The sequence below is a fragment of the Lytechinus pictus genome, chromosome 11 (genome assembly GCF_037042905.1).
Source record: "Lytechinus pictus isolate F3 Inbred chromosome 11, Lp3.0, whole genome shotgun sequence".
Lineage (NCBI taxonomy): Eukaryota > Metazoa > Echinodermata > Echinoidea > Temnopleuroida > Toxopneustidae > Lytechinus > Lytechinus pictus.
Window position 1 is genome coordinate 25,573,217 of NC_087255.1, and position 144,179 is coordinate 25,717,395.

Sequence of the window (144,179 nt, forward strand, 5' to 3'; positions counted from 1 at the left end):
TATAGTTTTCTATGCAAACAAGATGAGTTCTTGATACCTTTAATTTGGAATGTTTATACCATTATGATGGTGGAAATACATGTAAACATCTTTTACTCATATAATTCAAAATCAATATCTTTAAAACTTCTATATACTTACTTTTATATCGACATAAAACTGAATTTGCAGGAAAATTTCCTAGGTAATTATATGTACACGTCGGCCAACATATAGCCTACTTGGAGATATTAAAATGTTTTAAAAAATACAAACTATGCTGCCTTCAAAAATACCTACATGTACATGTACTATGAAGAGTACAGTTCTATTCCCAATGTGAACGATGGGCACAAAATTGTTTTCATTTTTGTAGACATGCATGTACATACGTACTCCGCAATATTCTGCCTTCACAAAATATTGGTATATGATTCATCTTTTCATTACCTAAAGTTCAGACTATCATCTGCATTGATTTACTTGGGGAACGAAATGAAAGATTGGACCACATAATGTCCTATACATGGCCAGCATACGAATACCGGCTCCTTACACCGGCTTTGTAATGGGACAGTGCACACCGGACATACCAGACAACGCACTTCGCCAAATGCATAATGTGTGTGCACAATGCAGTTTTGAGTATGCTCAACACACCACCAACCCTGCTATCTAAACACAGCTATGGGACTGTGCATTGGCTGTAAGAACACTTCAAACAGAATGAGAAAGAGGTGGAGAAAAGGAGATAAAGACTTTATTTCTTTCTCCTTTTCTTTTCTGGCTTAAGTCAAGAATTGTTAGAGGAGAATGAGTAATAATGGGGTATAGCTTCTAGTTTCTGGGAAAAGACAAAGTAAAGAGGTGATAAAAGGATATGGCTTTTATCCAAGATAAATATAATCCACAGGTCCACAGAGTAGGATGGAATAATAGAGCATAGGGGAAGAAAAAAAAAAAATTTTGATTAAAACAAAGAATGGGATATCAGCAGAAATAACCATCTTTCTGTGAAAAAAATAAAATGGTCAGGAAGGTTGGGGCATTTAGCCCCAAAATATCCAAAACAACCTTGCAAATAAGCCCTTGTACATATGCTGACTTCCATTTGAGAAGACAAGCATATGGTTTATATAAACAATAGTCCACCCCCCCCCCCTGAACATAATAGGGCCTACTAACCATGAAAAACATAAATATATGTAAAATTAAAACATGATATATATCTCCCACCATATAATGAACTATATTTAATATAGAAGGGAGGAAAATACATGTATGAAAGCATGAAGGAGTGATGTAGGGTGGAAGAAAGAACGAGAGGGGAGGAAAGGAGAGTCAGAGAGAGAGACTGCATGATGCAGTTGCCTTTTAATTTCTTTTAATTAAACTGGCATGCACAGGACATAAACCAATTAAAACAAGGTTCAGTGGAAGAGATTTAACCCCCATCATTATCATGCCGGTAGCAAGGCAACAGTACATGTACTTGTACACAATCATGTACGAACTGATTCCATCCGCATATCGCACAAACCACAATATATTAAAAATGAATGCATTGCGTGCAAGTTTGAATTTACTGAATAAAGTTGTGTTTTATACAAGGTGAACCACAACAAGAGCTTCATTCCGCCCAATATTGTATTGCGCTCTCTCATAAAAAAAATCCTGTTCCATTAACCCTTTTTCCATTAGAAGAATTTTCCATGCTGATGAGCAGCGAGTAATAAACATATTTCTCCACACAAAGACAGAATAAACGGCTCGCTCCTGGGACGCTTTCCAATTGTACCTGTCTGTCTATCCAGAATAAATTCAGCGGAAAATCTCCCAGCGCCCATGAAGAGCGATGAATCTTGTTTTCCCTCTCCCTTTATTATTTTCTTGGGGAGCGTTTGTAAGAAATGGGAGAGGTACATGTAAGAATGGGAGACGAAGGCTTATTGGGGTCGAGTGCACGGAACCAGAAGCACTGTAAAAGGGCTGTGGGATAATCTATTCGGGCTGTGGGATAATCTATTCAGACTGCTATTGTTTAAATTACATGTTACTTCTCTGTGTTATAATGCAATGTATGATATAGTTTAGAGTATAAATTAACAAGTACATGTAACTGTACAATATACATGTACATTTGTTTCCTAAACACAAATTAATTCCAAAATTTGTAAGGACTTCATTCACATTTTATGAATGCATGCTACTTTACTATAATTTCTTCTATTAAAAAAACCTGTTTCCAAATGTAAAGTATTGGAAACAATTATATAAATTTTCATGGTTAAATTTCTTTAATTTCAAACTGATTTTGTAGTTTTATACTAGTAACATTGTACATGTACATGTACCTAATGTACATAATTACCTGTACTAGAGAAAGAAACTCTTCATAAAAACATGCAATGAAAAAATTGAAGTTTTATTCAGTATACAATGTATTGAAATCAATTTTGTCAGACTAGAAAACTGAATAAAAAGGTAAGTTGTAATATTGGCAGTCTAAAAAAAATAGTAATACAAATGCTATAAACAGTTTAATAAAAAAAAACTGCATCAGAGCACAGCTCTATGGAAGATCTACATGTATTATATATTACACTTTGACACAATGAGTTCCCAGCACCTCTTAAATGACAACAATCATTCTTATCGGAGCTTGTCATCTCATCATATTCATAAAACATTGCATTATAACTGACAATACTCCCATTTTCAAGCTTGCCACAAATAATCATTAATCCAATAAATTAAGTCTTTCAATCTGCGATATGCAATTAAGATATAAATCAGTTAAAGCGCATTCATATCAAAGAGATACAGTATCACCTCTATCTGCTTGTTCAAATTGAGTATTTTCTTAATCTTCCCATTTTTCTTATGCTTTTCGACAATCAAAAATCAATTTAGATTTAACTCTATCAACGACTAGATTTATTATAGTGTGTGTACATGTACATGTACATGCATATTGAGCCCATGATACATTAAAATTTGAAATTAAAAATGGCACAAATCTCTGCTCCCAACTCTGATAGCCAAGAGATACATGTATGAATATTTACTAAATTCTTGGATTTCATATTCAATACTACACTAAAATCATCAAAAATACATGTAGAAATGCACAGGTTTTTAAATGGAAGTCATAGGAACACTTAGTAGGCACTATACAATGTACATGTACAAAAAATGCACAATTTAACTAGTCTAGATATCCACTGAAGAAAAAAAAAGAGAAATATGATCTCTGAAAGAAGATATTGAATAATTGAGTTATCACAAACCGAGGTGAAGTACACAGTTCAGCTACTTGATTCCAATACAGGAAATAATTCATTCATCCTTAATTTCCGGACAAGAGTGGTAGAGCATCGAACTGACAGAGACAGAGTCTACCTACTGGATATTACAGTATGACAGGACTTAAAGGAGAATGAAACTCTTGGAGCAAGTTAGCTTTTGTGAAAGCAGAAAAATCAAAGAATAAGATCAACAAAACTTTGAGAAAAATAGGACTAGCAATAAAAGAGTTATGAGCATTTGAATGTCGAGATCACTAATGCTATGGAGATCCTCCCATTGGCAATGCGACCAAGATCTGTGATGTCACACACGTACAACTCTCCCATTTGGACACTGAAAATATACCCCAAAACATCTCTTTTTGCTCATTCTAATCATATGACAAACGATTCATCAATGATATAATGTTGTGAAACCTCTGTACTTGTCATCTCATAAAGAGAACACCTCACCTTGTGATAGACTCTATAAAAGTGAGAATATAAGTGAAATAAGTACTAAAGTAATGAGGGAGTTGTACGTGTGTGATATCACAGATCTTGGTCGCATTGCCGTTGGGAGGATCTACATGGCACTAGTGATCTCAATATTCGAATGCTCATAACTTTCTTATTATTCATTCAATCTTCCTCAAACTTTCAACAATATGTTTCTTTGATTTTTCTCTTTGATATGGATTCAGCTGGTTTCAAGGGTTTCATTCTCCTTTAATAAAGTACGGTAATGTTTGACTTAAAATGCACTGTCATTGTTCATTTCATAGAGCATTGTACATGTACATGTATTTTGAATTAACATTGTTACTCTCAATAACAATCTACCTTTATATCAGCGGGGTGCTTAATAGAATTTTTATTTTCAAAAGATAAGAAATTTCTCTTCTTTTTTTTTAGTACTATTTTTTTTGCACAACAAGCAATTATTCAGTAAAAAGCAAATATCATCACTCTGCCATATGTTGAATATTGATTTTCTAGAATGTTCTTGAATATTGTTAGTGGCAGATTCTAGAAAAGATGATCCCTCTCAAAGCATTCCATTTCAGAAATTTCAGGGGCGTTTTGGGTTGTGATGATCAGATGTCTGTCTTCGTAGGCAATTCTAAAATAATTATTTAGAGGGGTCCACACAATACAAGCACTGCTTTTTAGTGGATCCCTCCATTTTCACAGAATTTTTTTTTAATTTTTTTATAATGGTTACGATAATTGCTTATTCTACATGTACCTTGTTTTATTTCGTCTTATAGATAAATATCAAATACTGTACATGCCTGAATTTATTTTATCTGTATAATTTCATTGTAACTATTTTGATCACATTACTTTGTTCTTCTGTTGAAAATGAAAACAATAAATTGAAGAAAAAAAAAGGAAAAAAAAGGTGAAATCGCCTGTCAACATATTTCCATTGGCCTACACTGAACACTATACTCAAAGGATAAATGCGCATACAACAATTGAAACAGCTTTCTTAGAAAATCATGCTACAGTATAACTTGATTAATTACAAATGTAAATTGTAAGCAAGGAAATAAATATTCATCTGGGTGAGAAGGCAACTGTTACATGTATGTGAATTCCATATACCGTACACAAGAGGCCATTATCATTACCAGCATGTGCTACTTCTTATACACACATTTCCGATAGGGATGACACAATTCTGTGATACAGTAAATTCAAATTGCACAGGAGCCATTGGTACAGCACATTTTTTTTTTAACAGGGTTAGTATACACCTCACAGCCTTTCATATGAGTGCATGTAGAGTGCATCTTGTACAATGTACATGAACTTCTAATGCAAACACCTTTTATGATCTCATATATCTGCTAAATTACAGATTAATGTTTATACACACTGTACTCAGAACTGGGTTGAGGGAAGTGTTTACTGAACTTGCCTTGTACCCAGAGTACATGTAGATGAGAAGAGAGGTGGAACAGAATGCTTGAAACAATTGAAAGGCAAAAAAAGACAGGGTAAACATTCTACTTTAAAAACACTAACACTTATTGTGCCCTTTCCAAACTGTTGGCAATTCTGGAGCACCAGAACAAATGTTAGCAACCTCCAATGCCAGGGATATCCTAGTCTTGCTTCCAGACTAGAATGGTTTCTTTTCAAAAATTTCTTGAACATAACAAAGTGTAGTTTCAGCTGGAAATACACTGTATAATTGCAGATCATGCCTACAAATCATATAAATCTGTTCAGACAAAATAGAGGCCGTTGTAAAAATACTGTAAATGGGGGGGGGGTATACAAGTCATGTAAATCTGATGTCCAGAGCAAATGGAAAATATTCATGAAAAAAAATGCATTGCCTGAAAGACAGGCTGGCAGAGTTTTGAAGATGCACTGAAAGACTGAAAGACGTAAGTAAATCAGGAATATATACAGCTTCATGCAGGAATCTTGTGACTCACGCAATAGTGTCAATCAAAATCTGTGACTTCACTGCCAATTTGCATAAGGGCCTATCCTATGCACCATACAATACAACTGGACGAATGACCATGGATGACCACTTGAAAAAAAAAGATATGCAATGACCGTACTACATACATATCCAGGGCAATTTCGCATGTGAAGTATAAATGCATGAGATACATGTATTTTCAGATGAGTCTAGTTCAATGAGTCATAGTAAAAATTTAGATTTTCTCCTTATCTCACCTATAAATCTTTATCTACATGTACAGTGTAGTGTGGGTACATTTTCCTAGATTTTTTTTTCTTTTATATCTATAGTGTTTAAATAAGAGCAATTTTATGTTCTGCCATAAACAGGGCTATGTGATACCCGGAGTGAGTACTAATTTTGTGATTCCCATCTTTGTGACAATTCTCATGAAAAATATCTTCAACTCAAGATTCATTCTCAACCTGGGCAATATCCAACCTAATTTTGTCTTCGCACACACGTCAGAGACCTGTTTACGTGCTAGCAAGCACCAACATTTATTATAAATTTCACAAAGTAAACATACTCAATACATATTTATCAAAATATAAATAACATAAAAGATAAGAGAGGCTCACTTGCAACTGATAACGATTTGAAATTACAAACTGTCAAAGTATTTCCACGCATGGTGAAACTGCACGTTCACAGAAAGATTATTTTTGTTCAAACTTGACAGTTGGCTCTTGAATAATATTTTCAAAAACTGATTAAAAATATTTCCAAAGACATTTTTGAAGAATGTACTGGACAGGTACATGTACATGTTAAACAAAATAGAAACAGTATACTACCTTCATGGTTGGTAAATTTATAGAAAATCCATTGCAAGTATTCTGCAACTTCAAATGATGTTAAAATATCATTGAATTTTCTTGGGTTGCCCCGTCCCACCCATCTTAACTTCAACTATAACTATAAACTAATAACACTATTACTACTACTACTACTACTACTACCAGGGGCGGAACCAGGATTTTCCAAAAGGCGGGGCACATTTTTCCGAGGAAAACTTTGACAACCCAAAAAAAAAAGAAAAAAAAGGTTTTAACCAAAAATTAATGATATTTCATCCCAAAAAATTTTGACAAGCAAAAGGGGGGCACACTTTTGTTTTAATGCAATTTTTACATTACAAATTTTAATTTTGCTTCTCAAAAGGGGGGCACGGTCAGCTGTGCCCCCCCCCCCCGGATCCGCCAGTGACTACTACATGTATTAATTCTACTACTACCATGACTACTACTACTACTACTACTACTACTACTTCTACTACTACTACTACTACTACTACTACTACTACTACTACTACTACTACTACTACTACTTCTACTTCTACTACTACTACTACTTCTACTAATACTACTACTCGATACTACTACTGCCAGGGTTATATATAAAATAATGATAAAACTGTAATACCGGAAGGACATCTCTATGTATGATTCACTTGAACAAGACTGTACTACACGTTCTTACTGCATGGGGGGTGAGGAATAAAGTAAAAAGGTAAACTCACACCTGTGTAAATCAAGCCATGTTGATTGACCCATACAGAGGCAAGATGAAAAGCAAATTAAGTTGCAATGGGGGTCAATTCTGGCCTCGCTCACTCAATGGTTGATGAATTCATAACAACACACACACTATACTATCACAGGGTCAAAAATATTGAAAGTTTCGGATGACCTTGGTTTGGGGTCAATATTTGGGAGCTGGTCACCATATATTATCTTAAAATGACTTTAGATTGTGTGATCACCAGAGTTGGTCAAATTTACATGGCCAGGTTTAATCGCATTGTTATTCATTTCATCAATAATAAAATAACTCTGGACAGATTTAGAGTTGGTGGCCAATTGCTGTCACTCAAACTATCATAATTAAACAAATTCCTATTGGATACTTGATAAGCACCCCCCCCCCCCCATACATGATGTAGTCAAAATAAAAACAAAAAATAGCGGTAGGTGTGTATTTCAAACACATTTGTAATCAAATTTAAGGCTGCCTCACACTGCAATATATACATGTACATGTAGATGTTATTGCTTTTACATCGGAAGTTGAATCGGAACATCTCTAAATTGCTTTTAAAATAACAGTCATTGGATCCGTGCTTGCCTGCAGCTGCACACATGCACAGACTAATGCACAGTACCCACTTTCTCCAATCTCCACTCCCTGGGAATCTTAAATACAGAGAATTGGGACATCACTTTGCTATCAATCATGTCAATCACAAAGCCTGACATGATAATGTTGGCCTACATGTAACACCTTCACAACACCCCTACACAAGTGTACATTTATCCAACAGATCTTTGAGACATCAAACATCAGTCAATACCAACACTGGAAATGATAACACCTCCATGTACAACACCTGCATAATGTTACACCAACAATTAAAACAGGTGTCTCTTTCTATAAAAATAAAAATAGTCAAGAGACAATACAATTTACGCCGGGGATTGAGAATTTTGATACATTACTTTGCCAACATGAGTATAAAATCACATTTATGATAGACAAGATATATGTATATCACATCCACAGTCCTTTACAGTACACCTACATTGTACAAATGTTAAAGGTGTAATACATACATGTATATCTCTTATGGCAATAGTTCCATATAAATTATTACAAAAGATTTAGACATCACCTTGCCAACATGAGTAAATCACAACGACAAACAAGTTAACACCTCCATAACACATGAATGATGCTACATAGATCTACAAACAGGTGTAACAAGTCATCTGTAATCAATCCAAGCCCAATGGATAATGCAGGATAGAAAGAAAGAGACAGGGTGGAGGGGTGAAGGCTTTGTGCTCTGCCTGTATGAGGAGATCATACTGCAATAGCATGGCACGATATATAATTTCAAAGGGTAAATTCTGAATAGGGCCTTTCGACCACTCTAATGAACATGCACATACATGTACATGTTCATGTAAGCCTACATCTATGCAAATACATATTTCGACCTTTAATATATGAAAATGTAGACCCTATAAAATAGGCCTAAAAATACAAGTAGGGACTACATGATTGCAAATTATCTGTTCAAAAAAATCTGAACTAAATACTAATGTACTATGTATGATTAGTTGAAAATATCTCAATATTTTTTAATAGCAATGTAGTCTAGGTAAAAGGCAATATATGTATTTTTAAGTCATGAAAGTGAGATACAGGCCTACGTGTACATGTACTGTACAATGTAAAGTTCCCTGGTTTCAAGTTGGCTGTCCTAAATACAGAATCTTACACCATTGTTACTCTGCACTTAAATTCTTTTTACAAAGCAGGCGATTACCCAAGGAATAAAAAGGGTCTTTGGAAAAAGCTCAGAGAAAATAAGGATCTCCCTTCAAGGAGGCGACTTTCAGAAAGATTTAAGGGGGTGGATGATTTTCAAAAGGTTCATTGTGCCCGTCTCCAAGGCTTTTGTTCGTGTGGGATTTTGTCAGCTTTAAGGAGATGGAGGTCTTTACAGGGGCTTTGAGGGGGGGGTGGTATTCAGTGATAATATGATGTGGGATTGGCAGTATACTGATATGTACCTCGAGCGAAGTTCGTGCAGGCTCCACTCCACTTCACTACCGCTACACTACGCTCCACCTACCCGAACTTCGAGACCATGAACTCGATCGGATATTCCGAGTGACAAAAGGTGGGATTTTATGGGGAGAAAATACAAAATTCATGCAACATCACGATCTTTAAAAACAAGTACAACTAATATTCTTACTTTACACAAAGTTTCACTTCTTTTCCATGCTTCTATCAGTCTCAAAATTGATGATTTAGAGCCAACTCGAAGTTCCTCACACGTAATAATTCGCTGCCGATTTCAGAACATTGCATGCGCGCGAGGGTCCGAGCTCGGACCAAACCCGGTACCTCCCGCACGCGATGTTTTGAAGTCGGCAGCGCATTAATATTTATACGTGTGAGAAACTTCATATTGGCTCTAAATCATCAATTTTGAGACTGATAGAAGCATGGAAAAGAAGTGAAACTTTGTGTAAAGTAAGATTAGTTGTACCTGTTTTTAAAGATCGTGATGTTGCATGAATTTTGTATTTTCTCCCCATAAAATCCCACCTTTTGTCACTCAGAATATCCGATCGAGTTCATGGTCTCGAAGTTCGGGTAGGTGGTGCGTAGTGTAGCGGTAGTGAAGTGGAGTGGAGCCTGCACGAACTTCGCTCGAGGTAACTGAGATGTTACCCTGCATTTGCATATATGAAGCAACATTATTGCAGAAATTACACGATATAATATTCATTGTCTTAAGTTGTATCAATTTATACAACTGTAGTCAATAACAAAAATCATCATCAATTCTTTTTTATACAGAATTCCACTCTCAAGCACTCTCACATTCAAATCAATCCCAATTTTTTTTCATTAACGTTTTTACCCCAAAAAAATATTCAAAATTTTAATTAACAGTATCATAATTAGCAAACTATTCTCTCCAACTATACTACACACTCTCATAGATCTAGATCTATATGTTCATTAATTCAATGAATAGACAATAGCCTACTCTGCTCTACTGACAACAAAAGTCATAGGATTAGGAGGTTTTCCTTCTTTCCAGACCTCACCATTTTACAAACCAAACAGAATTATCAGTTGCAAATACCTACCGTAAATTAATGAATGATATTCCAATTACGATATGCAGTATCCAAGTTGGTAGAAAAGCCGGCCTATGAGTCCTGTAAACAGAAGATTAAATGCCGGCTTGGCAATGTCGTTTTGTTAACTTCAAATTATGCAGGATACCATGTACCTCACTCAGGTCTCAGCTCCAAAGTTCAATCTTGACACAATCTGCGTTGATAACAATCGCTGCACCCCCTTGCATGCCACGCAAAGGGCCGGTGAACAAGACCCGGAATTTCGTACACGGGAACTGGTACTGGTAGTGGAATCCTCCCCAAAAACGGAACTGGTAGTGGTGGAGAATGTCCAGTTGTGATTCTATGACTCCGAAAAGAATCTTTAGATCTACAATCAGGTTCTAAGTGTGCATATATTTCAGTATCAAAGACAAAGTTAAACTGTGTTTTCCAAGAGCGAAGTCTCCCGACGATCGACTTGTCGGGCAGTGTGTACGATTTCTGCACGCAAAATACCCTCGTTTAATTTACTAGTATACGGCGCGCGCTCCGCTGATCCGGGGCGCGCGCCGCCGGAGCTAACATGTAGCTTGAAACGTAGAGATCCTCTTCAAAGGGCTACTAGGCCTTTAGAGGAATCCGATCGATGCGAACATTCCTTCACCATTTGTCATGCTATTTTGGCCTATTTGACAGGACTTATTCTCCGGGCTAATTCTCTGAATTATCAAATATTCAACAGCAAACCTATTCACTACTGTTCTAGCTGTTAAGGTCTATGTATTCATTTTTTTTTCTTCTCAAATTCAATCGATGTCTTCACCTGGTCTCTTCATCTTTTATACTCTTCAATCACCTTTTTTTTTTCCTCAATATTTTTGGGGCGTTTCTGGACTTGGAACCAGTAATATATATCCATGACGTGGACCTCTTGGTTGCTGGTGTTTACAGTAGTAAAAACGGAACCAATATGGGGGCCAAACAATTTTTTTAATTGAATAATAGTCCTCCAAAAATAATCGATGTGGAACTCGAGGGGAGATATAAAGACGTATCAACTAATTTAGTTGACATTACTCTCCAAAGACACTCCCCTCCCCTGAAAAAAAAAAAATTATCATCAGGCCATTCCATCTCGGGGCTGGAGGGCGACTGGATTTGACAACGTGCCTTCTGCATTAGTGGTGTACTGTAGTGCCTGTCTCTCGTTCAGTTAATCTAAATCAGTTTTTCTTGCCACTTCTTGATTACATAAATCCTCTAAGTTTGTCTTTACCTTTATGGGTCAAATATAACCCCTGAAAATATATCTTACTGAGATTATTTGGAAAATTACGCTGTGTGCATGAGCGTATTCGGGGGGGGGGGCTTTCTGGACTCCCCCCCCCCCCCGGTAGGTGAAATAGGGGGCTCAAAAAAGAGGAAGAAAAGAGAGGGAAAGAAAATAGGAGAAAAAAGGAGGGAAAGAAGAAGAAAAAAAAAAGGGGGAAAGAGGAAAATATAGGGGGCACTGAATTAACGTTCGACATATAGGGGGCGCTGAACTGATATTCTACTAAGGGGCGCCGAATTGAAATTTGATTTAGGGGGCCCCGAATTTATGTTTGACCAGGGGCGCCGAATTAATGTTCAACCTAGGGGAGGGGGAGCCGAATTGAAGTTCGACATAGGGGCAACAAATTTATGTTCTACCTAGGGGGCGCCAAATTTACGTTCGACCCAGGGTGTCGAATTGAAGCTGGACATAGGGTGCTGAATTGATGTTCTATACCTAGGGGCGCCGAATTGATGTCCGACCTATACAGGGGGCGCCAAATTGATGTCCGACCTAGGGGGCACCAAATTGATGTTCGACATAGGGGCGCCGAATTGATGCTCGACAGAGGGGGGGGCGCCGAATTGATGTTCAGCCTAGAGGGGCGTCAAATTTATGTTCGACATAGGGGCGCCAATTTGATGTTTGCCCTGGGGCCCCAAATTCATGTTTCACATGGGGGGGGGGCGCCAAACTCATGTTTGCTCGCATCAAATGCTTGTAGTTAGATGCCCATCCTGTTCATGATTACCAAAAGTGCGTAGATAGTCCAAATTTTAGGTCAGAATATCAAAACAAAATTTCATCTCGCTCTTCGCGCTTGCATCAATTGTTTAGTAAGGTGACGATCTTCTTCATGGTTAGATAAAGTGCTTACTGCTTAGAATGTCCAAGTTTGGTCGAAAGATCAAAAATTTTCAGCTCGCGCTTCGTGCTTGCATAATATGTTTTGTTAGATACTCATCCTGTTCATGATTACCAAAAATGCTTACTCGAATGTCCAAATTTTAAATCAGAATATGAAACAATTTCAGCTCGTATATCAATTGTTTAGAAATACTCATCCTGTTCATGGTCACAAAATGCTTAGTCTTAGATGCTTAGAATGACAAGTTTTGTGTCGGAATATCAAAAATGTTCATTTCGCGCTTCGTGCTCGCATCGATGCCTATCCTGTTTATTACTGAAAGTGCATAGGATGTCCAAATTTTAAGACAGAATCTTTTTAAAAAATTCAGCTCGCGCTTCGCGCTCGCATCAATTTCTATAGTAAGATGACGATCCTGTTCATGGTTTGATAAAGTGCTTAGAATGTCCAACTTTGGCCCGGAATACAACAAATTTAAGCTCGCGCTTCGCGCTCGCAGAATAATTTGTCAGATACCCATTCTCTTCATGATTACCAATAGTGCTTATAAAGAATGTCCAAATTTTAGGTCAGAATATCAAAAAATTTCAGCTCGCGTTTCACGCTCGCATCAATACCATTTATACGAATACCCATGATGTTCATGGTTGCAAAAAGTGCTTAGAACGTCCGATCGGGAAACATATTATATGAAAATATCCCCCCCCCCCCAGCTGGATCCGCCCCTGGTAAAGAAATTACAGATCCCGCACACATGCGTTTAGTATTATAGGCCTACCACTCTGATGAGAAGTTAAACTAAATTGAAACCCTAAAGTTCTTAAATTCTAAGCTTCCTTGTCGCCTTTATTCTTTTTAAAAAAGTGGTATTAGAACATATTCATGGATTTTTTTTCATGAACACATTAAAAATATGGTCTTCGGTTGTCTTTTTTTTCACGTGATTATGAAATAAAATAATTCAACATGCATTTAAGGCACATAATTGCCTGGCGAGTGGGGCAACGCCATTTTCCGAAAAGTTCACACGGGGCGCCAAAAATTAGGCCAGGCCCCACGGGGTGCAAAATCCTGGATACGCGCATGGGGTGTAGATAGGTAATGCTCAATAGGCCTTCACTGAAAATTTTAAGAACCTAAGAACTTCAGGATTGTTGAAAATTAATGTTATCCCCTTTTGTTAGTCAAATGTTCTTTTATATCATCATTTTCATAGATCATCGATCAACAACCTTGATCGTTTTCGGGAAGTACTCCCCTATGCCTATAGTTGACTGATGTCATTCATCAGTGTTTTGTTTCGCTTACAAGTAAGCTTATTGTTGGTGTTGACTTTTTGGTTTTCTCCCATTTTTTAAATGTTGATGAGAATAGTTTTTCATCATAGAAAAAATGAATAAAAAAGATAAGAAAATTTGTATCCTACTTTACATACAGTGTTTGGCAAAAATAGTCAATCATGACTAATTGCCAAATAAAAACAAGGAATGGAATGGAATGGATGAAACATCAGTCTTGGTAAACTAATTAAGTCCCCATAAAATACTAAAAGGATCAATTGATACTAATAAACTGGACCTATCTGAAGCAGTCCCAATTCATATTCATGTGATAAAAAAATCTCAAAGATGCATCATTGATTTTATAAGAATTTATTTCTATAAATGACGTTATGTTATGTACGGGTCAGGGGAAACTCCCCGATCTGATTGGCACCTATACACAACAAAAAAAGTAAGTCCCCCCTTAAACAAACATCAATAATATCCGAACCAATGCGAGTTTTTAATATATTTTTACATGAGCGTGTAGGTAATTTTATAAGCTACCCTCTGAGTAAACGTTATGGACGTATTTCACTTCATGCTTCAGTGAGCACTGTCAGAAGGCAAAAATGTCACTTTTCAAAAGTCACAAGCCAAATATCATGACTTTGATTCCATTTTATTGGAACTAATTCCACATTCTCATCATGAAAAATAGTCAGAAGGCTTGTAAAAGGTACTCTCTAAAAGACGATACAACTTTTTTGGCTAAATTTCACGGTTGAATAAACACAAGTCCAAATTTGCTATAATTGGATTTTTTACACATTTATATCAATAAAAATGATAGAATATGATGGCAGTTATTTTTGGAAGAGTTTCTTCAACAATATTCATCGTTTCACGGTTCAATGAACATTTATTGAAAACAAAAAATACGATTTTCAAATATCATAGGCAAGTATTGGTTCACTTTGGGAACTGAAAATGATCTTTTCTCAACTTTTTCGTTATGTTCATGACCATTTAACTTGCTTCAATGATTCAAAGGCGTTTAATTAAATATCCACGCTTGAATGAACATGTGGAATGCGATTAGCTCTTTTTTACGTTATTGGAAAAAATGCAATTTGTTACTATGGATATCTGTCACAAACCTCCTTGCATAGTTCATTTGATTGGATTTTTATGAAAATCCCGATGTTTAATGCATTAGCGAGCACACAATATTCGAAAATTATGCAAATGAGAAGAAAGTTCAAGGCCTTGGCCCCACTCTGTGTCGTATCGAATGGTTATTTTGGTGTGCGCGCCTTTTGGATAGTGTTACTCTGAAGCCATGTACGAAGTTTCATGAAATAACTATTGGCAGAAGTAACAAAAACCGTCCGTGAAACAAACCCACATTTAATATTTGTAAAAATTTTGACTTCGTCTCTCATCGACTTGTGTACATTATGGGTGCACATGTTTAAGAATAAGTAACCCCTTATTCAATATGGTGGAACTTTTTTTCACGGCTGTCTTTAGCAACGTCATTTGGCAGTAATGTTTATCAACCTATGGGCAGAATTCTGTGCAAAAATGAAATCGATTTGTTTATTTATGGATGAGTGAGCACGCATCAAAGTGGGAAAATTTGTATTTTCAATGTCACAGACTCATTTTAAAGGGTAATAAAGTGAATATTGGGGACAAATTCGGTTTCAAATAAGACTTTGATTGCTATTGTTTTTATCATCCATCATTTCTATCACCACACACTTTCCGAACTTTAAACATTTTCATGGTTGAGCTAGCACATTCGAAAACTTAGGAATGAATACTCTTTATACTGCATAAATGTATTCTTTTCCTTACAATTTCCCATGATCAGTTTAATTTATGGACAAATCAGTGGTGGGTCCAGAATTTGAAAATGGGGAGGGGCCTATAATCGGGGGAGCCACCAACATTTTCAAATTTTAACATGATCTAACAAGTTGTATAGGATACTACCATAAACCCCTATGATGATACGTCACAATACAGGGGCCGGGGAAGGGTTTTCAAAGTGGGGGGGGGGGGGCTGACCATGCAAAAAATCACAATCGTATGGTAATTTTTACATTTTTGTACAAGACTTTTGGAAAAAAAAGTGGGGGGCTGAAGCTCCCCGCCCAGCCCCCCCCCCCCCCCGCTTCCGCGGCCCCTGCAATACATTGTGCTCACTCAACCATGAACATATGATATCAAAATTGTGTGTGGAGTGGCTAAATGATGGATAGTAAAACAGCATAACACCATAAAATTCACCTAAAGACAACATTTGCCCAACTTTGTATTTGCACAATCTGAAAAACGACTCTTGTGACTTTCAAAAATTGTCATTTTTAATTCAATCTTTAATTACTCATGCATGACTCAACCGATAAATCTTATTTTTCCCCAGGAGTTGCTTAATGAGTGTAGAAAATCACCTACGGAATATCATATCTCAAAATAATTCCGTTCAAAAGTTACAGCAATTTGATTTAGGGGGGACTTACTTTTTTGTTGTGTATATTATAGTCAATAGTGGTGTGCGTATAATTATGCACAATTCAGTGGCATGCAAATGAGAGTAGCCTATAATCTAGGCGGAGGCTGATCGAAACTCCCTTATTGTATAGGCCTACATGGTTTTCGCCTTTGGTGACAGAACATTCCTCATGCAGATGCATGGTGTATTGGCAATAGATTCATTTCATTTTTCATTTCATTTATTTCATTTCCAACACTACAAATCTTAAAAACACAGTTTAATCAAACGAATTAAGTCAATTTGATAACAAAATATGTATCATCGTTACTTGAAATAACTAAATATCATTATATTAATTACAATCAATAAATGAAATATGACATAAAAATATAGATTTACATTTAGCGAAAAGGGAGGGATCCACTGAAAAGCAATATAGCTAGTATTTTGTGGACCCCTCAAAGTAATTCAACATAAGTTATAATGATATATGTAGACACAAGCCAAAAGAACATGAAACACAGGAAGCACTTGTAGTCATTGTAACCATGATTAACATACGCATCTCACTAATGAAATATTGCGAGCACGAAGCGCGAGCTGAAATTTAGGACATTCAATGACATGAAAAAAATGAAGCAACTGAGAAGTACATTAAATGAAAAAAAATGAAATAAAAGGAGCAGTAGAGAGTTACGGAGAGAGAAAGAAAAAAAAGAGATAGACACAGCGACAGGGATATAAGAAATCAAAATGAAAGCTGTATATGGATTACGGAGACAAGTTCATAGAGATGATAAAACATAAAGAGAGTTAACGCACAAAATCAGCGAGAAGTTCGAGAGGGAGAAAAACACGACAAAAAAGTCTAATGACAGGGACTGTGGTGATGTATTTTTTTAGACATGATTGTAAGGCTTGAGTAAGATTTTTCTTCAATTTACTTTTAAAGGTGTTTAGAGATGGGGATGCTTTCAGGACACTATCAAGGGAATTCCAAAATTTAGGAACTTCATAAATTAATGTATTTTTAGCTTTGAATGTCCCTATGACATGCATGAGAGGTAAATGGAATTCACCTGACTGTCTTGTTGGGTATTTATGGACACTCTGATTAATATACCATTCATTATATCAAACAAAAAACTACTCGAATGCAGAGGGATTTTAAAAATTGTAATTTTGATAAAATAACAATATATTTGTATTCATTTTGACAAGAACCTCGTAGGTTTCAAAATTATGAATTCTCTTAGCTACCCCTCTGCTCTTACAATGATCTCTTTGAAATCAGAGGTGTAGTAATATGATTAAGATAACTGTGCAAGGAACCAGGCTTGATTCTGATTTTATAGTAATTTCGTAATGATTCAAGATCATTACAGCGGTTTTTTGTGTCTATACGTCCCAGAACCATGCATTATTTAGATTTACACTCAATTTTGATTCCTTTTTAAATGAAAATTCAAATTAAAAAAAGGATTCTTTTGAAATTCTTAAAGAAAATAAAATGCATATTGTGAGCCAATGTCGTTATCTTTATAACTGCATTTTAGAAATTCCATTTTCTTAATTCCCCAAATTTCCCCTTTTATTTTTTGACTCTTGATAATCATTATATAAAACCTTCGACGTCTTTCACTGTATCATGTTCACAATTTTGGTATTTCTCTTGTTTTTTTTTAAATAGTAATAATAATAATAATAACAATGATAATAATAATAAGCCTCTTCAGTTCTGAAAACTTTTCTCCCAGCGGGCCCTGCTATTATTATTAACCCGGCTTTAGCTGGGCTGATCATATTTTAATGAATGATGAAAGTCAAACAATCAAAACAATTAATATTTCACCCACCAAAGGAAACAATAAAGATGGCTTTTATTTTGCTCACTAAGTTTATACAGACGTTTGTTGTAATGAATAATAAAGCTGGTGAATCGGTTTTCTTCTTGAATTTCTAAGCAGCAAATAAACACGTAATGCTTCGAAGAAAAATCTAAAATTTTGGACAAATATTTGGTTTCCTTGGATGAATGGAAGCATAATTTGTTGACATTGTGTTATTCATGAAAGATGTGAGTCACTCTGCGCTGACGCCGTGTTAAGGCAGTCGCCTCTCGGGGGGGGGGGGGGGGGGGCGCTATCAGAAGAGTTAATATGGTTCGCTTCCAACAAATTTAGTCAAAGAGCTATCGACTGATATCGATTTCACGATCACACTTTGAGTTGACCAGTGCCCGCCGGAAGAAACGCGAAAAAAAAGATCCGTCATTGACCAACACGGCACCGTAAATCCGTAATGGAAATAGTATATCGAATTTCTCATTTAAAAAGGGGTGGGTGTGAAAAAAGTCACAGTTTCCCAGTTGATGGTCATGTAATGAAAGGAAAATTTAAAAAAATGAAATAAAATAAGTAACTGCATTAACGATGCTGTCCAGCGAATATTGTATATTCTTTGACTTTCTTCTGATTCAAATTTCCAATAAAATCCGTATTTATTAATTTCCATGCATACAAAATGATTATAAAGTAGGCCTATTATTGTTTTACATTCCTCCTTCTCATCATCTTTCTTCTTCTTCTTCTTCTTCTTCTTCGTCTTCTTCTTCTTTGTCACCATGCATGGTGGCTCAGTGGTATAGAGCGTCCGCCTCATGAACGGAAGGTCGTGGGTTCGATCCTCGGCCGAGTCATATACCAAAGACTTACAAAAATGGGACCTTCTGCCTTCTTGCTTGGCGCTCAGCAATTAGACTGGAGAAGGGTAATAATAACATATCATGTTATGCAGGGCCCTCTGGAAGAGCAGTCTTATGATTGAAGTGGCTACCCTGGGTAAATAAAACGTTATTATTATTATTATTATTATGTTCACAAGTCACTTTCTTGAAATCTTATAAGTATTAACTTCCAATGGTTATCTACATTAGATATAGACACACTGTGTTTAACGTTACTCTATAAAAAGTGAGTGAATTGGATAACAGTCGTTAACTTGATTTATGTATTTTAATATCGAACTGATGATGGTACAACAGAATCGGAATGTATCTTTTTCTTAAAAATAAGTAAATTAACGCAAGCACTAATTTATGAGGAACCGACATGTCAGCAGAGAGACAAGCAGTTTTTATTTTTCATTGCCAAAAGAGGGCAAAAACTGTCGTCGTCAGATGACATCGTCTGCAAAGGGGGGGGGGGGGGGGTAAGGGGATCTCCGGGTAGGAAATGACCGCGGGGATGGGGTGGGGGGGGGGGGGGTAAAAACGATATTTTGACAATCAGAGTTATACCTTATAAAACTCCATTTAAATAAGAACAGAAAGAACAATACGAATTCGTATTTATTCATTTCCATAATAAATGATTAAGATCTCCGAGACGTGCGATTCTTTTACATAAATTTATTTCCCATAATCATTGTGATGGAATATAATAACACATTTCTGTGAATGCCATCATTGACATCATATTGACGTAGTTGTTGCTCTAATTATCATAGTGTAATGAATATTATCAAAGACAAGTATAAAAATTAAATGGATGAATTTATCAAAAATTTCGCACCTAAATACGACAATGTGGAAGCGTTTTGATTGATTAATTGATTGATTAATAACGAATTTATTTCATTTCAAAATTTCAACAAAGTTACAAAGTAAAGCGAATTATAATAAAATGTAATGAAATAAAATAGATACCTTTTGAAAAACAAAGCTTATTGATGGAGGTTTACTTCAATAAATAAGACATATTAATGCAAGATACAAAGTTCAAAATACATATAACATACAAATCATCATATCTTTCTTGTAGAAATGAAATGTAGACTCTTTTAAAATGTATTTTTTAAATCATATTTTCCCAAGTAAAAGATAATCAAGGCTGGATAATATTACAAGATGTGACAAAAACGATGACAGAACGATACAAGAACAAGGCCTGACAAAAAACAATACAAAAACAAAATACGAAATAGTACAAGAATGGACAAATTGAAACAAAAACAATAAAACAAAGGGCCAAAACGAGTGAAAAGAAAAGCAAATTAACAAACAAAAATTAGAAGAAAAAAAATCTGCGCAGGTTGAATTAAAAGAGACAGAGACGGGAAAAGACGCGAAATAAAGGGAGAGGGGGTGAGAATTGAATCAGTTGTTTGTTTGTATATGTACACTCCGCTTGATAATACTTTGCCCTTTTACCACTAAAACATAAAGTAATATAAAATACGCCCAATCTCTTCCCCTTTAATTTCCTTTGTTAATATAAATATTGCCAACGTTTTTATCGCCAAATCCCCCTCTCTTCCCAGGCTCTCTTTATTTACTCTTATCTCCTCTAATTTAAATTCGCAAAGAAGTCAATTTATTTAATTATCATATAAATATAATGGCAATTCGTCTTGTTTACATGAATGCCGAGCAAAAAAAACCCAATTAACTCAATAAAAACAACAACATGAATAAAATTATAGATTATATAGAATTAAAATAATATATTTTCCTTCCCCACAAATCTGTTATTCTTTATATTAATTCTTAAAACAATTTAATCAAAGAATAAACAAATTTGACGATCGCTTGAGGTTTTATATAACAAGTCAGAAACTACGAAAGAAAATACATTATTCTAAATTTGTGTAAAACAATGGACCTATAGGCCTACCGATGACAGAAGTCACAGGACTCCTTGTTGCGGCGACCTCCCCCCTCTTCTTTTTTTTTTTTTTTAAATCAGTGTTCTTAATACATCTACATTTTATTTTTGGGAAGATAGATTAATAGTGACATTATGGAGTTCATGGTCAGGACCACGTTTTTTATTCTTTCAGTTTCGCTATTTAGATTTACAGGGAGGAAAAAATTAGAGTTATAGTACTGGCACCTTTATAGTCGATCGTTTTTTTTATTTATTTTTTGTTGTTCTATTTTCTAACCTCGCGAAATTTTTCAAAATGCTGGACCCCTCCCCCGTTGGGTACAAGCCGTTGCGTTAGAAGTTTTAAAACTGTAGAGACGTTTATCTTTATGTCTTGTCTTTCCGTTGATGCCCACAATCAAAGTGTTGATTATTATGGCAAAGTTGAAAAAAAGTTGACTTGACCTTGTCTGCGATATCCTACTGTACTGTTGAAACATTAGATTTTTCTTCTCTCTCTAAGATAAAAAAGGACATTGCTGGTGATGCCGTTTACATGCTGACCCTTGTCACAAATGTGTCAAGGGTTGCAGCATCCACTACCTCAGCTGATGGTAGCCCGTTCCAGTCCTTCACAGTGCGAGGCAAGAATGAAGAAACATGCTAAATAAGGGACTGTATTTAAAGTCTTCTGGGGCCTTTTTTTGTAAACTGGCATTTATCAAAAATAGAAACGCACAATCGGCTCGTCTAGACCCCGGGGGGGGGGGGGGCACTTCCATTCACGAGTGGATACCATGCGCGACCATGGGGTCTCGAAAAGCACCCTAAACACGTAATTTCCATATTCTGAAAATGCACCCCTTAACAAGTATTGGCGTGTGAAACCCTACCCTTAACAAGTATTGGAAACAAAACGATACTCTTGGCAAATATTCCCTGAAATCAACCCCTAAACAAGTACAGGAATGTTTTATTGTTACGGGTCCTTCGGTTGTCGGCTTTACCTTATTTGGTTTAGTACGACCCCACCTTCTACACCTCGCGCAAATCGGACTCTAAACACGAAGTGTTGGGGCAAAATGGACATCCTTTATAAAACGTTTTTTTTTTTTGGTTTTATCATTCCCGCAAATTCGACCCTAAACACGTAATTTTCCTAGCGAAATAGACACCCTTTTTTCATTATTTTTGTGTTTTTGACACCCTTATCACGTTACGTACGTAACGTGCCCTATCGTGAAAAGGACATCCTTTTTACGTGTTTTTTTGGTCGCGCATGGTATCCACTCGTCAATGTAAGTGGCCCCCCCCCCCCGGGGTCTAGACCAAAAAGCTTCGGTCATGTTGGTTGTTCCCCAACAGTCGCTTGACAGAAGAAACGAATACCTGGGGAGCGTTTCATCAATATTTTCATCCGACAAGTTGTCAGATCTGACATCTTTCCATGATTTTGATTGGCTGAGAGGCACTGTTCCTATGGTAACTGTCGGATAAAATGGGACTTGTCGGATAAAACGTCTGACAAGTCCTTTCATGAAACGCCCCCCAGGGCTGAAGCTGCATGCTCTCGTATCTCTGTAGCTAGCTGTGGAGAGATAGTAGAAGAGCGCCATCTCTCGAATAAACAAGAACAGTTATGGCGTCTGTTGCTAGCTTCCTTGGATCCACATCCGTGTTCCTATTTTTTGCTTTATTGGTCGTTTCTGATCACCAAAGTGAGTATTCGACAATGTAGAAAATAAGCACATTAAACTCTTATACATTTTTATTTATTTTCAGAGCATATGTTGTGAAATATTGACCTGAATTTTATGGTGTATGTGATGTAATTTTAGTACAGTCCCACATCGTTTGTTTTGCAGTGGTGATACCGGTAATCGGTATTAGGAAAAGTTAAGAAGCCCCAATTGTGTCATGCCATGTCGTTTATTTAATTTTACGTTAGGAGGAAGGATAGAAGAGGAAGAAGAAGGAGGGGTGAAGAGGAGAGGATAGACAGTGAAGAATGTGAAGAAGGAAGAGAAGAGAAGAAGAAAGAGAAGAACAAATATTGTCAATCAATGTCATGAATAAGTTGAACTATTTACTAGGTCTAAGACTCTAACTATATTTATTTTTGTCATCCTACACATACGGATGACGGCAATTGGGCTTGTAATGGTGGAGCAACAACCGCCACTTAACTACTGCATCTGGAGAGCAGGTGCGCCTTTTGCACCCTCCTCAATTACTCCTAAATTTACCTTTTTTTTCCAGCATATTTTTCAGAAAAATAAGCTGGGAAATAGCGTATTTTGATGATAAACAGATTGGGATCAGCCAGGTTCTTCTTTGATCATCGTCAGCTACATGTACAACTGATCGAACGGACATGCCAGTGGATTGGCTTGCACGTTCGTATGCTCAGCTGTAGCTGCACTGACGGCGATCGAAGAACCTGGCTGATCCTGATCTGTTTGTCATCAAAATTTGCTATTTTCTGGCATATTTTTTTGAAAGGTGGTAAGCTGAATATATTTAATAGAAATTTACCTCTATTATTTCTTCCCTTTTACCCCATCAAAAAGCAAAATTTAGGAGAAATCGGGGAGGGTTTAAAAGTGCACTCTTTCTCCATAGACGCTGTAGTTAAGTGACTTATGACTTATATTCTATCACCTTCATTGATTCTTGAAATTCTTCATAATGGAAATTTATTAAGTCTTATTATGAAGTATTTAACATTTTGATATCACACATTGTCATGATTATCTTTGATTTTCATCTGCAGCTGCCAGTGAAGAAGCATTGGACTCAGAGTCACTGGTTTTCGATGATCGGCTGTCAAATGTTCCTGCAAAAAGCAGGGCAGAATTTGCCGCTACTCAAGTATCAAATCAAGATGATGTATCCAACCAAACAGAAAAGCTCAGAGGGAAGGAGACTGAGCACAGATCACCTCTTCCCAGATACATCCAGACATTGCTGCCATATCATCTAAAAAGAAGTACACATTCACCAGTCTGCATTCTGTTTACACAGAAAGGTAATTATTTAGAATGGTTTATGTCTCAACTTTTTATTTTAAAAATGCTCTTAGGTGTTTTTTTAATATCTAAATGGAATGATCCTGGTATTTAACCATATCATTAAAAATTGGTCGAATTTAAAATAGAGTTGTTTCCACTCTATTACAAATTCTACTCTTTTACTCATTTACTATATATATGTCAGCCAAATATTCTCCTTGTCTTGATCGCATTGTAAGTATGGATACCAAGTTCACTTTTATCAACATCTTTTATCATTTTCCCTTAAAACAAGATATTATTATGCATTTTACCTGTTTTCCAAAATACTTAAGTTTTAAGTAAATAAATATTAAAAGTTTTAAATAAATAATGCTCTTGATTTGACGTCGGAAAAACCTGTGGTATTTATTTGTTAATTGGATATTATTGTGTCATCAGAAAGAATGCAATGTGAATCTACATAATAGAAATAACACCGTTGAAGCCATCATCAACATCATCATCATCATCGTCATCACTATTATCATTGTCATAATATTTGTCAACACTGTTATCTCCATCATCGACATTGTCGTCATCGTTATCATAAATATTTTCAACATAATCATCATTGTCATCTTATTCATGACAATTATCATCATTGTCTGCATTTTCCAGATTTGGATTTTGACCTTGAGGGAAAATTTTCCAAGTTATGGGACAAGCTGTCAACCTATCCCATGTTCCAGAATTGGAAAGTAGGAGCGTATGATGTGGCCGATGGAGTAAGTATTTCAATACTAAAAGTTTCACAACTAGCATGTATTCAATTCATAAGACTTACTTTTTAGACTTTGATAATTTATGTCATTAGAAGGATATTATGTGAGTTTCTATTATCTTTTATACTTATTTGTAATTCTTGTATTCCAAACTAACCTTTTTGCAGCTTGAAAGTTTTGATTAATCATATATTTGTTTGTTTATATATTTGTTTCTTTTTTAGGAAGGGGGCAGTTGAAAACGAGTCCACTGCATTCCAACAGAGCCGATTTTTAATAGTTTAAGGCTTTTAACTCAGTCTTGCTCTCACCAAAAGAGATACAAGAATTCCAATAGCTAATGACAATCGTCAATCAAAATCAATTACATCGCTTCATGAAACATTTCACTTTTATGGCAATGCATAATTTGTTATATTACCTTCCTCACAACAGCCCCTAAGAGGTTTATCCCCACCCTTCGCTTTGCCTTCATTGAGGTGCTATGTCGGGACAGCTGAGCCTGAGGACTACTCTGGCAGACCAAACCTGAAAATGCTCCTCCAATGGTTCAGATTTCTGGTGAGTGTGATATGTTGAGATTTGGAAGAACTAGCATTGATTAACTTTGTTGTGAAATGTTTTTTTTTCAAATTTAGTATTCAACTATTCACAAAGTTTGCCTCGAAAGAATATCCTGGAAAGGTATGATGAAAAATGTGATTACCAGTAGATTCCTGTACATCGTGAACTTGATGATGATCCACAGCATGTATATTGCATCATATTTCTGTGAAAAACATTCATAGGGGCAGTGTCATCCAATGAAGCTAATTACTACACATCTGAAATAATTGAGTTTTGAGAGATGATTGAAGAGTTCAATGTTGTCAATTTAACGGAGATGAAAACATGCACATTCAAAGGGTTATTCATTGTAGGTACTATAGATTAGTACTTTTCATCCGTACCCCCTGTATTTTTAAATCCCAGATTTGCCTTTGTATGTGTTGTAGATTATTCTGTACTTGTTAATCTTTGGATGTGAATCTGAACTAAATCAAGAAAATGCTCTTCATCCTGGGGAGCTTTTCATGAAACAAATAGTGACTTTTCACTGACAACTGTTAGAAGCTACTGAAATCCTTGTATCTGATTGGCTCAGAACAAATAAGACCAATTATCATCTTCATGAAACACTCCCCTGGTTATGTTTGAATCTTTAAAACTAATTCCAACAATGAGTGAATATGACTTCAATCACAGGCTCACAAGTATCATAATCGTATGATGGAAGCCAACATAGACTCTCTGCAAAAGGCTGCCTCTGATGGGCGCAAGCTGACCATCCTTGCTTTTCCTGGAGAAGAAAAACACTTTGAAATCGAACGGATGTTATTAGAGGTAACGTATTGAGTTCTAAACCTGTAGGTTTAATTTCAGTTTTATATTCATTCATTTCATACTTTAACTTGAATATAAATATAACCAGTAATATAACACATTTAAAAATGAATGATGAAAGCAAATTTGCATTTTCAAACAATGATGTAATTGTTTTTATTGCATTGCCAATTTAGGGTGTATAATGATTAACTTAACTTTTATTTATTTTTTATTTATTTATTTCATTTCCAGGCAAGAAAACATGACAGCAATAGAAACATTACAAAAGAAATGTAAAATTGAGCACCAGTCAATGCCTGGGGATCACCTAAAAGAATTGAAAATTCTGTCGAAAGGTTCTCCACATTGGCTGGTGTCTACATGGAATAACACAAAATAGCAATAAATTCAAACATGTAATTACAATACTCCTATATAAATTATCCTTCATCATAATATGAATAGAGAAACAAAAAACAAAGTTATCAAATTAATACTTAAAGAAAAAATGCAGATTGGGTCAAATCAGGAATTAGTCATTTATCAAATTAGAGACAGAGATGGTAGGTAAATTTATTGAATTTTGAGAGAATTTTGAGAGTCTGAAATGAATTGTTGTATATGACATTTGTCACGGTTATGTGCGGGTTTAACAAAAATAAAAACAGCAAAGTAAGTATATAACAAATAATGATTAAAAAAACCCACAAAAAACCAATCAAGATTCATACCCAAAGTATATTCAAGGAAACAACTTCTTAGAAGTTCAATGGCTTTTGTACAGGAATGGTACCACAATACTACATTAAACATTGTATTATATTTTTTCAAAGTACATTTATAAATTACATATTTTTTTATATTGTTTTGTTTTTGTTCTTTAATTGCATTGATAATATTTCCATATTTTTTCCAGTTCAAGTCATCACACCCAAGTAATCTCCAGCTCTTCATAGTTCACCCTGGCTCGGCGAACGAGAGTTCACTTCAAAACAAGTTTAATATCGCAGTAGAGCCCACTATACTAGCTCTCAAGAAAGGGGGTAGGTAACCTTTTGAAATTTTATTTTGATTCCCAAAATGTTATTAATTTAAAGGACACCGCACACCTTATGACTGGACCACAATCCGATTTTGGAACAAATCACATTTTGCTCATTTTTTGAAAATGCGAATGAAAAGTGTCCTTTTATTTGAGGTTCAAATTAAGTGAAAGAATACTAATATAGCAGTTTTGGATGATTGCAAGCCTTTATTTTGGAGTAAAGGCCAAAGTAGTTTAAAAATAATCGTAGCCAATAGTACGATTACTTTGACATCATTACAACTAGATAGTAAATTCACTTTTATTTGATTAAGGATGAAAGCATAGTCACAGATTTGAACATAGGTATTCGTACGATGATTTAGAACATTACACAGGAAGATATTCCATGTATCAATATTAGCATCAAATTCTGCTACGTTTTATTCCAAAATCGGGTGGCAGACCAATCATAATGTGTGCGGTGGCCTATAACATGAAGCCTTAGAAATCCCTGTAAAATGTATTATCTTGTGCCTCCAAAGATGTGAAAATATGTAAATGACATCAATTGGTAGATGTTTTTTTTTTTCCATCAGAACACATTCTTATATATGTACAATATCCCTAATAACATTATTGATGTATGATGCCCTCTTTCTACCCTTTTTTCTGCTTGTATAATTTCTACCCTTTTTTCTGCTTGTATAAAATAATAGATATCCTGATAATTAAGGATTCTGATGAATGGTGCAAAGTTGTATATGTTGTTAGCAAAAATTGACATCTTTTTCATAGTGTCACATTGGGTTGATTTTTAAATTTTGTTTTTATTTGTATTTTGTTTATATCCAAGAGAACTGTTGCTGGGCAACATGAACACATTCAGACGCTCTTAACGCTCTGTAAATCCATACCATCATTATTATTATCAATTTTCAAACTTTCATATTCTTGGGGTTTCATCTATCCATAAGAACATCATCACATACCACAAACATTAAAATTTAACAAATTAGTCATTGAAGTTCTTACAAATTTACAAACACACTCGTTCTGTTGAATATTTTTCATGATTTTGATATCTTGTATCCTTTATCCAGACAAGCGTCTTCGAGTTTTGCAAAGGATTGAGGAACCGCTTGTGACCCCGAAGTTTGTTGAACCCTTCATTATCTCCCAGACATCACCTGCTGTTACACTAACAGTGGTTAGTATACATGTGATAGATAGGGGTTTTGATCAGCAGGCAAAACCTTTGATTCATTTTGTAGTATTTGATAGATTAATGAAGACAACACCTCAATCTATTTATCTGTATAAAAATAATGTAGGGCAGAATTGATAGAGTAAATTGTGATATAAAAGAAAGAAGAGAATTTCTTCTTAAAAGTAAATGCCAGTTGTGTTTACAATTTAAAAGTGAGTTTGTACAGAATCCAATGAACAGACCACCCATGTGTCCGTTTGCAGAAATAAAAAAATATGTGGCTAAAGAATTGTGGAACAAATCGTGTAATTGCTGAGTAATTAGCAAAATAAGCATGGGATTTAAGCAAAATGTTGGGTTGTTTTCTAATCAGTAATAATACACTGTCCCATATGTGCAAATAAAGCGTAAGTCCTCATATCAAGCATAAATCCAGTGATTAACTGCATACATGTATTTATTGTTTAATTCCAACTCATCTTTCTTGCAACATCCTAACATTTGAAATCGAGACGCTTTATTTGCAGTTGAATGTAAGTTTCTTGCAATGTCCCAATAAAGTTATTATTCAATTATGGTTACCGGTATTCCAATTTCTTTAAATCTTTTAAACAGAATAACTTTCAGAAAGAGGTCTTTGGTGGTGGTGGTGGTGGTGCCACGCCCATCTTGGTATGTTTTTACACTCACTGGGCTGAAGGTGTGGTTCCTTATCTCAATGCCTTTGTGGAATCTGTCAAGGCTTTCAAAGACCATGGGGCCAAACTTGGATTCGGCATAGTGGATGTGGAAGAACAGCAAGACAGTAAGCATCTTATTGACCTTTGACCTCCTTGAAAAACAGTTTCTATGTTGGTGGAAATGACGATGCTGAATAGAGAGCTCCCTTCTGTTTTAGAAAATATTTGGGTTATATTGATGTTTTTATGCAGTTTTCATTAAAAAAAAATCAAACTGAATCAAGGTTAAGGTTTCAAGATTTAAAAGAAAAAAAACTCTGGTATCAGCTTACATAGTATTTTCCGTTATGTGTATGAAATGGTCTTATGGGGAAAGCCATTAAACTTTGTAATTTAATGAGTCAATTATATATCTCCACATTTTTTTTTCTGACGGTATTGACTATACACAACGGATGCATTAATGTTTCAATCAACTACAGCTAAAATAAGATTTGCCTATCATATTGAATGATCATTTTTGGCTGCATTCTGCTTTGCCATGCCATACTTTTCTGTATTGTTGTTTATGATTTGATGTATATTTACTGTGTTTAGGTGTGAATTTTTTTACTATAATACGTATTTGTTATGGGTTTTTTGTCTCACCTGCATAGCAGAGTGAGACTATAGGCGCCGCTTTTCCGACGGCGGCGGCGGCGGCGTCAACACCAAATCTTAACCTGAGGTTAAGTTTTTGAAATGACAGCATAACTTAAAAAGTATATGGACCTAGTTCATGAAACTTGGCCATAAGGTTAATCAAGTATTACTGAACATCCTGCCTGAGTTTCATGTCACATGACCAAGGTCAAAGGTCATTTAGGGTCAATGAACTTAGACCATGTTGGGGGAATCAACATCAAAATCTTAACCTAAGGTTAAGTTTTTGAAATGTCATCATAACTTAGAAAATATATGGACCTAGTTCATGAAACTTATACATAAGGTTAATCAAGTATCACTGAACATCCTGCATGAGTTTCACATCACATGACCAAGGTCAAAGGTCATTTAGGGTCAATGAACTTTGGCCGAATTGGGGGTATCTGTTGAATTACCATCATAACTTTGAAAGTTTATGGATCTGATTCATGAAACTTGGACATAATAGTAATCAAGTATTACTGAACATCCTGTGCAAGTTTCAGGTCACATGATCAAGGTCAAAGGTCATTTAGGGTCAATGAACTTTGGCCAAATTGGGGTATTTGTTGAATTACAGCCATAAATTTGAAAGTGTGTTGGTCTAGTTCATAAAACTTGGACATAATAGTAATCAAGTATCACTGAACATCCTGTGCGAGTTTCAGGTCACATGATCAAGGTCAAAGGTCATGTAAGGTCAAAGAACTTTGGCCACGTTGGAGGTATTTGTTGAATTGCCATCATATCTCTATAAGTGTATTGGTCTAGTTCATAAAACGTGGAAATAAGAGTAACCAAGTATCACTGAACATCTTGTGCGAGTTATAGTAGTTTTCAAAATCAGCACTGCTGCTATATTGAATCGCGTGATGCAGGTGAGACGGCCAGAGGCATTCCACTTGTTTATTTAAAAAGTAAAATAAATTCGAATCGAAAAGAATGATGCTTAGGCCTATGTATTTCACCACACCTGAGAATTCCTCAAGTCTGTATTTGGGAAATGATGAGAAATCAAAATCAAAGTAGTATGAAGTTCAGAATTTGTACAATTGAGATGTGTTCATTTTATTATATTCATTGTCATTCTGTGTTTATCCACAGTTGTTCCACGTTGGGTGAATGCTCGAGGGATAGATGGGATACCTTTCATTCTTCTCTTCAGGAGGAAGTCTGATATTGGCAAAGGTAGGGATTTTATACAAGTATATACTATTCATGTTTAAAATGTGTGAGTTTGAAGGGATTCTGTTTAAATGATGATGATGGAGGTAATGATAATAATTATAATAATTATAGTACTAATGATGAAAATAAAAATGATCATAGTAATAATGTTGATAATAATAATAACACTTGCTTATATAGCACTTAACAATTAATTGGTAGTCATAAAGTCTTCTACATTTAGCAGCATAAAGATCCTGGCTTTAGCAGAGTAGATGTTCTGCTTCTCTATTTAACAATATAAATTCCTGCCAGGTACACATTAGCATCACCTGGGTTGAGTGCACTGCAATACTGGTAAATTTGTTGCTGAAATGAATGACCTAAAAAATAATGTGTTCTTGGTTGCTAAATTGGATTCTCACTTCTTTTTACTCTTGTCGACGACATTTGAATTCCAATATTTGTAAGACTGAAAACTGAATGGAAATTTATTTTTGTCTTAAAATTCAATTAAGGGTACATGAAATCTAACACATAGGAAAGTATGTAGTGTCTTGGTGATTGTGTGCAAAGGCATGCGTAACTTATGAACCTCTGTATGAACTCCCTCCAAGACAAAGCAAGATACAGATGGGCAATTCCATCAAATAATCTGTCATTTTTTAGGTCCAACCTATTCTCTATTCTTTCTTTACTTCATGACCTGCTCAAGCAGAGCATTACAAATTTTCCAATGAACTCAGAAACAGTGCCGGATAATTTCAGGAATGTCCCACATACATAAAGGGTGGAACGATCTGAACATATTTTGTGAAATAGCCAGATATAAACATTCATGTGGAGGTGCCGTGGCCGAGTGGTCTAAGGCGCCTGACTACGCATGAAAAAGTCCGGGGTTCGATCCTCGGCCGCGGCAGCTATGCCCGTGAGCAAGGCATTTAATCTACAATGCTCTTTTACCTGCTTTAAAATAAATGGAAATGCTATATGCATTGTTGGTAACTAGGTGTGAACTTGTTTAAAAAAAAAAAAAAAAAAAAAAAAAAAGATATAAACATTCATTCAATGAATCCTAAAATGTGTTTAATTAAATTTTCAAGTAATTTTGAAAATACCATTAATCCTGAATATTGATTGCATCTCCCTAAAAGATAATGAAAAGTCATTTTAATAATGCTTCAGGGCTATATTAATTTTATTGTTCTTTGATGGACATTTTTTTTTGTCTGGTATAAAATGTTTACAGGTAAATTTTTGCATCAGCTTGCTCTACCCAAGGGAGCCAACACCCTAGCAGCTATTGAAAGCTTCCTAAAGGAGAACAATGTAACATTAGAAAGTGTGGATGGAGGACCATTCCATTATCCAACATGGGTAGCTTCAACGTTTGATATGGAGGTAATAGTTGTGTTTAGTGTTTTTTCTTGTCAAATGTTTCAAATGTTTAAAGTCATTTTTAATGAATTTTATTCAAAGGATATAAGAAATGTGGAAAATCAGATATCATTCAATTAAAAAAAAATCACCTTTTCAAAATGAATACACATGTACCTGGTTGCAAAATGATCTAGCAGGTTTTTTTGGTGATATTTCATATATATGATTATTGACCTTCATTTTCAATTTCCTTTAAACCCCCTCTAGTTATCAATGGGAGAGTCCAGCCTGATAGCCCCAACATGCATCTCAGCTCTCAACACTTCCATAGAGGGGGTGGAATACATATGGGGTGAGGGACCTTCAATCATAAATAAAGTCTGTGAAACAGAAGATAATACCATCATTGATGACCCAAGAGATGCCAAAGTTACAGTGGAAGTTAAGGATATATTAAGTCAGGTATGTAACATTGTGGGTTTTAGAAATGATACTTTGTCATTCTCACATAGAAGAATGTAAGTCAATAATTTACTGTGAAATTCTTGTCACAGTAATTTTGTAGCCCCTGTTAAACCCCCACCTTTTCCCACAATCCATGCATAATTTCATGCATACCCTGAGAAGCTGCGGTAGTGGTATTTTTATTTGTTATTTTTTTATAATTTGGTTTTTTGCAAGTCTATCAATTTCTCAATTCAAGTAAAAGCTCATGTCCTATCTTGACCATGGCAGATATTGGTCTTGATTACTACAGCATTTATTCTTCATCATTAAAAAGGGGATTCAACATAAAAAAAGTTCGAGATATAATTATCATACCTGTATCACCTAACACTTACTTTATCACTACGGTCAAAGCACTCTATAATAATGCAGCCTAATGGAACATGGTCTTGCCAGGGCCCCGTAACACAAAAGTTAGTAAAACTAAATGAAACGGCCTATCAAGATCATCGTTGCATGTGCATTTTGCTCTGTAGACTGATTAGGAACCAATCAGAATTGTTCTTTCAGATTAGCGATTAATCACTAACCTTTGTGTTGCGGGGCCCAGGTCTTCATTTGACTTTCCTTGGTTTAATGCAGCATGATATGGCTGAATTTCTTACTGAAGGAAAGTAATGTCTAGGTTCGGATTTGAACCCAGATCCCCCTCATTAAGAGACCTATGCCAGAACCTCTACACAATGGCACCTCCATATGTGATTTTATTGATATTTTGACTGCATAGAAAACCAGTGTATCGAGCTGTATTGGGAGCATAGATCGACTGACTGACGCTACCTGGTCTGCAGTGATTGAGATGTCACACGCAGGCATGAAGCCTGAAGATCTACAGGCACTCATGAATATTCATAAGACATCTAGAAAGAAAGACAAACCTCAGACAAGTCTTGTCTTCTTCATCCAAGATGGCTGCGGGAGCTGTCGAAGGCAACAGGCCATGTTTGAGAGGGTCGCTGAGGCTGTCAAGTTTGTAGGTGAGTTTTCTTTCAATCAGGTGGGTGCTTCATAAAGCTGTTCGTAAGTTAAGAGTGACTTTAAGAACGACTGGTGATCATTTCTTGTGGTAAATGGTATATACCAAAATGTTCATTGGCGATGGTTTAGAGCGTAAAAAAAGGTTCTCCAGTCGTTCTTAACTTACAAACAGCTTTATGAAACGGCCTCCTGGACTGTTGCATAATAAGATACGATTGATTGAAATATTGCATTCGCTAATTCTGTCAAAATTTGAATTTGATTGGCTGATGTAGAGGACAGAAGGCCATGTTTGAGAGGGTTACTGTGGCCGTTGAGTTCGTTAGTGAGTTTTCTTCAGATCAGGAGGCTTGATATCTCAGTTGGTATAACATTTATTTTGTAAACCTTAATGGTATGGTGACTGTAGCAAAATGATTTTAGTGATTACATATCAACAATCACAATTTATGCAATGCTTAAAATATTGCATCCTGGGGGCAGTTTCATAAAGCTGTTCATAAGATCAGAGTGACTTTAAGAACGACTGGTGATCCTTTCTTGAGGTAAATGATATTCACCATCAAATGTTCATTGGTGATTATTTAGCGCGTATGAAAGGTTCACCATTCATTCTTAAAGTCGCTCTTAACTTACGACAGCTTTATGAAACACCTACCAGGTGGGTGTTTCATAAAGCTGTTCATAAGATGTGAATGACTTAGGACACAAGAACATGTTCCAGTCTTCTGTAAAGTTGTGCGTAACTTTACGAGCAGCTGTATGAAACACCCACTTGGATAGGAATCCAAGAACTAGGTAAGTAGATTTGGCCTGAAGCTGGCACTGTTCAAAGTGGGAGTAACACATTTGGTTTAAGGTAAACAAAAAGAGATTAATTAAGATATACTTAAGTTCAGCAATGCAATGAGACACACATTTGGCTTGCCATATGACATCATTCATAAGATTGTTCATAACTTATTTTCTCTGCCACAATTTCATCCATTACATACATACACTGTGGAGCATTTTATAAAACAAATTGAGATTTTCACTGCCTGTTATTACAAGCTACATACCAAAGTCCTTGCTTCTGATTTGTTTAGAGCAAATTTGTATGTTAACGTCACTGATTATTTCATGAAACAATCTCCAATTCTCTTTCCTTGGAGTTTAGATGGTGGGTCTGCCTACATACTGAACTGTACCTCTGACCCCGTGACCTGTGATCATCATCAAGTCAGGGGATTCCCCACAGTGATTGCATTCCGTACCTTCGGTCAGCACAGCAGCGAAAGGTGTCTCTCGCCTGATCATCACGAGCATACGCTGCGTATGGATTACCATGGGCTATTACAGGCAAGTTGAATGTACTAAGACAGTGTTATTGGGAGTTAAAGTCTGTTTAATTAATTGAACGCATGAGCGCTAAAAGGCAGCTCGAGCTTAAGCCAGGGTAATAATAATAATAACATCGCGCCTCGGAATATAATATTTCTAGATAGATGGCGCTATATAAATGCCTGTTATTATTATTATTGAAGCTTTGATAAAACTAAAGACTACAGATTTTCAATGTTGAGTTCATTATCCCAACTCATATTTAACTACTATTAAGTTTGGCATACCTCAGGGTTGCATAGAAGGCCCACTGCTCCTTTCCCCTTATGTGCAACCAATTAGCAAGAGCGAGATGTTTCATAAACATGGCATAAGTTACCATTGTTATGCTGATCCCTTTTTCAGGCCAATCTTATTTGAAATTGTTACTTATCGCTTATCATCAATACATCTCTTTGATTTTGTATCTGTGGTAGGTCCTGCTGGCTTAGACAAAGTACTTTGAATGGGCCCACCATTGTTAACAAACAATGTCACCCATGAAATGACATTGTATCTAACCGAGCTGGATCCATCAGATCTGCCACTAATCCAGATGGATATACCACGTGGGAGAAGATGCCCACATCCTCTTCATTACATTTATTTTTATTCTTCACATTGTTTTTGATTGAGAGTTTCCCTCTTTTATGTTGTATTTCTTTTATTAGGAAAAGGAATTGATGGAATGGTTTTCTGAAGTCGCTCTTCCGAGAGTTCAGATCAAAACTCTTCAACAAATCAAACAGGAACAGAAGGTATAATAAGTCTTTCAGGAATCTTTCAAGATGTCATTCAGCATATTTTTATTTGGCTCAATCATGATATATGATTTAAGAAAATAAACTAATAAGTTCTAAGCAAAAATCATTTGACTAAGTTGCGAGTTGTCTACATTTAAAAATGATTGAGCACATACTGCAATGATGTTCATGGGTTACTGATGCAGTTAACATTGCATATGTGTTGTAAAGCATGGTGATATTGTGACATATCCAGAGGGTTGTTATATTGGTAATAGGTATATTTGTAATTTGTTGAGACTTCTTGAAGAATCATTAGAACATTTTTCATAGAAGATTGTCGTGGTCTAGTGGTTACGACACTCGTGTTTTAATCAGAGGGATTTGGATTCAAATCCCAGCCATGGCGTGTTTTCCTTCAGCAAGAAATTTACCCACATTGTGCTGCCCTCGACCCAGGTGATGTTAATGGGTACCCGGTAGGATTTATTTCTTGAATGCTTTAGCGTCTATATGGTGGCTCAGCTACAGCCGGGTAATACTAGTAATATGATACCAAGTATCAAGCGCAGTAGAGTATATGCAATTATATTAGCTGCGCTATATAAATGGACCATATTATTATTATTAATGCAAACTTATCTGTTGTCTGAAATATGTAACAAAGTATAAATGAAATTTTCATCCATTGATTTGAGCACACTATAAATTGAATTGTGAAAGTCCTTTCCCCATTTTGTCATGCTTGAAATGAATACATTCTTCTTCCAGCATACCAATGTGATCCTCCTAGCGACCGTCTACCCCCTCTCCCTGGCTAGCCAATACTTGAGGTCTGTGGGTGGGGTCAACAGCTGGTACCCCCAGGACTGCTTCCTTGTCGCGTGTGAAAGGCTTTATGGGAAGGCCAGGTGCTATGCGGCTTATGGGGAGAACATCCGAACGAAGGATAGAGAGAGGACGAGCAAGGAGGAGAGATTGATCGTGGGAAAGGTAAAGGATATTGACCATTGATTTTGATATAATTTAGATGTAAGACAAGACATAGCACTGGAAGTTTTCATGCCAATGCTTAAAACTAGTATTGAATACAGAAATAAAGCAAACAAACAAAGCCTTTAAAGATCATACTTATAAAAAAAACTGCAAGTTTCTTTTTAGATCCGTTTGTTGCAATGGTGTTGATCCACAGAAAGTTCTATTCAGCTGGGGGGGGGGGGGATATTACATAATAATACAAAGCACCACCCCCCCCCCATGAATAGAAAGTGAAAGCAGTTCGACACCCATGGTATCTTGTTCATATACATGTATGTGATTCTGTGCAATTGTCATTGAATTTGTTGCCAAATGAATTCAAATCCCATTCAATGTGATGGTTAATGACTTACCACAGGACCTATCAGTGTTGTAACGACACTGAAGTCGTGAACCATAAAGATGACTCATCCACAAGTGAAAATTCTCTTTTAAATAATTCAACAGATTTTATGATATTTTGATAATCATGAAAACTCCTTGTTTATAATTTCATGTTTTCATTAAATTATTAGTTTGTTAATGTGATATTCATTCTCCTTGTATGATATATATATCTTTGTATGATATGTATCTCCTTGTCCCTTGTGTTAGGTTGAGATGCTTCGACAAGATGGAGTGTCATCGAAGATTATTACGAGTGGGCGGAGTCTCATCGCCGCTCTTCAAGCTGAGGCCGATTCCCAGATCCATAAATTCCACACTCCCCACAGGTACATTTGTGAATATTAAATAAAATATATATGAATATAAAAGTATATATCAAAGTATATGAATATAAGAGTATTTAAATATAAAAAAGGCCCAAGTCCATAGGAGGTCATTTTGAGAAAATCAAAAAAAACTATGGATATTTTTTAAATTTGGGCAATTAAAGTATATTTGGCCAAAACACATCAGAGAATATCATAAAACAAATTTAAGTATACATTTTTATGAGCATTAATATTCTCTTTTTTTAGAATCATATGGACTTGGGGCATTCTGTAGACTTCTGTAGTAAGTAGTAGAAGTAATGAGAGAGGGCGCTATGATATGAATGTAAGAAAAGCCCAAGTCCTGGATTTGTGCTTTCCTTACACTCATACCAGATTTTCCTCCTTTATTTAAGGCATTTCTGAGATGATTTCAGATTGATCATTTATACACAAGATGAGTCATTGTATAAGGAACAATTTCCCGTGTTTAAACTCAATTTCAACCAAAATTGGACTTGGGCCGTTTTTATATTCAGATACTCGTATATATTTGGGGTGGAAAACCACCCCGTCATTATAGTGATAACCTAATATATTTATACTTTTTTTTTCTTGCTTTTGCTTTGCTTTTGGAAAAAAATGTAATTTCTCTTTTTTTGTTGTTGTCATGAATGTATAAGGGAAAACTCACTCCCCCCAACTATCGCCATATTTTGTGGTTCACTACGAATCCTACATGTACATATCGCCATCAAAGTATAACCCCACTTTGGCACAATAAATGTGTCATTCTGGTAGAATTATGATATACTGTATATTCAGGAAGGAATGTGTAACATTCTCTCTATGAGATCACGGCCCTATTTTATAAAGACTTGTTATGATAATAAATACCTTGTTTTCAATAACAAGATTACTATCAGCCAATCATATTGGAAGATTTCAGTAGCTTATTTTAACTGTTATTGAAAATTTTGTTATAACAAGTTTTATGAAATTGGCCCATCTTCAATGGTCACAGAAATTTGATTTATGTATTTGTTCAAGGTACAATCTTCGGTCTGGTCAGCGGTGTGAGGATGACCATGCTGGCTGTACTGACCTCATCACTGAGTTTGTAGAGGACCATAGTCGGTTACCGGTCACTCATCTCACTATAACGTCTTTCCATGCATACTCAAGGTTAGTAATGCTTGACCCAAGGCAAGTAACGGTTGAACCCTTGTGAAGTATTCATGGAATCTGATCATTTTGTTTATGAGAGTACATTGAGAACTCAAAACATTCGAGGACTTGATACTGATACTTTTATGCCCAGGTTCTCCTGCAGAGTGAAACTTTCAGATAAAAAGCGAATTTCTACTGATAAAGTGGCTGCCTGTGGTCAGCAGCCACACGAACGTAGGTTCACTGATTTTGCGCATGTGTAACTCATAAGTCACAGAATCCTTTAACTAGAAGTAAAGAGATAAAATGAATGGGTAGAAATCGATGAACCATTAAGAAAAAAATGTTTAATTTCTAATGCCAATTCATTGATATTTGGTCTGATGTTCAAATTGGAAATCTTGACATTAAGCGAAAGTTAAAATAGATGGTTGAACTAAATATTATTCCTAACTCTTAATCCTAATCCTTACATGTTCTACACCGAAAACCTTTCCAAACCATGGATTTAAAGCTATGTCTTCTTAGAAATTAAGAAAAGATTAATAAAATATGTGTACCATAAGCCCTCATAGCACAATACTTTTGAAGGAAATCCATGCTCATCATTCAATAAATGCCCTAATCTACCAAGAATGACTGATAAATGTTTAATAATTCAATATCCATGTAGATTTGAGTATATGTGTTTATTTTCATTCTATTTTTGAATTGCTGATTTAGTGTTGGATTTGATACGAAGCATAGGGGGTCTGTCTTTAAGAGTGGATTACCAGTTCTTATTGCATTTGCTACGAGGGAGCAGATGGAGGAAGGTGCTGAATTTCAACAGGTGAGTAACATAAATATATATATATGTAATTAATTTTCAGATATTTTGGTACCAAATCAAAGTTGAGCCTATGGGTTTTCCATACATATGAATCGTGTATATAAGTTTTAATTGGCAGCCATTTCAAACGTGTCAATGAAAAGTATGTACATATTGTGTGTCGAAAGATGCTGCGTGTTTAAAAAAAACCCTCTAGAAATGGCCCCCACATGTGGGAAGCTCAAAAACTAAACTTTGATTTAACTCCAAAATATCAGAAAATCCTTCATGCATTTCAAGCATTCCGAGAGGCATCACTCAACCTAAGAATGTCATGGTTTCCATTGGTGAACATGATGATAAATGAAAGCCACTTTGTTCTGCATTATTTCTTCTTTGAATTGAGATATAATTTTCCATTTACCTTTGAGGTAAGGTTTGGGGCTCAGGTTAATGTTTTGCTTAATGTGCGCATTTTGATTAGGAGCATTTGTTGCAGGAGCAAATGTCATTGAACCTGTGTCTGTGAGCGTGTACAGTATGGAAGTGAGGATTTGTAATTGAACTTAACAACCTTTATGAATGAATTGAAGGCCCAATGGTTCTACTTAAAGGTCCTCATGGTTGAATTTAAAGGCCCTTATGTTCGAACATAAAGGCCCTCTTGGTTGAACTGAAAGACCCTGTTGGTTGACCTTTAAAGTCCTCTTTGTTGAACTTAAAAGCTCTCTTGGTTGAAATTAATAGCCCTCTTAGTTGAACTTAAAAGCCCTCTTTGCTGAACTTAAAAGCCTTCTTTGGTGAACTTAAAACCCCTCTTGGTTGAACTTAAAAGCCCTCTCGGTTGAACTTAAAGGCCCTCTTGAGTGAACTTAAAAGCCCTCTTTGTTGAACTTAACAGCCCTCTTGATTGAACTTAAAAGCCCTTTTGATTGAACTTAAAAGCACTCATTGCTGAACTTAAAAGTCCTCTTGGTTGAACGTAAAGACCCTCTTGGTTGAACTTTAAAGCCCATCTTTGTTGAACTTAAATGACCTCTTTGCTGAAATTGAAAGCCCTCTTGTTTGAAATTAAAAGCCTTCTTTGCTGAACTTAAAAGCCCTCATTGCTGAACTTAAAAGGTCCTCTTGGTTGAACTGAAAGACCCTCTTGGTTGAACTTTAAAGCCCTCTTTGTTGAATGTAAACACCCTCTTTGCTGAACTTAAAAGCCCTCTTTGCTGAACTTACAATAGTCTGGTCTGTTAGCGAAATTATGTGGACACGGTGGACAAAAGCATGATTTTTTCTCCAGACCTTTGTTTATGTATAAGAATTAAAAATGGGGTATGCTCCAAAAAATCTGGCTGCAGGAACATAGAAAAAATGGGTGAAAATGTCAGAATTTATGAGTTTAGATTGGTCTGAAATATAGACTAGCGGTAGTGCAAAACTCAATAGCAGTGCATTATTTTGCATTAGTTTAGTTCTTGGATTCAGACCCTTTTTGAATAGATGTTCTGTTTGTCCTCACATCTCAATGCACCAAATATCTGAATGCAGATGCTAAACAAGCCGAAGGGTGGCTGTGGAGGGGGTTGAAAGTTGATGTGTATGTACATATTTTGGTCTTGGGGTAAAGATGTGCAAGACACATTTTTTGCATGTGTTGGAAATTGTGTTGCCATGGTAACAGTGTATTATGGCAAAAATAAGATAAAAGTCTTGCAGTTAGAACTACCTCCTCTGTTTTCGTCCGATTTTCATGAAATTTGGCACACACATTGGTCTTTAGGTGAAGATGTCTAAGACACATTTTTGTGTGTCTTTCAGAAATCTTGTTACCATGGTAACAACATAATTATTATATAGTGAAAATTGGGGAAAAAATACTTACAATTCAAACTGCTTCATCAGTTTTCAATCAATGCTCATGAAATTTGGCACACACATTGGTATTAAAGTAAAGATGTACACGGCACTTTTTGTGTGTGTTTCAGAAATTGTGTTGCCATGGTAAAAACATATTATATGGCAAAATTTAGGTAAAAACGTTGCAATTTGAACTACTTCATCAGTTTTGAACCAATTCTCATGAAATTTGGCTCACACATTTGCCTTGAGGTAAAGATGTGCAAGAATCATTTTTTGTGTGCATTTGTCAGAGTGCATTGCCATGGTAACCACATATGATAGCCAGAAATGCAGGAAAACTCATTGTGGATCAAACTACTTCCTCTGTTTTTAGTCAGTGCTCATAAAAGTTGGAAGAAATATTCATCTTCGGGTAAAGATTCATATTAAATTTTAAATGTCTTCTAAACCAGTGCTTCTCAACCTTTTTTTTACTCGAGGACCACTTTGACTCTCATATTTTTTTTTGAGGCCCACCTACCCAAAATTTAAGAAAACGTCAATTTTGATGAAAAAAAAAAATGTTAATCATGAAATATGAACACAAAGCTCTGAAGCACATTCGCAACAAGCTGTTTTAGAACTAATCTGCTTTCGGAAATGTCCGGTAAATGGGCGACAATTAACTACATACACAATATGCATGCACATGAGGTTTACATCAAAGTTAGATCGAAAACATCATATAGTAAAGTGTGCATGTATATGCTTTGCAACATGCATGATACCAAAAAAGTGTTGTTAGATTTTGTTTGACCCAAGTAGACCGATCGGACAAAATATTTTAACATGTTCAGACAGGTGTATGTGTATACTATAGTTTTCCCCTATTTTTTTTTTCTCTCTCTCTTCAGCTTATCGCGGCCCACCAGTGGGCCGCGAAGCACCGGTTGAGAAGCGCTGTTCTAAACTGCATTAAAATATTCATGCCAGATTGTGGGGGTATTAATCACCTTCAGTAATATTTCTAGGTTTGGGGGAGGGGCGGGACCCCCGGGGGGGGGGGGGGGCACTCGACCAAAAAATTGGTAGGTGTGTGCCGCGGGCGAGATAAAAAACGGGGGCCTTGGAGCGGACTTATTGTAAAAAGGAGGGTCCTCAGAACGGGCTTCGGAACTACAAATGCTTGTGAAAACGGGGGTCCTTGGAATGTGTACCCCTTCTACTTTCAACAGCTGATTTTCCAAACCTTAGTTCCACCTCCCCGAGATCTGCACCCCTCCCCATACCACTTTCAGTTCTACCTCCCATGTTCAAACCAGTCTACGCCTTTGTCCCTCAGGGGTCTTTGCATTTTTAAAGCGAGACATTACTCCTTTTTTTTTTGGGGGGGGGAGGGGTCTTTAGAAAATGACCTTATAAAAGTTAAAGGATTTTGACCAGAAACTTACCCCCCCCCCCGAAAAAATAGGGGGCTGATACATTTATTGTGCAGAAAAATGCCCCCCCCCCCCTTAAAAGGTAAGAAGAGTCCTTTGCACTTCAGACCATTCATTTGAAGTTTAATGCATTCTGCTTTGATAAAAAATTTGTTTACGGTACCCAATTAATCATTGTTTATTTCTATTCTCCTACTCAGTCTTTTATTCATCTTCCGTTTTAACTTTATCACATCACTCTTGATTTTGAGCTTCACCATACCATCTCCTTTTGTTTCCTCTCTCTGTTTTTTTACTCTCTTCTCTCTCCAATTATATTTTTTCTGACATATTATAAAGTGTACCTTTAATCATGCAACTAATTATAGAAATATATATATATATACATAAATATCTCCAGTTGTTTTAGAAATAATTCACTTGCAAATCCATGACTCAATAACATACCATATCAAAAATATATGTGCACAATAAATTTTAGCCTTCTATTTTCTTTCATTTGATTTTTTTTGTATAATTCTGTGACAGCCCCTGCTTTATACATCTTACATCTCCCATTGTCAAAAAATGAATACTAGTATTATGTTTCAGTAGCAAAATTGTTGGATGCAAACTCTGACTGTCATAAAAAAATGCAAATAATTTTCCATTGGAGTAAAGACAAACGTATTCACTGTTCATTGAGGAAATGACTTTTTATTTCTCTACCTATAATTATATTTTAGTCATATCCCTTTCAGATGGTGGTAACTGCAGGAACGGGAAAACTTAGTGACAAAACTAAAATTTTCACAGAGGATTTTCGGAAAATAACTAAATCCATTTTTGTCAAGCAAAAGTTATTCCATTCTGAATGCTGCAACCTTGTTAATATGAATTTGATGCACCTTTACCAAAATAAAATATCGTGACAGTCATTTCTTCAATTCTTTAAACTAGACATTAAATATTGCTAATAGTATTATTCAGGACAGAGTGTAGCCAAAATGGAGTTTAAAAGATTATGAAGAAAAAAATGCCATGGTATTATATTTCGGTGTAGGTGTGAGCATTCAAAATGGAATAACTGTTGCTAGATAATAATGAATTAAAATAGCAAAGAAAAATGAGGGAGACAAAGAGGGGGGGGGGGGGAGAGGAAACAAAACAAGAAGAAGGTATGGTAAAGCTCAAAAGTGCAAAAAGTGATGTAAGAAAGTCAGAGTAGGAACTGAAATGAACAAAGACTGAGTTGAAGATAAATAAAACATTGATTATAAATTGGGCACTGGAAATGATCTTTTATCAAAGCAGAATGTTTAAGGCTTTAAATTAATACGCTGAAGTGTAAAGGATTTTTCTCCCCCCTTTTTTTTTTTGGGGGGGGGGGGGTTAAGTTCCTAGTCGTAATAATTTCCTTTTACTCTTTATGTGGCAATTTTCTAAAGCCTCCCCCCCCCCCCAAAAAAAAAAAAGATGGAAGGGGTGCTTTTTTAAAGAGTTCCTAATGGTCATAGCCTTTAACCTTCTATATTTTTATGTTGTCAGTTTTTAAGGACCTCCTCCGCCCCCCCCAAAAAAAAAGAACCTATAAATATTATTGAAGGTGATTAATATCCTGCGCTATTATATGACGTTGAAGGGGAATCCATTCCAAATAAACACTTGCTTTTAGAGGAAAAGGGAAAATCAGACAAGTTTATAGGTCGAAGTTTGAACAATATCGGACAAACCATAAGAAAGTTGTGAATGTATAAAAGTTGTAAACATTGGTAATGACTATACCCATGAAGACTTCAAATTGGCCGCATATGTGATGTCATAGTGATGTATTAAAGGCAAGGACCACTCTTCCATGTACTGGTATTTGCTAAAATGTCTTTTTTCAAAAGTTTTACTTCAAATTATATCTTTCTATCATGAGGACATAAAACAATATATTACATATCTTATGTAGATTTGAATCAGTGATAGGTCAATACGCCATCACGTGATCATAGCTGCGAGGATCGCATTTTGGTATATTCGAGGTTTTGACGTCACCTCAGTGAATATAACTGCGTTGTATTTTCAATTGCGGCGTTATATTCACCAAGGTGACGTCACTCGCTGCTTACAAGTTGCGTAATCATGTAGTTTATTTGATGTACACGCTAGTGTTAATGCGTCGATTGCATGAAGAACGCTCTTGATGTATTTTCCATTTTTTTCTATTATGACGTAGACGGATCAGAGCTGTAGCAAGAATTTCGGGTTGGGGCCAGATGATGAAGGCAATCTCTGATGGCGAATCCATTTAGACTATATAATATAACAGATATTGACTGGTCTATCGTTTTAATACATAACATTTCAACTCCACTCCGAAGCTATATTTTTCCCTCGGGAGAATATTTTCCCTCAGCGCTGCGCGCTTCGGGCAAAATATAATCCCTTGGGAAAAATATAACTCCGTCGGGGAGAGGAAATGTTATATTCAAACTCTAGGTAGGCAATATCTGTATAATACTACCGGGTTTATTTTACGGCCCCAATGGAATAGGGATTTAGGAGAAAACCAAAAATCCTGATAATTAAGTACAAGGCCTATGGGAAAGCTGTCCTTGCGGCCTCGCCCCTTGTCATAATTTACTTACCCAGTTGCCAATTTGAAATCTACATACTAGTAGTCTAAGGGATCTTGATTTTATCAAAGGCAGCCATAACTTTATTTTGGATGTCCGATTTCTATCAAACTGTCACCATTCTTATTTTTCTCTTTTTCCACACAACGTTTTATGACCAAGGCTGGATTCCCCTTTAACACTGAATATGAATATTTACCCAAAATGAATATTTTTGTCATTTTTTATGAGCACAGGCTGAAAACTGAGAAGTAGATTTATCCACAATGAGTTTTCCCCACATTTCTGGCTATCATATGTGGTTACCATGGCAATGCACTCTCTGACAAATGCAAAAAAAGTTCTTGCACATCTTTACCTCAAGGCCAATGTGTGAGCCGTATTTTATGAAATTATTGGTTCAAAACTGATGAAGTAGTTCAAATTGCAGGGTTTTTACCTAAATTTTGCCATATAATATGTTGTTACCATGGCAACACCATTTCTGAAACACACACAAACAGTGCCTTGTACATCTTCACTTCAATAGCAATGTGTGTGCCAAATTTTATGTGGATTGATTGAAAACTGATGAAGCAGTTTGAATTGTAAGTTTTTTTCCTAATTTTCACCATATAATGTTGTTACCATGGCAACAAGATTTCTGAAAGACACACAAAAATGTGTCTTAGACATCTTCACCTCAAGACAAATGTGTGTGCCAAATTTCATGAGAATCGGATGAAAACAGAGGAAGTAGTTCTAACTGCAAGATTTTTACCTTATTTTGCCATAATACACTGTTACCATGGCAACACAATTTCCAACACATGCAAAAAAATGTGTCTTGCACATCTTTACCCCAAGACCAAAATATGTACATACATATCAACTTTCAACCCCCACCACCGCCACCCTTCGGCTTGTTTAGCATCTGCATTCAGATATTTGGTGCATTGAGATGTGCGGACAAACAGAACATCTGTTCAAAAAGGGTCTGAATCCAAGAACTAAACTAATGCAAAATAATGCACTGCTATTGAGTTTTGCACTACCGCTAGTCTATATATCAGACCAATCTAAACTCATAAATTCTGACATTTTCACCCATTTTTTCTATGTTCCTGCAGCCAGATTTTTTGGAGCATACCCCATTTTTAATTCTTATACATAAACAAAGGTCTGGAGAAAAAATGCTTTTGTCCACCGTGTCCACAAGTAGGGTATTTTTGACGCCAACAGACCGGACTACAAGCCCTCTTGGTTGAAATTAAAAGCCCTCTGTTAAAATTAAAGACTGTCTTGATTTAACTCTTGGTTGATCAGTCACAATTATGTGACATGTAAACCCACTTAAAGAAATCAAGTCTATTCTGATTGCTGCATTTATATAGGCTCTACTGTCTTCAGCGTATGATCTGTACCAGGACCTAGTCTTTACCTGGGTGGATGTTGAAGAGTTCCCTAGATGGGTTGCTCAGTTTGTTCCGGTCTACTATCAAAGACTCATCTTAGGTAAGCAGAAACATTCCAATAATTGCTTTCCTGCTTTGTAAGTGGCTTGGTTATTCGCTTAATTTGTGTTCATCCACTTTGACTATTTTCTATTTGGTCTCATCCAACATATGGAGCCTACTTCGTCTATAACCAGTTCATCTACTATTCCATTTGGTCTGATTCCCTTTTAGCTCATTTACCTTTTTTCTTATTTCCTTTTAAGCTACTAGTATACCCATCTAATGCATGGACAGGTGATCTGTATGTAAACCAAATTTTCATTGAACAAAGAAATGAAATGTACAAACCAAGTGGAAATTAGACCATCTGGGTGTTAGACTACTGGTATATAAGTGGCCCATATTCTGAACTCAGGTTTTAATTAAACCCTTATTTAAATTTGTGGTTTAACTATGTATAGCTAATTGGGGCACACATCTCTATTAGTACACTTTCAATTCAACTGACATGACACTCAAATCATTCATAACTGCTGGGAATGATAACTGCAGTATTTTTTTCATCAAAGCAAATGGAAACAAAATAGTAAACATACAAAATACACAATGTAAACAGAGTTTTTGGCTCCCCATAATTTTAGCACAGAGTTAGGTCCTTGGTCTAAGAACCTGACTTCAGAATACGGGCCAGTGTGTATTAAAGGAGCGATAAGGTTGAATTAATACATCAAATGGGTTTAGCCCATGTGGTATTAAAGTATCTGAGATGTAGACGCAACTGCCTGTTAACCAAGTTAATAAACCTACGTCTCACAGGTAGAGTACGGCATTTTTGTCTCACCTGCATAGCAGTGTGAGACTATAGGTGCCGCTTTTCCGACGGCGGTGGCGGCGTCAACATCAAATCTTAACCTAAGGTTAAGTTTTTTAAACATGACAGCATAACTTACAAAGTATATGGACCTAGTTCATGAAACTTAGCCATAAGGTTAATCAAGTACTACTGAACATCCTGCCTGAGATTCATGTCACATGACCAAGGTCAAAGGTCATTTAGGGTCAATGAACTTAAACAATGTTAGGGGAATCAACATCAAAATCTTAACCTAAGGTTAAGTTTTTGAAATGTCATCATAACTTAGAAAATATATGGACTTAGTTCATGAAACTTGGACATAAAGTTAATCAAGTATCACTGAATATCCTGCATGAGTTTCACGTCACATGACCAAGGTCAAAGGTCATTTAGGGTCAATGAACTTTGGCCGAATTGGGGGTATCTGTTGAATTACCATCATAACTTGAAAGTTTACGGATCTGATTCATGAAACTTGGACATAATAGTAATCAAGTATCACTGAACATCCTGTGCAAGTTTCAGGTCACATGATTTAGGTCAAAGGTCATTTAGGGTCAATGAACTTTGGCCAAATTGGGGGTATTTGTTGAATTACCATCATAACTTTGAAAGTATATTGGTCTAGTTCATAAAACTTGGACATAAGAGTAATCAAGTATCACTGAACATCCTGTGTGCATTTCAGGTCACATGACCAAGGTCAAAGGTCAATGAACTTTGGCCGAATGGGGGTATCTGTTGAATTACCATCATAACTTTGAAAGTTTATGGATCTGATTCATGAAACTTGGACATAAAGATAATCAAGTATCACTGAATATCCCGCATGAGTTTCACGTCACATGACCAAGGTCAAAGGTCATTTAGGGTCAATGAACTTTGGCCGAATTGGGGGTATCTGTTGAATTACCATCATAACTTTGAAAGTTTACGGATCTGATTCATGAAACTTGGACATAATAGTAATCAAGTATCACTGCACATACTGTGCAAGTTCAGGTCACATGATCAAGGTCAAATAAGGTCGATGAACTTTGGCTAAATGGGGGTATTTGTTGAATTACCATCATATCTCTGTAAGTGTATTGGTCTAGTTCATAAAACGTGGACATAAGAGTAATCAAGTATCACTGAACATCTTGTGCGAGTTATAGTAGATTTCTAAGTCAGTACTGCTGCTATATTGAATCGCATGATGCAGGTGAGACCGCCAGAGGCATTCCACTTGTCTTTAATAGTGCAAGGGTACTTTTAGAAATGTAAGGTTATTTCAGATGCAGAATTTGGTTATGTCCAATATTATGTATGTGATGCACAATTCTGCATATGGCATAAAATCATGCTCTCAAATTCCATTCTAGTTACTTGTGAAATATGAACCCGTTCGAAATCTTAGATCACTTCATAAGGATTTATGTAACGTAAAAATTATGGCAAACGGGGATTTGCGCACGCAGCACCAGAACTCCGGAATAGTATCCCACTCAATTTAAGTCAAGTTGATACAATTGGGCAATTTAAATCTGCATTGAAAACATATTTATTTAACTGAAAATAATATCAAAGCATTACCAGCAGCTTTCCCTCATCATTTTCCCCCAACTTTAACTGATTGTGTATTTTTTTCTTGTCAATTTATTCAATTTTTGTGTATTTATTAATTTTATTTCTGTTTTTTATAAGTAGTTATTTGTGTGCCTTGAGTGTCATCGACAGATATGTGCGCTATACAAATCTTTAATTATTATTATTTTTTTTAAAATGCACATTGAGACCTTTGTAAGGTGTTTGCTATACAAAAACTGTTCTATTATTATTATAGTTGTCTTGGATAAACTGAAGATTGACCAGACATTTTTTTTCTATTCCTTTTTTTTTAATATCAAGAACACATAGATGAGATCACAGAAGAAATCCTGCCTTCGCTCTTTGTCTACCCTCGCCTCTGCTTGGTTAGACCCAATGACCATCGACATGCAGCATTCTTTCCTTCAGCAAAGGGGTTCTCGCTAACGTCAAAACTTGTGGGTAGGACTGTGGATAAAGATGATATTCTCTGGTTTGCCAAAAACTTTTTGAAGAATCCAGAAGAAATGTTGATGGAAACAGAACGGTTTTGAGTGATGGTCAAACCTGATGACTTTCAACTTGCATTCTTCCCTTATATAGCAAAAGGGTTCTAACATCAAAACTTGTGGCACTAGGTTTGCCAGTAACTTCTTGAAGAATCTAGAAGAAATGCTGATGGAAACAGAATGGTTGTGATGAATGGTAAAACTGGTGTGTTGGCTTCATTGGTAGAGCGTCCGTCTAACAACTGGAAGGTCAGGAGTTCAAAATTAATTTTTGATTTCACTTAAAACCCAATGAACAGCAACATGCAGGGTTCTTTCTTCCATCAAACCTTATGGGTAGGATTTTAGATAAAGATGACATTCTTAGGTTTGCCAAAACTCCTTGAAGAATTCAGAAGAAATGCTGCTGGAGACATAATAGATCTGAATCATGAATGATCAAAGAGAAATTAGCTTTTGAAACAATGACAGAAAGTAAACATTACGTCAACCCCTTGTTGGGGAGACGACCGCAGCCAGGATTAGACGATAAACAGCAGCTGTGATATTGCGTAAGAGCAGCTCAGCCTGTAATAGGCACTTCGGAATGAAATTATTGTATTTGATATTCAATCAAGTTTTTAAAGGCATATTGTATTAAGAAGTCCAATGTTAATTTGTTTTCAATTTCGTACAAAGAAAATCAGCCCCGAAATAAGGAAAATATTAAGAGAAATAAAAATGACTGCATGCGCTGGCGAGCGTGCAGGAATAGCCACACTGCGTATGTAATTGCGGTTTAGTTCTTTTCAGACCCATCGAGGTCAAGAAACACATGTATAGATACTGAAGTAACTTGCCTGTGGTGATTTAGGTTTTTCATGGTTCGAAACTGGGGTTTGCCTTCTCCATCAATGGTTTTGCCTCATGAGACGATGTGCTGTTCAGTTCAGAACACATGGTTAGGACTGAGCATGGACAGATCTGGGCATGGATACACATAGCCTAGCACTTGATTGTTGTGTGCAATCAATGCTACAAATTAATTGTATGATCAATCACTAATCTTTGGTTTCATCTGAATCTTCTATCCTCTTAGAATTCTGTCATGTTGTTTTTGAAAACTGTGTTTGCGATGTGATGTGAGAATACAATCTGAAATATTTAAATGGTCTAGATTTCTGAAATTAAGATATGTTAAACTGAGAGTACGAAGTTAGCGAAGTATATGTCTGTACAAAATGAAAAAAAAAAATCCCTTGCAAAGTAATAAGTTAATTCCTGATACAAAAGTCGCAACAATTGTAACATATAGAGCAAGCAGACTGGAAACACCGTGCTGATAAAACATGGAAATGATAGTTACTTTACTTTCATAAGATGTATAATTTTAGAGCATGGGGGTTACAAATTTATTAGCTCTCATAGGATTATCATGGATAATTTAGGGGAGAAAAATTAATGAAGGCGATGTATTTTGTACATGTTGTAATGATGGTACTTCCATCTGTTGAGATAATTTTCACTGCTATCTTCTATTTTACAATTTATTATTCCGTCCATTTTTTTAAATTGTGAAACATGTTGCATATTAAAACAGGAAATAAAGATTATGGTATTAATTGATATATCCAGGAAGTATGTTAATGAATTGAAAACAGGTGCAGATCTAGAGTCAGACTTATATGGGGCGCAAGTTAGTAAAAAAAAAGAATTAGGGTCATTGCTCATTTTATGGTGTGCACAGTGAAGGCATTCTACGGGTACACTATGAAGGCATTCTATGGAGTGCACCATGAAGGCATTCTACAAGGTGTACCGTGAAGGCATTCTACGGGTGCCCAATGAAGGCATTCTATGGGGTGCACCATGAAGGCATTCTATCGGGTGCACCATGAAGGCATTCTACGGGGTGCACCATGAAGGCATTCTATGGGGTGCACCATGAAGGCATTCTACATGGTGTACCATGAAGGCATTCTACGGTGTGCACCATTATATTTTCAAATTTTACAGGGGTGCCCGCATCTTCTGCTCCCTAGATCCACACCAGTAAAAGAAAAAAAGTTTTAATATTTCTCTGGACAAAGTACTAGATGCATAACTTCTGCTTTGCACCGAGTTTCCAGTAATAAGGAGAGTGATGTTAGTAAACCATCATAGAAATTGCAATTCATTCTTATTTTCATTTTATTAACTTTTAGCTTCTGATTCTAATTATGATGGTTAAAGGGATGCTCCACGCTGAAACTTATTTCATCATAATGGAGACACATCACATACACATTTATGAAAAAAAATGAAACAATTATGATTTCATGTAATAACATACGAAAAAGGAAAGGGGGGATGTGAAATCATCAGCCATTTAATGAATATGCATGAATACATGCCTAGAACTGTTTCAACGGAATAATGCAAATCTTTAAAATTCAATAACTTTGTTATCCAATTTTGATGAAATTTTCAGCATTTTGCTCTGTGAATTTTACTCTATTTATATGGATATAAATATCTTAAGCCTGGAGTATTTTCTTATAGGTATGCACATTCAGTAATAAGAATGAATCATCATGTACCTGATTCAACACAACTCTCTGCTAAAATGATATGAAGTAAACAAATATACAGTATAGTCTTGGTTTTTTTTTATGTATATAAAAGACAAATGTTAGTTATTATTCCAAGACAGTCACATTTGTGAGCAGCATCACAATTGGTTGTCCTTAGATCAGTTTATTTCAAACCCTGGTTCAAAATATTGGCATTATAGCTTCAGATTAAAGTTGGGAGCTATACAGTTTGTAGGCCTAAAAACCTAACTCAAAGGAGGAGCAGAGCTTTGCAGCAGAACACTGCAACAATCGCCGAACTGTGGGTGTCTGTGCAGAATTTATTTTTGTGGTGCATATATATGGATGGAAGAAATAGTACACAAATAATCACATTGCAGCGTAATTCATCTTATCAATTTCTTTATTGGTGTACATTACTTCACATAGTTCATTTCAGTATTCATTTCTCTCAAGTTTACATTAATGTATTTCAATTCACCCTAGAAAGTTACATTTAAAGGAAACTCAGTGGCAGATTCATGATCTGAAATGGAGGGGAGCAAATCGTCTCACTCTTTGAGAGATTTTAAACCAGGATTCTAAAAAAGGGGCTAGTATAGTCATAGTGGTGTCAAGGATAGACTTGTTGAAAAGAGACGAGTTTTCTTGGATGTAGCTATTAGTTGTATACTAGATGAGTGATTCTCAAATAAGGGGGGGGGGGAGGGTGGTATACCTTGCATCCCTGCCTGAATCTGCCACTGACACTTCAGCGTGTGCAATATCTATGTAATCTTTTTGTGTGTGTGTGTGTGATTCATTTTATTCATCCTTCCTATCTATATACATTGTACAATAAGTGTCTTTGTAATTATTGATAAAGGAAAATTAAAAATTGATGTCTCAATGTCAAATAATGAAACCAACCCCAGACTGACAAAAACTAATGTTATTACTAATGGCAAACCCTTTTTTCCGTTCGGGGTTGATTTCATAGGTGGGACTGTAGCTAGAGATATTTATCGATAAATAGTCAATAAATTTCCATTTCATATTTTCTTAAAATAAGAATTTGTAGTGCAGAAGATTTTGTTTCTTGTTAACCTCGGGATAAAACTTGTGGGTAGGACTGTGGATAAAGATGATATTCTCTGGTTTGCCATAAACTTTTTGAAGAATCCAGAAGAAATGTTGATGGAAACAGAACGGTTTTGAGTGATGGTCAAACCTGATGACTTTCAACTTGCATTCTTCCCTTATATAGCAAAAGGGTTCTAACATCAAAACTTGTGGCACTAGGTTTGCCAGTAACTTCTTGAAGAATCTAGAAGAAATGCTGATGGAAACAGAATGGTTGTGATGGAGTGATGAATGGTAAAACTGGTGTGTTGGCTTCATTGGTAGAGTGTCCGTCTAACAACTGGAAGGTCAGGAGTTCAAAATTAATTTTTGATTTTCACTTAAAACCCAATGAACAGCAACATGCAGGGTTCTTTCTTCCATCAAACCTTATGGGTAGGACTTTAGATAAAGATGACATTCTTAGGTTTGCCAAAACTCCTTGAAGAATCCAGAAGAAATGCTGCTGGAGACGTAATAGATCTGAATCATGAATGATCAAAGAGAAATTAGCTTTTGAAACAATGACAGAAAGTAAACATTACGTCAACCCCTCGTTGGGGAGACGACCGCAGCCAGGATTAGACGATAAACAGCAGCTGTGATATTGCGTAAGAGCAGCACAGCCTGTAATAGGCACTTCGGAATGAAATTATTGTATTTTATATTCAATCAAGTTTTTAAAGGCATATTGTATTAAGAAATCCAATGTTAATTTGTTTTCAATTTCGAACAAAGAAAATCAGCCCCGAAATAAAAAAAAAATATTAAAGAGAAATAAAAATGACTGCATGCACTGGCAAGCGTGCAGGAATAGCCACACTGGGTATGTAATTGCGGTTTAGTTCTTTTCAGACCCATCGAGGTCAAGAAACACATGTATAGATACTGAAATAACTTGCCTGGGGTGATTTAGGTTTTTCATGGTTCGAAACTGGGGTTTGCCTTCTCCATCGATGGTTTTGCCTCATGAGACGATGTGCTGTTCAGTTAAGAACACATGGTTAGGACTGAGCATGGACAGATCTGGGCATGGATACACATAGCCTAGCACTTGATTGTTGTGTGCAATCAATGCTACAAATTAATTGTATGATCAATCACTAATCTTTGGTTTCATCTGAATCTTCTATCCTCTTAGAGTTCTGTCATGTTGTCTTTGAAAACTGTTTGCGATGTGATGTGAGAATACAATCTGAAATATTTAAATGGTCTAGATTTCTGAAATTAAGATATGTTAAACTGAGAGTACGAAGTTAGCGAAGTATATGTCTGTACAAAATGAAAAAAAAATCCCTTGCAAAGTAATAAGTTAATTCTTGATACAAAAGTCGCAACAATTGTAACATATAGAGCAAGCAGACTGGAAACACCGTGCTGATAAAACATGGAAATGATAGTTACTTTACTTTCATAAGATGTATAATTTTAGAGCATGGGGGTTACAAATTTATTAGCTCTCATAGGATTATCATGGATAATTTAGGGGAGAAAAATTAATGAAGGCGATGTATTTTGTACATGTTGTAATGATGGTACTTCCATCTGTTGAGATAATTTTCACTGCTATCTTCTATTTTACAATTTATTATTCCGTCCATTTTTTTAAATTGTGAAACATGTTGCATATTAAAACAGGAAATAAAGATTATGGTATTAATTGATATATCCAGGAAGTATGTTAATGAATTGAAAACAGGTGCAGATCTAGAGTCAGAGTTATATGGGGCGCAAGTTAGTAAAAAAAAGAATTAGGGTCATTGCTCATTTTATGGTGTGCACAGTGAAGGCATTCTACGGGTACACTATGAAGGCATTCTATGGAGTGCACCATGAAGGCATTCTACAAGGTGTACCGTGAAGGCATTCTACGGGTGCCCAATGAAGGCATTCTACGGGTACACTATGAAGGCATTCTATGGAGTGCACCATGAAGGCATTCTACAAGGTGTACCGTGAAGGCATTCTACGGGTGTCCAATGAAGGCATTCTATGGGGTGCACCATGAAGGCATTCTATCGGGTGCACCATGAAGGCATTCTACGGGGTGCACCATGAAGGCATTCTATCGGGTGCACCATGAAGGCATTCTACGGGGTGCACCATGAAGGCATTCTATGGGGTGCACCATGAAGGCATTCTACATGGTGTACCATGAAGGCATTCTACGGGTGCACCATGAAGGCCTTCTACGGTGTGCACCATTATATTTTCAAATTTTACAGGGGTGCCCGCATCTTCTGCCCCCTAGATCCACACCAGTAAAAAAAAAAAAAGTTTTAATATTTCTCTGGACAAAGTACTAGATGCATAACTTATGCTTTGCACCGAGTTTCCAGTAGTAAGGGGAGTGATGTTAGTAAACCATTATAGAAATTGCAATTCATTCTTATTTTCATTTTATTAACTTTTAGCTTCTGATTCTAATTATGATGGTTAAAGGGATGCTCCACGCTGAAACTTATTTCATCATAATGGAGACACATCACATACACATTTATGAAAAAAATGAAACAATTATGATTTCATGTAATAACATACGAAAAAGGAAAGGGGGGATGTGACATCAGCCATTTAATGAATATGCATGAATACATGCCTAGAATTGTTTCAACGGAATAATGCAAATCTTTAAAATTCAATAACTTTGTTATCCAATTTTGATGAAATTTTCAGCATTTTGCTCTGTGAATTTTACTCTATTTATATGGATATAAATATCTTAAGCCTGGAGTATTTTCTTATAGGTATGCACATTCAGTAATAAGAATGAATCGTCGTGTACCTGATTCAACACAACTCTCTGCTAAAATGATATGAAGTTAACAAATATACAGTATAGTCTTGGTTTTTTTTTATGTATATAAAAGACAAATGTTAGTTATTATTCCAAGACAGTCACATTTGTGAGCAGCATCACAATTGGTTGTCCTTAGATCAGTTTATTTCAAACCCTGGTTCAAAATATTGGCCTTATAGCTTCAGATTAAAGTTGGGAGCTATACAGTTTGTAGGCCTAAAAAACCTAACTCGAAGGAGGAGCAGAGCTTTGCAGCAGAACACTGCAACAATCGCCGAACTGTGGGTGTCTGTGCAGAATTTATTTTTGTGGTGCATATATATGGATGGAAGAAATAGTACACAAATAATCACATTGCAGCGTAATTCATCTTATCAATTTCTTTATTGGTGTACATTACTTCACATAATTCATTTCAGTATTCATTTCTCTCAAGTTTACATTAATGTATTTCAATTCACCCTAGAAAGTTACATTTAAAGGAAACTCAGTGGCGGATTCAGGATCTGAAATGGAGGGGAGCAAATCGTCTCGATCTTTGAGAGATTTTAAACCAGGATTCTAAAAAAAGGGGCTAGTATAGTCATAGTGGTGTCAAGGATAGACTTGTTCAAAAGAGACGACAGTTTTCTTGGATGTAGCTATTAGTTGTATACTAGATGAGTGATTCTCAAATAAGGGGGGGGGGGGGAGGGTGGTATACCTTGCATCCCTGCCTGAATCTGCCACTGACACTTCAGCGTGTGCAATATCTATGTAATCTTTTTGTGTGTGTGTGTGTGATTCATTCTTCCTATCTATATACATTGTACAATAAGTGTCTTTGTAATTATTGATAAAGGAAAATTAAAAATTGATGTCTCAATGTCAAATAATGAAACCAACCCCAGACTGACAAAAACTAATGTTATTACTAATGGCAAACCCTTTTTTTCCGTTCGGGGTTGATTTCATAGGTGGGAATGTAGCTAGAGATATTTATCGATAAATAGTCAATAAATTTCCATTTCATATTTTCTTAAAATAAGAATTTGTAGTGCAGAAGATTTTGTTTCTTGTTAACCTCGGGATATAACCAAATGTTTTACATTGGAAATGATAGAGGAAAAGAGATAAATCAAGAGGTTAAATTATGAATCAAAAGAAAATTAGCGAGAAATAGCGGAAAGAGAGAGGGAGAGAAGTATTAGAAAGAGATAGTTGCATTCGGGGGGGGGGGGGGGGGGGGCACTCATTATATTTTGATGGGGGTGTGCCCAACGAAACCCTGAAATGGGGTCTAAGGAACTTACTACAAGAGTAAAATATGGGGTCTCTGGAACTGAAAATAAATGTGCGTCTACTATTAGTTCTTCCACTCACCACATGGTCTACTTTCATTCAGTCTAATGCCATTCCGTCTAATAACAAGTTGGTCCAATAGCTATTTAGTCCATTTACTGTGTGTTTAGACTTTAGAGTCCGATTTGAGTGAGGTGTGGGAGGTGGGGCAGTACTCTGTGACATAACAATTAATATCACCGTACTTGCTTAGGGGGTCAATTCAGGGAATATTTGTCAAGGGTACCGTTTTGTTTCCAATACTTGTTAAGGGTACGATTTCACACGCCAATGCGTGTTAAGGGGTGCATATTTAGAATATGGAAAATACTTGTTTAGGGTTCTTTTCGAAAGCCCATGGTCGTGTCTGGTATCCACTTGTCAATGGAAGTGCCCCCCCCCCCCCCGGGAGACCCTTCTGTATTTCTACTCACCGTGTGTTGATGATTTTTCAGGGAAAAGGGTTTATTTTACTTTTAGGGGCTTAATTAAAGGAAAAAATTACCTATTTTATTAAAATATGGTATCTTTTAGCATTTGGCCATTACCATATCCGGGTGGGTGACTGGTGACCCTTTCTAATAGGAACTACATCCATACCAATAAAAATCTGGTGTGTATTATTTGCCACAAGAAAGGATCACCAGTCATTCGTAATGTCACTCATAACTTACGAAACAGCTTGATGAAACACCCACGTGGATTTCTTATATGAAACTACCAATACAAGTAACCTGAAAAAGGAAACTTATAAATATATCTGAACAATTTTTCTCAGTTTACAAGAGAGGTGATCATTGTTTTCAAGACTTTACTGTACCTATTATGGTTTACACGACAAAGGAGCTTTGATCTGAATGTAACTTTTAAAATGATGAAATTGACAACTGAACCATTTGCACATTACCATTAATTAATGCTCCCAGGGGAGCGTTTCATCAACATTTTTGTCCGACAAGTTGTCAGATCTGACATCGTTCCTTAATTATCATTGGCTTAGAAGCACTGTTACTATGGCAACTGTCGGATAAAACAGGACTTGTTGGACAAAACGTCCAATAAGTCCTTTCATGAAACACTCCCCAGGTCACCATACCACACCTGAGTGCAGCACAGCATGGAAAACTCTCTTGCTGACGGAAATGAACGCCATGGCTGGGATTAAAATCCCATTACAATAACTTTGCCATGCAATGGTAACTTGCACAGGATCCTTGATTTTGATTGGCCGTTGATCAGCGTTACCATGGTAGTTACCATTGGATGGCAAAGCTACCATAATAGTAATTTCAGGACCCACTGTTTCAGAGAGTCAGAGGACAGAAACACTTTAGTACACCTAATGACAGTACAGTTGTAGTTCACTGCCAAATTAGAAGCATCCATCATCCAAACGGAAGCTTCTGAGCAATATTCAGAATATATTTCAATCTTCAAGATTAATTTGGCATGCATCTACAAAGTCACCATTCCTAGAAGCAGTTGTCCTACACTTTCACTGACACTGGGCTCAGGTACTTGATACATGCTGGCCTCAGATACTTGATAAACATTGTCATTGGTCAAGTGTTCTTGATGATGAACTGGACCATCGTTGGCAGTGTCTGCAGACCTTGAGTCTGATGGTAAAAGTGGCCCTGCAGCAGATTTATTGACTAGGTGTTCATCTTCAACTAACTTGGTGGCTTCAAGTCTTGCATTGGTGTTAATTTTTTTTAGGGTGACCTTGTGCTTTACTTCCAGATGTTTCCTGAGTTGTGGCAGGTCTATAAAACCTACAGAACAAATTTCACATTCATGGCGTTTCTTATCCTGGTGGGTAAACATGTGCTTGGTTAGGTTACCTTTGGTCAAAAACGACTTCTCGCATATTACGCACGTATGTGACCTGACGTTATTATGCCAATCCATATGAACCTTCAACTTGCTTTGATCATTGAAACGCTTATCGCACAGTGTACAAGGAAAACGCCTCAACATCGGGTCATTGGAATGGACCTTCTTATGACGATTCAGGATGGATGTGCGGTTGAATTTCTTCCCGCAAACATCACAAGAGTACTTGTAAACAAGGGAGTGGACAGTGTTAGTGTGCTGTTTCAAGATCTGTTCAGTCTTGAAAGTTGCTCCGCAAAGTTCACAAAGGCATTGACAGGCACCCGAATGGACAAGCTCCTTGTGCACTTTCAGTTGAAAAGGACGGAGGAAGGCTTTTCCACATTCTTCGCATTTACATTTCCGTCCTAGTTCATGCTCTTCTATATGCATCTTTAAATACTGGTTTCTTGCAAAGACCTTCTTACAGAGGTGGCAGGGGAATTCTTTGGTGTGAACATTTTTGACGTGATGCTCAAGAGTCTTTTTGGTCAAAAGCACCTGACCACATGTTTCACATTTGAATTTCTCATCAGCATGCCTTTTCATATGAATAATGTAATAATGCTTCGACAAGAAGGACTTATTGCATTCCTTGCAGTGATATTTCTGCCTTTTGTTTCTGTCCATATGGATTTTGATGTGAGTTGTGTATTCTGATTTATTCAAAAAAGTTTTATCACATGTACTGCATGTGAACTCCCGATGCCTGCTTTCTTTATGACAAACACGCATGTGCTTGTGACATTTACAAGCCTTTTTAAATTTCATATCACAGAGCAAGCAACTAAAAACGCTTTCTTTACTCTCTGATTTTGGACTAATGGTGGAGTTACATGTATTTTGGTCACATACCTTTCTTCCCTTTTCAATTCTAACATTCTTTTGATCAATTTCTTCACTCGGCTCAAGCATGACTTCCGGGGTGTCATCAACAATTGGGTCAGTTAAAACCTCACCTTTCCTATTCTCATTTGTAGGGCTAGAGGGGGTACATGTGTCTACATTCTCATCAGTAAATCCCTTGTCATCACTGCTCTCAGAGTTAGCTAATGAATGGTCATTCTCTTCTAATAGTCTAGCTTCACTGAGCTCATACTCTGGCCACACAGTCTGTCTTTCATTGTCTTTACATTCAGTCTTCTCTTCCCTCACAATTTCATCTTCACCAACTTCCACTATAGCACGTCTTTCACAATTGGATTTAGCATCCAAGGCTTCTAGGTTTTGATGATCATTAGAAGTACAGTTCTGTGGTGCTATATCTACATTAGAAACCACAGCTGTCTTACTAGATCTTGTCTGCCTGCTGGAAGAACTGAATTCATTCCTATCGTCCGTTTTTATTTTTTTAAGACGGACACACAGTCTCTTTAATTTAGGAGGTGCAACTGCTTTGTCACTTCTGGTTCGTTTCATTTTTTGTACACTCCCTTCACCCTTTTTCTTTCTCTCTGACACTTTTTGCCTCTTTCTTTCTCCTCTAGATTTCCTCAGGCCTTGCCGTCTGTGCGATTCCTTCTTGGATGCCCTATTTTTCAGACCTCTTTGAATTTTGGTACTTTCTAATTCTTTAAGTTTTACAATAACATCATGAGGGGTCATTTTATGATCAATGCGTAAATGCGAAATTAGCTTAAGCTTCCAGAGAAAAGACTTTGTGCATTGATCGCAATTGTACACATACTTGATGGGATCCTTAGAACAATCGTTCACTTTGTGCAGATCTAATTCCCAGGTGCTGTGTAGGATGGCATGGCAATTAGGACATGGATGTTCCTCGCTTGGTTGTTGAGTTGCACTTCTATCATCCTCCTTTGCAGTTAGTGTATCATCATCATCATCATCATCACTAGGTTCGCTCATCCATGCTGAATAATTTTCATTGTCCTCATCATCACCACAGTCGATTGGCACATCTTTGGAACTGCTTGCTTGTGAAGCAGACGTCAAGGCACCTGATTGCTCTCTGCTACCGATGTCCTCATTCTTTATCGGTGGGGGATCTGCTGTATCAGAACCATCATGTTTTGTCTCCAAACCACAGTCCATTGGCACATCTTTGGAACTGCTTGCTTGTGAATCAGACGTCAAGGCACCTGATTGCTCTCTGCTACCGATGTCCTCACTCTTCATCGGTCGGGGATCTGCTGTATCAGGACCATCATGTTTTGTCTCCAAAAGCGGTCTGTCTTCAAATTGGAAGGACACTTAGAAAGGAAAAGAAAAGAACAAATGTTTCTAAAAAGAGACCTTTCCTGCTGAACCAAACAATATTCCACAGATTATTGAATCAGTCCGTACTGGTTCAAAGATGTCGACCAGTGAGTGGCAACCTGGCTCCTCCGATGCCCCAATTTACCAAATTATGAATAAAAAAATTCTATACCTACTCCATTTTATATTTGTATATATTCTATTGATACATGCATAATTATGGCCAGTTAGTTAGTTTTAAAGTGAACATAATTAGTAAGGAAAATAATGACAACTGACTTTGTTTTGATGTACTTTTTTTATCCAAAGAAAACATGAAAGAAATGGGTCAATGAAATTGTAAATTTTGAATGAAAGATAAAATTCCTCCCCATCTAAAGGACAGTTTACTGCAAGTTTGAACCAGCAAATTTCTGTAATTTCATCTGTCAAGCGAAATGTTATATGATTTTATTTTTCTTAAACATAAACTTACCTCGTCTCTCAGATTGTATGTGATCACTGCTAGACTGAATAGTGATTCTTACAGCTCCAAGCTGCACCAAAAAAGAAACTGCTGCATCTCTCTCTGAAAAAAAAGAGAAGAAACTATCATCACATCACATGCAAATATTCTCCAAGAACGAAATAAAAAATCAGTTGCATAAAAATGTCCTGAATATCAAAAAAGCAATGCTTTGTTGAAAATTTCAAAAAGTCTACTTCATCTGTAGATGACATCCTGGTGACTATTTCAGACGTTTGTAATGTTACCCACAACTTTATGCACAACGGAAATTCTTAGGTGCTAAGAGGGATAATTTAGCGCAAGAAATGTTCACCAGTCACGTGTAGTAAAGTATTACGTTTACACCATTCTACTACAACATTACTATATGAAATAAATTGTACATGTATATATGTATACTATTTGAAAACAATTTCAGGGCTTCAATCAACCCCCTCACTTCTCTGAAGAGATGTCTATAAAATCAGCCACATTGGGAATCTGGGCCCTGTTTAATGATTAACCCATTGTAGACAAAGCCCGCATATTTGCGGACTGGGGTCTACAAAAATATTTGTTATAGCAAAATCATTTAGTCTCGAGTGGGTTAATCGCAGGGCTAACTTTAAAACTTGACTGCATTGATTCAAACGTGCAATAAATGACACAAATCAACTTCACGACCACTTATCAAGCTTTGTGATGTGGGTGGCTTTTTCATGTTTTATAGCATCACAATACAAACACAGCTAGGCAAGCTCACCATTAGTAGATGCATTCCCCAAGGACCACCTGTCGATGACCTTCTTACTTTCTGTTCTGAACTTATCGATCAGTACTTCATTGTCTTCAGGAGACACAAAGTCCCACATGGGTAAAGTGCCTGAAGTGAAAACAGAGGAAAGAGAAATTGTGTCAATAAATAGATAGGCCTAAAGATATCAAGACTTGAATGAAAAGGAAACCAAAATATAAGATGAGAATCAATCTTATCAGACAGAATAAAATGAGAGGAGCAATCTAAAACTTTATTCATCAAAATTGGTTATAGAAGAACAAAGCTATGAATCCAGTGACCGGGTAATAATAATCGTGAAGTGCTTTGAGCAGTCATAGATTAATCAAGTGCTATTCCAATCATGGAAGTTTGAAAAGTCTTGTAATTTCTATGGGGATCCTCAAATTGGCAAACGTGCTTCAAAATGACTGATTTTGCGAACAACTCTCCATTTGTTTTGCACACAAATGTGGCGCACGATATGGCGTGTCATTTGTTGCGCGATTTGGCACGTGATAAGGCGCATGATATGGCCCGTGGAAACTAAAAAAACACAAACAAAAAAAGCAGATGAAACAGAAAATAAATTACATAAAAATAAAGCTTGTTCAGATAAAATTTGTAAACCCCCCTTTTTTCCTCAACTGGACTTGAGCTTGTAAACAACAAACTAATCTTTGTTAATTGATTTCCCATTGTCATGATTCTTTCATCCTTTGTATTTTCCTGCTCTATGTAATCTTTCTTGTTTCCTTGAGCACATGATGTGGCAGGGGCGGATCCAGTCTTTGCCAATGGGGGGGGGGGGCCTGATTTTTTTCCAGCCACATTTTCCCTTATCGGCTGCTTGAAGTTGATTTCTTTGAAGGGGTAGTCCTGATAGTCACTTCTAAGCTTTATTCTTATAAATCAATATAAATATATATAATAATCTTGTAAGCCTTATTTAAATAGTGCGAGCACGAAGCGCGAACCATTTTTTACAATTTCATTATTTTGTCCTAAAATGTAAACATTCAGGGCAATGTTTGGGATCCTAAACGATATGTGTATCCAACTAAATAATCAATGTGAGTGCGAAACGTGAGCAGAAATGTTTAATATATGTTTTGATCTGATCAAAAAAAGGATCTGTCAACGGCTCCTTGCAGTTAGCCATGAAGACGTTACATATTCCACAATCAAATAATGCAGGCGCGAAGCGCCAGCTGAAAATTTTGACATTTCTACCTAAAGAATGGAAATTCTAAGCATTTTTTGTAATTGTGAGAAGGATAAGTATCGGTATATACCTAAACAATTGATGCGAGCGCAAAGCGCGACCAGAAAATTCGAGATTTACCGGTATACCTAAATATTGGATACTCTATTCATGTTTTGTAAATCATGAAATTTATTAATCTAATAAGCCTAATAATGAGAGCGCAATATCTGTTAATTTTATGGCCTGAAAACTGGACATTAAAGCACTTCTGTCATTATGAATAAAATGCATGAGTTGGTATATTTTCAACAATCAATGCGAGCGCAAATCACGAGCTGAAATTGTTGATATACTGTCATGAAATGGGGATTTTAAGTAGTTTGTTATATTAGGCTACGTAGTTTGTTAGCTTTGATCAGACCACCTTTAGAGTATGCACATGCCGTATGGAGTCCTTACTTGAAGAAACTGAAAATAGAAAATGTACAGAGAAGGGCCACTAAATTGGTACCTGAGGTAAAAAACTTCCATACGAACCACTTGTTCACTGCAACCACCCTGCCTGTGGGGAATCTACAGGTTGGGCGGTTACACTTCGTAATTCCGAATCACGTAAATTGCCTATACCTCGATGTTCGTTAATCCGAAAACGGAAAAGGGTTCGTTAATCCGAACATTTGTGGCGTTATTCCGACGGTTCGTTATTCCGAAGGTTCGATAATCCGAAAACGAAATAAGGTTCGTTGTTCCGAAGGTTCGATAATCCGAAAACGATATAAGGTTCGTTGTTCCGAAGGTTCGTTAATCCGAAAACGAAATAAGGTTCGTTAATCCGAAAACAAAATAAGGTTCGTTAATCCGAAAAATGAAAACCGGGAAAGCAGAGGCAGAGGCAAGGGGGGGGGGGGGGGGACACTGTTGCCGTTCAATTGTTATGAGGATGGGAAGGCAAGGGCGGCCGAACAAATTTTCATTCGGGGGGTAAAGCCAAAAAATGAAACACATACGTCAAAATGGGCACTTTGGTGATATTTTCACCTTAAAATTATTATCTGCTTGAAGTCATTGTGTGTTTGATAGTGATTAAGTAGAGAAAAACTTTTTTGAAGTGACTTCTTATTATGACAAAATGTATATTTAGGCTTTATTTTTCGGGAGAGAGTATAATGAGCGAGCGGCTTGGTTAAAAAAAATTTAAAGGTGAAGTTGTAAAACTCGTTTTGGGGGTCAATTATTCTTAAAATGACATTATTGCGAGGTGTTGCGAGCGTGAATCACAAGCTAAAACTTAAGGGTATTTCAATAAACAAGTGGAATGCCTCTGGCCGTCTCACCTGCATCACGCGATTCAATATAGCAGCAGTGCTGATTTTGAAAACTACTATAACTCGCACAAGATGTTCAGTGATACTTGGTTACTCTTATTTCCACGTTTTATGAACTAGACCAATACACTTATAGAGATATGATGGCAATTCAACAAATACCCCCAACGTGGCCAAAGTTCTTTGACCTTACATGACCTTTGACCTTGATCATGTGACCTGAAACTCGCACAGGATGTTCGGTGATACTTGATTACTATTATGTCCAAGTTTTATGAACTAGACCAACACACTTTCAAATTTATGGCTGTAATTCAACAAATACCCCAATTTGGCCAAAGTTCATTGACCCTAAATGACCTTTGACCTTGATCATGTGACCTGAAACTTGCACAGGATGTTCAGTAATACTTGATTACTATTATGTCCAAGTTTCATGAATCAGATCCATAAACTTTCAAAGTTATGATGGTAATTCAACAGATACCCCCAATTCGGCCAAAGTTCATTGACCCTAAATGACCTTTGACCTTGGTCATGTGACGTGAAACTCATGCAGGATGTTCAGTGATACTTGATTAACCTTATGTATAAGTTTCATGAACTAGGTCCATATATTTTCTAAGTTATGATGACATTTCAAAAACTTAACCTTAGGTTAAGATTTTGATGTTGATTCCCCCAACATGGTCTAAGTTCATTGACCCTAAATGACCTTTGACCTTGGTCATGTGACATGAAACTCAGGCAGGATGTTCAGTAATACTTGATTAACCTTATGGCCAAGTTTCATGAACTAGGTCCATATACTTTCTAAGTTATGCTGTCATTTCAAAAACTTAACCTCAGGTTAAGATTTGGTGTTGACGCCGCCGTCGCCGCCGCCGTCGCCGTCGGAAAAGCGGCGCCTATAGTCTCACTCTGCTATGCAGGTGAGACAAAAATGAAAATAAGTTTTTTAAAATCCGAGCAGATTTCTGCTGTCATTAAAAAGATGTGCATCTAACTATAGAATTAACACGAGCGCAAAACGCGAGCTTAAACATACTGACCAGAAAAGGAACCTATTAAAGAAAGCATTTAGTGACCTCTTTAGGATACATATTTCTCCAATCGAATAATTGAGAGTGCGAAGCGCAAGCTGAAAATTTGCAATATTCCAGCCTGAAAACTTAACTTGTATATTTTAAAAAGAGTATTATATTTCGAAAAACATGAAAAACAGCATATTTATTTTTGAAAAAGGAACTTTCCAATTTTGGAAAAATATGAATTTCCCTGTTTTTTATTTCATTTTTGGGGTGCAAGTGCCCCCTGCCTCCCTCCCAGCGGATCCAACTTTTGTCAAATAGGGGGGTGGGGCAAATTTTTGTTTCAGCCATATTTTCCTCGATCGGCAGCTTAAAGTTGATTTTTGTTTGTTTCTTTGAAAGGGTAGTCCTAACAGTCAATAATTAGCTTTATACTTATAAAATAAAGTAAATATGTAATAACATGATAAACCCTTTTTAAATAATGCGAGCGCGAGCTATATATTTTTTTTAATATGATGGGCAATATGTTTGTGATCTTCAAAACGAGATGCCTATGTAACTAGATAATAACTGCTAGCAAGAAGCGCGAACAGAATTTTTAAATATAAGCTCTGACCTGATCTAAAGGGGACATTTTAACGTATTTTCCTCTTTTTTTTGGGGGGGGGGGGGCTAAGCCAAAAAAGGGGCCAATAGGGGCATTTTGGTGCAAACGGATATTTTCGCCATAAGATTATTATCTGTGTAAAGAGGTTGTGTGTTTTGTAGTAATTAAGTTGAGCTAAATTTTTAAAGTGATCTCTGATTGATAAGTTATATATTTACGTTTCATTTCTGCGAGCGTAGCGAGCAAGCGGTTTGGGGGAAAAAAACAAATCTGAAGATGTAAAATTCACCTTTTTGGTCAATTACTGTTAAAAGGGCATCCTTGTGAGATGTTGCGAGCGGATCACATGCTCAAACTTTTTGAAATTTCATGTAGGCCTAAAATGATAATAATGATATGGATATTATTTACCCAGGGAAGCCACTTCAGTTCTGAAAACTGTTCTCCCAGCTATTATTATTATCCCGGCTTTAGCTGGGCTGCCTAGGCGCCCAAAGGAAGGCATTAACGAATTTCTACCCGGTACCCATTCACCTCACCTGGGTTGAGTGCAGCACAGTGTGAATACATTTCTTGCTGAAGGAAATAATGCCATGACTTGGATTCGAACCTACGACCCTCTGCCTTAAAGTCAGAAGACTTATCCACTGGGCCAAAACGCCCCACATACAAAGTAAACGTTCCGATTTTATTTCGTAATCATGAAAAAAGGATGTGAATTTAACTAAAGAATCAAACGCGAGCACGAAGCGTGAGCTGAAATTTTTCATATACTGACCAGGAAAGGTACCTTTTGCATTTGGTGACTCATGAATGGGATATGTGCTAGGCCTACATATCTCACCAATCGATTAATGCAAGCGCGAAGCTCGAGCTGAAAAATTGTGATATTCTATCCATGAAACTGGACATTCTAGGAATTTTATTTCACCAGGATCAGAATGACTTTCTTAATAAGCAATAATTAGTGCGAGCGCAAAACGCGAACCAAAGGTGTGTGATATTCCAACCTTAAAAGTGGACATTCTATGCCTGTTTTGTTACCAAGAACTGGACGAATACCTTATACCAAATAAAAACTGATGAGGAGCGAGCTTCTTTTTTTTTTCTTTTTTTTTGAAATTTCATGATGGTCATTAACAAGACGCGTATGGAACTAATTACTTCGAGCGAAAAGTGCGAGCTAAAATTTTTTGATGAACTGTCATAAAGAGGGATTTTAAATAGTTTGTAAAAATTCATAGAAAAGTCGTCCTTTACATGCTAATGAAAATGCGCGTAGTGCCAGTCGATAAGTTTTGACGATCAGACTTGAAAAGGAATGTTTTAAGAACTTCATGGAATACATGAATAGAATAAATATTTCAAAGAATAAATAATGGAAGAATCGATTCGTTGTAGAGAGTTTCCCCGTAGTAAATGCGAAAACTCTTTGTAATCTCATAGGGCACAGCTTTTTGAATGTCGAACTTGTGGTAAAGCGCCAACCTCATGAAAATTAAGTCAGAATGCCAGCGTGTTTTAAAAATTACCCATTTCTACATCCCTCGAACTGCCAATTCTCTCTATAATTTGTCAGGGGGTGGTAAAGTGGCACCCAAATAGGAATCTCGCAGTGTGAAATTTTAAGGATGCAGAATTTGCCACTTTTTCTTTTGTGAACGATATTAAAGTTTAACTCGTTATAATCATACAACCGTTGATTACGACGAAAACGACGATGATGACTACGACGATGTCAAAATTAATCATAAAAATGATAATTCTGTTTCTGTTTATGGTAACCCCTGTAGGAACTCGATAGGACATTTTTTTTTGCTGGTAAACGCCAAGCTGGTATGGATACTTGCCCCAAAAAAATCCCGTCGGAAAAAAGTGACCTTTTCAAAATGGAATACCCTTTTGGGCTCGCGCTTATTAGCACTTGCATCAATTATTTCTTTTACAAGAATGCTTAGAATGTCCAGTTTTCAGGTTGGAAAATCGAAAACAATTTGGCTCACGTTTCTCGCTCGCATCAAGTATTGTTTATTGAGGAACTCATTCTATTCCTGGTTACAAAAAAAATGTATAAAATGTCCAGTTTTCAGGTTGGAATATCACAAATTTTAAGCTGGCGGTTCGCGCTCTCATTATTTAGTTCGTGAGATATACTATTCATGAGTCACTAAATGCAGTCCTTAAAAGGTTACTTTCTGAAGCCTGTTGCATAAAACTTTTTACCTGAGAAAAAACTGAAAACTAAGGTTAGTCTGATTTCCGCCATTGACTTTAGCACAGGGCAAAATCTCCGGTAAAAACAATCTGAGTTTTCTCAGGTAAAAAGTTTTATGCAACGGGCCCCAGGTCAGTATATAAACAAATTACAGCTCGCGCTTCGCGCTCGCATTAATTCTTTAGTAAGATACACATCTTTCTCACGATTACAAAAAATGCTCAGAATGTTTAAGTTCAAGTCTTGTTACATGAAATGTCTACTAGTTTGAGCTTGCGATTCGCGCTTTCAACATCTCACAAGGATCATTATTAGTATTATTTTTATTTTTATTACCAGCAGAAGCTGTTATTAAAAATGACATCCCCTCCAATACAAATCCTATTATCTGGAGTTTACTCGCACACGACCAACAAACTTAATCCCCTGCATCCTTAAACCATTTGCTTAAGGCAGCAATTGCTCAGATAAAATCGAAATTAGCCTATGCTTGATCCGGGCGCCTATTCTAAATGAAATACATGCTTTTGGCCACAAGACACGCATGTATCATCGATCGTTATTACTATCATTGCATAATATCGTGTTATCTTGTAATGACAACACCGTGTTTGTTACCAAAATGAATAATTTTCATTTTCGGAAATACGAACCTTATTTAATTTTCGGATTAACGAACCATATTTCGTTTTCGGATTAACGAACCTTCGGAATTATGAACCTTATTTCGTTTTCGGATTAACGAACCTTCGGAATTACGAACCTTATTTCGTTTTCGGATTGACGAACCTTCGGAATTACGAACCTTATTTCGTTTTCGGATTGACGAACCTTCGGAATTACGAACCTTATTTCGTTTTCGGATTGACGAACCTTCGGAATTACGAACCTTATTTCGTTTTCGGATTGACGAACCTTATTTCGTTTTCGGATTGACGAACCTTCGGAATTACGAACCTTATTTCGTTTTCGGATTGACGAACCTTCGGAATTACGAACCTTTGGAAATACGAACCTTCGGAATAACCGAACCTTCGGAATTACGAAGCTTCGGAATTACGAATGTATGCGGGTTGGGCTATGGCATGCCAATGCTCTACAGAGCACAACTTTAAAAAATGATTAAAATATCACTTTTGTGACCAAAATGACTCATTTCCATACAGTTGCAATTTATTTTTCATTAGTAACTTGGGACTAATTTTTGTATTCACTAGAGTGCTCAAAAACTTGAATTTTTGCCATATTTTTGTGTACGCCCTCTATTGGTGTAAAATAATATGATAAGAAAATTTTCATTTTTTATCTATTTTAATTTAATTTAAAGAATCAAATTTACTTAAGGGCCAAGTTGTATGCCGAATAGGTGTAATGGAAACTGTCAGTGTAAAAAAATCAAGCATTTGTCCCAAAGAAAAAGAGAAAATAAGCCAAACATTGCCATCCTTATTTTGCCACACATGGAGATATAAGTAACTGAGAACAAGGTTATATCATAACCTTGTTCATTGAATGAGTGATACGTCATACAAACAAAGATTGATCCAACTGAAACTCCCTACATTGACAGCATACCGCCATGCGCGAGGGGATATGATCGAAACTTACAAGTTATTTCATAGATATGACCAGGAGGTAGTGCCAGATTTGGGTCAGGTTCATGGGACTACCAGAGGTCATGATAACAAATTGTATATTCCAAGCTCAGTCACTCATTCGATGAACAAGGTTATGATATAACCTTGTTCTCAGTTATATCTCCATGTGCGGCAAAATAAGGATGGCAATGTTTGGCTTATTTTCTCTTTTTCTTTGGGACAAATGCTTGATTTTTTTACACTGACAGTTTCCATTACACCTATTCGGCATACAACTTGGCCCTTAAGTAAATTTGATTCTTTAAATTATTTTTTTCTTAATTAAAAATAGAGATAAAAAATGAACATTTTCTTACCACATTATTTTCCACCAATAGAGGGCATACACAAAAATATGCCCAAAATTCAAGTTTTTGAGCACTCTAGTGAATACAAAAATTAGTCCCAAGTTACTAATGAAAAATAAATTGCAACTGTATGGAAATGAGTCATTTTGGTCACAAAAGTGATATTTTAATCATTTTTTTAAGTGTGTGGGCAATTCCACAGGTTGGTGGACATGAGCTTAAAAATTCAAATTCAATATTTTCTTGAATTTTTTAATACTTTAAGTCCTTCATGCTTGATAGTTTCAGGAACAAGAAATAAAAAGTTTATTTTCATATGTATACTTTGGAAAAAAATGGTCAAAAGTTGTGTCTTCCATTCTGTACCAAAATACAAGAAAAATAGTGAAAAATGAAATATGCCTTATTACCATTTTGTTATTGCAACAACATACCACTTTATATATTTCTGAAGTTTAGAAGAGTCAAATTACCTAAAATACACAACAGCTTTTCAAGTAAATTTGTAGCACTCATTCAAAAATAGATAATTGCAACCTGCTCAGGTGATGTAACGTGAGTAACCAAAAAAACTGACTTTGTTTTTTGAGAGAAAAATTCTTCACAGTTAATTGGTGGGATTTTAAATTCTCTTCCTTCAAACAATCTTTGACACAGTGATGACTATCAAAATCGTTAAAAAGTACAATTTTTTATAAAAATGATGAAGAAAAACTGTAACGTGAGTAACTTTGTAACGTGAGTAACCATCATGTAATGTGAGTAACCAGTAAAAATTATGCAGATAGGTAACATTTTTTGTGGGATGTCAAGTTTTAAGTCTCATGGTGAGTTGTGAAGTTATTTTCGATTAATTAAAAGCAAAATGAGGGTACACAACTTTGATGTGACTCTTTGTTCATCAAAATATCAGTGGTCATACAATCACACAAAAAATTGAATATAAGTAGAAGTATTCACAATGCGAGAGTGCATTAGTAAGACTTGGTTTCGATTAAGAGCGTGATCGGTTCATCACGGACGGACATTTGATAGATTTTGAAAACTTTGAAGGCTTGTAACAAATTAGGAATAAGATGAACATGGTTCCTTTGTGTTTTATAGTGAAGGGTAGGGCAAAGTATGCTGAATAATGAAAAAAGTTTGTTGCCATGGTTACCTACAAACATAGGTAGCCACTAAATGTGCCATATCACGGACGGACATGATAGAAATGTGGTTTTCAGAATTTTTGAACATTTTTATTGTTTCTATCTAAATAGCTTAACTTTGACCAATAATTGTTAATGCAACTTACACTCAGGTATGTTAGCTTCTATGTTCAGCATATTGAATTCTTAACCAATATCAAACTTCTGAGAGAATTGCAAATATTTTCCATCTCGGACGGACATCTCGGACGGACATCACGGACGGACACAATTAAAATACATTGGAAGTACCTTGTAAGAAGTTCTTATTACTTTTTTGGGGGAACAAATGCTATTGTATTGATGATTTGTACATTTGTTTATATGATTAAACAATATTAGTTGCACAATCAAGTTGCTACAACTTAAATCAAGTTGCTACAACTTGATTTAAGTTGTAGCAACATGATTTCTATGCTAGAATCACAAAATAATCTAGCCATATGATTGCTTTTAAACACAGTTCTTTTCAAAATCAAATATCCTAAATGCACATTGTCTTCTTTTCAAATTAGAGAATACTATAGTTGGTACCAAATCAACATCCAGTGGTTCAATGATCGTGTTGATACTTTTTATGATATACAGTATCATGATGATACATGTTCATACATTTTTAGGCATTAATTTTCGAAGAGCACAGATTTTTTTTAATGTCCATTAAAGGGGAATCCAGCCTTGGCCATAAAACGTTGTGTTGGGAAGGAGAAAAATAAATTAAACAGAATGGTGAAAGTTTGAAAGAAATAGGACAATCAATAAGAAAGTTATAGCTGCTTTAAAATTGAGATCACTAATACTATGTAGATTTCAAATTGGCAACTGGGTAAGTAAATTATGACAAGGGGCAAGGACAACTTTCCCATAGGCCATGTACTTTATTATCAGGAATTTGTGGTTTTCTCCTAAGTACCCATTCCCCTGGGGAAGTAATCTAAATATAACCCAGGTAGTATATTGTTTTATGTCCTCATGAAAGAAAAATATAATTTGAAATAAAACTTTTGAGAAAAATGACATTTAGGCCAAAATATGTATTGGAGTACATGGAAGAGTAGTCCTTGCCTTACATCACTATGGCAACCCATATGCGGCCAATTTGAAGTCTCCATGAGTATAGTGATTACCAATATTTACAACTTTTAACAATTCATATTTAAACTTTCTTGTTGTTTGTCCAATATTGTTCAAACTTTCACCTATCAACTTGTCAGATTTTAATTTTCCTTATAAAAACAAGTTTTTATTTGGGTTGGATTCCCCTTTAAGTAAATCCAAAAGATTCACAGGTTGCTGATCATTATGCCGTGGAGGTGCCGTGATGATGGAGGTGCCGTGGCCGAGTGGTCTAAGGCGCCTGGCTATACATGAAAAAGTCCGGGTTCGATGCCCGGCCGCGGCACCTATGCCCGTGAGCAAGGCATTTAATCTACAATGCTCTTTTATCCTGCTTTAAAATAAATGGAAATACTAAATGTATTATTGGTAACTAGGTGTGAACTTGTTTAAAAAAAAAAAAAAATAAAAAATAAAAAAAATTATGCTTGTTTGGTGGATCAAGTATGACCACAACACTTGTCCAGGCTCTCTTCAAATTCATCTTTTGTCCATATTAAAGTGGAGGCTGTTCTCACTACGTTCCTAAAACTAGTTTACTGGAAACTAGTTTAGTGGAAACTAGTTTAACGCGTAGTGAGAACGGTAAAAGCGGTCTTGGAAGCGATCTTCCAAACCAGTTTGGAAAACCACCTCGCGATGTAGTTTTCAAGATCGCTTTGCCTCGTTAAACTGATTTTAGCGTAAGTGAGGATACAACTGTTCTTCGGAAAGCGATCTTCGCACATTTTGAGCGCGCTACTCCACACGACAGGTGTAGAATGCCTATGCTGCGGTTTCGAATTTCGCGCGAAACGTGTCACCCCACTGAGAGCGTTTCCATAGCAACAAGAGCGCTTTATGTGAAGTGATTTTGAAAACCACTTTCGTGTGATCAAGTGGGAACGCTAGCAAAGCGATCTTCCAAAGTGGTTTCCTGAATCGGTTTCCAGTAAACCACATTTAGAAAGCGTAATGAGAACGGCCTCGTGGAGACACCCCTTCACATCAACAGCCCTCATGTATTTAGGCCCTGACCGAATCCAACATTGAAATCAGATACCAATTAAACTTCTAAACACTGCAGTGCAAGCTTTATATGAATTGTATGCATTTTCAGATTACCAGATCAGCAATTTGCTCAAAATTAGCTCCAAAATGGACTTTAAAAAAAAGGAATTCTTGTACTTTTCACAAGCCTCAAGGACGTGATGTCATGTTCTGTTAGAAGCATTGTGAATCCATATAGGTTTGTACATGGAGAAAATGATGGTTTTTTTTCTGCTTATCAGAATATGCATTCTACTTTCTTCTTTTCCATCACTTTCTGCAAGCTTCAATTGATGAAATATACAGCTTTTGACTTATTCTTGCTCTATTTCATTTCCTGCTTTTTGGCATACATGTAGCTTCCAACTCTATCTGCATTCCAATTATGTTAAAAAAAAATTTCCTGACAACAATTAAGCCCCAATAACAGCCAAAGAAAGATTTCACCAAGAAATGTGAAGAGTTGTAGGTTTCCATCCATTTGAGTTCTGATTAATTCTCAGTACCATTTTTCACTGCAAATTGGAACTAAAATTAAATTCATAATCTGCTCAGTATTTGCTCATTGTCTGTCCGTGATGAAATTAATGTCCCGTCTGCGATTATTTTGATTGATTTATGATATGGATAAAATGTATGGATTTTAGCTATATTCAAATGAAATGATGTACAGTGTCTAGTGAGATGCTTAGAACTACACACTTTTATTTTTGTTTCTATTCTGATAAAGAACAAAAAAACTTTTAATATTTTTTTTCATCATGGACGGAAATTTCAAAATGGAAATGTTCACACCTACCAGAAAAATTTACTTCCCATATTTTTTCTACTAATTTATGTTTGATGATAGATTAATGTTCAGAGTACAAGAAAATCCAAACCAAATTGGAGTAACTTTGAAAACAATAAAACTAGAGTGAATTGAATTTCAGTGAATTTACATTGTCCGTCCGTGATGAAATTAATGTCCGTCCGTGATCATTTTTGATTGAGTTTATGATATGGATAAAATGTATGGATTTCAGCTATGTTCAAATAAAATGATGTACAGTGTTTAGTGAGATACCTCTACACCTTTTTATTTTTTATTTCTATTCTGATAAAAAATAAAAAAACTTTTAATATTTTTTTTCATCACGGACGGAAATTTCAAAATGGAAATGTTCACACCTACCAAAAAAAATTACTTTCCAGTATTTTTTTCCTACTAATTTATGTTTGATAATAGATTAATGTTCAGAGTGCAAGAACATCTAAACCAAATTAGAATAACTTTAAAAACAATAAAACTAGAGAGAATTTAATTTGAGTAAAAATGTCCGTCCGTGATGAGAGGTAATAGCACCCCCACGAATAAAATGGACTATTCCAGTACTTTTGGATTTATCAATCTTCATGAAACTGAGTTCTTTGAAACCTGAGATATCAAAGATTATCTTAAAAGCAATTTTGATAGAAATATCTATAAAAAAAAAATTCACCTCAATGCTAACCCTTAACCGATCATGCTCTTAACCAAACTTTAAAGAGTGTTTGAACAACACATTGAATATCCTTACCTGTAGTTACCCTATCTAGGCTGGGGTATTTTGGGAGTTAATATGGCCCGGGGGGGGGGGGGGGGGGGGTGGGTGGGGCCTCCCAGGCCCCCCTTGAGATCTCAGCCATTGGCCGCACGATCACGCCAAAAATTTGCATGCAGGTTGTCTTAGACATAATCTACAATACTATACAGTAATTTATTTCATGCAAATTGGTATGAAGCAATTATGCTAATTTATGCATAATTAGTAAGCAAAATCATACTTTTCCCTCTTATTCCCTAATAAAGCTCCAATTGTTCCAATTTTTTGTATAAAATCTCTTTTTGATGTTCCTAGCAATGAATTTTACACACATTATTGAATTTTTAATGACATTTGTGTTGTTAACCATACATGGACAAAATGTAATGTGAGTAACCGTAACGTGAGTAACCATATCATCTGCACCCCAAGTAAAAACCATGTGTTCTTTATTTTTTTAATTATGTACAAAGTTTGTCTCCCTAATATACTTCTTTGAAATGGATATAATCAACTTTCATAAAAGCCTTGTATGAGGAGACTTTTCACTTATGTCGACTTTTCATTTTATGCATGTCCAAATCATGTAACGTGAGTAACCGACACATTCCAAAGATTTGCCAGGAGCATAATAAAATTTCCCAAGTTTTGTTTTTATACAAAGGATAGTCAGACTGTGTACTTTGTTGTGATAAGGAAATGTTTAGTTCCTATCAATAATAATGGAGTTACAGCTCCAAGTATGAGTCAAGGTGTCTCCAAATGTAACGTGAGTAACCTTGGAATAGCCCGTGTGCTCTGTACAGCATTGGCATGCCATAGTCCAACCTGTAGATTCCCCACAGGCAGGGTGGTTGCAGTGAACAAGTGAGCTCAGTCACTGAGAAACGTAAGAAATCTTTTTACATGAGAATGAGAAAACCATGGAAGTCTCAGTAATGAATTAGTTAATGCACCCAGCAGTAGAGGCGCACGGCCAATATTGGAGACTGTCTCCAATGTGGGAGATTATCTCCAATATCAGAGACTTTTGTAAAGAATTTGGGTATCCAATTTCAGAGACAGTCTCCAGTTTTGGAGTCCAATTTCCTTTGTTTACATTTGCTGCAAAAGGATTACCTTGGCGGCAAATAAAAATGTGATAAGCAGATTCCTCATGAAAAATTACCCCTTTTCACCGTCTACTTTAAATATTCACCGTCTACTTTTGTTTTGATAAGGATTTTTGTTGTCAATCACACACAAAACAAATGGGCTTCTGACCTCAGTGAGACAAAATTTTGGGTGGAAAAAAATCATGCTTTTGTTGGTGTTGTTTCTTTTGTCCTTTTGCAAAGCAAGTCTCCAATGTGGGAGATTGTCTCCCTTATTGGAGAGAGTCACCCAAGGGTTCATTACATGCCTCCACGCACAGAAAAATCAAGCCATAGAAGTCGTGTGTTGTGGACCCAAGAAGTGAGATCCCAGCACGCGCGACCCACTACTAGTTAGAAATCCACTGCCAAACGCGGTTCGTGGTGCGAGGTATTACCAATACTAACCTCGCAATACGTGTGAGTGGGAGAGTCTCCCATATTGGCCGTGCGCCGGCTCTACTGCCCAGTGTCTACACTACGGACTGTACAAGAATTGGAGAAGTGAACCAGTAGGTGGTTTCAAACCGCCTCGATCACAAGAATCCCCGTTAAATTACGAGAAATTTTTTAGGCTGAAAAATACCCATTAATTATTCCTGCATTCACACCGCCCTGAAACATACCCTTCGGGATAAGTTCCTGAAGTTACGAGCATGCGCAGTATGGTCTGATAAGCAGCAAGGCGCGAAATTCAAAATCACTAGCCCAGCAGCAACCCATGCACGGCGCCGCACCCAACGACACGCTGGGCTAAAAGTTCCCGTAATTTGCTTTCAGGGACCGCCAAAATACCCACGACCTTGGAAAAATCCCCGCGAAAGTTCTCGTAATTTCGCCAAGTACCTACTATTTAATATTTATCGGGTATTTTCTTTAGGGGATATTACGCGTAGTTTGCTTTCACACCGCCAAAATACCTGGTATTTTCTGATCGGGGTAAATTTCCCGATCAGAGAATACCTCGAACTGGCGAACTTCGAGGCGGTCTGAAACCACCTAGTGTCAGTGAAGTTTAAGTTCGACGCTGAGCTGACCCACCAGGACATGATCCGGCTTAAAGAGGAGAAAGAACTTGGAACTGAATACAGAGTCATAATATGACTTCGTTCAGTATAGGCCTACTCCCTAAGTATCCCTAAGACAAGTATAGGCTAAAGAGACAATACACTAGGGTGTCATTGCTATTACTTATGCATGCAATTCTTATACACGTATGTCCTAAATACGGATATCACAATTCCGTGATAGCAGTCATTCGATTTGCACAGAAGCCAAATTCCCGTGTATCAAAATTATTGTGCCATAAAATTGATCGCCCGATTATAATATAAGTAAAGTAGGCTCCTATCATATTCTAATCTCTTGACGTGCTTGGCCTTGGTCCTCTTCTATATAAAAGTGCAAAGTACAAAATAACTTACTTTCCATCGTTGACGTCGTTGTTGCACGCTAAGCAAGCTCCAACTTCGTCTTTTCATAGATTTCGGTCACCTTCTCCCGGTCGAGACTCAGTAATCACCTACTTCTACCACATGCACTTGTTCACAGCTAGCTACTAGCATGCAGCACTAGCATGCAGCAATCATCCTGCGCCTGGCGGGCGCTGGCGCGGCCTGCGCAATCTTAGCTCTATATATAGTACAGGTAGGACTATGGTATGCCAATGCTGTACAAAGCACACACTTTAAAAAATCATTAAAATATCATTTTTGTGACGAAAATTACTAATTTCCATACATTTGCAATTAATTTTTCATTAGTGACCAGGGAATAATTTTTGTATTCACCAGAGCGCTCAAAAACTTAAATTTTGGGCATATTTTTGTGTACGCCCTCTATTGGTGAAAAGTAATATGGTAAGCAAATTTTCATTTTTCAATCTCTATTTTTAATTAAGAAAAAATAATTTAAAGAATCAAATTTACTTAAGAGTCAAGTTATATGATGAACAGCTGTAATGAAAACTGACAGTGTAAAAAAAATCAAGCATTTGTCCCAAGGAAAAAGAGAAAATAAGCCAAACATTGCTACCTGTGCAAGCCTGTTGTTTTAATGCTACTGTATATGTTATGGTGACTTGCCAAATCAAATCAAATCAAATCAATCATACCCTTATTTTGCAACACATGGAGACGTGGCAATATTGATAAAAGGAAGGAAAGAAAAGAAAAAGAAAGTAGATAAAATAGTACCCCATTTTCTACCAATGAAAGCCCTATAGCTCATTACAGTGGAGGCGAAATATTGTATTTTATTATATAAAAGGTTTATTCAAACTTTTTCTACCAAGAACTAAAACAATTGGATTGACAAGTGCATTAGTTTTTTATTGCCATATAACTTATTTCATCGAGATATATTATTTACACATGTATGAAATAATGAAACATTTATGATTTCATGTAATAACATAATATAAAGGAAAGTGGGGGATGTGACATCATCAGCCCATCTAATGAATATTCATGACGATGTGCACATAACTGATTTCACAAAATATTTATAAACTTTAAAATCAAATAAATTTGTTATTTGTTATCCGATTTTGATGAAATTTTCAGCATTTTGCTCTGTGAATTTTACTCTATTTATTTAGATATATATTTTTTTCAGCCCGGAACATCCCTTTAAATCACAAACATTTGTTGAGAGGTTGAGCATAACAGGGTGAAACTGAAAGCTTTAAAGAAAACTTCCAGTGGACCCCATGCTTTGGGAAATCCACAGCAAACCTGGCCCCGTTGGCCCATCCTGAATGTGCCATATACTCACTTCTAGCCTAAAATAAATTTACACTTCTATAATAGTATATTTATGATGAGTTATGAGAATATATGAAACAATTTTAAAAAATCTTTCAATTAATCTTTGTAAATAAAATTAGGAAATGAACAGGAAATGATATGGACAAGTAATCTTAAAAAAAAAATCTGTAATTTATATTTTTTACACTCATTCTGATAAGAATATCAATAGTAGCATGAAAAACAGCAATGATTCCATTATCTATGATGGTATCACTACTAGTATTATTTGCTTTTATTATTTCTTTAATTGTAGATATTGAATAAGATTTTTTGGGGTAGGGCACTAGCGTATCTAAGGGGGGGGGGCAGACTGCCCCCCCCCCCCCCCCGACGAGTCACAACTCATGCAGGGGATGTATCCCTGCCCCCCCTGACAAAAACTTGAAGACTTTTTTTTTTTTTGTCAAATTTTTTCGGGAACGAAATATCCTCCAAAAAATTTGCCCCCCTTCTGGAAAATCCTAGGTACGCCAGTGGGGTAGGGTGATAATATGTACGGTTTTCTGATTTCTCAGTTCAGAAATTTAGGTATAGATTGAATTGAGATCTTTCCATTTTCTTTTTTTTATTCTGAATGAAGTTCTTATTCTTTCATATTAATTTTAATAGTGCAAGGGTCTTTTGAATACTCCACTCACCTCATACACTCTTTGTCAGTCTTTAATCCATATATGTTTTTACTTTCAAGTTCAAACCATTCCCTCACAGAAAGAGGCCTGAATATGCAGCCTAAGGTTCCTTCCTTTTACTATGTACAGAAGGTCCCTCTCAGTCATTCAGGGATTTTAATTTATTTGTGCTGGTCTTAATGTGTGAATACCAAATTGTTGATCAGTTTCAATCAGGGTCTGCACCTGAAGACTAGCCTCTTTCCAAGTTCATTTACAATTCAGTTCTCTACCCCTCTTTCACCTAGGCCCAGCAACACAAAGGTTCAGTGCATTTAATTGTAAATTTGAAAGAACAATTCTGATTGGTTCCTCGTCAATCTACTGAACAAAATGCGCATGCATCAATAAACTTGATAGGCCACTTCATTTAGTAATTCATCACTAACCTTTGTGTTACAGGGCCAAAGTTGCATTGAAAGTGTTAATATGGTGTATGTATCTTTAAATTGCAGAAATAAGATTTTATATAATTTTAAAGGATTTTATTTTAATTTTATTAATTATATCATTCTAGTCTTGAGAGAATGGATTCATATAAAAGGGAGGTTTGGCATGAACATTACTCCCATTGGCATCAAATAAGCACTAGTTATAACGCATTTTGCTTCTGACAAACTAAACTTACATATTTGGGTGACAAACATTTTTTTGTTGATACCCCCTTTGGATCATTTTTTATGAAATCCTAGATCTGCTCTTAGTAGAGGCAGAGGGAAAGGGGGCATACACAATGGAGGGGGAACAAGAAGATAAAGAAAAAAAGGGGGGGTTGATTAAAGAAAATAAAAAGATAAAAAAGTAAAATATAAAAGAAAAAAAGGAGAGAAAAAGGGGGAAAAGCAATATTGATAAAAGGAAGGAAAGAAAAGAAAAAGTAGATAAAATAGTACCCCATTTTCTACCAATGAAAGCCCTATAGCTCATTACAGTGGAGGCGAAATAACCAAACAAAACAGGTCACATTATACAGTGAGTTACAAGAAATATATATTTACAGCAATGTTTACCAGCAACGGTATGAAATGCAAGAATATGGAATTGCTTTTGGCTCTTAAACCTACACAAAGTTCATATTGTCAGATGTCATTGTAAAGTTACAGCTTTTAATGCTCTCATATCATGGGCCATGTAGGCCTATTCATAAAATGTACAATCATATTTTACAATTACAATTTATGCTAATTCAAAAGTCTTTGGCAAGGTGTAAACTATAGTTTCAATCAATTGTAAATACATGTATTGACTGCATTGTGAGGGACAAACTGTCCATAATATATGGGCAGTTGAAGTGACCCGTCTGCTATTTTGCAGTCATACGCTGGTATAAAAGTCTATGCATAGTCCTAGAAACAAAACCAACGTATCATTAGAATTCAAATTATTTATACTTCCAAATGGTAAATTGTTAAATGTATTAGCTGATATATCTATCATATCAACAGAAATAACAGTTTTGATACAACTACTATATTTGAGCATATTAGAGACTTGCACTTGTCTAAAGATGCTTTTGAAACGCTACTGTTTCTGCAGTGGGTAGACTCTTCTGCCAAATTGGTTTAGTGGGGACAAAACTCCATAACCTCCGGATGGGCGACTGGTGACCCTTTCTAATAGGAACTACATCCATACCAATTAAAATCTGGTGTGTATTATTTGCCACAAGAAAGGATCACCAGTCATTCATGAAGTCACTCGTAGCTTATGGTCAGCTTGATGAAACACCCACATGGATTCCTTGTACAAACTCACCAATACAAGGTACCTACTGGTAAAAAGGAAACTGTATTCTGAACAGTTTGCCTCACAACAGGGGGGTGAGTGGTCACAAATAAAAAGATCTGAAAAAAGCTGAAGAGTGTTGAAAAATCTGAAATAGAAAGAGCTCCCATACTTTTTGTACAGAGGAAAGCCAAAAATAAGCTGAAATTAAGCTGAAAATCAAAACCCCCAAAATCGGGAATCGGATAAAAATCTGATCTCTCACACCCCTGTCACAATCAATTACAAGAGAGGTGATCATTGTTTTCAAGATTTTACTGTACCTGTTAGTTTACAAGAAAAGGGAGCTTATGGTTAGGATGGATGTTTTTACAATGATGTAATTGACAACTGAACCATTTGCACATGTATTACTGTAGTTAATGCTCCCAGGTCAACATACCACACCTTGGTTGAGTGCGGCACAGCATGGAAACTCCCTTGCTGACGGAAATGGACAACATGGCTGGGATTCAAATCCAGGGCCCATTGCATAAAAGTTACCATTATGGTAGCTTTGCCATGCAATGGTAACTTATATGGGATCCTTATTTTGATTGGCCGTTGATCAGCGTTACCACGGTAGTTACCATTGGATGGTAAAGCTACCAAATAATAGTAATTTCATTCAACGGGGCCTCATGACCCACTGTTTCTGAGAGTCAGAGGACAGAAACACTTTAGTACACCTAATGACAGTACAGTTGCAGTTCACTGCCAAATTAAAAGCATCCGTCATCCAAACGAAAGCTTGTGAGCAATATTCAGAATATATATATATATATATCAATCTTCAAGATTAATTTGGCATGCATCTACAAAGTCACCATTTCTAGAAGCAGTTGTCCTACACTTTCACTGACACTGGGCTCAGGTACTTGATACATGCTGGCCTCAGATACTTGATAAACATTGTCATTGGTCAAGTGTTCTTGATGATGAACTGGACCATCGTTGGCAGTGTCTGCAGACCTTGAGTCTGATGGTAAAAGTGGCCCTGCAGCAGATTTATTGACTAGGTGTTCATCTTCAACTAACTTGGTGGCTTCAAGTCTTGCATTGGTGTTAATTTTTTTTAGGGTGACCTTGTGCTTTACTTTGAGATGTTTCCTTAGTTGTGGCAGGTCTATAAAACCTACAGAACAAATTTCACATTCATGGCGTTTCTTATCCTGGTGGGTAAACATGTGCTTGGTTAGGTTACCTTTGGTCAAAAACGACTTCTCGCATATTACGCACGTATGTGACCTGACGTTATTATGCCAATCCATATGAACCTTCAACTTGCTTTGATCATTGAAACGCTTATCGCACAGTGTACAAGGAAAACGCCTCAACATCGGGTCATTGGAATGGACCTTCTTATGACGATTCAGGATGGATGTGCGGTTGAATTTCTTCCCGCAAACATCACAAGAGTACTTGTAAACAAGGGAGTGGACAGTGTCAGTGTGCTGTTTCAAGATCTGTGGAGTCTTGAAAGTTGCTCCGCAATGTTCACAAGAGCATTGACAGGCACCTGAATGGACAAGTTCCTTGTGTGATTTCAGTTGATGAGGACGGAGGAAGGTTCCTCCACATTCTCCACATTTATATTTCCGTCCTAGTTCGTGGTCTTCTATATGCCACTTTAAATACTTTTCATTTGCAAATACCTTCTCACAGAGGTGGCAGGGGTACTTCAACTTGTTGTGAACACATTTGATATGACTCTCCAGTGTTTGTTTGCTCGAAAGCAACTTACCACACGTTTCACATTTGAATTTCTCAGCATGCCAGTCCATATGAAGAATGTGATCGTACTTCGACAAGAAGGACTTATTGCATTCCTTGCAGTGATATTTCTGACGTTTGTTTCTGTCCATATGGGTTTTGATGTGAGTTGTGTATATTGATTTCTTCAAAAACATTTTATCACATGTACTGCATGTGAACTCCCGATACCTGCTTTCTTTATGACAATCAAACATGTGCTTGCGGTATTGATAAGCCTTTTTAAATTCCATATCACAGAGCAAGCATCTAAAAATGCTTTCTTTACTCTCTGATTTTGAACTAATGGTGGAGTTACATGTATTTTGGTCACATACCTTTCTTCCCTTTTCAATTCTAACATTCTTTTGATCAATTTCTTCACTCGGCTCAAGCATGACTTCCGGGGTGTCATCAACAATCGGGTCAGTGAGAACCTCACTTTTTATATTCTCATTTGTAGGGCTAGAGGGGGTACATGTATCTACATTCTCATCAGTAAATCCCTTGTCATCACTGCTCTCAGAGTTAGCTAATGAATGGTCATTCTCTTCTAATAGTCTAGCTTCACTGAGCTCAGACTCTGGCCACACAGTCTGTCTTTCATTGTCTTTACATTCAGTCTTCTCTTCCCTCACAATTTCATCTTCACCAACTTCCACTATAGCACGTCTTTCACAATTGGATTTAGCATCCAAGGCTTCTAGGTTTTGATGATCATTAGAAGTACAGTTCTGTGGTGCTATATCTACATTAGAAACCACAGCTGTCTTACTAGATCTTGTCTGCCTGCTGGAAGAACTGAATTCATTCCTATCGTCCGTTTTTATTTTTTTAAGACGGACACACAGTCTCTTTAATTTCGGAGGTGCAACTGCTATGTTGCTTCTGGTTCGTTTCATTTTCTGTACACTCCCTTCACCCTTTTTCTTTCTCCCTGACACTTTTTGCCTCTTTCTTTCTGCTCTAGATTTCCTGAGGCCTTGCCGTCTGTGTGATTCCTTCTTGGATGTCTTAATTTTCATACCTTTTTGAATTTTGGTACTTTCCAATTCTTCAAGTTTTACAATAACATCATGAGGGGTCATTTTATGATCAATGCGTAAATGCGAAATTAGCTTAAGCTTCCAGAGAAAAGACTTTGTGCATTGATCGCAATTGTACACATACTTGATGGGATCCTCAGAACAATCGTTCACTTTGTGCAGATCTAATTCCCAGGTGCTGTGTAGGATGGCATGGCAATTAGGACATGGATGTTCCTCGCTTGGTTGTTGAGTTGCACTTCTATCATCCTCCTTTGCAGTTACTGTATCATCATCATCATCATCATCACTAGATTCGCTCATCCATGCTGAACAATTTTCATTGTCCTCATCATCACCACAGTCGATTGGCACATCTTTAGAACTGCTTGCTTGTGAAGCAGACGTCAAGGCACCTGATTGCTCTCTGCTATCGATGTCCTCATTCTTTATCGGTGGGGGATCTGCTGTATCAGAACCATCATGTTTTGTCTCCAAACCACAGTCCATTGGCACATCTTTGGAACTGCTTGCTTGTGAATCAGACGTCAAGGCCCTTGATTGCTCTCTATCGATGTCCTCACTCTTCATCGGTGGGGGATCTGCTGTATCAGGACCATCATGTTTTGTCTCCAAACCACAGTCCATTGGCACATCTTTGGAACTGCTTGCTTGTGAATCAGACGTCAAGGCCCTTGATTGCTCTCTATCGATGTCCTCACTCTTCATCGGTGGGGGATCTGCTGTATCAGGACCATCATGTTTTGTCTCCAAAAGCGGTCTGTCTTCAAATTGGAAGGACACTTTGAAAGGAAAAGAAAAGAACAAATGTTTCTAAAAAGAGACCTTTCCTGCTGAACCAAACAATATTCCACAGATTATTGAATCAGTCCGTACTGGTTCAAGGATGTCCACCAGTGAGTGGCAACCTGGCTCCTCCGATGCCCCAATTTACCAAATTATGAATAAAAAAAATTATATACCTACTCCATTTTATATTTGTATATATTCTATTGATACATGCATAATTATGGCCAGTTAGTTAGTTTAAAAGTGAACATAATTAGTAAGGAAAATAATGACAACTGACTTTGTTTTGATGTACTTTTTTTATCAAAAGAAAACATGAAAGAAATGGGTCAATGAAATTGTAAATTTTGAATGAAAGATAAAATTCCTCCCCATCTAAACGACAGTTTACTGCAAGTTTGAACCAGCAAATTTCTGTAATTTCATCTGTCAAGCGAAATGTTATATGATTTTATTTTTCTTAAACATAAACTTACCTCGTCTCTCAGATTGTATGTGATCACTGCTAGACTGAAAAGTGATTCTTACAGCTCCAAGCTGCACCAAAAAAGAAACTGCTGCATCTCTCTCTGAAAAAAAAGAGAAGAAACTATCATCACATCACATGCAAATATTCTCCAAGAACGAAATAAAAAATCAGTTGCATAAAAATGTCCTGAATATCAAAAAAGCAATGCTTTGTTGAAAATTTCAAAAAGTCTACTTCATCTGTAGATGACCTCCTGGTGACTATTTCAGACGTTTGTAATGTTACCCACAACTTTATGCACAACGGAAATTCTTAGGTGCTAAGAGAGATAATTTAGCGCAAGAAATGTTCACCAGTCACGTGTAGTAAAGTATTACGTTTACACCATTCTACTACAACATTAAACTATATGAAATAAATTGTACATGTATATATGTATACTATTTGAAAACAATTTCAGGGCTTAAATCAACCCCCTCACTCCTCTGAAGAGATGTCTATAAAATCAGCCACATTGGGAATCTGGGCCCTGTTTAATGATTAACCCATTGTAGACAAAGCCCGCATATTTGCGGACTGGGGTCTACAACAATATTTGTTATAGCAAAATCATTTAGTCTCGAGTGGGTTAATCGCAGGGCTAACTTTAAAACTTGACTGCATTGATTCAAACGTGCAATAAATGACACAAATCAACTTCACGACCACTTATCAAGCTTTGTGATGTGGGCGGCTTTTTCATGTTTTATAGCATCACAATACAAACACAGCTAGGCAAGCTCACCATTAGTAGATGCATTCCCCAAGGACCACCTGTCGATGACCTTCTTACTTTCTGTTCTGAACTTATCAATCAGTACTTCATTTTCTTCAGGAGACACAAAGTCCCACATGGGTAAAGTGCCTGAAGTGAAAACAGAGGAAAGAGAAATTGTGTCAATAAATAGATAGGCCTAAAGATATCAAGACTTGAATGAAAAGGAAACCAAAATATAAGATGAGAATCAATCTTATCAGACAGAATAAAATGAGAGGAGCAATCTAAAACTTTATTCATCAAAATCGGTTATAGAAGAACAAAGCTATGAATCCAGTGACCGGGTAATAATAATCGTGAAGCGCTTTGAGCAGTCATAGATTAATCAAGTGCTATTCCAATCATGGAAGTTTGAAAAGTCTTGTAATTTCTATGGGGATCCTCAAATTGGCAAACGTGCTTCAAAATGACTGATTTTGCGAACTCTCCATTTGTTTTGCACACAAATGTGGCGCACGATATGGCGCGTCATTTGGTGCGCGATTTGGCACGTGATAAGGCGCGTGATATGGCACGTGGAAACTAAAAAAACACAAACAAAAAAAGCAGATGAAACAGAAAATAAATTACATAAAAATAAAGCTTGTTCAGATAAAATTTGTAAACCCCCCTTTTTTCCTCAACTGGACTTGAGCTTGTAAACAACAAACTAATCTTCGTTAATTGATTTCCCATTGTCATGATTCTTTTATCCTTTGTATTTTCCTGCTCTATGTAATCTTTCTTGTTTCCTTGAGCACATGATGTGGCAGGGGCGGATCCAGTCTTTGCCAATGGGGGGGGGGGGGGCCTGATTTTTTTCCAGCCACATTTTCCCTGATCGGCTGCTCGAAGTTGATTTCTTTGAAGGGGTAGTCCTGATAGTCACTTCTCAGCTTTATTCTTATAAATCAATATAAATATATATAATTATCTTGTAAGCCTTATTTAAATAGTGCGAGCACGAAGCGCAAGCCATTTTTTTTTTTTTCATTATTTTGTCCTAAAATGTAAACATTCTGGGCAATGTTTGGGATCCTAAACGATATGTGTATCCAACTAAATAATCAATGTGAGTGCGAAGCGTGAGCAGAAATGTTTAATATATGTTTTGATCTGATCAAAAAAAGGATCTGTCAACGGCTCCTTGCAGTTAGCCATGAAAACGTTACATATTCCACAATCAAATAATGCAGGCGCGAAGCGCCAGCTGAAAATTTTGACATTTCTACCTAAAGAATGGAAATTCTAAGCACTTTTTGTAATTGTGAGAAGGATAAGTATCGGTACATACCTAAACAATTGAGGCGAGCGCAAAGCGTGACCAGAAAATTCGAGATTTACCGGTATACCTAAATATTGGATACTCTATTCATGTTTTGTAAATCATGAAATTTATTAATCTAATAAGCCTAATAATGAGAGCGCAATATCTGTTAATTTTATGGCCTGAAAACTGGACATTAAAGCACTTCTGTAATTATGAATAAAATGCATGAGTTGGTATATTTTCAACAATCAATGCGAGCGCAAATCACGAGCTGAAATTTTTGATATACTGTCATGAAATGGGGATTTTAAGTAGTTTGTTATATTAGGCTACGTAGTTTGTTAGCTTTGATCAGACCACCTTTAGAGTATGCACATGCCGTATGGAGTCCTTACTTGAAGAAACATATTCATGCAATAGAAAATGTACAGAGAAGGGCCACTAAATTGGTACCCGAGGTAAAAAACTTCCATACGAACCACCCTGCCTGTGGGGAATCTACAGGTTGGGCTATGGCATGCCAATGCTCTACAGAGCACACACTTTAAAAAATGATTAAAATATCACTTTTGTGACCAAAATGACTCATTTCCATACAGTTGCAATTTATTTTTCATTAGTAACTTGGGACTAATTTTTGTATTCACTAGAGTGCTCAAAAACTTGAATTTTGGGCATATTTTTGTGTATGCCCTCTATTGGTGGAAAATAATGTGGTAAGAAAATGTTCATTTTTTATCTCTATTTTTAATTAAGAAAAAAATAATTTAAAGAATCAAATTTACTTAAGGGCCAAGTTGTATGCCGAATAGGTGTAATGGAAACTGTCAGTGTAAAAAAAATCAAGCATTTGTCCCAAAGAAAAAGAGAATAAAAGCCAAACATTGCCATCCTTATTTTGCCACACATGGAGATATAAGTAACTGAGAACAAGGTTATATCATAACCTTGTTCATTGAATGAGTGATACGTCATACGAACAAAGATTGATCCAACTGAAACTCCCTACATTGACAGCATACCGCCATGCGCGAGGGGATATGATTGAAACTTACAAGTTATTTCATAGATATGACCAGGAGGTAGTGCCAGATTTGGGTCAGGTTCATGGGCCTACCAGAGGTCATGATAACAAATTGTATATTCCAAGCTCAGTCACTCATTCGATGAACAAGGTTATGATATAACCTTGTTCTCAATTATATCTCCATGTGCGGCAAAATATGGATGGCAATGTTTGGCTTATTTTCTCTTTTTCTTTGGGACAAATGCTTGATTTTTTTACACTGACAGTTTCCATTACACCTATTCGTCATACAACTTGGCCCTTAAGTAGATTTGATTCTTTAAATTATTTTTTCTTAATTAAAAATAGAGATAAAACTAGATTTTAATTCGTCATGCGGACGAATTAGGTGGTCTGTCCTTATTCTCGCCAACATGATCACTATTACCATGTTCAAGCAGATCAATATGATCTTCATGATGACAACGGAATGTTCATTATGGATGGAATACTTGTGAAAGTCGGGAGATGATAAAGAACTGTGAAAAGGGTCTCTTTGATATATGAAAATACATGTGATATGAAAATAGTAATTATAATCTGTTTAATCTTGCTAAATTTTAACTTTCATACCTTTTAAATACCATAAAGGATCATATACGAGGTGGTAAAAAGAAAAAAAAAAGAAAAAAAAAATCACCTTGTTCACCCCCAGGACTCGAACCTGCGCCCCCGAGAACTCAAGTCAAGTGCGTTATCCATTGAGCCACGATATTCCCCATAGAGATTACACGTTCCCATAGAGATTACACGTAAGCAAATTTGAGAATTACAAATCCAATTTTGCAAGCGAAAAACGGGCATGATCCTGGCATCTGATCGAAAAATGGAGGGCTTACTCCCGAAAGCTTAGAATCTCAGCTACATCATACCAAAAGCTCAGGGATAACTAACAAGAAAAAATGGAGATATAGCTCACGAAATAGAGGAATGTAGAATCTAGTTGTGAGAAAAAGTCATGTCCCATAGAGATTACAGGTAAAATGAGGAAAAATGACATGCCTCTTTTCATCGCAATTTTACACCATGATGCATTTTTCAAAATGAAAATTCATGGTGTTTGACGAGAAAGAGTACATTCTAAACTACAACATATCGAAATCTGGGCGAAAAATGATCAATATTCACGGAGTTATGATCAAATTTGCATAAATTTGATGACGTCATTTTTGAAAAAATGAAATTTTCAGTTTAGGCGCAATTTTAATGACGTCATGATCAAATTGAGGGACAATGGTGACATGAAATCAAATCTACAACTCATACTCTATCGATATATGAAAAAAAAAATTGGGGTCAACGGACTATTTAAAGAGCTACAGTGAATTTTCAATAGACATGTTTTTGCCCATATATGGCCTGTAGTGAGAGCTCGCGCGCACACGTGCTGCAAAGTTTAACGGGTGATAATTTCGTTATTAATGGTCGTAGAAGGTTGATGAAGGTATCAACTTGTTCAGAATTATATTATCGGTGCATTGATATAAAAAAATTTGGCGATTCTATGTTGGAAGATGCAATTACGCGCAAAACGCTCGCGCATGTGCGTGCGCGCGTTTTTTTGCAAAATGCTTTAAATGGCCTGAAACGTATGGAAAATTAATTTGGAACGAATTTGAGCATTTTAAAATTTTGATGCGTGCGTACGTGCGCGTCGAGGTGCGCGCGCGGAATTTGATGAAATCTTAAGTTGACCGTTGACCTGAAGTTGATGTATACCAAATATAGTTGATTTTTGATGACTCGTTATCGAGATATGATAATGACCTGATTTTTACAAAATGGCGCCTGGATGACGTCACGATGACCTAATGACCTTGAAAAAGTTGATTTAACTTGAAATCATAGGGCTTGATGACTGACAGAAATTTGAAGGAAATTGACCATGTCGATTTCGAGTGAACGTGTGTACAAAAAAGTGTACGGAAGAAATAAAAATGAATAAATAAAGAATAAAGAATAAAGAAAATTCTAGCGAAATCAAGAGGTGATCTGTCAAAGACAGACCACCTAAAAATGAAAATTTTCTTGCCATATTATTTTCCACCAATAAAGGGCGTACACAAAAATATGCCCAAAATTCAAGTTTTTGTGCACTCTAGTGAACACAAAAATTATTCCCAAGTTACTAATGAAAAAAAAATTCAACTGTACGGAAATTAGAAATTTTGGTCACAAAAGTGATATTTTAATCATTTTTTTAAGTGTGTGCTCTGTACAGCATTGGCATGCCATAGTCCAACCTGTAGATTCCCCACAGGCAGGGTGGTTGCAGTGAACAAGTGAGCTCAGTCACTGAGAAACGTAAGAAATCTTTTTACATGAGAATGAGAAAACCATGGAAGTCTCAGTAATGAATTAGTTAATGCACCCAGCAGTAGAGGCGCACGGCCAATATTGGAGACTGTCTCCAATGTGGGAGATTATCTCCAATATCAGAGACTTTTGTAAAGAATTTGGGTATCCAATTTCAGAGACAGTCTCCAGTTTTGGAGTCCAATTTCCTTTGTTTACATTTGCTGCAAAAGGATTACCTTGGCGGCAAATAAAAATGTGATAAGCAGATTCCTCATGAAAAATTACCCCTTTTCACCGTCTACTTTAAATATTCACCGTCTACTTTTGTTTTGATAAGGATTTTTGTTGTCAATCACACACAAAACAAATGGGCTTCTGACCTCAGTGAGACAAAATTTTGGGTGGAAAAAAATCATGCTTTTGTTGGTGTTGTTTCTTTTGTCCTTTTGCAAAGCAAGTCTCCAATGTGGGAGATTGTCTCCCTTATTGGAGAGAGTCACCCAAGGGTTCATTACATGCCTCCACGCACAGAAAAATCAAGCCATAGAAGTCGTGTGTTGTGGACCCAAGAAGTGAGATCCCAGCACGCGCGACCCACTACTAGTTAGAAATCCACTGCCAAACGCGGTTCGTGGTGCGAGGTATTACCAATACTAACCTCGCAATACGTGTGAGTGGGAGAGTCTCCCATATTGGCCGTGCGCCGGCTCTACTGCCCAGTGTCTACACTACGGACTGTACAAGAATTGGAGAAGTGAACCAGTAGGTGGTTTCAAACCGCCTCGATCACAAGAATCCCCGTTAAATTACGAGAAATTTTTTAGGCTGAAAAATACCCATTAATTATTCCTGCATTCACACCGCCCTGAAACATACCCTTCGGGATAAGTTCCTGAAGTTACGAGCATGCGCAGTATGGTCTGATAAGCAGCAAGGCGCGAAATTCAAAATCACTAGCCCAGCAGCAACCCATGCACGGCGCCGCACCCAACGACACGCTGGGCTAAAAGTTCCCGTAATTTGCATTCAGGGACCGCCAAAATACCCACGACCTTGGAAAAATCCCCGCGAAAGTTCTCGTAATTTCGCCAAGTACCTACTATTTATCGGGTATTTTCTTTCGGGGATATTACGCGTAGTTTGCTTTCACACCGCCAAAATACCTGGTATTTTCTGATCGGGGTAAATTTCCCGATCAGAGAATACCTCGAACTGGCGAACTTCGAGGCGGTCTGAAACCACCTAGGTCCTAGTGTCAGTGAAGTTTAAGTTCGACGCTGACCCACCAGGACATGATCCGGCTTAAAGAGGAGAAAGAACTTGGAACTGAATACAGTACAGAGCAGAGTCATAATATGGGGGTGACTTCGTTCAGTATAGGCCTACTCCCTAAGTATCCCTAAGACAAGTATAGGCTAAAGAGACAATACACTAGGGTGTCATTGCTATTACTTATGCATGCAATTCTTATACACGTATGTCCTAAATACGGATATCACAATTCCGTGATAGCAGTCATTCGATTTGCACAGAAGCCAAATTCCCGTGTATCAAAATTATTGTGCCATAAAATTGATCGCCCGATTATAAGTAAAGTAGGCTCCTATCATATTCTAATCTCTTGACGTGCTTGGCCTTGGTCCTCTTCTATATAAAAGTGCAAAATACAAAATAACTTACTTTCCATCGTTGACGTCGTTGTTGCACGCTAAGCAAGCTCCAACTTCGTCTTTTCATAGATTTCGGTCACCTTCTCCCGGTCGAGACTCAGTAATCACCTACTTCTACCACATGCACTTGTTCACAGTATAGTACACTAGCTTGCAGCATGCAATCTATGAGGCGCCGAATGTACCATTATTATATAGAACAATTATTTGTTATATAATCATTATTTATTAAATAATAACTATTATTTATATATAATTTACATTTTATTTGTAAATAACTACTATTATATAAAATATCATTTCTAATTATTTATATATAATTCCAAGTAATACTTCATTATTTGTAAATAATAATAGTTCGACATTCCATTATTTATAAATAATGATTATTTGTTTTTCATTATTTATAAATAATGATTATTTGTTTTTCATTATTTATAAATAATGATTATTTGTTTTTCATTATTTATAAATAATGATTATTTGTTTTTCATTATTTATAAATAATGATTATTTGTTTTTCATTATTTATAAATAATGATTATTTGTTTTTCATTATTTACAAATAATGATTATTTGTTTTTCATTATTTATAAATAATGATTATTTGTTTTTCATTATTTATAAATAATTTGTTGAGTTTTCCATTATTTATAAATAATGATTATTTGTTAAATAATGAAAACGTCTACTTCATTATTTATAAATAATTTTTTCGAGTGCACCATTATTCTCATTATTTATAAATAATCATTATTTAATGTTCGAGTTTTCCATTATTTATAAATAAAGATTATTTGTTAAATAATGAAATATCTACTTCATTATTTATAAATAATAATTTTGTTTCAATATCCCATTATTTATAAATAATCATTATTTATAAACAATTTTTACAGTTTGCCATTATATACAAATAATCATTATTTATATACAAATAACCATTATTTATTAAATAATGCCATTATTTATTAAATAATGGAAAACTCGCTATAACATGCAAATGTGGGACCGCCCATGATATGAATATTCATGATGCGATTTCCTTTTTCGTGATTTTTCTTCACAAATTTTTGTCCATTTCCTCTTCATAATGACATTTCTTGAAGCAATTTTCTAGGGAGATGGTCTGATTGTAATATTCTTCATTTTCTATATAACTTCGTCTTCGTAGAAATATCAAAAAGTGTAATTTTATACGATTTTTCCTACAGTTCACAATCCCCATAGGCGCGGGTGTACGGTAGGGACAACCGGTGAATCGACGGAGTGCTCTTCATCGAAATACTACGTTGGTTGGTCCCCGGAAGTGGCGGGCGGAATTTAGCCCGAATCCTCGATGGAAGTCGATCAAGTGCATATGAGCTGAGAGAGTGAAATATCAGTGTACTTGTACAGGCCCTTCTACTTTTTATAAATATTTCTTGTTGCTTTTTTTGTTAAGTTAATTTTTCCTGGTGTAGAAATAAGTTTCAGTTCTAATAATGCACTTCAAATACATTTTGGAGTGTCTGTTTGAGGCGTTTGGGGCGATTTCACCCTGGCCCCAAAATGCTCGCAACGACAATACGGGGGCATGATGACCCCTAATTTTTTAAAAACTTATTTTTCTATTGAAAATTATCACAAAATTCACCAAAAGTGTGCACGAAAGCCTTCGTATTTCACTTTTAAAACTCCAAAAAGTGCCCAAATGACAAGCTTGGTCGCTTCGCTGTGTCGCTTTCAACTTGAGAACGTTTACGCGTCTGCTTCCCCCCCCCCCCCCCCCTCCTCCGAAAGAAATTCTGTATACGGCCATGCTCTAAAGAGCCTGGCACATTGATTTATGTATACTTCATTTTCATTATTTTTATCTCATTATCATCATGGCCTTACGCAGAATTTTTTCCGGGGGGGGGGGGGGGGCATGCAGGACGCACGTAAACTTTCTCATAAAAATCTTGAGAAAGCGAAGCGACCAAGCTTGTCATTTGAGCTTGGTCGCGTCGCTGTCTCGCTTTCAAGATTTTTTTGAGAAACTTTACGCGCGTCCTAGCTGCCCCCCCCCCCCCCCCGGTAAAAATTCTGTGTAAGGCCATGATGATAATGTGATAAAAATAATGAAAAGTACATATAAATCAATGTGCCATATGCTCTTTTGAGCATGGCTGTTCACAGAATTTCTTTCGGGGGGTGGGGGCAGACGCGTGTAAACGTTCTCAAGTTGAAAGCGAGACAGCGAAGCGACAAAGCTTGTCATTTGGGCTTGGTCCCGTGGCTGTCTCGCTTTCAAGATTTTTTTGAGAAAGTTTACGCGCGTCATGCTCCGGCCCCGGCCCCCCTGGAAAAAATTCTGCATAAGGCCATGTTGATAATGAGATAAAAATAATGAAAATAAAAGTATACATAAATCAATGTGCCAGGCTCTTTAGAGCATGGCCGTATACAGAATTTCTTTCGGAGGAGGGGGGGGGGAGCAGACGCGTAAACGTTCTCAAGTTGAAAGCGACACAGCGAAGCGACCAAGCTTGTCATTTGGGCACTTTTCGGAGTTTTAAAAGTGAAATACGAAGGCTTTCGTGCACACTTTTGGTGAATTTTGTGATAATTTTCAATAGAAAAATAAGTTTTTAAAAATTTAGGGGTCATCATGCCCCCGTATTGTCGTTGCGAGCATTTTGGGGCCAGGGTGAAATCGCCCCAAACGCCTCAAACAGACACTCCAAAATGTATTTGAAGTGCATTATTAGAACTGAAACTTATCTCTACACCAGGAAAAATTAACTTAACAAAAAAAGCAACAAGAAATATTTATAAAAAGTAGAAGGGCCTGTACAAGTACACTGATATTTCACTCTCTCAGCTCATATGCACTTGATCGACTTCCATCGAGGATTCGGGCTAAATTCCGCCCGCCACTTCCGGGGACCAACCAACGTAGTATTTCGATGAAGAGCACTCCGTCGATTCACCGGTTGTCCCTACCGTACACGCGCGCCTATGGGGATTGTGAACTGGAGGAAAAATCGTATAAAATTACACTTTTTGATATTTCTACGAAGACGAAGTTATATAGAAAATGAAGAATATTACAATCAGACCATATCCCTAGAAAATTGCTTCAAGAAATGTCATTATGAAGAGGAAATGGACAAAAATTTGTGAAGAAAAATCACGAAAAAGGAAATCGCATCATGAATATTCATATCATGGGCGGTCCCACATTTGCATGTTATAGCGAGTTTTCCATTATTTAATAAATAATGGCATTATTTAATAAATAATGGTTATTTGTATATAAATAATGATTATTTGTATATAATGGCAAACTGTAAAAATTGTTTATAAATAATGATTATTTATAAATAATGGGATATTGAAACAAAATTATTATTTATAAATAATGAAGTAGATATTTCATTATTTAACAAATAATCTTTATTTATAAATAATGGAAAACTCGAACATTAAATAATGATTATTTATAAATAATGAGAATAATGGTGCACTCGAAAAAATTATTTATAAATAATGAAGTAGACGTTTTCATTATTTAACAAATAATCATTATTTATAAATAATGGAAAACTCAACAAATTATTTATAAATAATGAAAAACAAATAATCATTATTTATAAATAATGAAAAACAAATAATCATTATTTGTAAATAATGAAAAACAAATAATCATTATTTATAAATAATGAAAAACAAATAATCATTATTTATAAATAATGAAAAACAAATAATCATTATTTATAAATAATGAAAAACAAATAATCATTATTTATAAATAATGAAAAACAAATAATCATTATTTATAAATAATGAAAAACAAATAATCATTATTTATAAATAATGGAATGTCGAACTATTATTATTTACAAATAATGAAGTATTACTTGGAATTATATATAAATAATTAGAAATGATATTTTATATAATAGTAGTTATTTACAAATAAAATGTAAATTATATATAAATAATAGTTATTATTTAATAAATAATGATTATATAACAAATAATTGTTCTATATAATATTGGTACATTCGGCGCCTCATAGCAATCATCCTGCGCCTGGCGGGCGCTGGCGCGGCCTGCGCAATCTTAGCTCTACGTACAGGTAGGACTATGGTATGCCAATGCTGTACATAGCACACACTTTAAAAAATCATTAAAATATCATTTTTGTGACGAAAATTACTAATTTCCATACATTTGCAATTAATTTTTCATTAGTGACCAGGGAATAATTTTTGTATTCACCAGAGCGCTCAAAAACTTAAATTTTGGGCATATTTTTGTGTACGCCCTCTATTGGTGAAAAGTAATATGGTAAGCAAATTTTCATTTTTCAATCTCTATTTTTAATTAAGAAAAAATAATTTAAAGAATCAAATTTACTTAAGAGTCAAGTTATATGATGAACAGCTGTAATGAAAACTGACAGTGTAAAAAAAATCAAGCATTTGTCCCAAGGAAAAAGAGAAAATAAGCCAAACATTGCTACCTGTGCAAGCCTGTTGTTTTAATGCTACTGTATAATATGTTATGGTGACTTGCCAAATCAAATCAAATCAAATCAATCATACCCTTATTTTGCAACACATGGAGACGTGGCAATATTGATAAAAGGAAGGAAAGAAAAGAAAAAGAAAGTAGATAAAATAGTACCCCATTTTCTACCAATGAAAGCCCTATAGCTCATTACAGTGGAGGCGAAATATTGTATTTTATTATATAAAAGGTTTATTCAAACTTTTTCTACCAAGAACTAAAACAATTGGATTGACAAGTGCATTAGTTTTTTATTGCCATATAACTTATTTCATCGAGATATATTATTTACACATGTATGAAAAAATGAAACATTTATGATTTCATGTAATAACATAATATAAAGGAAAGTGGGGGATGTGACATCATCAGCCCATCTAATGAATATTCATGACGATGTGCACATAACTGATTTCACAAAATATTTATAAACTTTAAAATCAAATAAATTTGTTATTTGTTATCCGATTTTGATGAAATTTTCAGCATTTTGCTCTGTGAATTTTACTCTATTTATTTAGATATATATTTTTTCAGCCCGGAACATCCCTTTAAATCACAAACATTTGTTGAGAGGTTGAGCATAACAGGGTGAAACTGAAAGCTTTAAAGAAAACTTCCAGTGGACCCCATGCTTTGGGAAATCCACAGCAAACCTGGCCCCGTTGGCCCATCCTGAATGTGCCATATACTCACTTCTAGCCTAAAATAAATTTACACTTCTATAATAGTATATTTATGATGAGTTATGAGAATATATGAAACAATTTTAAAAAATCTTTCAATTAATCTTTGTAAATAAAATTAGGAAATGAACAGGAAATGATATGCACAAGTAATCTTTAAAAAAAAATCTGTAATTTATATTTTTTACACTCATTCTGATAAGAATATCAATAGTAGCATGAAAAACAGCAATGATTCCATTATCTATGATGGTATCACTACTAGTATTATTTGCTTTTATTATTTCTTTAATTGTAGATATTGAATAAGATTTTTTGGGGTAGGGCACTAGCGTACCTAAGGGGGGGGGGCAGACTGCCCTCCCCCCCTGACGAGTCACAACTCATGCAGGGGATGTATCCCTGCCCCCCCTGACAAAAACTTGAAGACTTTTTTTTTTTGTCAAATTTTTTCGCGAACGAAATATCCTCCAAAAAATTTGCCCCCCTTCTGGAAAATCCTAGGTACGCCAGTGGGGTAGGGTGATAATATGTACTGTTTTCTGATTTCATTTAGGTATAGATTGAATTGAGATCTTTCCATTTTCTTTTTTTTATTCTGAATGAAGTTCTTATTCTTTCATATTAATTTTAATAGTGCAAGGGTCTTTTGAATACTCCACTCACCTCATACACTCTTTGTCAGTCTTTAATCCATATATGTTTTTACTTTCAAGTTCAAACCATTCCCTCACAGAAAGAGGCCTGAATATGCAGCCTAAGGTTCCTTCCTTTGACTCATGCACAGAAGGTCCCTCTCAGTCATTCAGGGATTTTAATTTATTTGTGCTGGTCTTAATGTGTGAATACCAGATTGTTGATCAGTTTCAATCAGGGTCTGCACCTGAAGACTAGCCTCTTTCCAAGTTCATTTACAATTCAGTTCTCTACCCCTCTTTCACCTAGGCCCAGCAACACAAAGGTTCAGTGCATTTAATTGTAAATTTGAAAGAACAATTCTGATTGGTTCCTCGTCAGTCTACTGAACAAAATGCGCATGCATCAATAAACTTGATAGGCCACTTCATTTAGTAATTCATCACTAACCTTTGTGTTACAGGGCCAAAGTTGCATTGAAAGTGTTAATATGGTGTATGTATCTTTAAATTGCAGAAATAAGATTTTATATAATTTTAAAGGATTTTATTTTAATTTTATTAATTATATCATTCTAGTCTTGAGAGAATGGATTCATATAAAAGGGAGGTTTGGCATGAACATTACTCCCATTGGCATCAAATAAGCACTAGTTATAACGCATTTTGCTTCTGACAAACTAAACTTACATATTTGGATGACAAACATTTTTTTCTTGATACCCCCTTTGGATCATTTTTTATGAAATCCTAGATCTGCTCTTAGTAGAGGCAGAGGGAAAGGGGGCATACACAATGGAGGGGGAAGAAGAAGATAAAGAAAAAAAAAGGGGGGGGGGTTGATTAAAGAAAAGAAAAAGATAATAAAGTAAAATAATATAAGAAAAAAAGGAGAGAAAAAGGGGGAAAAGCAATATTGATAAAAGGAAGGAAAGAAAAGAAAAAGTAGATAAAATAGTACCCCATTTTCTACCAATGAAAGCCCTATAGCTCATTACAGTGGAGGCGAAATAACCAAACAAAACAGGTCACATTATACAGTGAGTTACAAGAAATATATATTTACAGCAATGTTTACCAGCAACGGTATGAAATGCAAGAATATGGAATTGCTTTTGGCTCTTAAACCTACACAAAGTTCATATTGTCAGATGTCATTGTAAAGTTACAGCTTTTAATGCTCTCATATCATGGGCCATGTAGGCCTATTCATAAAATGTACAATCATATTTTATAATTACAATTTATGCTAATTCAAAAGTCTTTGGCAAGGTGTAAACTATAGTTTCAACCAATTGTAAATACATGTATTGACTGCATTGCGAGGGACAAACTGTCCATAATATATGGGCAGTTGAAGTGACCCGTCTGCTATTTTGCAGTCATACGCTAGTATAAAAGTCTATGCATAGTCCTAGAAACAAAACCAACGTATCATTAGAATTCGAATTATTTATACTTCCAAATGGTAAATTGTTAAATGTATTAGCTGATATATCTATCATATCAACAGAAATAACAGTTTTGATACAACTACTATATTTGAGCATATTAGAGACTTACACTTGTCTAAAGATGCTTTTGAAACGCTACTGTTTCTGCAGTGGGTAGACTCTTCTGCCAAATTGGTTTAGTGGGGACAAAACTCCATAACCTTCTCCGGATGGGCGACTGGTGACCCTTTCTAATAGGAACTACATCCATACCAATTAAAATCTGGTGTGTATTATTTGCCACAAGAAAGGATCACCAGTCATTCATGAAGTCACTCGTAGCTTATGGTCAGCTTGATGAAACACCCACATGGATTCCTTGTAAAAACTCACCAATACAAGGTACCTACTGGTAAAAAGGAAACTGTATTCTGAACAGTTTGCCTCACAACAGGGGGGTGAGTGGTCACAAATAAAAAGATCTGAAAAAAGCTGAAGAGTGTTGAAAAATCTGAAATAGAAAGAGCTCCCATACTTTTTGTACAGAGGAAAGCCAAAAATAAGCTGAAATTAAGCTGAAAATCAAAACCCCCAAAATCGGGAATCGGATAAAAATCTGATCTCTCACACCCCTGTCACAATCAATTACAAGAGAGGTGATCATTGTTTTCAAGATTTTACTGTACCTGTTAGTTTACAAGAAAAGGGAGCTTATGGTTAGGATGGATGTTTTTACAATGATGTAATTGACAACTGAACCATTTGCACATGTATTACTGTAGTTAATGCTCCCAGGTCAACATACCACACCTTGGTTGAGTGCGGCACAGCATGGAAACTCCCTTGCTGACGGAAATGGACAACATGGCTGGGATTCAAATCCAGGGCCCATTGCATAAAAGTTACCATTATGGTAGCTTTGCCATGCAATGGTAACTTATATGGGATCCTTATTTTGATTGGCCGTTGATCAGCGTTACCACGGTAGTTACCATTGGATGGTAAAGCTACCAAATAATAGTAATTTCATTCAACGGGGCCTCATGACCCACTGTTTCTGAGAGTCAGAGGACAGAAACACTTTAGTACACCTAATGACAGTACAGTTGTAGTTCACTGCCAAATTAAAAGCATCCGTCATCCAAACGAAAGCTTGTGAGCAATATTCAGAATATATATATATATATATATCAATCTTCAAGATTAATTTGGCATGCATCTACAAAGTCACCATTTCTAGAAGCAGTTGTCCTACACTTTCACTGACACTGGGCTCAGGTACTTGATACATGCTGGCCTCAGATACTTGATAAACATTGTCGTTGGTCAAGTGTTCTTGATGATGAACTGGACCATCGTTGGCAGTGTCTGCAGACCTTGAGTCTGATGGTAAAAGTGGCCCTTCAGCAGATTTATTGACTAGGGGTTCATCTTCAACTAACTTGGTTGCTTCAAGTCTTGCATTGGTCTTCATTTTTTTCAGAATGACCTTGTGCTTTACTTTGAGATGTTTCCTTAGTTGTGGCAGGTCTATAAAACCTACAGAACAAATTTCACATTCATGGCGTTTCTTATCCTGGTGGGTAAACATGTGCTTGGTTAGGTTACCTTTTGTCAAAAATGATTTTTGACAAATAGCACACGTATGTGACCTGACATTGTTATGCCAATCCATATGAACCTTCAACTTGCATTGATCTCGGAAACGCTTATCACACAGTGTACAAGCAAAACGCTTCAACGTTGGGTCATTGAAATGGAGCTTCTTATGACAATTCAGGTTGGACGTGCGCTTGAATTTCTTCCCGCAAACATCACAAGAGTACTTGTAAACAAGGGAGTGGACAGTGTCAGTGTGCTGTTTCAAGATCTGTGGAGTCTTGAAAGTTGCTCCGCAATGTTCACAAAGGCATTGACAGGCACCTGAATGGACAAGTTCCTTGTGTGATTTCAGTTGATGAGGACGGAGGAAGGCTTTTCCACATTCTCCACATTTATATTTCCGTCCTAGTTCGTGGTCTTCTATATGCCACTTTAAATACTTTTCATTTGCAAATACCTTCTCACAGAGGTGGCAGGGGTACTTCAACTTGTTGTGAACACATTTGATATGACTCTCCAGTGTTTTTTTGCTCGAAAGCAACTTACCACACGTTTCACATTTGAATTTCTCAGCATGCCAGTCCATATGAAGAATGTGATCGTACTTCGACAAGAAGGACTTATTGCATTCCTTGCAGTGATATTTCTGCCGTTTGTTTCTGTCCATATGGGTTTTGATGTGAGTTGTGTATATTGATTTGTTCAAAAACATTTTATCACATGTACTGCATGTGAACTCCCGATACCTGCTTTCTTTATGACAATCAAACATGTGCTTGTGGTATTGATAAGCCTTTTTAAATTCCATATCACAGAGCAAGCATCTAAAAATGCTTTCTTTACTCTCTGATTTTGAACTAATGGTGGAGTTACATGTATTTTGGTCACATACCTTTCTTCCCTTTTCAATTCTAACATTCTTTTGATCAATTTCTTCACTCGGCTCAAGCATGACTTCCGGGGTGTCATCAACAATCGGGTCAGTGAGAACCTCACTTTTCATATTATCATTTGTAGGGCTAGAGGGGGTACATGTATCTACATTCTCATCAGTAAATCCCTTGTCATCACTGCTCTCAGAGTTAGCTAATGAATGGTCATTCTCTTCTAATAGTCTAGCTTCACTGAGCTCATACTCTGGCCACACAGTCGGTCTTTCATTGTCTTTACATTCCGTCTTCTCTTCCCTCACAATTTCATCTTCACCAACTTCCACTAAAGCACGTCTTTCACAATTGGATTTAGCATCTAAGGCTTCTAGCTTTTGATGATCATTAGAAGTACAGTTCTGTGGTGCTATATCTACATTAGAAACCACAGCTGTCTTACTAGATCTTGTCTGCCTGCTGGAAGAACTGAATTCATTCCTATCGTCCTTTTTATTTTTTTTAAGACGGACACACAGTCTCTTTAATTTCGGAGGTGCAACTGCTATGTTGCTTCTGGTTCGTTTCATTTTCTGTACACTCCCTTCACCCTTTTTCTTTCTCCCTGACACTTTTTGCCTCTTTCTTTCTCCTCTAGATTTCTTGAGGCCTTGCCGTCTGTGTGATTCCTTCTTGGATGTCTTAATTTTCATACCTTTTTGAATTTTGGTACTTTCCAATTCTTCAAGTTTTACAATAACATCATGAGGGGTCATTTTATGATCAATGCGTAAATGCGAAATTAGCTTAAGCTTCCAGAGAAAAGACTTTGTGCATTGATCGCAATTGTACACATACTTTATGGGATCCTCAGAACAATCGTTCACTTTGTGCAGATCTAATTCCCAGGTGCTGTGTAGGATGGCATGGCAATTAGGACATGGATGCTCCTCGCTTGGTTGTTGAGTTGCACTTCTATCATCCTCCTTTGCAGTTACTGTATCATCATCATCATCATCATCACTAGGTTCGCTTATCCATGCTGAATAATTTTCATTGTCCCCATCATCACCACAGTCGATTGGCGCATCTTTGGAACTGCTTGCTTGTGAAGCAGACGTCAAGGCACCTGATTGCTCTCTGCTACCGATGTCCTCATTCTTTATCAGTGGGGGATCTGCTGTATCAGGACCATCATGTTTTGTCTCCAAACCACAGTCGATTGGCACATCTTTGGAACTGCTTGCTTGTGAAGCAGACGTCAAGGCACCTGATTGCTCTCTGCTACCGATGTCCTCATTCTTCATCGGTGGGGGATCTGCTGTATCAGAACCACCGTGTTCTGTCTCCAAAAGCGGTCTGTCCTCAAATTGGACGGACACTAAGAAAGCAAAAGAAAAGAACAAATGTTTCTTAAGATACCTTCCATGCTTAACAATATTCCACAGATTATTGAATCCATCCGTACTGGTTCAAAGATGACCAGTGAGTGGCAACTTGGCTCCTCCACTGCACCAATTTACCAAATTATGAATAATAAAATTCTATACCTACTCCATTTTACATTTGTATATATTCTATTAATAATTATGGCCAGTTTGTTAGTTTAAAAGTGAAAAATGAGTAAGGAAAATCACGACCAACTTGTTTTTTCTGTAGTTTTTTAAATACAACCTGATGTACTGTTTCTTTTATCCACAGAAAACATGACAGAGATGGGTCAATGAAATTGTAAATTTTGAATGAAAGATAAAATTCCTTCCCATCTAATGGATGGTTTACTGCAAGTTTGAACAAGCAAATTTCTGTTATTTTATCTGTCAAGCAAAATGTTATATGATGTAAACGATTCAAGTATTTTTCTTAAACATAAACTTACCTCGTCTCCCAGATTGTATGTGATCACTGCTAGACTGAAAAGTGATTCTCACAGCTCCAAGCTGCACCAAAAAAGAAACTGCTGCATCTTTCTCTGAAAAAAAGGAAGAGAAGATTACATAAAAATATTCTCCAAGAACAAAAAAATTAGCTGGGTAAAATATCCTGTGTATCAGAAATGCAGCGATTTGTTGTTAATGTCAACATGTCAATTTAATTGAAACTCAGTTTATGTACATGTATGAACAGACAGGTTACTCAGCCGGTTCTAGGACAACTACCCCCTGGACAATCACCCCCGGACAACTACCCCCCGGACAATTACCCCCCGAGGACAATTACCCCCCGGACAATTACCCCCCCGGACAATTACCCCCCGGACAATTACCCCCCGGACAATTACCCCCCAGACAATTACCCCCCGGACAACTACCCCCCGGACAACTACCCCCGGACAACTACCCCCCGGACAACTACCCCCCGGACAATTACCCCCCGGACAACTACCCCCGGACAATTACCCCCCAGACAATTACCTTCAGAAAATCCCCCCTTCTCTCCAGCATCAATGTTAGAATTAGGCGGGACCCATTGTAAGTTTTGGTCGGTGGCACAGGTTTCCGAAATATTTTCTACTTTATCTTACGTTAATAACTTTTTCTTTCTCTTTTATATTGCTCTTTCTCCTGTTCTCTCACTTTCTTCTTTTTTCCTGTTTTGTTTTTATTTAGCGGCACCTTCTGCATCATGAAAAATGGGGGGGGGGGCTTGCACCCGAAACCTCCCGTTTGGCTATGCATATATACATCAGAAAATTTGTAAACTGGCCCTCATTCTAAATTTTCATAGAACAATTGAACCCGATTAGTCATAATAGTCACAAATGCTGAATATCTCTGATTCCAACTGATCTGATTTTTAAAAATATTTATTTTGGGTTTAATGATCGTTTACTCAACCTGTTTTACAATTATTTTAATCATATTTTGTTGACTGCGTAAGTGTTTTTCATGGCAAACTTATTTGTTTTTGTCTTTTTATATATTAAGTTTTACAATTCATCGTGTAAATTTAGCGGTCTAGACTTAATTGATGTAGTTTGTAGATTTCTATAGGTGTTTTTTCATAGATGTACATTGTCTTCAATTACTGATGTAAGGACCCCATTGGAAATAAGCCATCTCGGCTTTCATGGGTAATCCTGTCAAGGTATACACTTCTGTTTATAATTTCCTTGTACTTGTTCATTGTTACCTGACAAATAAAATCAATCAATCAATCAATTTCAGGTAAGAAATCAGGCAAATAGATAAAACGTTAAAAAAACACCTTTATAGGTAGAAATATTGAAAGTCGATAACACAAAGTTCTATGAACACTAACACTGTCAAGTAGACCTATAAATCTGTTTTTTTTTAACAGTTCAACTAACAAGAAGCTAAGAATTATGAAACAATTGGTGCACATTCCAGATTAAGATGTGGCTTTATAACTTAATACAGTAAGCTAAAAAAACTTTATGCAAAGATAATACACACAAGAACACCTTGTAAATTACAAGGTGTTTTTGTGTGTATTATTCTTGGGTAAGAGCAATTAAACATTAAAGAAGGAAATTAAGTACCAAATTTACTAAATTGTAAACAATATGACATAATCAAATACAGTGTTTTTTCTATACAAATTGGCAATCATGATAGTATACAATTTGTTTAAGGTGCATTTTAAGGACGGTTTGTAAGAATTTATAAAGAAGTAGGCCTATGCAAATCAAATAATACGACCGAGCATCGTGAGCTGGAAATATTAATATTTAGACCATAAAACGGACATTTTACAGAGCACTTGAAAAATCAATTTGTAAATTCAAAAATAATGAAAGCTCGATATCCAAGATGAAATATGTTTTGTATATTGACTTCGAAACTTTATATTTTAAGCTCCATATCAGCCTATATTGAGCAAGATATTAATCTCATCGAAAAAGCAATGCGAGCGCGAAGCGCGAGCGGAAAATACTTGATAATTCGGTATGAAAATGGTGAATTTGAGCACTATCTAAAGCATTGTGTATGGAAATTGTGAAGTGGATGTGGAAAGCACTTAATAAATTATGCGAGTGTGAAGCGCGAGCTGATATCTTCATTATTATTTTGACCTAGGACCTGGACATTCTAGGTCTAAGGACATTTTGTCATCATATGAAAATGATGACAACTTTCTTATTCCTCTTCCTGAGCGCGATATGAAACATATGAAACTGTGATATTGTCGATATTCTTTTCTGAAAAGGGACAATTTAGTTATTAAGAATTCATGAAAATTTTATTATCATATTTATTAAAGGAGAATGAAAATCTTGGAGCAAGTTAGCTTTTGTGAAAGCAGAAAAATCAAAGAATAAGATCAACAAAAGTTTGAGTAAAATAGGACTAGCAATAGAAGAGTTATGAGCATTTGAATGTCGAGATCACTAATGCTATGGAGATCCTCCCATTGGCAATGCGACCAAGATCTATGATGTCACAGATGAACAACTCTCCCCTTTTGGACACTGAAAATATACCCCAAAACATCTCTTTTCGCTCATTCTAATCATATGACAAACGATTCATCAATGATATAATGTTGTGAAACCACTGTACTTGTCCTCTCATAAAGAGAACACCTCACCTTGTGAAAGACTCTATAAAAGTGAGAATATAAGTGAAATAAGTACTAAAGTAATGAGGGAGTTGTACTTGTGTGACATCACAGATCTTGGTCGCATTGCCAATGGGAGGATCTACATGGCATTAGTGATCTCAATATTCAAATGCTCATAACTTTCTTATTATTCATTCAATCTTCCTCAAACTTTCAACAATATGTTTCTTTGATTTTTCTCTTTGATATGGATTCAGCTGGTTTCAAGGGTTTCACATTCTCCTTTAATGTAATAAGCCTAAATGAGTAAAATGTGTTGACACTGAGGCCTGAAAACTGGATATTTTAAGCACTTTTGTAATCATGAATAGGATTTGTGAGTTGATATATTTTTAACAAAAATGCGAGCGCGAATCGTGAGACGAAATTTTTGGTAAACTGTCATAAAAGGGGGGTTTTAAGTAGTTTGTTATATAACTTGGCAAATCAAATAATGCGAGCGCATAGCGCAAGCTGCAAGTTATATTCACACCATAAAACGGACATTAAACAGAGCACTTAAAAATCAGTTTGTAAATCAAACAAAATTATGAATAATGTCAGAGCTGAAATATGCTTTGTAATATCGACTTCAAAACTTGACATTTTAAGCTACATATCAGCCTATATAGCAAGATGTGTATCTCATCGAACAGGCTATGCGAGCCCGAAGCGCGAGCAAAAAAATTAATATAGTGACATGAAATATATTTTTAATCATTTTCCAAGTCATCCCCTGACCTTTTTTTCACTCGTCTCCCTCTTATTTTAACTCTTATTTTTCCTCCTTTCTTTTCCCTTCTTTTTCTTTTTTTCTTTCTTTCCCCTTTTTTTCCTCATTTTTTTGCTCTGCCGATGGGGGGGGGGGGGGGGGGGGGCGGGCCCCTCGCCCCCCCTGGATCCGCCTATGGATGGAGCTCAATTTTACAGCTTTCTTACGGCGTACGTTTGATTCCAAGATACTCGAGAATGCCTTGAGTACTTCTTACGTCAAACGTACGGCCGACGTATGACTCTGTGCACTCCCTTTGTCTAGGGGGTAATTGTCCGGGGGGTAGTTGTCCGGGGGGTAATTGTCCGGGGGGTAGTTGTCCGGGGGGTAGTTGTCCGGGGGTAGTTGTCCGGGGGTAATTGTCCGGGGGTAATTGTCCGGGGGGTAGTTGTCCGGGGGGTAGTTGTCCGGGGGGGGTAATTGTCCGGGGGTAGTTGTCCGGGGGGTAGTTGTCCGGGGGTAATTGTCCGCGGGGTAATTGTCCGGGGGTAATTGTCCGGGGGTAGTTGTCCGGGGGGTAGTTGTCCGGGGGGGTGATTGTCCAGGGGGTAGTTGTCCTGATACCTACTCAGCCCTACCCATGCACTCCTGGTTACTATATCATAAAAGATTTTTGTACTGTTAAGTGCACCATTCTACTACAGCATTAAACTTTTTAAATGGATTGAGTACCGGTATACTATTTGAAAGCCAGGATAGGAAGCAATTTTTATTATTAAGGGGCTATCTTTTTATCGGTATTGGGGCGATTGCAGAATTTTGGTGGCTATTTCTTTCACATTTTAAGGGCTACTTTATAGGGGCAACAAGCAATTACGCAGTAGATGGAATTATCATTCTGCCAGTTAGAATATTTATTTTTTACAAAATCTTGAATATTGTTTGTAACAGATCTTGGGCGACTATAAAAAGAATTGTCGACCCAAAGGGGAATTTTAGGGGCTATTTGGGCTTTTTATCGGTATTGGGGTGCTTGCAGAATTTTGGTGGCTATTTCTTTCACATTTTAAGGGCTACTTTATAGGGGCAACAAGCAATTACGCAGTAGATGGAATTATCATTCTGCCACAGTTAGAATATTTATTTTTTACAAAATCTTGAATATTGTTTGTAACAGATCTTGGGCGACTATAAAAAGAATTGTCGCCCCAAAGGGGAATTTTAGGGGCTATTTGGGCTCTCATGAGGGCAGGGCAAAATTGCCTGTCGCCCTCATGTATTTCCTGAGCTGTTGAAAGCAATTATTCACACCAACAAATACTCCTCTTACACTTAATAAATAAATAAATACACTTAAATAAATACTCCTCTAAAGAGATGTCTACATTGTCAGCCACATACAGGAATCTGGGCTCTGTAACACCAAGTTTAATGATTACCGGTAACCCATTGGGTGATTTCAAGTAGTGTTGGTGTTGTGACAAAACCAACACTAACCACAACACCATACTCAAAATGGTGCTGGTGTTGGGATTGACCTCGGAAAGTATGACCTATTTCCGGTAGTTCGTGTTGAGCGCTGGTGTTGAATGTCGTCTGCTGAACCGAGCATCACAGCTCGTGTTGACGATCTACGTGTAATTTCCCCATTCACCAACACCAACGGATTGGGGAAATCGTGATTTCAAGTTTGGTGTTGGCGACTTGAAGCCCAAGAACAGGATGAAACATCCCCGTAAAATTAGATTTTTAAAGTTAAGATGAGTGCAAATCATTAATGCCTTAACCAATTTATTGGACAATTATAAGGTTTACTCTATTACATTCTTGAAGTGATTTTAGCCTTTGCATTCTGTATGATGACATTTTACTGTAATTTCTTAATACCAATTTCACTTCCGTCGAGAAGTTCTTGCGTAAAGTTGAGTTGATCAGCAGCACAGTGCAGAGTTGTGACGTCATAGGCTATCGATAACATGATCGGTATCCCTGGTTCCTCTGAACCCAGCTCGGTGTTGGAGCTCGGTTCAGCGACCTTTTCGCGCTGTCAACACCAATACCAACACAGAACACCGAACTTGAAATCACCCCTTGGAGACAAAGCACACATATTTGCGGACTGTGGTCTACAAAAATATTTGTTATAGCAAAATCATTTAGTCTCAAATGGGTTAATCGCAGGGCTAACTTTAACATTTGACTGCCTTGATTGAAATGTGCAATAAATTATACAAATCAACTTTACAATCAATTATCAAACTTTGTGATGTGGGCCTCTTTTCCATGTTTTATAACACAGGCAAGCTCACCATTAGTAGATGCGCTCCCCAAGGACCACCTGTCGATGACCTTCTTACTTTCTGTTCTGAACTTATCGATCAGTACCTCGTTGTCTTCAGGAGACACAAAGTCCCACATGGGTGAAGTGCCTGAAGTGAAAACAGAGGAAAGAGAAAACATGCCATTAATAGATAGGCCAAAGGAGATATCACGACTTGAATTAAAGGAAACCAAAATACAAGGAGGGAATCAATCTTATCAGACAGAATAAAATAAGAGGAGCAATCTAAAACTTTATTTTTTAAACTTAGTTATAGAAGAATAAAGCTATGAATCCAGTGATTGATAAAGCACTCCCGGGGGGGGGGGGGGGGGGGGGGGGGGGGGGAGGGGGGCCACTTACATTGACGAGTGGATACCATGCGCGACCAAAAAAACACGTAAAAATGATGTCTTTTTCAAGATAGGGCACGTTACGTACGTAACGTCATAAGGGTGTCAAAAACACAAAAATATTGAAAAAAGGGTATCTATTTTGCTCGAAAAATATACGTGTTTAGGGTCAAATATGCGGGGATATGATAAAAAAAATCAAAATGTTTTATAAATGATGTCATTTTTGCCCCAACTCTACGTGTTTAGAGTCCAATTTGCGCAAGGTGTGGAAGGTGGGGCCGTACTAAACCAAAATAATGGTGTCTAAAGGTAAAACCGACGGACGCGTGACATAACAATAAAATATCTCTGTACTTGTTTAGGGGTTCATTTCAGAGAATACTTGCTAAGAGTATCGTTTTTTTTCCAATACTTGTTAAGGACGTTCCACAGTTAAAATGAAGTCCATGTCATTTTCACCAAATTTTGCAGAGTTACTTTGGTATCTATGCATTAGAAAGATGCAAAAAATAACATACATGTAGGTTCATGTGCTTATTTTTTTTCTACAGGTCTTCAAAGTCACCGTATTTGAATGATATGCAATCTTGCGCAATCAAGAGAATTATGCCTCTCATAGACCTCACGAATTCACCAAATGAGTTTAAATCATCTTTACTCAGTGAATACCGCATAAAACTTCATCAAATTCTCAAGATATATAACAAAGTGTATACCAAAGTAAGAGAAGGTCTTTTAATTGGTAAAACTATATCTATTTGGAGTCAACAGCGCCCTCATTTGGCAAGGATGGTGCAAAAACTCGGAAAAAACAAATCTTCAAAGACGTGAATCTACTCAAAAATTAAAAAAAGTATTTTGTAAGCTGCACTTTTTTCAAAATCCATGTCATTTTTATCAAATTCAGCTAAATTGTAGAGGAATGCATATCAAAGGTGTAGCGAAGTTAGAAATATGAGGTCCATGTGCTCGTTTTTTAACTGTGAGTGTCCAAAGTGAGGCGAGTTGGCATGAAAATCGCCCAAAATGCATCCAAAACTTGCAAAAGTCTAATAATGCCGTCTAAAATGCTAATGGTTCCGTAGTTTTGCCCCAAAACATGCAAAATCCATGTCATTTTCATCATACTCTCCAGATTTGTAGAATAATGTATTCTAAAGACATTAAAATCTTAAAAATATGGGGTCCATGTGCTCGTTTTTAAACTATGAGTGTCTCAAGTGATGCGAGTTGGCTTGAAAATCGCCTAAAAAGCGCCGAAAACATGCAAAAGTCTCTTAATACCCTCTAAAATGCAAATGGTTCCATATTTCGCTCCCAAACATTCAAAATCCATGTCATTTTCATCATACTCTCTAGATTTGTAGAGGAATATATTCTAAAAGCATTAAAATATTAAAAATATGGGGTCCATGTGCTCGTTTTTAAACTATCAGTGTCCAAAGTGCTGCGAGTTGGCTTGAATATATTGAAATCCACCTAAAATGCGCCGAAAACGTGCAAAAGTCTAATATCTTCTAAAAGCGAATAGCTCCGTAGTTTTGCTCCCAAACATTAAAAATCCATGTCATTTTCATCATACTCTCTAGATTTTCAGAGGAATATATTCTGATGACGTTAAAATATTAAGAACATGGGGTCCATGTGCTCGTTTTTAAGCTATCAGTGTCTAAACTATTGCGAGTTGGCTTGAAACAGCCCAAAATGCGCCGAAAACAAGTAAGTCTGATAATATATTGAAATCCACCTAAAATGCGCCGAAAACGTGCAAAAGTCTAATATCGTCTAAAAGCGAATAGTTCCGTAGTTTTGCTCCCAAGCATTAAAAATCCATGTCATTTTCATCATACTCTCTAGATTTTCAGAGGAATATATTCTGATGACGTTAAAATATTAAAAACATGGGGTCCATGTGCTCGTTTTTAAGCTATCAGTGTCTAAACTGTTGCGAGTTGGCTTGAAACAGCCCAAAATGCGCCGAAAACAAGTAAGTCTGATAATACCGTCCAAAATGTCTAAAATATGAATGGTTCCTTAGTCCTGCTCCCAAACATCAATAATCCATGTCATTTTCATCATACTCTCTAGATTTGTAGAGGAATATATTCTGAAGAAGTTAGGACATTTAAACTATGGGGTCTATGTGCTCGTTTTCAAATTATCAGTGTCCAAAATATTGCGAGTTGGCTTGAAACGGCCCAAAATGCGCCGAAAACAAGCAAAAGTCTGTTAATACTGTCTAAAATGCGAGTGGATCCGAAGTCTTGCTCCCAAACATTAAAAATCCATGTCATTTTCACCATACTTTGCATATAGATACCTTAGCACCTGAATATTCCAAATATGCAAAAATTAACATGGGTCCATGCTGTGCTTGATTTTTTGCTATAGAGCTTAGAAATTAACCCAAAATGGATGATGTTCTTAAGAATTGCGCATCCAAAATAATATGGCATTTTTAGACCTCGCGAGATCGCAACATTGAGTTTAAAGCCCTATTACTCAGTCAAAATCCATGAAAATGTCATTAAATTTTGCAATGTGATTAATAATTGTATCCGTAAGATGGATAATCTATCTATATTGCTGTCAATTGTTTGCTCATTTAAGTCTAACAACACTTTTAGTTCTTAGAAATTGCAGGAAAGATACTCAACCTAAAAAAATTCAAATTTTAATAACAAACTTGAGAAGTTAAAATGAAATGCTGCACTTTATTCAAAACCCATGTCATTTTCACCAAACTTTGCAAAGTTGTAGAGGAAGGTATACCTAAGAGGGGCAAACATTAATAAATATGGGTTCATGTGTTTGTTTTCAAACTATCAGCACTCTTATTAGAGCAAATTTGCTTCTTAAGACACCCGAAAACGTGCCAAAAGCAGTATCTATGTGAGGGAAAATTCCGAACCACTTTTCCATTTATTGATACTCAGGGTCATATTCATCATACTTTGCAGCACTACAGAGAAACTATTTTGAAATTGTAGAGGAATAAAAAAATGGTCCATGGAATAATTCCAGTTTATTAGCTTCATAAAATAACACATCAAATCTGCAATAAGTGCAGATAAGGAGAAAAATCAGCTCACATTACCTAATCACAAGTTCGTCCATTGTGACGTCAGCGCGCAGAGTGTAAACTATGCGCAGATCATGATGCGCACAAACATAACTGTGGAACGTCCTTAAGGGGTGCATTTTCAGAAAATGGAAAATACATCGCTGTACTTGTTTAGGGGCTCAGTTCTGGGAATACTTGCCAATTAATAGTATTTGTTTCCAATACTTGTTAAGGGTAAGGTTTCACACGCCAATACTTGTTAAGGGGTGCATTTTCAGAATATGGAAAATACGTGTTTAGGGTGCTTTTCAAGACCCCGTGGTCGCGCATGGTATCCACTCGTCAATGGAAGTGGCCCCCCCCCCCTGAAAATTGATTTTCCTCAAATCTTCACCAATATTTTTCATCATTTTTTTCTGCTATTGGATATTATCTTGGGAATAGATGCTGTATTTAATAGTGGGTTCAGCGTCAAAGTATGGTAAACACTGACTGAGAAGTGGAGCTCAGTCAATTTTGGGTTTGATATTTTATATTTGGCGCACCTCCAGATCTAGTTTCAGATCCATATGGCTCGCCCAGCCTTCTTAAAAATATATAGATCTTTTCTAGGTCTATTTTGTCTCAAGTTGGCAAGATTTGTTATGTATGGTTTAAAATAGTTTGTGTGAAATAGTTACAGGATGGGTAAAATCATTACCTGTAGGCCTTAGTGGCCGTACACCAGAGTGGATACTTTATATCTACGTTCGTTAGATCTAATCAATTAATGATGCAAATTTCATTTTGTGAAAAGTCAAATTAAGATAAAAAATACTGGCGTATTCAACCAGCAAAATTGAAAGCAGGGTGACCAGACGTCCCGTATTTCATCGTCCCATATTTTTATCCTAATTTGTCCTGGCGCGTCCCAACAGACCCTTCCCGAGACACCTGTTTGTCCCGTATTTCAGAATATTGAATAAAATATCATTGATACATAGAATTAGAAAAATGAATTTTTTATATCAAATAACCAACAGATGACAAAGCAGAGACAACAATAAATTTGATTACTGTAAACAAGTTCTGCGGTGATTTTCTTCAATCTACACACACACATGCAAAGTCAACATACGCCTAGCTACATCCATGTACGTAGCCTGCACTGGCTTCCTGCCTATGTGTGGCAGGCTTCTATATTAGCTAGGCATGTAGGCTCAGGGCAGATTCTCAATGGTGCAAACATTCCAAACAATCTCACATGATAAAAAGTTTTTCACCAAAAAAATCACAAAAACGGCTAGAATTTTATATAAATATAGTATGGATTCTTGGATGACTAATTTGGTGATGTAATCGGAGGAGCATGTTATTGAGTTTTCATAACTAAATCTAGTTGTTTCAGCTTTCGTTTTGAGTCTTGTGATCGGTGCGAACTTGTAATGGGATGAGATACCTAGTGTGTGATGCTGCAATGTTCCATCTAATTTTTAAGTTCAATAATGTTTCACTTTTGAAATTTTATTCATTTCTGAAACATTCTAGTTTTCTAACAATTTTCAAAATATATTAACAAAACCCCAAATATTGTTAAGATTTTTGTTAGATGATTTGAATTTTTGTGTGCTTGAAGTTTGAACTTTTTCCCTATTTCTTTCTGTATCTGTCCGTTGACGTACAATCACCAGCATCTGGTTGTCGCGTACGTTTGGGTTTAGGGGTCAAGCGCTTAACACAGTTAATTTTGGTAGTGTGCTTTTGAGACAAGGGTGTTTATGTCCAAACTTTCAAGTTTGAGTTTGAATACTCCTACGTCTTTAGAATTTCTGATATCCTCACCAAGAAGGTTCCATTCTGGGATGGTCTTGGGATACAGGGAGTGTCGGAAGCAGTCTTTATTTGATCTTATAACGTTGTATTTGAGAGTTCCCTTTTGTCTGGTTCGATATCTACAACTGGTTGGGTTTTGAGATTGAAGGTGGGCTGATACGTTGGAGGGTACAAATCCATGTGTCTCTTTGTACAAGGTTGTCAGTCTAGCCTTACTTCTGCGGACTTTCAGTGTGTCCCACTTTAGTTTTTGTAGCATCTTTGTGACACTAGATTCCCTGCTGTAATCCTTCAAAGTGAATCTAGCTGCTCTATGTTGAACCCATTCTAACTTGTCCTGGTCTAATTTGTGTTGTGGATCCCAAACTGCTGCGCAGTATTCCAACCTTGGTCGTATTAGAGATTTGTATGCAATATCCTTTGTACGAGTACTGCAAGATTGCAGATTTCTCTTTAAGAGTCCCAACATCTTTATTGGCTTTTGATGAGATTTGGTAAATATGAGTTGACCAACATACATGTAGGTCCCTTGATAACTCCACATCGAGATAGGGATAATGTTGCACTTCTTCTAATGTGACATTACCGAGCCTATAGTTGACTTAGATTGGTTTTCTCTTATGTATGATTCTCATTTGAAAATATTTAGAGGCATTGAATGACATCTGCCAATCCTTTTCCCATGTAGTTAGTTTGTTTAGATCCCCTTGCAAGATTTCTGTTTTCTCATGTATGTCTCGGTATACAATAGTCATCTGCAAAAAGCCGAACATTGGAGTACATCCCAGAAGGAAGATCGTTGATATATGCGAGGAACAGGAGCGGTCCGAGGACCGTCCCTTGCGGGACGCCTGATGTTACATCACACTTTTCTGAGGTTTCAACCTGTACGACTACTTGCTGGTGACGATTTGTTAAGAATGAATCAATCTACTGGAGGGTGTTATTGCAAACTCCGGTGCTATGAAGTTTTCTGAGTAGGCATTTGTGTGGCACTGAATTGAAGGCCTTACTAAAGTCCATGATGATTAAATCTACCTGACCTCTATTATCCAGAGCCTTGGCTAGGTCATCTACAAGAGCTGCTTACTGTGTCTCACATGATCGACCCTTGCGGAAACCTAACCCAGGGAGCTCCGGCCCGCGAAGCAGGCCGGAGCCCAGGAGTCCACTGTGCATTTACACTTAGACACGGGACTAGGGTAGATTGTGGTCTCAATAACTTGGAAAGAAAATTGTGAAAACAGAAATTATGCACTTACCACGATTATATGGATGAAGATCTATCGTGTGGCAGTATCCTGACATCGAGGCACAGACGGGAACCTAAAAAAACCAAAAAGTTCTGTCGCGATACCTCTCCTAATACTTTCAAAATTTATAACAAAATGGCCGATCGAGACTGGGGTAGAATGAGAGAACTTTTCGGTTTTTTTAGGTTCCAGTCTGTGCCTCGATGTCAGGATACTGCCACACGATAGACCTTCATCCATATAATCGTGGTAAGAGCATAATTTGTTTTCACAATTTTCTTACCAAGTTATTGAGACCACAATCTACCCTAGTCCCGTGTCTATGGTAAATGCACGGTGGACTCCTGGGCTCCAGCCCGCGAAAAGGGCCGGAGCTCCCTGGGTTAGCAGAAACCATGTTGTACATCCGCAAGTACACCATGCTTGTCGTAGTGAGCCATGATATGATGATGAATGTGCTCCAGGATCTTACAAGATATTGAAGTCAGGGATACTGGTCGATAGTTACTGGCCTCACTCCTGTCACCTTTCTTGTAGAGTGGGGTAACATTGGCTTCTCTCCAGACTGAAGGTATGCGTCCAGAGTCCAGGGATTTTTGTGTAGATCTTCGTTAGTACCGGAGCCAATGACGTTGCACACTCCTTTAAGATCTTTGCCGGAATGGCATCAGGTCCAGAAGCTTTGTTGGGTTGGATTTTTTTCAAGAGCTTTTCGACCCCCGTCTGTGTAACTATGATGACAGGCAGGTCCGGAACATCAGAATCCTGAATATCTGGAAGATTTGCCAGGTTTTCTTGTGTGAACACTGAACTAAATTGCTTATTCAAAGCATTTGCTTTATCTTTAGGTAATGTGACCTTGACATTATCTACTGACAATGTAGGAACCCCAAGTACTTCCCTCTTGATTGACTTTATGTAGTTCCAGAACACTCACAACATCGTGTTTTTGTAGTGGATTTTAGAGTTGTCGTTAACATCGCTTCATAACGTGAATGATGTTAGCCGAAACCCATTCCGCTACTCACCAGGGCTTTTTATGGTATAAAGCGTTCCATTTTCAATTTTTAACATATTTTTTTAATTTAAAAGGACACAAAAAAGAGCAAAATCGCTTACCTCCGCCTGGAAAGTGGCTTCGCACGTCTCTTCCACGGAAATAAAAAGGAGGTCGTTGGTGGCGCTAATACAGTTCACAACCTTAATTCAGCTTGGTGGGTTTTTTTAAACTAGATTCATGATTCATTTTATGCGCAATTCCAATAATTCTAAATAGGTTCATTATTGCGGAATGAAATAATCGCTAGAGGGTATTCATTTGTCTCGCAATCTACTATGGTCAACAAGGAAATTCGTGATCACTCTCGCAAAAAGTGTTCACTAGCTTTCTAGGAAATTCGTGATCACTCTCGCAAAAAGTGTTCACTAGCTTACAAGTTCACGAGCTTTTGAGTGCCGCTGCAACTCTTTATCAAGTGACGAAAATTATCTGATACGGTAGTCAATTTATACCAATCCCCAGGACCGTACGCACGAACGCGGGAACAATAGGTGGGCACTGATCCGTTATGTGATTGGTCGGGCGTATATGCAAATACGCCGCGAGGCGGCAATATGCAAATAAGACAAAATTGGCGGGCTCGCTAGTTTCCCTTGGGTGGGGGTTGACTAGCTGAGCTAGTCCAATTATTCCAATAATTGTTTGATAAAATAGAGACCCCAATAAATGCAATAACTTAAAAAAATACTTTTTTATTATTTTTGCTGACGATAATACTTTTTGGAAAATATTCAAAACGATGTCAAATTAAACAAAAAATATAGAAAATTCTATGCACCTTGAACAAAGCCCCGCAAGTGCTACCGTTCGTTTGTCAATTAACGTTCCACCAAAGTCTTTACAGTAAAAAGATTGAAAACTTTGCAGACTTTGCGTGACGCTTTGCATCTATTTACGTGTAAGATAATTTTTGTGTCTAGTCTTTCCCTTGTAGTGTCTTTGATATGAAGATAAATCGCGTGCCCTCTTTCGCTCATTAGATGAAAAATTTGAGAGCTAGAAAGATGACTTTCGTATTTTGTCAACGAGAAGAAAAATCAACGCTTAAATGAAGCATTTTGAGGGATATTCATCAAATTATGAGGAATTGACTTCACATCGTTTGGTAAGTTTCGTAGGATGACTTCATTCTGTAAGTCCTCGTATTCATTTTTCGGAAAATAACGTTATTTGTTGAATGCGCCGTGCCTTCAATTATTCTGTAGTCGGCGGCAGAGATGTAGCCATGGGTGGTTCCAGAAGGGCTTTGTGTTATTGGTTTGAAGCAAGCCACCAATAATATCCTCCATGTAATTGTTCCTAGCTCTTCTTATCTCTCCGTCCGTGCTCCTCCGTAGGAGTGTAAACTCTTTCCAATCCGCTGCGGAACCACTCTTCTTAGCTTTCTTGTAGAGCCTCTTTCTTGTTTATCCTTCTTTCTTCATCCGTCTATCCTTCCTGTTTGCCTTTTTTTAAAATATTATTCTATTTATCTTCATTTCCAATCTTTCCTAGCTTTCTTTCCTGATCCTTTTTCTCTCTCTCTCTATTAATTTTTCTTTCTTTACTTCTTTCTCTTACTCTCCTTCTAAAAAATTTCCTTCATTAAACTTAGTTTCTTTGCTTCCTTCTCCCTTCCCATCCTTTTTTAAAATTCTTTGTCTCCTTCCATTATTTTATTTTTCACCTCCCTTCATCCCCCCCCCCCTTAGCCAGGAGGCTTCTAGAGAGTAAAAATCATTTACTAACGTAAGGTTACTCTCATACGAAGCCAGGGCTTCCGTCATATACTTTTGCGTGTACCACCAAAAAACCTGAAACTTTCGCCCCCGAGATTTCTACTTTCTTTCTAAAAGATCTAGCCCTAAAAATCATGTACATGGGATACAACTTAATTTCCGACATTTCTACGCTATGGATTTTATTTTTAGACAAGAATTCATCAAAAAAAAATGAGAAAAATATCATGAATAGACGGAAGAGACTTGCCCGATGTTTACGCCGCCATCTTGTTTTCTATTGTTCTTCCCCAACGTTACGCGACGCAAGCGTCCGTATCGTGGGTGAAGAACAATAGAAAACAAGATGGCGGCGTAAACATCGGGCAAGTCTCTTCCGTCTATTCATATTTTTCTCATTTTTTTTGGGATGAATTCTTGTCTAAAAATAAAATCCATAGCGTAGAAATGTCGGAAATTATTAAAGTTGTATCCCATGTACATGATTTTTAGGGCTAGATCTCTTAGAAAGAAAGCAGAAATCTCGGGGGCGAAAGTTTCAGGTTTTTTGGTGGTACACGCAAAAGTATATGACGGAAGCCCTGGCTTCGTATGAGAGTAACCTTACGTTAGTAAATGATTTTTACTCTCTAGAAGCCTCCTGGCTACCCCCCCTCTCTTTCATCATTCTTTATTTTCTTTTCCCCCTTCTAATTATTTTCCCTTATTCTTTCCATTCCTTCCTCAAGTTCCTGTTTTTCTTTCTTTCAAATGAAGGAAACATTTCTTCTTTCCTTTATTTTTTCTTCCTCTTTTGCTTTCTTTTTCCTTTCTCCGCTTTATGTTTTCTATCACTCATTCATAGCCAGGCGGCTTCTAGAGAGTAAAAATCATTTACTAACGTAAGGTCACTCTCATGAAGCCAGGCCTTCTATCCCATAGACCCACACAATGGAAGCCAAAACCTGAAACTTTCACCCCCGAGATTTCTACTTTCCTTCTAAAAGATCTAGCTCTAAATCATGTACATGGGATAAAACTTCATTTCCGACATTTCTACGCTCTCGTTGTTATTTTTAAAACAAGAATTCATCAAAAAAATCAAAAAATATTGTGAAAAGACGGAAGAGACTTGCCTGATGTTTACGCCGCCATCTTGTTTTTTATTGTACTTCATCAGGCAAGTCTCTTCCGTCTTTTCACAATATTTTTTCATTTTTTTGATGAATTCTTGTTTTAAAAATAACAACGAGAGCGTAGAAATGTCGGAAATGAAGTTTTATCCCATGTACATGATTTAGAGCTAGATCTTTTAGTAGGGTGTCTGAAGCCACACTGAAAAGTGTCAGCATAAGACAGGCTGATTTAGGGGAAAATATGGCACATTTTTTTCGGGAAATTCAGGCTGCTAAAAAAATGTGATCTGAATTGACTATTAACTTTTCTTTGGCATGTATGGACAGAGAAAATTCAGGGGATTCTTTTGACAGTAAGGACAAGTTTATAGGATTATTTGAAATAAGGATTTAGAGATAAATTGCAAACCCTTATTTGTGTGTGTGTTGAGAATGTTTTTTCCCCATGCGTTTTCTATGGGAAAATGAAATTTCTGTTTTGCACAAATTTTTTCACTTTGTCGCAATTTTTCATTATGATCTGGTTTCCAAATCTTTATAAAAATCATACCATCAGAAAGAGCATAAAAATTCCTATAAGGCACTTTATGGACAAGTTTCTGGCATCAATAATAAATTTATAACAGCTCTCGGAAGCTAAAAATTAGGATTTGTGTGTCCATTTCTTAACTACACAGTCTATGGCAGGGAAATGCTGAAAATTGACCTAATTTCATTCTTCTTTTTTGCAGCCAATAATTTGATTTTTTCAAAAAATATTACATTTCTGTCAGTCTGAAGGTTTTTTCTCTTCAAATTCACAAAGAAAATGAATGTGATATTTCCTTGAAATAAGAAAAATAATTTTTTTCTCCAGACACCCTACTTTTAGAAGGAAAGTAGAAATCTCGGGGGTGAAAGTTTCAGGTTTTGGCTTCCATTGCGTGGGTCTATGGGATAGAAGGCCTGGCTTCATGAGAGTGACCTTACGTTAGTAAATGATTTTTACTTTCTAGAAGCCGCCTGGCTACTCATTCATTCGTCGATCTTCCCTTTCTTTTTTTTCATTCATTTTCAAAGAATGATGGAAACCTTCTTTCATTCATCCTTCTTGTATTCTAACTTTCTTTTATTTTTTAAAGTTTTTACCTCATTTTCTTTCTCACCTCCTTAATTTACTTCTACTTTATTTTAATTCCCAAGTATAGGATGGGGGGTCGGGTGTCCAGACACTTTATATCTTTAAACTTAAAGCCTTCTTTTTTGTCTTTGGATTACACTTAACCCAGAGAGCTCCCGCCCGCACAGCGGGCGGGAGCCCAGAAGCTCACAGTGTATTCTACCATTGCCACCGGACAAGGGTGATTTATGGTCTAAATATTTCTCCAAATGAATTGTGAAAACAAAAAGTGTACAATTACCACGATTATATGGATGAAGGTCTAGCGAGTGGCAGATTCCTGACATCTGAGCACAGTCTGGAACCTCAAAAAAAACAAAAGTTCTTTCCTTCTACCCAGTCTCGATCGGCCGTTTTGTTACGATTTTTAACAAAAATGGCCGATCGAGACGGGGTAGAAGCAGAGAACTTTTCGTTTTTTTGAGGTTCCAGACTGTGCTCAGATGTCAGGAATCTGCCACTCGCTAGACCTTCATCCATATAATCGTGGTAATTGTACACTTTTTGTTTTCACAATTCATTTGGGGAAATATTTAGACCATAAATCACCCTTGTCCGGTGGCAATGGTAGAATACACTGTGAGCTTCTGGGCTCCCGCCCGCTGCGCGGACGGGAGCTCTCTGGGTTAGATTACACTAAGAATATGAATTCAATATTTGTAGTCATCTTCTATTTTGTTCTTTATAATATTTCCTAACATTTTGTACTAAAATTTGCTCAAACTTCGCTTGTAATTTTTTCCAAATGACTTTCTAAAATTGATCGTCCGGACACACAACCCGTCCGGACACACCACAACTGGGTATACTAATTAATCAATATACTCTATAGGATGTCATTCTATTACTTACGCATGCAATTCTTATGCACGTATATCTTATACGGATATCACAAATCCGTGATAGCAGTCATTCGAATTACACAAGAGCTAAATCCCCGTGTATCACAATCGTTGTGCCATAGAATTAATCTCCCGATCAGAAAAATATCGTCAATCTCTTGACATGGACTATTCTATCATTATAAAAGCGCCTAGTTTAAAAATAGCTTACTTTCCATCGTCGACGTCGTTGTTGCACGCCAAGCAAGCTCCAACTTCGTCTTTTGTGATGATAATTCCTTGGATTTCGGTCACTATCTCCTTGCCCTCTTTGTCGACTCCTCCCAATACAGCTAGAATTTTTTCAGAGACTCAGGCCAGCGCCTGTGTGTACGTGTACGTGTGTGTACGTACGCCAGCTAGCGCTAGTTAGCTAGCCGGGGGGGCGAAATTATTTTTCCCACCGAGTTCTGGACCAACATATGAATATTCATGACTTGCGTCTTCGGATTAAGAGTACGCATGCGCGTGGTCGCAAGCGTTCACGTTGCTCAGAATGAATTATTAGCATCGTCAAATTACCGGTACCCTTACATAGTTACATAGGTCTTATATAGGCTTAGATCTATTTAAACACTTATCAAACTAGCTGCCATTAATGGCAAGACATGTGCTAGGCTAGGGCTAGCTTAGGCTAGCGCATTAACTTTACCTAAAATCTGGACCTGTCTAATGCCTAATACTAATAGTAATAGCCGACTAATGCCATGGTTAACTTCGAACGGGGTCAATTCCGAACTTTACGTTTGATTTTATTTACCATGGTTTAATATGTCTAGTCCGTATACAGAACCAGTCCTAGATCTAAAAAAAAAAATATCTTAGTTCTTGTCTAGTCTCTAGATCTAGACTCTGATCTACGCCCGGGGGGGCCACTTCCATTCACGAGTGGATACCATGCGCGACCATGGGGTCTCGAAAAGCACCCTAAACACGTAATTTCCATATTCTGAAAATGCGCCCCTTAACAAGTATTGGCGTGTGAAACCCTACCCTTAACAAGTATTGGTAACAAAACGATACTCTTGGCAAATGTTCCCTGAAATGAACCCCTAAACAAGTACAGGAATGTTTTATTGTTACGGGTCCTTCGGTCGTCGGCTTTACCTTATTTGGTTTAGTACGACCCCACCTTCTACACCTCGCGCAAATCGGACTCTAAACACGAAGTGTTGGGGCAAAAAGGACATCCTTTATAAAACATTTTAATTTTGTTTTATCATCCCCGCGAATTCGACCCTAAACACGTAATTTTCCTAGCGAAATAGATACCCTTTTTTCATTATTTTTGTGTTTTTGACACCCTTATCACGTTACGTACGTAACGTGCCCTATCGTGAAAAAGACATCCTTTTTACGTGTTTTTTTGGTCGCGCATGGTATCCACTCGTCAATGTAAGTGGCCCCCCCGGGGATCTACGCTGTATCAGCATGGAACAACTAGTGTACCAAAGGGGGGGGGGGCAGACTGCCCCCTGACGATTTACAACTGATCCAGGGGACGTGCCCCCCCCCCCTTTGAGAAGCCAAATTAATAATTTGTAATGTCAAAATGCAACAAAAAAAGACTTATGTCCCCTCTTTTGAACGTGAAGATCTTTTCTTTTTTTTTTTTGCTTGTCAAATTTTTTCAGCTAAGAAATCCTTAATTTGGGGTGAAGACGGGGATCAAGATCACTGACGTTAGAATACGTTCCATGCACTGCAGTGGCGTAGCTAGGATTTTTTTCCTGGGGGGGGGGGGCACTGGGGGGTCCTTGCTTTTTCAGGGGGGGGGGCACCGGCCATTTTTTCCGGTGTGTGTGTATGTGTCAAAAGGGCGGATCGGACTTTCGCCAATAGGGGACGGGGCCCGAAATTATCTTCACCTATATTTTCCCCGATCAGTCACTTCTTAGTTTTATTCTTATAAAACACCATAAACATGAAATAATCTCATAAGCCTTATAAAAAGTGTGAGCGCGAAGCGCGAGCGATTAAAAAAAAGTATATTATGGGCGATGGTATGTGTGATCCTGAACAAGATTCGTATGTAACTAGATGGTTACTGCAAACGCCAAGCACGAGCAGAAATTTGTATTAACTGTTATAGCATTATCGAAAAGGGACCTGTTAAGGACTAGCTTTCAGTTACCCACGAAGACGGTATATATTTCAATAATGCGAGCGCGAAGCGCGATCAATTTTTGACATTCCGACCTAAAAAATTGTCATTCTAAGCACTTTTTGTATTAATAAATGGGATAGGATGTAACTAAACAATTGATGCGAGAGGAAGAAAATTGAGATTTTAGACCTAAAAGCAGGACACTCTATTCATTTTTGTAATCATAAATAGGATATAGTTAATTGGGTATCATTAATAATGCGATCGTGAAGCGTGAGCAGACAATTATTGATATTCTGATGTGAAACTGGATAATTTAAATACATTTTAAATAAAGAACCGTGATGCAGGCTATCGCGCATGTTTTAGATTTAGACCTAGAATCTGGGCATTCTGAATACATTTGTTTAATGGAACATTATGGAATACACGTAGACATTATGAACTTGGCAAATCAAACAATTTGACCACGCAGCGTGAGCTTAAAATGCTGATATGTAGACCATAAAACGGACATTTTACAGAGCACTTAAATTTGTAAATAAAAAAAATAAATAATGAAAGCTCGAACGAAGTCCGAGCTAAAATATGTTTTGTGTATTGACTTCAAAACTTGCTCCATATCAGCCTATTGAGCAAGATATAAATCTCATCGAACAGGCAATTATGGCGCGAAGTGCAAGCAAAAATATAATATAGTAACATGAAAGATTTTTTTTTTCAAGTCTTCACCTCACATTATTTCATTCACACGCCTTCCCTTTTTTTTCCTCTTCTTTTTTTTTTTCTTCTGTCTTTATTCTTCTTTTCCGTTTTCTTTTCTTCTTTCTCCCCCTTTTTTTTTGCTCTACCAATTTTTTTCTGGGGGGGGGGGGCACATGCCCCCAGCCCCTCCCCCCCCCGTAGCTACGCTTCTGATGCACTGGCGTACCTAGGATTTTCCAAAAGGGGGGCAAATTTTTAGAGGATATTTCGTCCACGAAATAATGTGACAAGCCGCCCTCCACAAAAAAAAAGATCTTCACGTTCAAAAGAGGGGACATACGTATTTTTCATTGCATTTTTACATTACAAATTATTAATTTGGCTTCTCAAGGGAAGTTGTGACTCATCAGAGGGGCAGTCTGCCCCCCCCCCCCCTTTGGTACACTAGTGGTTCCATGCTGATACAGCGTAGATCGGAGTCTAGATCTAGAGACTAGACTCGAACTAAGATATTTTGTTTTAGATCTAGGACTGGTTTTGTATACGGACTAGACAAACCATGGCAAATAAGCTAACATTTGTCTAAACCTAATTAAACGTAAAGTTCGAAGTTAACCATGACATTAGTCGGCTATTCAGTTTTGTAGTCAAGGCTCAAACCTCCAAGGCCAATGCTTCAATACCAAAGGCCAAGGCTAAGGCATGGAAACCCAAGGCCAAGGCCTGAAAACCTCAAGGCCAAGGCATTTCAAACTTACGATATACAGAACAATGAACTAACAATACTTAGGCGGCAGACATAACACATGGTAAAATGTATGTGAGCGAGCGAACTGAGCGAGAAAAAAAATTAACCTTTGTACATTAAAAACAAAAATAATTTCATGATAGAGACATATTAAAATAATGATATAGTTACCTGTGTACACATAATCCATAATTTTTCTAGGCGATTTACATTGCAATAATGATTATTGCCACGGTCATCTGATCCTGGCTTTCTCAACGTATGTTTTTCTCCACTCCCTGGGACAGGGGCAGCAGAAAATTATTATTGGGGGGGGGGGTTCAACGCCAAAAAGGCACTCATTTATCAAAATGAGGTTTTTTTTGCAAACAGATACATGTATTTTCAAAATGAGATCATGAACTGCATAAAGTAATTGTGTGTTTTGTAGAAATTAAGTTGAGCAAAGGCTTTCTAAAGTCATTTTTAATTATAATATAGATATTTTGATTTAGGTTTTACTTCTCAGCGACAAAGCATAGCGAGCAAGCGGTTTTGAAAAAAAAAATTCTGAAGTTGTAAAACTTGATTTATGGTCAATTATGGGGTTAATCATTGTTAAAAGGGCATCCTTGCGCAATGTTGCCAGCGCGAACCACCAGCTCAAACTTATTGACATGTCGTGTAATAAGACATGGAAATTAAATATTCTGAGCTGGTTTTGTAATCATGAAAAAGATGTGTATCTAACTAAAAATAACTTTACGCCCGCTAATTTTTTTTTTTATATACTGACCAGTAAAGGAAGCAGTTAATTACTGCATTTTAAATAGGATACATAACTCACCAATAAAAATAATGCGAGCGCAAAGCGCGTGCTCAAAAATTTGTGATATTCCAACCTTAAAACTGGACATTCTAAGCATTTTTTTTTTGTGAACGGGAAGAGAACGAGTAGAATAATTTATGCGAGTGCAGGAAGCGAGCCAAAAATTTGTGATATTCCAACCATAAAGCAACATTCTATACATTTTTGTAATCATGAGCAGGATTAGTACTGTACTAAAGAATAATTGATGCAAGCACGATTCAAAATCTGTGATTTTCGAACCTAAAATGTATTATGTTTTATTATTAAAGAAGGTATATTTCTTTTTTTAAAAGTGCATATTTCATTTTGAAAAAAAAAAATCCTACAGGGAATTTTTTTTTTTTTTGGGGGGGGGGGGGGGGGAGGCAAGAGAGCACAAAGCGCAAGCTAAAATTTTCAAATGCTTAAACTGAAAATGAGTCATTTTTAGGACTCTTGTCAGTTTTCATATTTTTTTCTGCTTACAACCACTTTTAAATTTCAATTCTCATTTCTTGTATCTTCTACACTTATTTTACCTTAAAAAACAGAATAAAGAATACTAACAAAATAGAGTTATATTCAAAAGGATATAAAATAAACAGGGCGCAACCCATACCCTTAGTTGGGAGAGAGTAAATCTTAATTATTTCTTTAAATAGTTAATCAATCATTAATTATTAATACGTATTGCTAATATTAATAATTATTAATTATTCAATTATTATTTTTTTATTAATTATTATTTCTTGAAACCATATTGACACAAAAACAAATACGTTGTTTATTTCCTTGAAACTGTAGAGAAATGAAATTCACTGTTGAACGATATATGATTAAAAAGAAGTAAACATTTATTAAGTAAACAAATATACAATTTAGAAAAGAGATAGAGAGAAGAAGAAGTTCCACCACCAAGAATAAACTTAGACAAGGGGGAAAGGGAAAGGAAAAAAAGGAGTAAATGTGATATTATTTTTTAAACAATCTATCGCAAAATTAGCTTTTCCTATAAAAAGAGGGGGACAAATTTTGTTCACTCGCTCGCTTCAATCGCTTTCTTCTTTTTTTTGACAGAAATTTTGCTCTATATGCCATGCTTGGCCCCTCAAAGTTTCTGGCTCATCATGCCATTGACATAACCCATTTGGATATGACAAAATTGAAGACTGTGTTCAAGTTTACCAAATCTTTTCAGAATATCATTAAGACTTAAAACATTCTTGTTGGCCAAAGAAAATAATACAAGGAAAGTCCTAATGGAATAGAAATCAACCTTGTTATCGTTCTTTAGAGTTAGCTATGTTTAAAGTATGAAAATTGTTGTCAAAATTGCAGTCAGATGTCAAATTTATTCTTGTCATCAAAGCACTATTATGTTGATCATGATCATTATTATTTACTGTCTTTATCATAATTAGTCATGATTACAACACATTACCAATACATAATGCTATTTTTCGTAACTGATGTATTCTTTGTTTGAAAATTCTTGATAATGGTGACCATTGCAATTGATGACACTGCTAGTACACTTACTACTGCTGCTGCCAATGTTACTGGTGACTGGTAGTATTGACCATTAGTGTCATTAAATATTAAAAAAAAAACAATTGAAACATTTATAATTACTTATTTAAAACAAATGAAAGTACAACATACAAAATGCCTTGAAAATGCCTTGAAATTTCAAGGCTCAAAATCCTCAAGGCCAAGGCCCTCTCAAGGCCAAGGCTTTGAAAAAGTAGGCCTTTAGGCGCCTTAAGGCCAAGGCCGAGCATCAAGGCACCACAACACTGATTAGTACTAGGCATTAGACAAGTCCAGATTTGAGGAAAAGTTAATGCGCTAGCCTAAGCGAGCCCTAGCATAGCACATGTCTTGCCATTAATGGCAGCTAGTTTGATAAGTGTTTAAGAATTGGATATATATATATATATATATATATATATATATATATAAGCGTAAGGCCTATGTAACTATGTAAGGGTACCGGTAATTTGACGATGATAATTCATTCTGAATAACTGAACGTGAATGCTTACGATCGACCGGCACTGGTCGAGGAGAAGTCCATGCGCATGCGTACTCTCAATCCGAAGACGCAAGTCATGAATATTCATATGTTGGTCCAGAACTCAGTGGGAAAAATAATTTCGCAGCCGGCGGGCGGGGGGAACATTGGAATTTGCGTGGGTACGATACGGTGTGTGGTCCTCCTTGGCGTGGTCTCTGTGACCAGAGTGCAGTATTCTTGTTTTTGAGCTGCTAAATGTACTTAGCCTATGAAAAGCTGGCTGCTGACTCATCTAGAATACCTCTTTTTTTTTAAATTATATCATATTAAAGCTTAGATCTTCAGCTTTATCATAATTTAAAAGTCATTTGTGCTCAAACAGAAAACAACAACTTTTGTTGCATGAAAATAATTTTTGTTTCATGTTTTAGATCAAAAGTTTCATTTATGTTACAAAATCTTTTTAAAAATTCAGACGCATGACCTGAAAGAATGATATTTCTTCTTTATAAAGATACCAAAAACATGAAATTTGGTCAATATTTAGAGCAGCAATGGCTGAATAAGATGTGTTTTGGTCCGCACCAAGCTCATTAACAATGAAAAAAACACTAGTCATGAATATCACTTGGATAAAAGCCACTTTTTGAGGGCTTGCCAACTGAGCACTAGTCAAAGATTAATTTGAAACAGACTTTGACGTGACCGATTTGATATCCGGTACTGGGTGGGGGTGGGGGCTGCCAAGTCTCCAAAACCCCGGGATTTAAACCGCAGAAAGAAATTTGTTGTGCTTTGACTTTAATACGGCCTAGATTCATTGTAAAGAAATGAGGAAATGAAGAGAAAATGTTACATATAGACAAGTCTTTGAAAAAAAAAATCAGTTATTTATATATTTTATACTCATTTGACAAGTGTAGCATGAAAAATAGCTAAATGTTGAATTTTATACAATTATTACCTTATCTATGATTGTATCACTACTAGTATTATTTGCTTTAATATTTGTTTGTAGATATATGATTTATGGGGGTAGGGTGATGATCACATGTGCGGTTTTCTGATTTCTCAGTTCAAATTTAGGTGTTTTTAAAAATGTTTTTATTGAACAAATCAAAACCAATCACAAACACAAGCAGTCAAAATATTTAGAAAATATTGTATCATTAAAAAAAAAAAAGAGGGAATAAAAATAAAAAGGCAGCCTTTTTATATCCAATCTTACATCAGCTCTAATCACTTAAGGTTATCATGTAGGATGTTACAGATAAAAGAAATCAAATTTTTGAATTATCAAAATGGAGCAGTCACACCTGTCCCAATATTAAAAGTGTATTGAATTGAGATCCTTCCATTTTCTTTTTTTTAAATTCTGAATGAAATTATTAATCCTTCATATTAATTTTAACAGTGCAAGGGTCTCTTAAATACTCTACTCACCTCCTACACTCTTTTTCTCTCACCCTTTCTCTATGTCAGTCTTTAATCCATACCGGTATATGTTTCTACTTTTAAGTTCAAACCATTCCCCAACAGTAAGAGACCTGAATATGCAGCCTGACGGAGGTCATTGCCATTCACTTGAGTAGAGAACATCCCTCTTGTTCAGGAAATATAGCAGTTTTATTTGTGCTGATCTTGTGTGAAGACCAACTTGCTGATCAAAGTTTCGATCAAGGTCTGTGCATGAAGACTAGCCCCTTTCCAACTTCATAAAATCCTCTACCACTCTTTCACCTGAGCCCGTAACACAAAGGCTTAGTTTTTAATCCTTAATTTGAAAGAACAATTCTGATTGGTTCCTCGCCAGTCTAATGAACAAAATGCACATGCATCAATGGACTTGATAGGCCACTTCATTTCACAATTCATCACTGACCTTTGTTACAGGGCCGTAGTTACATTGAGTGTCAATATGGTGAATGTATTTTCAAACTGCAAAAATAGATTTCATATCTTTTTTATTTCATTCATTATATTATTCTAGTCTTGAGAATAGATCAACCCATATAAAACAGGAGTTTGGAATGAACATTACTCCAACTGGCACCAAATAAGCACTGTAACACACATATTTGGGTAGTCTATAATCTAGGCGGAGGCTGCAGTTGTCTTTGCTGTTATGCTGAACGTAAGCGATACGTCTGATCTGGCGCGGCGAAATACTACGCATTGTGGCTGCGTTAGCAGCTAACACAATGCATAGTCTTTGCCAGATCAGATCGATGTATCGCTTGCGTTCAGCTTAACAGCAAAGACAATAACTGCTGCAGCCTCTGCAGAGATTGTAGGCTAATATTTGGGTGACATTTTTTTTTATATACCTCCAATTAGTCCCTTTTCATGAAATCCTAGATCTGCTCTTGGAAGAGGGAAAGGGACATTCACAATGGAGGGGGAAGCCCGGGGGGGCCACTTACATTGACGAGTGGATACCATGCGCGACCAAAAAAACACGTAAAAAGGATGTCTTTTTCAAGATAGGGCACGTTACGTACGTAACGTGATAAGGGTGTCAAAAACACAAAAATAATGAAAAAAGGGTATCTATTTCGCTAGGAAAGTTACGTGTTTAGGGTCAAATTTGCGGGGATGATAAAACAAAATTAAAATGTTGTATAAAGGATGTCCTTTTTGCCCCAACACTACGTGTTTAGAGTCAGATTTGCGCGAGGTGTGGAAGGTGGGGTCGTACTAAACCAAATGAAAACTGACGACCAAAGGACCCGTGACATAACAATAAAATATTCCTGTACTTGTTTAGGGGCTCATTTCAGGAAATATTTGCCAAGAGTATCGTTTTGTTCCCAATACTTGTTAAGGGTAGGGTTTCACGCGCCAATACTTGTTAAGGGGTACATTTTCAGGATATGGAAATTACGTGTTTAGGGTGCTTTTCGAGACCCCATGGTCGCGCATGGTATCCACTCGTCAATGGAAGATAAAAAAAAGTATACAAAAAAAAGAGAAAAAAAGATAAAAGAAAAGACAAGAGAAATGTGAAAAGGAAGAGATAAAAAGAGGGATAAGGAAAATAAGATAAAATAATACCCCCTGTTCTACCCATGAAAGCCCAATGGCTCATTACAGTGGAGTCAAAATAACAAAGATACCACAGTATCGAGTGAGTTGCCAGTAATACATATATTTACAGTAAAGTTTATCAGCAGTGAGACTTTGAAAAGCAAGAATATGTTTTTGGCTCATAAACCCACACAACAATCTCATTGTCAGATGTAGATTTAAAGTTAAGCTTCTAATGCTCTCATATTATGGTCCTTGTAGGCGGCAGGCCTATTCATAAAAATGTACAATCAAATCTTACATTCATGCTAAATCATACATGTAAGTCTTTGGAAAGGTGCAAACCATCTACATGAAGTTTTAACCAATTGTAAATACATGTATCAGTTACATAATTAGGGACAAACTCATAAATTGTCCATAAGATATGGACAGTTTAAGTGACCTGCCTGCTATTTTGCAGTCATACGATAGTATTGTTATACAGCAGAAAGGAACCACCGTACAGATGACAGCATGTAATGAATTACAGTACTTACAAAAAATGCAAAAGTATTATTATTATTTGTTTGGCATCACCTGTGCCAAACATTTACAGAAATAAGGAAACGTAATTACATTTAGAGCAATGATAAAATATAATAATGTACTTGTAGATTTTTTATGCCAAATTGTGATGAACTACTAGTACATGCAAACTTGATGATGGGAAGTAAAATCATATGCCTTGCCTGAATCAATGTATTGCACACTCACTTGAAAAATAAAAACATTATCACTTTTTGGAACATATAGTCAAATGGATCCATCACTCATGATTTTCAACAATTATATATGTGGTGCAAGGTATTTTGAATATGAGATGTGTTTCTCATACACCTACTGTGATAATTTAACCTTTTATTGATTTAGTCATGATTTCTTCTCCAGTACCTGTATACACAAAATATATGTTATTCATTAATTCAACATGAGTGTTTTCTTTTTGTTCTTGAAGTTGAATGAAAAAAGACATTTCAATTTATACAATAAGTACAACCTTTGTACAGTGTAATTGCTGCCAACATCCTTGTGAGCATTCAATAAATCTATGAAAATGAAAATTTCATACAATAAAAACACAGCATAAAACAGTGAATTTAAACATAATTGGCTCTCTCATTAGTATGCAGAAATGATATGCCAATTTGGGGGATGAAAATATACAACAGTTCCCTTTATTCTGCATCTGAATTTTATGACATTTTCCAGTGCTATGCTTGTAACTTGATGTTAAGGTGGACTTGATATTTGAAGGTAATCATTTCTTCTAAAAGCATGGAGATTAAATATTTCATTAACAATTGGATGAATAAAAGTTATATTTTATGTAATACTGTTGTTACATAAGAGGGTCTTGATAAAAGCTGAGAAAAAAAATGGAAAAATAAGTATCAATTCCCTTACAGGCAAGACCACCCTAACAAAAAGTTGATTCGAATGTAAAGAGCAATATTAAACTAAGCACAATGCTGAAAATTACATCGATATTGGATATAAAATATTGACATTTTGAACTTTAGTAATTTTTCACGAAACAGTTATGTGCTCCAGAAAGTGATCTAAAAATGAGTCAATGATGTCACTCACTATTTTTTTATACATTTTATCATATAAAATATTTCAATGTTTGCACATTTGCACATAAGGAAGCATCTTCACAAATTTCAATAGGTTGCTTAAGGACGTTCCACAGTTAAAGTGAAATCCATGTCATTTTCACCAAACTTTGCACATAGATACTTTAGAACCTTAATATTCGAAATATGCAAAAATTAACATAGGTCCATGTGCTTGATTTTTTGCTATAGAGCTTCAAAGTTCACCCAAATTGATGTTCTTAAAAATTGCGCATTCAAAAGAATTTGGCATTTTTAGACCGCCCAAGATTACTACAATGAGTTTAAACCTCCATTACTCATTCAAAATACATGAAAAAGTCATCAAATTTCGCAAGAGAGTTAATAATTGTATCGTTAGAATGGAGAATCTATTAATAGTGCTATTTGTTTGCAATTTTAAGTTTAACAGCACTGTCAGTTCTTAAAAATGGCGTAAAAGATAACAAAATCCCAATCTGAAAAATGTAAAATTTCAGTAACAAACTACAAACGTACAATAAATGCTGCACTTTATTCAAAATCCATGTCATTTTCACCAAAATTTGCAGAGTTGTAGAGGAAGGTATACCTAAGAGGTACAAACATTAAAAAATAGGGGTTCAAAATAGGGGTTCAAGGGTTAAACTATCAGCATTTTTATTAGAGCAAATGTGCTTTTTAAAACACCAAAAATGGGCCGAATGCTTAGTATCTATGTGAAGAAAAAATCAAAACCACTCTACCATTTATTCAAACTCGGGCTAATATTCGTGATTCTTGGCAGCACTGCAGAGTAAAGTATTTTGAAATTGTAGAGAATATTTTTTTGAATGTTCCATGGAATAATTCAATTTTTTAGCTTCATGAAATAACGCATCGGATCTGCAGTTAAAGTGCAGAAGATGAGAAAAATCAGCTCATACCCGCAGCTAATTAATACCTGTTCATCCATTGTGACGTCAGAGTGTAAACTATGCGCAGATCATAATGCGCACAAATATAACTGTGGAACGTCCTTAAATGGCAATCCAAAATACACAAGGAATCAAACAGTTTCACATAATGAAGAAAAATTCAAGACATTTCATGTAACGAAATACGAAAGAAATGAGTAGGCGATGTCATTTGCATATACTGACCAGGATGTTTTGTGGAATAATAAAGTGAAACTTTAATTTAAAGCTCCTTTACTTTGTTATTTTTCATCCAATTCTGATATTTTCAGTGATATGCTAATTTGATTTTTTCCCTTCTCATTCAAATCAACAACCCCTCCCCTCAACCGAATTACCCCAATGAAAAAAAATCAAGCTGGCTCAGGCTATTGGCGAACTGCAATAACTCTGGTCATTTGAAATTCATTCAATACATGTTTAAATATTACTCCACATTTGAAACAGCTAAGAAACATTGAAATCACTTGATCAATTGAGTCAAATGCACTTAAGCTGCCAAAACCATTCCCTGCCATTCTGTACATGACTGGGTTCACATTGCCGATGGACCCTGCAGTGGTCTGGATGGCATACCATTGGAATATAAATTCAGCTGCTTAGAACACTTGGATTCAAGCAGAAACCTCAAGAATTATTCTGAGGTGATAAAAGTCTAAAGGCATACATCATAACAAACAAATACTAACGTTTCTAACTGTAAACTTATGATTACCATTGATTAGAATGTGCCATGTATATTTCCCATTTCCACTTTGTTGTCATTTTAAGGTAAATGAAATGAGAAATTTGCTCTATATTTCTCCAAATCAAGAACTAAGAAAAACAGTGAGTGAGATACTCATATTTGAAATATGGCAACAGTGATCCTTGTTCATATAAATCACAAAATAGAATATTCATGCCAAAGATATGGCTTCAAAGTTACATTTTTTCCAATTCTGTATTTTTTACTAGAAATTGCCTATTTTATCCCCAAACATGCCTCAAGAATCCCCTTTTATTTTGTTCCTAAAAAACATACAAAAAGAAATTCTTTGGTAAATACATGCGTATGAATATTCAGAGTAGACTGCGAAGTCATTTCTATGTAATTACTATACTTTTAATATGTAATTGGTTGAAAGGAAACAAGGAACACATTTTATATTCATATATTTCGAGACAGAATGTTTAATCCATTTTCAATGACTTTACAATCAATAACGGGCTCACACATTAAGTCTGCGCATATGATCCATACCCGACGGAGGCTTCAGGGACTTGACCATCATTGCCTCTGTCAAAGGTTGTCTGATGACCAAATGCTGCACTTTCACTGTTGGTGTGGTCAGGCCCTGAAGCTGATTGTGAAGGTGACAGAGTACCAGGTTTATCAACGGGTTCATCAACCCTTGCTGGCTCTGTGGAATAGGTTGCTTCAGGATTTCTCTGTGTCATTACCTTCTTCAGGGTGATCTTATGTACAACATCCAGATGTTTCCTGAGCCCTGGCAGATCCGTGAATTCCCGGAGACATACATGACATTGATGGGGTTTCTTGTTCTGATGGACGTACATGTGTTTGGTCAGGTTACCTTTGGTCAGAAACGACTTACCGCAAACATCACATGTATGCGATCTGATGTCATAATGCCAATTCATATGAACAGTCAACTTGGCTTGAACTCTAAAACCCTTCCCGCAAAGTTGACATGTGAAACGCTTGTCGGCTGGATCATCGGAATGGACCTTCATATGGGCATTCAAGTGTGATGAGCGCTTGAATTTCTTACCGCAGATCTCACAACAGTACTTGTATTCATCAGAGTGCACAGTTCGAGCATGCTGTCTCAGATTCCCTGGAGTCTTGAAAGCTGATCCACACACCTCACATATGCAATGTCCTGCATCTGTATGGACAAGTTCTTTGTGCTTCTTCAGTGAACGGGCACGGAGGAAGGCTTTTCCGCATATATCACATTCAAATTCCCTTTCTGCTATGTGATTCTGGGCATGCCATCTCAACCGCTCTGGATTGTAGAATTCCTTTCCACATATCTCGCAGGGGAACTTTATCTCTTTGGTGTGAACGCTATTAACGTGCCTCTCAAGAGTTCTTTTGGTCGAAAGCACCTTACCACATGTTTCGCATTTGTATCTCTGGCTGTGCCATTCCATATGGATAATGTGATCGTACTTTGACAAATATACATTACCACATAATTCACAATAGTGTTTCTCCCTTTCCTCCTTGTCCATGTGGGTTTTGACATGAGTTGTGTACACAGATTTCTGCAAAAATGTCTTCCCACATGTACTGCACTTAAACGCCAGCTTTTCGTATTCCTTGTGATCCTCAAGCATGTGTCTACCTCTTTGATGAAATGTCTCGAATTGCATATCACAAAGGATGCACAAGATAGCACTTCCCCCATTTTCTGCTGATTTTTGTCTGGTAGCAGAGTCACTCTGATCATCTTCTATTGTTCCTTTGTCGGATGCTTCCCGAATTCTATTTCCTTCATTTGCTTCATCTGACTCTACATTACCCACCTGATCATCGGTGACCATCATTTTTTCATTTTCCCTTTTCATGTCATTCGAAGGGGCATCCCTGTTTTCTTCTATCCGCTCATCAACTGATCGATGGTCGTCATCCATCTGGGGTATGGTCAATGAACAATGACTCTCCTCCTTAGTTTCAGTTTCACTGACATCTGAGACTGGTGACATAGCTGACGATTCATTTTCTGTGTTATCGTCTGCAGGCTCTCCCTCATTAATCATGAGATTCTTTTCTTCTTCTTGTTCTGCAACATCCTCTTCACATCTTTTCTTTCTTCTTGCAGCCTTACGCCTCTTTCTTCGTTCTCTCCTTTCTTTCCGGCTTTGATGTCTGTGCGATTTTTTGGTAGGTGCCTTGTCAGATTTGCTCTCACATTCATCTTTTTCCTTTCCACTTTTTTGCCTTTTTGCACTTTTCAGTTCCTGAAGCTTATGGACCATTTCAGACGGATTCAAGCTGCAACTGTGAACTTTGCGTAAATGGTAAATCATCAGGGCCTTTTTACAAAATGACCTTGTGCACTGGTCACAATTGTACACGTGACAAAACAAGGCCTTTTCGCAATCCTGCAGTTTGTGAAGATCTAATTCCCATGTGCTGTGTAGGATTGCATGGCAATCAGGACATGGATGTGTCTCTCTTGGCGACTCTTTAAGACTCAGGTCTTTTATTTCAGTGCTGACTGGTAGTTGGATGTCATAGTCATCATCATCATCATCGGATTCCGTCATCCACGATGATGAATACTTCTTTCTATCTGGCTTTATCTCTTTGGTATTGTTTTGTTGTGAAGCTATAGGCAACCTAACAGATTTTTCTCTCTTACAGACATACTTTCCAGGCTTTGATGCATCAGCAGCAACATGCTCTGTCTCCACTGGCTGATCCTCCTCAAAATGGATTGACACTACGAAAAAAGAAAAGAGCTAATACTTCTGATTTACACTGATATATCAATGGATGTTAGATGCATATTACATTTAAATACTACAGATTGATGGAAATTATTTGAAAGTTTCCAGCTACTGGTAAATATATCTAACTGTTAGAGCTTTTATTGATTCAACATGCACCTTCTCATATATTTACCACATTATGGTGAAGTTCACATCAGCAAAATATTTCAATGAAAAAAAAAAGATGAACCAGTTTAATAGGTTGGGAAATTTGAACACTATACGAAATCCTAGATATTTTGAAACTCAATCAATTAATAATTATCATCATTTCAAATAATACATTGAACTTTGCAATTCTGCATTAGCTGAAATTCTGTAGTCAAATAATTGGCAAGGTTGAAAATTGTGTTCATACAGATATCCTTTATCACTTCTTATCAAAAGTCAAAAATATTTCTGCTACTCCAAGAGATTATACTTAGAGTTCAGTTTACTTAAATTACAATTATGAATTATCATATCAAATAAAAAATCTTAAGTACAAATATTTGAAATAAATCTGACAACAATTGGCAGTAACATATTACAGACTGCATGTTCCATCATGACAAGAAAGAAAAAACTTCCTTTTGTGCTAGAAAGTAGAAACTAACCTCTCTCAGATTCTTTGAGATTACTGCCAGACTGAACAGTAAATTGTACAGCTCCAAGCTGCACCAAAAATGTAACTGCAGCATCTTTCTCTGTGCAGAAAAAACAACAAATGATAACCATTTTAAGTATAATTTACAATAGTCTCAGAATATTGCCATTCCATTTCAATAGCTGCATGATAGAATGCATATTTATACAACATACATTTTGATGAAGATATTTCTCCACTTTTTAAATACATCAGTGAAAGATTAAGAAGTCTACCGGTAATCAGACGAACACAAAAGACTTGATACCCCTTTCATACATTTGTGGGTGTGGGTTATAGGCAAACCATTCCTTGAAAGGTAGAGAACAAAGACAGTGAAGACAATATGAGTAATGCTATCAGGATGTTCTAATCTGCACTGTAGGCACACCTGTCCTGGGGGCCCTGTTTCATAAAGCTGTTTGTAAGTTAAGAGTGACTTTAAGAATGACTGGTGATCTTTTCTTGTGGAAAATTATATTCACCATTGATTGTTCATTGGTGATTATTTAATGCATAAGAAAGGATCACCAGTCATTCTTAAAGTCGCTCTTAACTTACGAACAGCTTTATGACACATCCACCCGTTCTTGGAATTAATGAACTGGTGGGTGTTTTATAAAGCTGTTCGTAATCTATGAGCAACTTTACGAACAACTGGTGACCCTTTCTGGTCAATGATATACATGTATATGTACATCAAGACTTCATTGATATTGATTTAGCACCTAAGAAAGGATCACCAGTCTTTTGTACAGTCGCTGGTAAATTACAAACAGCTTTATGAAACACCCACTAGGATTCTCAAATAGTGCCGACTCCGTGGACGAAAGTCACTTATTTCCCACGCCCTGATGCATTGTGTGCATGCAATCTGACCGGAATTCAGAAATTTTGAGTGCTTTATCACTCACAATTGTCATGACAATAGTTCACACTATATCCTTGCTGCAGTTAGAGAAAATACTGTAGTGTAGACAAATTCACAAATAGTGAACAGGATTTTTTTTATCAGATCCGCTTTATTCTGCTCCGGACTATTTGAGAGTTAATTCATGAAAGGGTATTTGATAAATATTAATATCCTCTGTATTTCACTATTTTCTCTTTCACCTGATGTATGGTACTTAAACAGAAATATCTAAGTTACATCTATAAATACTCTATAAAAATTGAATTGTTTAAACATGGAAACTGTGGCTTCTGTCAGTATAAAAAATCTTCATTATGTATTTTGAAATGGACCTATGCATCTTGAAGTCTCACTTTAAAAGTTTTTTTTTCTTCTTCAAGTGTAATGTTCATATTGATAGCCTATAGCTTGCAAACCATCTAAAATGACCCCCCTTTCTACATGAACAAGACATTTTCTATGGCTGAAAATAGTTTTTAAAAATCTGAATTCACACTTAAATCTGAAGAGTGGCATCCCTGAATAATATAACAAGTGGAACGCCTCTGGCAGTCTCGCCTGCATTACGCAATTCGATATAGCAGCAGTGCCGACTTCGAAAACAGCTATTGAATAATTATTCACAAAAGAAAACATTCATATGATAATAAAATGCTATGTCCAATGACCCAAAATGACCTTTGACCATGATTATCTGATCTAAGATGTGAGCAAATCAATCATTTATACTTGACTACCCTTATGTCTATGTTTAATGAACTAATGAAGATCCATAAACTTACTAAGTTATGATGCCAATTACCCCCCAACATGACCGAAGTTCATTGACCCTAAATGACCTTTGACCTTGGTCACGTGACCTGAAACTCGCTCAGGATGTTCAGTGATACTTGATTACTCTTATGTCAAAGTTTTATGAACTAGATCCATATACTTTCTAAGTTATGTCATTTCGAAAAATTAACCTTAGGTTAAGATTTGATGTTGATGCTGCCGCCGCCGTCGGAAAAGCGGCGTTTAAGTCTCACTCTGCTTTGCAGGCCAGACAAAACGTGGAAAGATGACGCCATCAGATCTTTGGTTGCATATCAATGATGATATGCCTAGAATTTTTACAAAATTCAACAAAATAAGCCACACCTAAAAAGCGGATACCACATTATTTTTTTTTCATTCAATGTTAATATTTCAAGTGTTCAGCCTAGTCATCCCTGAGTGTAAGTCAAAAACTTTCATCCTTTCTGCACATGACATGTCTACTTCCCAAACAATGCATACAACAATGTTGGAATGTTATCATGTTGATATCTACATTGAAAAGATAGCCTACCAACAGCTGAAGCCTTGCCAAGGGACCACATGTGGATAACCTTCTCACTCTCAGCTTGGAACTTATCCTTCAGTGCTTCCTCATCTTCTGAAGACATCATGCCCCACATTGGGGTACCATCTAAAGCAAAGGAAAAAAAAACAATCCACAGAACCATATAACAAACAAAAATAGCTCTGACTTTGAGCTCAATATCTTGTGATGTCAGTCCCACCAGGCACTGATCAAGAACCTGAATTTCAGCCACAACAGATCAGGATCAGCCAGGCCCAGGTTCTTCTTCGATCGCTGTCGGCGCAGCTACAGCTGAGCCTATGAACGTGCCCGAGCCAATCCACTGGCACGTCGATCCGTACGCTCAGCTGTAGCTGACAGCGATCGAAGAAGAACCTGGCTGATCCCGATCTGTTTGTCATCAAAATTCGCTATTTTCCAGCATATTTTTCAGAAAGGAGGTAAGCTTTAGGCGTATGAAGGTGTTAAAATAAATAAAATGAAAAAACATTTACATGATTTTTATCTTAATAAAAGATGGATTTTCTAGGGAAATCCATCTTTGTTTACATTGTCTCTTATACATATATATCATATGGCAGGCAGTTCAAGGCATCCATGATGAAGTATATGGCAAAATATTAAAAAATATCATCATGGAGTCTTTGTGCTACTGTCTTAACTTACAACAACGTGATAGAATAGACGGGTCTCTCAATGACATTTTGCTAACTTAACTATTCAGATTTCAGATTATAAAAATGCTATATGCCTTGGGCTTGGAGCAGAAATTTTAGTGTAAAAATGGGGGTCCTCTCCGCAGCACATACCCACCACGCATTATAATAATACAATTATATGGCAAGTTCCCCCAAGTCTGCGCAGTCCCCCTTGACTCTGCGCACACGCGTATCTGCGCGATTCTAGTAAATGAAGATATGCAACGAACACAAACTTTACACATGCAATTCATATAGACAGACAGATATTCATTCATAAATCCGACTCAAAATGGTGAAAAACTAATTAATTTTGGGCATTCCATGTGACGGCCCCAAAATGCAGCCTTTCTCATAAAAATCCCCAAATTGTGTGCAGACATGGCCTGGGGTACCATCTTTTTTTTTCAATCTGAAATTGAAAATGAGTGCTCGAGGAGTCGAGGTTTTTTTCAAGAAAATCCTATATTTCTTTCAAATTTTTCTGAGATATTTGGTACACTTTACTCATAATAATATAAAGAACATTATTATCTGAAAGATTTTGTGAAATAAAAAGAAATTCATGTTAAATCTTAACTCAAATTGTTAGGTGCGCAGACTCGGGGACCACCATCATACTGAACGCGCCCCCCCCCCCCTTCCTTCCCGGACTTAAACCCTACACAAAATTTCATATGTGGGGCATCCTGAAGGGACGCAACAACACTTGCGTTACTGATTACGTGGCGCATATTCGTGCACCCAAAAGGAAAATTAATAAAACTGGTCAATCTTTAAATAAGGTATTTTCTTAAAATATATGGTTAGTTTACCATTTGACTGAGAAGTCGAAGACAAGTTCAATGAATCCATCAGTCACCAGGCCAGTCGACAACTTGCTCGTGCGCAAAGTTCTATTGTGTGTGTGAGGTTTTGTGAGGGTACGGTGTGTGTGTGTGTGTGCGCAGGGGGGGGAGTTTTTTTTTTTGGGGGGGGGGGGGGGTGTGGCAAGCAAAAAAAAAAAAAGTCAAAAAGTGAAGGTTCCTCATCATCTAGGTCCCCTAAGACTCTTCCGTCGAATTTTATTTTGACAAGCAACCCCCCCCCCCAAAAAAAAAAGGGGCCAACAGATATATTCACCCCTTAATGCCAGGGAGGCGCGCTGCTCGATATTTTTCGTATAGGCCTACCGTACGTACTCGTCTATTGTAATTTTCAACATTTTCTTAGGGGCCAGGGGTGGGGATATTTCAATATGAATAAAACTCAAGCAGCTAGCTAGAACGCACATCAGAGGCACTAATTCACCATAAGTTTGTATCGGGGTTTATATTTACTAATATTTTATAAATCCTCTCTGAAAACTCATTATTTTGATAACAAAGAAAGAAGCTCCCCCCCTTGACTGATTGATAATCAGTTTTGACGGTTTATAAGTTACATAAGGATCTCAAGTAACGAGAAACTTGATGATTTGACTTTAATAGATTACCAAAAGATTGGAGGGATTACCAAAAGGTTGGAGATTAATTGCTACTAGTCTGCAATACTTAACTTGTTAACTCAGACAAACGAAACACTGAAAAT

The 144,179-nt window shown here is 36.6% G+C and overlaps 5 protein-coding genes across 6 annotated transcripts; 1 reads left to right on the plus strand and 4 right to left on the minus strand.

Moving 5' to 3' along the window:
- Positions 1–22,607: 22,607 nt before the first annotated feature.
- LOC129271073 (uncharacterized) lies at positions 22,608–53,433 on the plus strand. The gene is made up of 20 exons (XM_064106208.1): positions 22,608–22,718; positions 23,774–24,028; positions 24,672–24,778; positions 25,211–25,336; positions 26,021–26,158; positions 27,057–27,183; positions 28,268–28,374; positions 28,990–29,179; positions 30,843–30,926; positions 32,155–32,306; positions 32,553–32,747; positions 33,520–33,769; positions 34,930–35,111; positions 35,804–35,890; positions 36,647–36,868; positions 37,508–37,626; positions 38,659–38,793; positions 39,502–39,610; positions 46,838–46,958; positions 49,647–53,433. The coding sequence occupies exons 1-20, from the start codon at positions 22,640–22,642 to the stop codon at positions 49,877–49,879; spliced, it is 3,018 nt and encodes a 1,005-aa protein (XP_063962278.1). The 5' UTR covers positions 22,608–22,639; the 3' UTR covers positions 49,880–53,433.
- A 4,906-nt stretch (positions 53,434–58,339) lies between these two features.
- On the minus strand, positions 58,340–63,067 carry LOC129271074 (zinc finger protein 37-like). Its single transcript, XM_064106209.1, has 3 exons — positions 62,950–63,067; positions 62,175–62,267; positions 58,340–61,692 (listed from the first exon to the last, which is right to left on the minus strand). The coding sequence occupies exons 1-3, from the start codon at positions 63,056–63,058 to the stop codon at positions 59,063–59,065; spliced, it is 2,832 nt and encodes a 943-aa protein (XP_063962279.1). The 5' UTR covers positions 63,059–63,067; the 3' UTR covers positions 58,340–59,062.
- Positions 63,068–81,770: 18,703 nt separating this feature from the next.
- On the minus strand, positions 81,771–93,863 carry LOC129272028 (zinc finger protein 91-like). Of its 2 annotated transcripts, XR_010295007.1 has the most exons (5): positions 93,736–93,863; positions 87,410–87,529; positions 86,633–86,725; positions 82,485–86,149; positions 81,771–82,405 (listed from the first exon to the last, which is right to left on the minus strand). XR_010295007.1 is itself a non-coding variant. In XM_064106210.1 (4 exons), exons 1-4 carry the CDS (start codon positions 93,740–93,742, stop codon positions 83,385–83,387), a joined length of 2,985 nt encoding a protein of 994 aa, XP_063962280.1. In that variant the 5' UTR covers positions 93,743–93,863; the 3' UTR covers positions 81,771–83,384. The 2 variants fall into 2 exon arrangements, 1 of the variants encoding a protein (XP_063962280.1); XM_064106210.1 differs by having other exon boundaries at positions 81,771–86,149.
- A 6,755-nt stretch (positions 93,864–100,618) lies between these two features.
- Positions 100,619–111,187, minus strand: LOC129271075 (zinc finger protein Xfin-like). Its single transcript, XM_054908430.2, has 3 exons — positions 111,071–111,187; positions 105,366–105,458; positions 100,619–104,867 (listed from the first exon to the last, which is right to left on the minus strand). The coding sequence occupies exons 1-3, from the start codon at positions 111,177–111,179 to the stop codon at positions 102,238–102,240; spliced, it is 2,832 nt and encodes a 943-aa protein (XP_054764405.2). The 5' UTR covers positions 111,180–111,187; the 3' UTR covers positions 100,619–102,237.
- Positions 111,188–133,033: 21,846 nt separating this feature from the next.
- LOC129271076 (zinc finger protein 234-like) lies at positions 133,034–143,546 on the minus strand. Its single transcript, XM_064106211.1, has 4 exons — positions 143,426–143,546; positions 141,898–142,017; positions 139,626–139,715; positions 133,034–138,980 (listed from the first exon to the last, which is right to left on the minus strand). Exons 1-4 carry the CDS (start codon positions 143,463–143,465, stop codon positions 136,744–136,746), a joined length of 2,487 nt encoding a protein of 828 aa, XP_063962281.1. The 5' UTR covers positions 143,466–143,546; the 3' UTR covers positions 133,034–136,743.
- Between the last annotated feature and the right edge of the window lie 633 nt (positions 143,547–144,179).

Bases quoted from the DNA above. Each gene is read 5' to 3' on its own strand.
- LOC129271075 (XM_054908430.2), bottom strand. From the start codon at position 111,179: ATGTGGGACTTTGTGTCTCCTGAAGACAACGAGGTACTGATCGATAAG. The intron at 105,459-111,070 runs GTGAGCTTGCCT...CCTTTTTTTCAG, and splicing joins GGGGAGCGCATCTACTAATG to AGAAAGATGCAGCAGTTTCT. The intron at 104,868-105,365 runs GTAAGTTTATGT...TTGCTTTCTTAG, and splicing joins CATACAATCTGGGAGACGAG to TGTCCGTCCAATTTGAGGAC.
- LOC129272028 (XM_064106210.1), bottom strand. The intron at 86,726-87,409 runs GTGAGCTTGCCT...CTTTTTTTTCAG, and splicing joins GGGGAATGCATCTACTAATG to AGAGAGATGCAGCAGTTTCT. The intron at 86,150-86,632 runs GTAAGTTTATGT...TTCCTTTCAAAG, and splicing joins CATACAATCTGAGAGACGAG to TGTCCTTCCAATTTGAAGAC.
- LOC129271074 (XM_064106209.1), bottom strand. From the start codon at position 63,058: ATGTGGGACTTTGTGTCTCCTGAAGACAATGAAGTACTGATCGATAAG. The intron at 62,268-62,949 runs GTGAGCTTGCCT...CTTTTTTTTCAG, and splicing joins GGGGAATGCATCTACTAATG to AGAGAGATGCAGCAGTTTCT. The intron at 61,693-62,174 runs GTAAGTTTATGT...TTCCTTTCTAAG, and splicing joins CATACAATCTGAGAGACGAG to TGTCCTTCCAATTTGAAGAC.
- LOC129271076 (XM_064106211.1), bottom strand. From the start codon at position 143,465: ATGGATTCATTGAACTTGTCTTCGACTTCTCAGTCAAATG. The intron at 139,716-141,897 runs GTAGGCTATCTT...TTTTCTGCACAG, and splicing joins TGGCAAGGCTTCAGCTGTTG to AGAAAGATGCTGCAGTTACA. The intron at 138,981-139,625 runs GTTAGTTTCTAC...CTTTTTTCGTAG, and splicing joins TCTCAAAGAATCTGAGAGAG to TGTCAATCCATTTTGAGGAG.
- LOC129271073 (XM_064106208.1), top strand. From the start codon at position 22,640: ATGGCGTCTGTTGCTAGCTTCCTTGGATCCACATCCGTGTTCCTATTT. The intron at 24,029-24,671 runs GTAATTATTTAG...TGCATTTTCCAG, and splicing joins CATTCTGTTTACACAGAAAG to ATTTGGATTTTGACCTTGAG. The intron at 26,159-27,056 runs GTAACGTATTGA...TATTTTTTCCAG, and splicing joins TCGAACGGATGTTATTAGAG to TTCAAGTCATCACACCCAAG.